At 32.0% G+C, this 144,179-nt stretch overlaps 2 protein-coding genes across 14 annotated transcripts in view; one reads left to right on the top strand and one right to left on the bottom strand.

The window, feature by feature from the left end:
- Window positions 1–29,581: 29,581 nt before the first annotated feature.
- On the bottom strand, window positions 29,582–101,409 carry LOC143242141 (RNA polymerase II-associated factor 1 homolog). Of its 7 annotated transcripts, none has more exons than XM_076485457.1 (11): window positions 100,778–101,248; window positions 94,070–94,136; window positions 93,652–93,753; window positions 90,812–90,917; window positions 84,785–84,853; window positions 53,586–53,657; window positions 48,590–48,672; window positions 46,308–46,385; window positions 42,301–42,346; window positions 36,622–36,694; window positions 29,582–30,128 (listed from the first exon to the last, which is right to left on the bottom strand). In XM_076485457.1, exons 1-7 carry the CDS (start codon window positions 100,965–100,967, stop codon window positions 48,649–48,651), a joined length of 630 nt encoding a protein of 209 aa, XP_076341572.1. In that variant the 5' UTR covers window positions 100,968–101,248; the 3' UTR covers window positions 29,582–30,128; window positions 36,622–36,694; window positions 42,301–42,346; window positions 46,308–46,385; window positions 48,590–48,648. The 7 variants fall into 7 exon arrangements, with proteins under 7 accessions (XP_076341572.1, XP_076341575.1, XP_076341578.1 ...); XM_076485460.1 differs by lacking the exon at window positions 29,582–30,128 and adding an exon at window positions 58,989–59,058 and having other exon boundaries at window positions 34,451–36,694; window positions 100,778–101,252; XM_076485463.1 differs by lacking the exons at window positions 29,582–30,128; window positions 100,778–101,248 and adding an exon at window positions 101,354–101,409 and having other exon boundaries at window positions 34,451–36,694.
- Window positions 101,410–118,380: 16,971 nt separating this feature from the next.
- Window positions 118,381–144,179, top strand: part of LOC143242136 (serine/threonine-protein kinase ATR-like) — a 27,861-nt gene continuing 2,062 nt past the window's right edge. For 2 of the 7 annotated variants that reach the window (XM_076485438.1, XM_076485439.1), the window contains exons 1-9: window positions 118,381–118,652; window positions 119,095–119,271; window positions 120,596–120,688; window positions 122,191–122,348; window positions 129,435–129,570; window positions 135,242–135,390; window positions 135,680–135,794; window positions 136,463–136,600; window positions 138,787–138,994. In XM_076485438.1, coding sequence (XP_076341553.1) covers window positions 118,515–118,652; window positions 119,095–119,271; window positions 120,596–120,688; window positions 122,191–122,348; window positions 129,435–129,570; window positions 135,242–135,390; window positions 135,680–135,794; window positions 136,463–136,600; window positions 138,787–138,994 — 1,312 coding nt within the window. In that variant the 5' untranslated portion in view covers window positions 118,381–118,514. Of the gene's footprint in view, window positions 118,653–119,094; window positions 119,272–120,595; window positions 120,689–122,190; window positions 122,349–129,434; window positions 129,571–135,241; window positions 135,391–135,679; window positions 135,795–136,462; window positions 136,601–136,674; window positions 136,935–138,786; window positions 138,995–144,179 lie in introns of those variants that run through there. The other 5 variants (XM_076485437.1, XM_076485436.1, XM_076485443.1 and 2 more) reach the window with 5 other exon arrangements.

Below are 144,179 nucleotides of genomic sequence, written 5' to 3'. Positions count from 1 at the left end.
CGCCACACTAAAGAGAGACGTATCTCCCAGATCAGCACTGAAGTCGCACGCAAAATGATTTAAAGAATTCTCTTGCATTCAGCTTAGCCCTTGACGAATCTACAGACATACAAGGCAACTCACAACTGGCGGTATTTATTCGTTATGTTTCCTCTGATGTAACTGTGAAAGAAATGTTGGACTTTCTGGCACCAAAAAAAAAACAACTCGTGGTGTTGACATTAAATATGCGTTTGACAGAACAAATACTGATATTCCACTGGGTAAACTCGTCAGTGTGCAACAGATGTAGCACCTGCAATGGTGGGGAAAAATGAAGGATTAATTGCACTTATGAAAAGTGATCCCAGCTTTACAGAGTTTCTCCTTGTTCACTGTATTATTCATTGTGAACATCTGGCAGTAGGTACTTCAAGCTTGATTTCTAACCAATACAAACTGAGAAAGACAACAATAAAATGTAAGCATAATATTATTGAATATTTGCATATAGTAACTAAGGAGACGAAATCTTAAAGCAAGAATCGAACTGTGCGAAGAAAGAACTAAATTTTATATTCAAGGTTTCTCACCTTGCATTTCATGGGTACTTCGACCAGTAGAATTTGTAGGTATAACGTTTTATAATAATAATAATAATAATAAATTTATTAAGCAATAAATTAGACACAAAAATCAAATATCAATATAAAACCATCAACAAAGAGTTAACTCGTCCTGTGATGGTTAAACACATAATAAAGTAAAATCAAAACTTACAAAATCAATATAAAGTTCCCAGAATATTATCATCAGTATTTAAGATCCATTGTTTTAAGTATTTCTTTTGATTAACACGATTAATAGAAGATCTTATACTATAAGGAATAAAATTATGAATACGAGGTGCCAAATAAAGATATTGATGAAGTGTAACTGTTTTACGTGGTGTGGGTACATTAATTGGAAAAAAAGATTGAAGTCGTGTAAAATATGAAGTGACTTTAAAAAGGCCTATTAAAAGAAATATGCAATGTAGATAAAGCTAAAAATATAAATAAAGTTTATCATATGAAAGAGGGGAGTTAAATTTACTGAAATCGGTATCAAGCCTATGAGTAAAATAAGAGAGAAAAACACTTTTTTTTGCAACTTGTGAATAGGAATTAAAAAGTCTTATATGTGCACCCAAATTGAAATACAATATTGTAAGAAAGATTGAAAGAGAGCATAATATACACTTAACAAAATATGATAAGGAGCACAATGACTAAGTTCAAAAATTAGCATAGAACTATATTTTAATTTATTAACTAAAGAATTAATATGAAATTGCCAATTTAATTTTCGATCTAAAATAATTCCTAAATATTTAACAGAGGAAACTTGAGTCAATTTGGGACACTTACAATTAGGGTAAGTATAACAATCACTAGAATGATAAAAAAATAGAAGGAAAAGCTGGAATGACACCATAAAGGTTAAACTGAAGAAGAAAAGATTTAGATATATTTAAGGATAAGCCATTACAGAAAAGCCAATTTTTAATTTTATTAAGATCACTAGAAATAATCGCTTCATTAATTAGATTTGGCTTACTATAAACAACAGCAATATCATCGGCATAGACTTGGATATCTCCAAAAAACTGTTGGTAAAGAATATCATTTATATAAATGAGAAATAATAAAGGGCTCAGAACATAACAGAATTGTATAAATATTTTAATTGTATATTCTCATAAGTTCTTTGTATGAATATGAATTAAATTCTTGTAGTAAGAAACAAAAATTAGACAACTAGTAAGTAACATTTACATCACTATATAACCTGTGTGAAGCTAAGCAATTAGGGTTAGCAAACTTTGGGCTGGTTTACATTATGTCATACTGAAAACAAAAGTGAAAGTGAATATTTTATAAGAAAAAGATTCTATTTTACAGCAAGTACTACGGGCGAAAAGTGTTCAGATTGTACTGATATAGACTATTTTTTATCAATTAAATGTGGTATCATTTGTTGAAAAATACTTTTAAGAAAAACTCCATTCCTTAAAACTATATAAATTATACCATTAAAGATATAATAACATTTTCAGGTTCAGGTCCAGTGAAAGGTCGAATACTTTTACAGAGTTAAATCTTATGTTTCCTACAACACTTACAAAGAAATTTCGAAAGGTAATAAAATTGTAATTAAAATGTGTAAAAATATTAATTATATGGTTCAAAGTTTCGCCGGTTCAGTAAACACTGTAGGACACTGGTTCCCAACCAGATAACATATTTTTTTTGTAGGCCATGTAGGGTTTATGCAACTTTTAGTTTGTTGTAATATTTTTTTCTTTTTCAAATGTTTCGTTTTTTTTGTTTACATATCATTAAAACTAGTTATAAAATTTGTTTTGGCCACCTTCACCTTTATTCTTAACTAAATAATCATTGTGAGGTCTGCGAGAACATATTAAAATTTTTAGAGGTGCGGTTTATAAAAGGTTGGGAACCACTGCTGTAGGATCTGAAGTCGCAGGTGTTTCAGTGCTACTGCTCATCCATTTTATGTATGTCGAATTTCGCAGCATATGTGTATGAAAGTGTTATTTGTGCACTTGCTCATAAAATTTACTGTTCTCTTGTTTTAAAGTTGTCAAGTTTTGAATGCGGTGTTAAATTTATCTTAGTTTAAACAATAACACAAATGCAGTAGGCCTACCAACGTATTTGCCTACAAAACTACACTACTTCGGCTAGCGTAATTACTGTATAATGTATACATGCATATTACTATTTATTCATTAATGTTTACATTTTGTTGTATTTCTTAAAACATAGAAAGTAAATGAAATACGTTAATTTCAAGGGCTCCATGAATTATAGTTTAACACTCCTACGAAAATTGGGGCCTAATAGGCCCCAGAGCAACTTGAAGGTTATTAATATTAGGCTAATAATTTTGTATTTAAATGAAATTGCCATTAACTGACCCTATCCTTTATATTTTAGAGCAACTTGAAAGGTTATTAATATTAGGCTAATAATTTTGTATTTAAATGAAATTGCCATTAACTGACCCTATCCCTTTATATTTTAAGGAGCAATAATATTTTGACTTTTCAGACATTTGCGAAATAATATTTAAAATTTTTTTTAAAACATCCACTAAGGGTATTTTGGGGCCTATTAGGCCCCAGATCAAAAAACATAAAAATGACTTTATTTATTTCCTGAATAATTCTAGAACAGGCCTGGGCAACCGAAAAAAGCAAATTATAGTAAAATATATTAATTTTACAACTTCTTTTCAAAGATGGATATTTAGAATAATAACTCTACTTGTAAAATATATTAATTTTACAACTTCTTTTCAAAAGATGGATATTTAGAATAATAACTCTACTCCAACAATAATTTTAGACGGTCCTGATTATTGCCTAGTTTGCCCACGCCTGTTCTAGAACATTCTAGAAACTTTACAGAAGTATTTAGAATAATCTAGAATATTCTTGAAGCTTCTAGAATATTCTAAAAGAATCCACAAATCCTATATATACAGGAGCTGAAATCTTCAAACCGTGTCAAAAATGATATCTTTTGATAAGCTGTACATTTACTGACAAAACCATCCGACGATGAAAGTGAACATGATAATTTCGAAGACTACTCTGAAAGTTGTGATGATGATCCTTCTGAAGCCGAAAATGATGAACAAATCGCTCCGTACCCTTCTGAAAGTGAAGAAAGTAATCAAGAAGATTTTACTACAATGCCAGTGAACGAACTTTTGTCCAAAGATAAGAATTTTAGTTATTCAACAACACCTTCAAGGATCAACAGGAGAACCGCAGCTCTCAATATATTCAATGGAAACCCAGGCATTACAAGGCAAGCTGCTCCAAGAGTCTCTACACCATTTGAAACATTCAAAATTTTCATTTCTGATAATATGATGGAACAGATCATTCACTCAACAAACACCGTCATGAAAGAACCAATTTTGAAGAAGACCTCTGGAAATGGATCGCAGCTAATCTTTTCCTTGGAATAAGCAAATCCAAAATGCATCGATAGACGAAATGTTTTCAACCGAATTCGGTTTGCCATTTTGCGAAAACTGATTACACAAGACAAATTCAAAAAAATGAGCTCAAAAATCAGATTTGACATCCACTCTCAAAGAAATAGAAATCAAAGATGCCGCCATCTCTGGAGTCTGGAATATTTTCATTGAAAATTGCAAAACAGTTACAACCCAAGCGAATACCTGACAGTGGATGAACAACTATGTAACGGAAATCAAGAACCTTCCTGCCTCCTGAAATAAATGCAAAATCTAGAGAGTTATCACCAAAGTTTTTCTACCATGACGACATCACTCTTCTCAGGCACTCAGACAAACCAGGAAAATATGTGATACTACTGAGTTCTCAGCATCAGTCTGGTGAAGTAGAAGAGAATGGAAAGCCCGAAATCGTCAATTTTTACAATGCAACGAAGGCAGGTGTCGACCCTCTCGATCAACTGGTGAGATATTATACAAGAAAGAGGCGATCAAAGCGCTGGTCAGTCTGCATATTCTATAACATTCTAGATCTTGCTGCGTACAATGCTTTCGTTCTATACTCGACAAAACATCCAGAATTTCTTCGTCAACATAAATCAAGAGCCAGAAGAGAATTTATACGGCAATTGGTGCTTGAAATCAAAGAAATTTACTGCAAAGATAATGACAAAACAACCTCATGTGAACCGCCTGCAAAGAGGGCAAAAAGAGGACGATGCCATTTGTGCGGCAGATCAAAAGATAGACAGTCGAAAATTGTTTGCTCAAATTGTAAAAAAAAATGTTTGTCAGAGCCATTTTAAAGTTGTTTGTAATGATTGTTGCTAAATCACTGTGTTTCTATTGGAAAAATATATGGGGCCTGATAGGCCCCAAAATCACTAGTGGATGTAAATATTTTTTCGTAGGAGTGTTAAAACCACGAGTATCACCCAATCTTACACTTTGTTTTTATCACTGTTAGTAAACGTGTATATCTTTAAACTTTAAATGCTTGTTTCTTAGCAGAATCTATTTGTTTACTTTAATATAATCTTAAAATATTTGTGGTTCTCTCTATTTTTATATTTTATATAATACACGCATATAGTGAATATAAATAAATATATATAAAAGGTTAAAGTCGTATGTACAGAATAAATCTACAGACGATAAAAAACTTGTCACATTTAAGATCTACACCGAAAATCATCATACACGTGATCGCGAAAAACCTTTTATTTATAATCTAGGCACAATTTCTTTATTAGATTTAAAGGATAAAATTTCGTTTTCATCACTCAACTTTGAATATCTTCTGAGTTTTCCCATTGCTACCGCTCACTTATCAGTTTTATTTTGTATCATTTCCTTCTCTTTGGCGTACGTCATTTCATAACAACAATTGATTCAAGAGTATAGTTACACTTGAAACCAATACAAACTGTGAAGAAAGGCAACAATAAAGTTAAACCACAAAATTACTGAATATTTGCATATAGTAACTATGGAGACCAGACATTAAAATAAAAGCCGACTTTGAGAAGAAATAACAAAATTTTATAGCAAAACATTACCAACCTCACATTCCACGGATATTTCGACCAGTACAATTTGTTGGTTTAAAGTTTTGTATGAATACTTTTATTGTATATTTACATAAGATGATTCTAAAAATCTCAATCAACTTCTTGAAATAAGAAGCAAAAGTCAGACAAGTAACATTCACTTTACTCTGCAACCTGTGAGAGGCTTAGCAATTAGGCTTAACAAGTACTGGGCTGTTTTCGACAATGTCGTACTGAAAAATTTAGAAAAATGGGTCATTTTTAAGATAAAAATACTATTTTACAGTAATTAATGCAGTGGAAAACTGTTCTCATTGTGCGAAGCAAACATTATTTTTGGTCTATTAAGTGTGTTATCGTTTATTTAAAAATTAACAGTTTTTAACTCCTTTCCTTAAAACTATATTTAGATATTACATCAATAAAGATATAATAAAATCTTCAGATTTAGTTCTAGTGAAAGTCGGGTTCTTGTTATGAGGACAGTACTTTAAAATTCTGTTCTTTGATAAATATAGGTTTGTCGTACGTATCGTAGTTATTTTTATAATTGTCTGAATTTAGAATACCAAAGTGGGAATTTTTATAGATTGTTTTGTGTGGTGCCATTTAGTAGATAGTGAAACAATGTATTTGTTGTTTCGGTTACATAGATACAAATATGCACGCCATGTCCTTTAGATAATAGTTAAATTAGAAAATATAACGTAATTAATACTTTATATTGGATTTACTAAAATATATTTTTTTTAGTATAAGATAATGCTGCTTTTGTTTTGTTTTGAATTAAGCACAAAGCTACACAATGGGCTATCTGTGCTCTGCCCACCACGGATATCGAAACCCGGATTTTAGCGTGTAAGTCCGCAGACATACCGCTGAGCCACTGGGGCCAAAGGAGAGCATATTTGGTGTGACGTGGATTCGAACCCGCGACCCTCGGATTACGAGTCGAATGCCTTAACCACCTAGCCATGCCAGGCCAATAATTAATGGGCTATCTGTGCTCTGCCCACCACGGGTATCGAAACCCGGATTTTAGCGTGTAAATCAGCAGACATACCGCTGAGCCACTGGGGGTCGATAATTCTGCAATGGTTAATAGATAGCCTGTACCATGTTGCTGTATTATTAATTAACTGTGCTTTTAGTTCGTGATTTTAGTAAATTTAGGATAATTATATCTATATAACCCACAATAGCGACTTAATACACTGTGATGGTTTACTTGGTGTCGTCTCATTATCAGTCAAATGTCTACGATATTTTTCTTTCTAAGTTCTCTCAGGTATCTTTGAAATGTTTCGTTACGTTCGATGATAATGAATTAATAGGTATTAATAAGGATTTTAAATGTGCTTTTGTTGTAAAGAATAACCACCATTTTGATCAAGTAATTATTTTAGTTAAGAATAACAATGTTATTGTCGGACGATGTAACATAAATATTTTTATTTAACGACAGTTCTTTTAAAATATTTCTTCAGAGCTTAAACGGTAAGGACGAACATTAGGGATAAAATCACAAGAAGTAGAAAAGGCAAAGTTCTTTATTTTCGTCATAAAAATGTTACTCAATCGATAAAGAGTTATTTTATCTTTCATAAGAAGGTCCTTCAGGTGTCTGTATTGTGATTTGAAAGTGTAAACTAAATTAGGTACGTAGAGTCTACGTGGTGGAAGAGAGAACTGAAGACCTTTAGCTAGCACTGATTTACACTGATTATTTATGTTATAATTACACAGGTTAACAATCTGGTCGTCAGGATGAAGCTAGGAATGAATGTTGTTAGTCAGTCAATTCATCCTCAAATTTTGGACATGTTCACGCTGAACAATTTGTCTTCGTTCTATTAGTTCCACTTGTACAGTACATCGGTGTAATCAACACTGGTATCAACGATTCTATGGTTAGTACAGAACACTTTGACTTTTTCAGTGAAATTTATGTTCTGTTGATGCTTTGTTTGAAATTCTTGATCCAACTCCACAAAACATGCTCACCCTTTATGATATGTGTGGGGGGAGGGAGAACATTGTTAGGGTCAGTCTCACTATTCGTTTGTGAAAGAGTGGTTAGTGGATGGTGATGACTAGGTACCTCTATTCTTTCACTGCTAAATTTCGGACGACTAGCGTAGATAGCCCTCGTGTAGCTTCAGCCCAATGTAAAGCAAAGCAATAGTCTCTTCAGACAAATCTGATAATCTAACGACTTTTGAATATTTCGGTTTGGTTCTTTAAAGTGGAGAAACTTTGGATTCACGTTTCGAACAATGTTTCTGAACGAAAGCAAATTTCAAGGTTGATGATTAATAGTACAACTATATTGAAGATGAAGAAATAGATTCATACAACAGAAGGAAACAGAGACAAAGTTTTCAATATTTTACAGATTCAGTATTTAGAGTAAAAAAATCTTGATGACGAGAAACCTACTTCAGATAAAAATGTTTATCAGAATGGCTGGTATGGGTATTAACACTTGTATTGTGTAACAGAATGGTTGGTATGGGTACTAACACTTTTATTGAGGAGAGAAAAACGATTCGACCTTCCTAGGTCATCCTCAGGTTAAGAAAGAGAGAGTTTGCAAGTGGCCGTTGTCGGACACATGTCTTAGGGACGAGGGTATAAACGTATACGGGAGTAACAGATACGGAATGTTATTCAACCATTGGTGTAATAGAACGTGGTTATTTTACTGTCAAAACAAGGGTAAACTGCTATCTGCAGTGTCGTGTATAGAAACAACATAAACCACGATAAGGTCTTCCCCCAATTTTAGTTAACCCATAGCTAGCAGAAAAGCCTAATTTAGACACTGAACTGCCCTCGCGGGCAGACTGAAATTTTTACTTGGGGCACTCAACCCTGTGACTGAGCATCGGGAATGCATTGTTTGTACTTACAAGACACTGCTAGACAGATCACAGCCAAAAGTAGCTTGCTTGATCGATGTTCACAGGTGTCCGCGACACACGCTTCAAAACCACAGTCGATATATTTGTCTGTCCATTCTGTCTTTGTTAATTTGTTATGTTGTTTAATAGTATTACATACAAAGTAAGTTTTACTTTGCAGGTAACATGTTTACCAAACAAATGAAGACAACATGTACTACTCAGTGCACCTCTTTATTGAATCACTAAATGTCAGCACAAATATATATTATGTGTACTGAAAGTTTGCCAAATTTCATACAGATACACAAGTCGTATCGATACAGTCCTCTCGAGTTCTTCATGGTAAGTACTCGTATGTTACTCTTTTACCAACACATTTTTAATATTTAGTGTTTGAATTAATTAAATACAGAAACAGACAAGGAAAGCTATTCAACGATTGATGAAACAAAACATGCTTATTTTACTGTCAAAACAAGGGCAAACTGCTGTCTGCAGTGTCGTGTATGGAAGCGTCATTAACCACGAGAAGGTCTCCGCCCCTGGTACATCTGTAAAACATACATACCGTGTTGATTTATTTACTGATACCGCTCAACAACATGCATGCCTGGTTCACTAAATTACCCTGTACAACTGAACAACACAGATACCTGGTTCACTAAATTACCATGTACAACTGAACAACACAGATACCTGGTTCACTAAATTACCCTGTACAAGTGAACAAAACAGATACCTGGTTCACTAAATTACCCTGTACAACTGAACAACACAGATACCTGGATCACTAAATTACCCTGTACAACTGAACAACACAGATACCTGGTTCACTAAATTATCCTGTACAACTGAACAACACAGATACCTGGTTCACTAAATTACCTTGTAAAACTGAACATCATACATGCCCAGTTGACTACTTCACTGGTATATCTGAACAACATACAACATTAAATAACAATTATAAATCTGTACGAATAATTTTACTCAGATTTTCTTTGGACTTTATAATTTTGTAATATTTATTTAGTGTAAGTCACGAAGATGTGAGAAACCAATGTCTAACGAGATTCCCTAGTATACAATTTACCTATTGTTTTTTAACTTCTTATCCCAAATCCTATTATTGTATTTGTTATCTAATTCTCATTTCTTGACATAGCAAATACTCAAGCCTCGTTTTTCGTAGAATTTTCTTAGAAGTTTACTTTTTACAGACTTTTTATCTCATCCTTTTATGATGTTACAGAATTCGATATCAACACCAATCAGTGAAGACTGACTTTGAAAACAGCTGTAGACAATATTTGATTGGACAGAGAACATTATATACTACTTGTTTTATACATACTGTGGACAGTGGTGTCTGTCCATCAGTTCATCTGTCTCCTGTTTATAACGGCTTCACTTCTCATGTTGACTGTGAAAAGCTATGGATGAAGTCAAAGTACAACATAAACTTTTTAAATAACAGTAGAACAGGTATGAACAATGTTAACAACAAACAGGATATTCTACACTAACTTGTTATGAATTAATAACACTATGTATCAGAATGTGACATAACGGTTTGTTATTGTTAAATTGTTCTTAGCAGAACACTTACTATACAAACATGGAACATCAAACACAGAAAACCAAAACTCATGTAACACACTTACTCTACAGTATTATACAATCTTACAATTTGTCTTTAGTCACTGCTACACGAGGGCTATTTGCGCTAGTCGGCCATAATGTAGCAGAAAGACCAGATAGAAGTCAAGTAGTCATCGCTACCAACCGCCAAGTCTTGGTCTACTATTTTATCAACGAATAGTGGGATTGACTGTCGTATTATAATGTCCACATGGCTGAAAGGTCGATCATGTTTGGTGTGGCGTGGAAGTACACCGGCCTTTTGTATCATTTGTTAGTGAATATCTCATCATATACAAACATGGATCACCATTTGGTTCCTCGACTCAAATCACTACAAGTTGATGTATATATAAATAATTTACGTAGGTTCTCATACATTTTCTCGCTTAATTTACAATGATAACTGTATTTATATATACACATATATACGTATGTACATAGATGTAGACGGACGGGAATTTAAATAGAGATGTTGTTGTTTTTTGATTTTTTTAGGGTAACACTGTCTTCTCAGTCAACGTTGTACGAATGTTGATGACGAAGCTACGTATGGACAATTCCACAGAAACTGCGCATGTCAGGTAGATATCAGTGGTTGTCTGATTTAATAACAAGCTCAGCGATGGTAAAAACTATTTTAAAATTTGAAGAAATATAAGCATATGAGTATCTAGAAAACTATAGGAAAATATCAGTATATTTAGTGAAGTATTTGTTGTATTTTTTACTTTATAAGTAATTCTATCTTTTTAAAAGTAGTGACATAGAAATTCAAAAATGTTCCGGTGTTTGTCCTGTTTGAAATTATTTAGATTTTATTGATTACTTCAATTACCACTTCTCAACATATTTCACACCTGAACATTGATAATAAAACTGTAAACAGTTTCAGGTTTGTTTTGTTTTCTTTTAATAAATAGCTTAACCTTTTAATGTACTCCTATACATCAGAATTCCCAGATGTTGAGTGATTTATAGAACTGCGTATTCTTAAAAAAACACATTAACTCATTACAATAAAATTTATATCAGGTTGTGACTGTTATACAAGATTAAATATTAAAATAAATAGATAGAGCTTAAAGGATTTACCGGAGTTTTCAAAATCTATAAAATAAAAATTAGTCGTAGAATCACTAGAAACAAAGTCCACGAAACGTATTAGAGATTTTATTGGAAAGAAATGTAAACAGCTTTCCAAAGGAAAATAAATGTCAGAAGAGAATAAATAACTGTTTTTATAGGAAAGTCATCAAAGCGACTGCGCTTCTTTTCCGTTTACTCGGAATCACTTATCTTCTGCATCAGTCCTCATGACGATACTCACCTACAGAGGAGTACATGGTAACTAACGCCTTCTTGTAGTCCTCCAAGTAAGTATTTCAAGTCTGATTTTATATGAACGGGAAAACAGAAAAAATGTGGGTGTGGTTCTTACTGGCCATAAATCTGTTATTTTCACATCGCTTCCAAGTCCTTGACAGTGCTGGATATTAAACCTTACGGTCCGTCCAGTTACTATTATTTCTGTATCTTACACAATTAGGACTGGCATGGCCTAGCGCGTTAAGGCGTGTGCTTCGTAATCTGAGGGTCGCGCCAAACATGCTCGCCCTCCCAGCCGTAGGGGCGTTATAATGTGACGGTCAATCCCACTATTCTTTGGTAAAGAGTAGCCCAAGAGTTGGCGGTGGGTGGTGATGACTAGCTCCCTTCCCTCTAGTCTTACACTGCTAAATTAGGGACGGCTAGCACAGATAGCCCTCGAGTAGCTTTGTGCGAAATTCCAAAACAAACAAACAAAAAAATCTTACACAGTTCGTAAGTTTGTGTGTGTGTTTTCTTACAGCAAAACCACATCGGGCTGTCTGCTGAGCCCGCTGAGGGAATAGAATCCATGAATTTAGCGTTGTAAATCTAGACTTTCCGCTGTACCAGCGGGGGAGTTTGAAAACTGTCTGACAGAATATTTATTAATCATTTCTCTAATATGTCAATGTATGTATAATCACAACTATCTGGCTATAATTCTTAAGCCTCCTGAACTAACTAAAGAACAACAGTGGGAAATTATCATTACTTAAACTTAAGTCAAATTATTTACCGACAAACTAACTCAGTGTAACATCTGAACTGGTCATCACCAACCACTGCCAAATCTTGGGCTACTCCTTTACTTACGAATAGTGTTATTGAAAGTCACATAATGACACCTCAACGTCTGAAAGAGCGGCGACGTATAGTAACTAAGGAGACAAGATATTAAAATGAGAACCGAACTGTGCGAAGAAAAAACAAAATTTTATGGAAGAAAGTTTCTACACTGCTGTTCATGGGTACTTCGTCGAGCACAATTTGTAGGTATAACGTTTTCTATAAATATTTTAATTGTATATTCCCATGGAAACATTTTATACATCTGAATTAAATTCTTAAAATAAGAAACAAAAGTTAGACAATTAGTAAGTAACACTAACTTTACCCCACAACCAGTGAGAAGCCTAGTAATTAATGTTAGCAAATACTTGTCTGTTTTCAATAACGTTGTGTTGAAAAGTTTAGAAAAATTGAACATTTTCTATAAAAAAAAGAATCTTTTTACGACAAGTACTGCATGGGAAAGGTTTCTGGACTGTTCTAATATACACTATATTTTATTATCTGTTAAATGTGGTACCGTTTATTGAAAAAATAAGTTTTAAACTCCATTTCTTAAATCTGTATCTATAAATTATATCAATAAAAAAAGATATAATCAAATCTTCAGGTTTAGTCCTTGTGAAAGTCGGGCTCTTGTTATACGAAAAGTATTTAATATTCATTTCTATGGAAAAACAAACGCTTGTTGTTTGTATCATAGTTACTTTTAAAATTATCCGAATTTAGAATGCTAAAGTGAGATTTTTTTATAGTTTTTTCTTAATAGAGACATTTCATAAATAGTGACACACTGTATTTATTATTTCAGTCAAATAGACACAGATATGCACGTCATGTCGTTTATGTAATAGTGATATTAGAAAATATAACTTAATTAATTTTTATATTGGATTTACCTAAAATATATATCCTGAATGTTATATAATGCTGCAATTGTTAATATGTAGCGTAAATATCTTATATATTCCACATTCACTATTTAAAGCAAAACAAAAATAATACATTATTTCTACCTAAATAACTAAAATACATTGCTGAAATAACAATTATTTAATCAAAACTAAAATATATCGAAAGTTAATTACTAAAAATAAAAAAAAAATCTTCATATTTCAAATGGAACGATTTTAATGAAGACTACATGATATTTGGTGTTGGTTAAAGTTGTTTGATGTAGATGGTTTCTTTAAGTATGAATTCCAGATCAGTGTCATCTCTACAAAGAATATTTATATTTTATCATTCGTGTCTTGTTTCTTCACTATGTTAGCGTACAAACGAAAACCATGTGTCACCGAACATTTCTGTGTGTTTTCATGAACAATCCCGTATTTTATTAGTTCCTACTACTAGATGGCGTTCGGCTTTCTCAGTACATCAGGCCATGCAGTTTTCTTGGGTGAAAATATGGACAAGCCCTGAACAAAGATAAATTTGGATGTCTTTAGTCAGAAGAATTCCCTTCTGTATGATATGGGGTTAAACTTAATCTGGAACTAAAACATAATTTGTGAGTTATAAAAAGCGGTTACCTATCACCATATTGATTTGTATTTTTTATCCTATTTTTATCTTAACTGTTTTTTTTTATCCAACACCAACTTGTAAGCACCTTTCACATGTTATGTGCACACCCACATATCATATTTTAACCTTTAAGTAAAACATAATTATAAATGTATACTAACAGTTTTATTTATAAATACTTTAGACTTTATAATTATGAATCATTCATTCAGTGTATGTCAAGAATTAAAACCAATCCAGACTTTCATGTTTGTTTAAATGTGAACGAGTTTCTCCAGTAGACAACCAACCTATTGATTTTTTGACTCCAAATCCTAAATCCTATGATTGTAGTTGTTAACTAATTATCATTTCTTCACATACTAATTACTCATGTCTTGTTTTTCGTACAATTTTCTTAGTGGTTTACTTTCTGCAATCTTTTTATCTTACCTTTTTATGATATTACAGAATTTGACCTGAACAACGACCACGACTTGTGAGTAACTTCCAGATGCAGAGTGCACACGTTTATATTAAATATTAAACTGTAAATAAGAAATAATTCTAAGTCTGTATGAACAGTTTTACTCAGAAATACTTTGTAATTTATAATTTTTGACATCCATTGAGTGTTAAGTAACAAAGAAAAAAGGAAATCCAATCCAGATTGGACAGAGAACGTTATCTACTACGTTTTATACAACATACTGTGAACCGTGGTGTCCGTTCATCTGTCTCCTGTTTATGTTGAGAATGAAAAGCTACACCAACGTGTTATGAATTAATAACACTGATTCACACATCAACATGTGACGTAACGGTATGTTATTGTTGAGTGGTTCTTAACATGACTAAAATACTCAGTCATTACTTCTTGTAGTTGTTGGTATAAGGAATATAGGTTCAGAAAGTTTGATTAATAACAACAAAATATACCAATCATTCAAATTAATATAGAATTTTGCCTAATGAACAATTAATTTTATGTTTAAGGACATTAAAGTCATTTGTTGAAACACTACACACAAAGAGATAAAGAGAACTTTAAAACGGATTGTTTGAAAAATTCTGTTTCGTATTCTATCTGAGATGTTTACCAACTTTAGGTTCCAGTTACATACAGGTAATTTAAACACATTTAATCCTAGCATTTCGTTACCATTATATCACAAATATTACGCTTTATATATTTTAATATAATTCATTCCCCATATGGTACAGCACTTATTGTACAGAGTTACAACGTTAAAATCATGGTTTAAATTATTCTCAGTTAACAGATAGCCAGATATAGCTTTAATACAGAAATAACACACACATAATATAATTTAATTTTATTTAATGTTATACTTGGAAAAATGTTTATTTCACAATATATTTTTCAACAAATTATTGACTAATATTTTTATTCAGATATTTTGTACTCGATATAAAGTTAATAGTCGTGATTATATTTAAATATTGATTTCAGATATTATTACATTATTATTTGTCATGTAAAATGTTGAGTTTTGTGTACATAGTTGTATTCATAGTTAATGGTTTGTTTTGATTTACAGAATTCTACGAAATATACTGCAGCATAATTATCTGAGATAACTTGAAATTACTGGTTCAAGTGTTAATGGAAACTATAAGAAGAAACGAAGGAGAAAAGATATTTCTGTTTGTCTGCCACATTAATTGGTTGAATTCAGAGTATTAGAAATGTTTGATTGACAGACACAAACTTTATTTTGGAAGGACAATGTAATAAGATTCGCAAAATGTTTTGTCAGGCATTGTTTTGAAAAATATTTAAAACTATACACTCATAGAAGTTTATACCAGATTATTGTACATAGTCTAAAATATCTAGTTTCATACTATTTTGGATAAAATATCTTTTTGTTCTCACATAACAGCTATTATTGTTCAGTGCAGCCGTAAATATGCGAAAATATTTTTGGTTCCACTAGCCTTGAAAATCTCATCTACCGCACGTTTCAACAATGGTTCATCTGCGTTGTAGCATGTAAATAAACAAGCACAACGCTTCACTGAAACATACTCTACTATCAAAGCTGGAAGCTGGCCTCCTCTTTACTGTAAAACAAAATCTTCAAAGTTGACAGAAAATAAGTACCAGAAGTGTGAGGAGAGTAAAGTATCAATGGGAAATATATTTTCAGTGTAAGAAAACATCAACTTTGACTCGATATCTTACCTAAAAATAACAGGAAACACATTGAGAAGCTCATATTGACTTGGTGGGGGAACCTAGATGAGCAGTCCTCGGAAAGTGTCCACAAGATGCCCTCGGAGTGTGACTTCTCTTCTTGGAGGAACGCACTTGTGGGATAACGTGTAAATAATTAGGTACACTATTTTTCCTATCTTGAAAGTACGGGTCACGACGCTGGGTGTAAAATGACATTTTAAACTGTAGATATCCGGGCTGATCCACCTTCTTTCCCATGTTGGGGGAAGGGACATCTTAGCAGATACAGTACATATAAAGTTGTCAACCTTCTTTTCCATGGTAGAGTCAGGAGCATCTTAGTAAACACAATACATATAAATTAGTCCACCTTCTTTCCCATGACAGAGTGGGGAGTATCTTAGGAAACACAATAGATATACATTTGTCCACCTTCCTTCCCATGGTAGAGTGGGGAACATCACAGTAAACACAATACATATAAATTAGTTCACCTTCTTTCTCATGGTAGAGTGGGGAGCATCTTAGTAAATACAATAGATATAAATTAGTCCACCTTCTTTCTCATGGTAGAGTGGGGAGCATCTTAGTAAACACAATACATTTAATCAGTGTTGTCGAGAAACCCACTTGTAGAGAAATAATATGCAAAACACGGCTCGTTTGGGTTGAGAAGATATTTTACATAAAAGAGCGAACAACGTTTCGACCTTCTTCGGTCATCGTCAGGTTCACAAAGAAAGAGGTAACTGACCGGAAGCTGACCACATGTTTCAAAGGAATTGTGTAACTGAAAGTTGGAATGTAGAGGGCGGTGTTAGATGTTTGAATATATAATTTTATTTATTTTATTATATTAATATAGGTATAAAGGCGTTCCTTTATATTGGTTTATTTTGGGTTTTAGTTGTTGTATAAGTAAGGCTTCTTTAATTTTGCGTTTGTTTATGTTTGTTTATTTAGTATTTGAGTGTTTTCTATGATTATGTTGTGTTTATTTGACTTGCAGTGTTCGAAAACGTGTGAAGGTGACTTTTTATGTTCTTTGAATCTGGTTTCCATTTTTCTACTTATTTCTCAAATATAGAAGTTGTGGCAGTTATCACATTGTATTTTATAAATAATGTTAGTGTGGTGTTTGTCAGTGTAGTTTTTACATAGTATAGACCTCAGTTTTGTGCCTGGTTTTTGAATAAATTTGGTATTAACTGGAATGTCGTATTTTGTTACTAGTTTTTGCCAAATGTTGGTTATTTGTTTGCTGATGTGAGGAATATATGGTATACAGCAGTATATGGTTTCATGATTTTGATTCGTGAGATGTGTTTACTTTAGTTGGTTGATTTTGCTTTCTGTCTAGGTGTTTGCGTATAATGTTTTCTACGGTTTGTGGAGGAAACTTATTGATGTTTATGAAATATTGTTTTATTTTGTCTGATTCATCGTTAATTTTATCTGGTGAGCATCTGTTTTTGGCTGAGTTTATTTGGTTTTTTTAGTATGTTGAGTTTTTATTTTGTTTCATGTGCTGAGTCCCAAGGAATGTATAGTCCAGTATGGGTGATTTTTCGGTGGATTTCTGTTTTGAATTGTGTGTTGGTTCTTGTAATTTTGAGGTTAAGAAATGATATTTGATTGCTTTCTTCCTGTTCATTGCGTTCTTCCTGTCTATACTATGTAAAAACTACACTGACAAACACCACAAAAACGTTATTTATAAAATACAATGTGATAACTGCCACGACTTCTATATTGGAGAAGCAAGCAGAAAAATGGAAACCAGATTCAAAGAACATAAAAAGTCACCTTCCACGTTTTCGAACACTCCAAGTCAAATAAACACAACATAACCATAGAAAACACACAAATACTAAATAAAGAAACAAACATAAACAAACGCAAAATTAAAGAAGCCTTACTTATACAACAACGTAAACCCAAAATAAACCAATATAAAGGAACGCCTTTATACCTATATTAAATGTAATAAAATAAAATTATATTATATATTCAAACATCTAACACCGCCCACTACATTCCGACACCCAGTTACACAACCCCTTTCAAAGATGTGGTCAGCTTTCTGTCAGTTACCTCTTTCTTCAAGAACCTGACGATGACAGAAGAAGGTCAAAACGTTGTTCGCTCTTCTATGTAAAATATTTTTTCAACCCAAACGAGCCGTTTTTGCCTATATATTACAATTCATATAAATTAGTCCACCTTCTTTCCCATGGTAGAGTGGGGAGCATCTTAGTAAACACAGTACATATAAATTAGTCCACCTTCTTTCCCATGGTAGAGTGGGGAGCATCTTAGTAAACACAATACATATAAATTAGTCCACCTTCTTTCCCATGGTAGAGTGGGGAGCATCTTAGTAAACACAATATATATAAATTAGTCCACCTTCTTTCCCATGATTGGGTGGGGAGCATTCTTCTCAACACGATACATCAAAACGGGTTCACCTCTTTTCCTATGGTAGGGTGGGAAACATCCGAGCTAATACATTACATCTAAAGTGGTCCACCCTCTTTCCCATGATTGGGTGGGGGGCATCCTAGCCAACACAATACATCTAAACTGGTCCACCTCCTTTCCATACCAGATCTCCAAAGAACCAGCCTGCAGGAGATGGTATGAATGGAGTTTCTCGGCCGACTGGTATGTTCATTGGCTGCTACAGCTCCTTCTGAAACAAGATAAACCTTTTAACACAGTTAAGATGTCTTCTCTGTTCGTTTGCCTTAGAGATTTTTCTCTTTAGACAATTGCCATCTTGGCTCATGAGATTTCTCATAGTTCAGCATGTGTCTTCCAAAATTTTAGAAACACTAACTTCCTATTTTCTCGTTCTCTCTGTGGTATTTAAAATTTGTTTTGTAGATTTACTCGTTTTTAATAACAGAGATTTGCTTTGTTTCTCGAATTACATTTTTTTTCTATTTATTAACGTAGAAGTCCATATCACTATTTCTCTATCCTTTGTGAGAGAAGAATGTTTACACATAAGTTAAATTTCAACAGTGGCGAGGAGATGAAAGTTACATATTGATGACGTGACAGCCACTTTTCATATATTAGTGAACACCATTATGTAGTCTGTAACTTTATTCACATCTATTTGACGTGACAGCTACTTTTCATATATTAGTGAACACCATTATGTAGCCTGCAACTTCATTCACATATATTTGACATGACAGTCACTTTTCACATATTAGTGTACACCATCATGTAGTCTGTAACTTCATCCACATCTATTTGACGTGACAGCCACTTTTCATATATTTGTGAACACCATTATGTAGTCTGTAACTTTATTCACATCTATTTGACGTGACAGCTACTTTTCATATATTAGTGAACACCATTATGTAGCCTGCAACTTCATTCACATATATTTGACATGACAGTCACTTTTCACATATTAGTGTACACCATCATGTAGTCTGTAACTTCATCCACATCTATTTGACGTGACAGCCACTTTTCATATATTTGTGAACACCATCATGTAGTCTGTAACTTCATTCACATCTATTTGACGTGACAGCCACTTTTCATATATTAGTGAACACCATCATGTAGTCTGTAACTTTATTCACATATATTTGACATGACAGCCACTTTTCATATATTAGTGAACACCATTATGTAGCCTGCAACTTTATTCACATATATTTGACACTCTTTCATCCCTTCGATGTCAATAGGAAATTCAGCAGAAGGTCAGCTTGTTTGTTTACGTTCATCTACTTCTAAGGCTATGTGAACTTCCCACTGAGGACAGTATTCAACCATCCTCTCATTATGTGGGCTTAATTTCTCATGTATATTCCATTCCAGGTCTTTTCCTCTTTCACAATCCCGTTTGTAAAATCTAATCTTGATGTATTATTTGTTTTTCATCAGTTACTTATATCTGCATACATACTGATTTCTTTTTACACTAACTACATTTCCAGGACTATATGTCTGGTCCTCGTAGTCTTACTGATTCACTGATCAAGAATTATAGTTATTTTTACATGCACTATCTAGATTCACAAACTGTGGTACAAATTTTGAATTTTTGGAAAGCTGACCCATTTATTCAGTTCAACTGCCCAGTACACAATTACCCTGTCTTTTCCTGAACCTTCTTTGTTTGCCTTCTTGCACTTTACATCTTCATTTCATGTCAGAAGTACTTCATAGAGATGCTGTTCCCTTTGGAATGATTCTTGTTCCATTCTGTTTTCTGCTGTGGCTTGTTCTATACAATGTTTCTTCCTCTGGTCCCACATGTCAAATAATGGATGGATTACAACAATTCTTACACATAGGATTTCTCTCCAGTTCTTTTCTCTCTAACGATCAGTTCTAAACCTGTTCAATTTCATACACTTTGAAATCTATTTTGTTTTCTTTAGGTGTGAAGAAATTTACCAATCTTCTTACAAGGTTTTACTTGATGTCCTTAAAAAGACACGAAGGGATTTAGTTATTAATCTGTGCAAAGTTTTCATTTAGAAAAGTTCTCTTCACTTCGTTGGATCATTATTCCATATTCAGGTCTATATTAGAAACGCCTTTCTTCCTATTCCCATTACAGAGTTCTCCAGATGCTTGCTTTTCTTCATCCACTGATGTTATAATTTATTGTTTCAAACACTACATCTCCGTTGACTTGGTCTGTGGTTTCGTTATTACATGCAAGATAGCCTTCTGTTTTCATACTCATGGAAAAAGTCCTCCAGTTATATCTTTGATGGTAGAAACCCGTTTTGGATGAATTGACAAAATGTTTAAATCCTTAGTCACTCCAACCCAATACTTTATCCTCTTGACCCAACCATTTTCACTGTTTCCTATTGTGCTCGAGAAACTCGTTGTGGCTAGATAATCTATGACCACTGTTTTGGTTCCTTCACTTTGAATCATTACCAAACCAATACTTTATCCTCTTGAACCAACCATTTTCACTGTTTCCTACTGTGCTCGAGAAACTCGTTGTGGCTAGATAATCTATTACCACTGTTTTGGTTCCTTCACTTTGAATCGTACCAAACCCACACCTCTCAGAAATGTTATGTTTACTGGTTGTGATACATCATTGAACAACAATCTCATCTTAAACATGTGTACCAGCATAAGCAATTCTTACACATCAGTGTACCCAACCTCTGTTCTGTTCATTGGACATGTTTGTATTCCTTACCACAGCTAGTGAATTGTTTGATAAATTCTGATAAATTCGTGGTGATTTTTTACATCAATTATAGAGCAGGTATCAGATCTTTAATTTCTTTTTAAAACACTCGACCGTCCTGTTGCTGTATAGATTCTCATGTATTTGAAGCGATTAATTTGAAAACAGATCATTTGTATCATGATCTGCCTATCAAATAGCAGCTTCACTCACAAGTTTTCTGATGCGTATGTGTTCATTTGGGTAATTACTTACTTATTTTCTCTTTAATAATGAAATTTCATGAGTGGAGCAGTATAGATGGAGCTATTAAACAATAACATCATTATTCATTAATAAGAATCACGTGAGTTCAGATTGAAGTTGCCTAAAAACTAGTGTCATGCAGATACTCAAGGCAGATGTTCACAGAAGATATAATCTCTGTGTGAAATGGTAAGCGTCTAATGGAAACACATTTTCATGTAAGAAAATGTTAACTTTTTCCAAAACCAGATGTCTTCTGAACTAACCAGTTGGAGATAATAAAATGGGGGTTCCATTCTTCTTCTCTACATTTAACACAATTGTTTTATGATCTGTTAAAATTTTTCCTTCCTTTTTTTTACTTTAACGTTTTTCATGCTGTTTATTACTGTTTATTTTGTACAGTTATTAAGTAATTGTAGTTTCAAAATTCACTCCATTTAAACACGAATCTTAAATTTCGTGTTACTGTTCATACACTTTTCACCTGGGATATTTTTCAACACATTTCTCAATCGGTCTGAATTTTCTTTCTTTTCGTTTAGATTGATGCAGTCTTTATCTGTCTACTAGTGAAGTAATTTCTTTACTGGAGGTAATAGCTGTAATGGAAGTCCTTATGCCTTTGAGTCACACTCACTTTCACATCTGTTACTGAGTATAACAGAATCAATGGAACCTGGTATCCATTACTCAATACCTATAAGATCCTTTGTACAGTGTGTTCTTTCAATACCCAAGTGTTCTGATAGTTATCTAATCAGTGAAATACTCAACCTCTGTACACATTTACCACCCATCTCAGAAAGGACAGTCATAACTTTTTTGGTCTCCAATACCACATCGTTTTGCTTAGATAGTAAATTAATTCTATTTAGTTAGACCAAGTTACTTACATATGTTTCCTTCTCAAGGTTTTATACGTCACTCAGTCCACACCTACATCTGTCCTTTTGATAACACATTTATGGCCAGCTCAAACTTAATTTCCAGTCCTTATCCTTCTTCACAAAATACCCCCTCTTAGTACTTCCCCTTAAATATCACTCATTCATCAGACTCGGTATCAAATTATCATTCCACTATCACCACTCTCCGGTTTCAAACGTGGCTTTTGGATTAACTGTACATGTAGCTTATTTACTTTACATTTCTATATATCATTTTTCCTATACTATACTACACTAGAGAATGTTATAACTGTACAATCTCCTGCTGGTTAGTTTGTGGTAAAACTGGTTTTAGAAAAGTACTGGACCAACCAAATAGTATTAGTTGGTTAAGACACCCTGTCATATCTTTTCAAAGGTTGATTCCAAGGTGGTCTGGTATAGAAAGGAGACAGACTGGTCTAGATGCACTGTGTTGGCTAGGCCATGGGAAAGGTGGACCAACCATCATATCTACAACTAAGGATGCCATCCTCTTTTGACACCCAGTTTAGTGAAACGATGCTGTCAACGTGGCGAAGACTTTATCTGGTTATGAGCGTTGTCCCACATGTGTTTTCCTCTAGGTTGAGATGTTGCACTCCAATAGAGATGCATTTGGACACTTTCGAAGGGTGCTCATCACTGTTTCCTCAACCAAGTCAGTGTGAGTTTAGGTAAGATATCGACTCACACTTCTGGTACTTCTTTTCTGGGAAGCGGCTGCGACAGTAGAAGTAGTCACGTTCCTGTTGAAACCTTGGATAGGTGGAACTAGTGTCTGCAGAAACTGAACAGTAAAAGCCATCTTATGAGAAGTGGTATCTATCGGAAATATATTTACAGTGTATTAGAAATATTAAGTTTTCATAAATTCACAATCAACGTACAATAACTTTTTTGAAGAAATATAGACACTACAGATGAGAAGCAAAGCTGAAAATTGACATTACCAAAACTGTATTCAAATTTTATGTGTGTAATCTAGTGTATATATAAATAACTATAGATAAACGTATTTATTGGTCCTTCTGTTTGTAATTTCAAAAGTAGAATTATTTGATTTTCTTTATACAAAATACTTACCGTCATAACTTATCAGTATGTTTAACCTGTAAAGGCAGATCACAGATATAATGACACATTTAAATGATATAACAGTAATATCTGATTCCATGTAGTCCAAAACATCAATTATGCTAAGGATATTGTTGAAACATGTTATTCAGAAGAGATTCAAAGAGACTATATCCACATGTTCAGATTATTTATTGATACGAATAATTGAAATCATGTATATGTTTTTGCAACAAAATTTTATCAAAACTGTTGGTATGTTGTATTAATAAAATTATAATTACTACAATTATCCAGTTTTGTAACATTAATTTTAGTTACTGTAATCCTACAGTTTTATAATATTACTTTTAATTACTACAATTATCCAGTTTTGTAATACTTTAGCACTGGGCTTCATCATTTGTGGTGAGTGCAACACAAATAATCTTTTGTAAAAGTTTGTGCTTAAAGACAACTAAACAAAGTGTAATATTATTATTATTATTTTATAAATAATTGAAAATTGTGTTAATTTTGCTCGTGAAATCTACCGATTTTTAATGTTAATTTTATCTTCTTAAATCCTTTTATTATTTTAAACTTATGGAACCTTCCAGTTTTATTACACTATTTTTGTTTTATAACACTATTTGTGTAATTGTGTTAAAATACTACAATTTATTTGCATGTGTTACGATCACGTGTTTCAACATCTACCTGCGTTACTTGTTTGTTTTGGAATTTCGCACAAAGCTACTCGAGGGCTATCTGTGCTAACCGTCCCTGATTTAGTAGTGTAAGACTAGAGGGAAGGCAGCTAGTCATCACCACCCACCGCCATCTCTTGGGGTACTCTTTTACCAATGAATAGTGGGATTGACCGTCACATTATAAAGCCTCCACGGCTGAAAAGGGTGTGATAGGGATTCAAACCCGTGATCCCCAGATTACGAGTTGCATGCCTGAACCCACCTGGCCATGCCAGGCCCAGTATTAAATATATAAACTGGAAAGATAAAATCCTTGGTTAGATTCCTGCTAAAACATAAACGGTGTTATATTAATATTGTCTTTAATTGATATTTTACCAGTGATCTTAAAGAAATCTGTTCGCTTTTTCAATTTATGTAAAACTTCTGCTGTTCATTCATCAAACAAATTTGTTTAGATAAAAACAAAGTACCGTAGAACAAAAATCATATATAAAAACAAGCTTATTACGTTGTTTTACAGGTTTATAGATGACAACCAACTCTCCGATAACCAGGTTTACAGACAACCAACTCTCCAATTACCAGGTTTATAGATAACAAACTCTTCAATTACCAAGTTTATAGATAACCAACTATCCCATTACCAGGTTTATAGATAACCAACTTTCCCATTACCAGGTTTATAGATAACCAACTCTCCCATAACCAGGTTTATAGATAACCAACTCTCCCATTACCAGGTTTATAGATAACCAACTCTCCAATTACCAGGTTTATAGATAACCATATCCCATTACCAGGTTTATAGATAACCTACTATCCCATTTCCAGGTTTATAGATAACCAACTCTTCCATTGCCAGGTTTATAGATAACCAACTCTTCAATTACCAAGTTCATAGATAACCAACTCTTCAATTACCAAGTTCATAGATAACCAACTCTCCAATTCCTGGGTTTATAGATAACAAACTCTCCAATTCCCGGGTTTATAGATAAAAAACTCTTCCACTGCCAGGTTTATAGATAACCAACTCTTCCATTGCCAGATTTATAGATAACCAACTCTTCCATTGCCAGGTTTATAGATAACCAACTTTCCCATTACCAGGTTTATAGATAACCAACTCTCCAATTGCCAGGTTTATAGATAACCAACTCTCCAATTCCCGGGTTTATAGATAACCAACTCTTCCATTGCCAGGTTTATAGATAACCAACTCTCCCATTACCAGGTTTATAGATAACCAACTCTTCCATTGCCAGGCTTATAGATAACTAACTCTCCCATTACCAGGTTTATAGATAGCCAACTCTTTCATTGCTAGGTTCATGGATAGCCAACTCTTCCATTGCCAGGTTTATAGATAACCAACTCTCCAATTACCAAATTTATAGATAACCATCTCTCCCATTACCAGGTTTATAGATAACCAACTCTCCCATTACCAGGTTTATAGATAACCAACTCTCCAATTACCAGGTTTATAGATAACAAACTCTTCAATTACCAGGTTTATAGATAACCAACTCTCCCATTACCAGGTTTTATAGATAACCAACTCTCCCAATACCAGGTTTAAATATAACCAACTTTCCCATTACCAGGTTTTATAGATAACCAACTCTCCCATAACCAGGTTTATAGATAACCAACTCTCCCATTACCAGGTTTATAGATAACCAACTCTCCCATTATCAGGTTTATAGATAACCAACTCTCCCATTACCAGGTTTATAGATAACCAACTCTCCCATTGCCAGGTTTATAGATAACCAACTCTCCAATTCCCGGGTTTATAGATAACCAACTCTTCCATTGCCAGGTTTATAGATAACCAACTCTCCCATTACCAGGTTTATAGATAACCAACTATCCCATTACCAGGTTTATAGATAACCAACTCTCCAATTACCAGGTTTATAGATAACAAACTCTTCAATTACCAAGTTTATAGATAACCAACTATCCCATTACCAGGTTTATAGATAACCTACTATCCCATTTCCAGGTTTATAGATAACCAACTCTTCCATTGCCAGGTTTATAGATAACCAACTCTTCCATTGCCAGGTTTATAGATAACCAACTCTCACATTACCAGGTTTATAGATAACCAACTCTCATATTACCAGGTTTATAGATAACCAACTCTCCCATTACCAGGTTTTATAGATAACCAACTCTCCCATTACCAGGTTTTATAGATAACCAACTCTCCCAATACCAGGTTTATAGATAACCAACTTTCCCATTACCAGGTTTTATAGATAACCAACTCTCCCATAACCAGGTTTATAGATAACAAACTCTTCAATTACCAAGTTCATAGATAACCAACTCTCCAATTCCTGGGTTTATAGATAACAAACTCTCCAATTCCCGGGTTTATAGATAACTAACTCTCCCATTACCAGGTTTATAGATAGCCAACTCTTTCATTGCTAGGTTCATGGATAGCCAACTCTTCCATTGCCAGGTTTATAGATAACCAACTCTTCCATTGCCAGGTTTATAGATAACCAACTTTCCCATTACCAGGTTTATAGATAACCAACTCTCCCATTATCAGGTTTATAGATAACCAACTCTCCCATTATCAGGTTTATAGATAACCAACTCTCCCATTACCAGGTTTATAGATAACCAACTCTCCAATTCCCAGGTTTATAGATAACCAACTCTTCCATTGCCAGGTTTATAGATAACCAACTCTCCCATTACCAGGTTTATAGATAACCAACTCTTCCATTACCAGGTTTATAGATAACCAACTCTCCAATTACCAGGTTTATAGATAACCAACTCTCCCATTACCAGGTTTATAGATAACCAACTCTCCCATTACCAGGTTTATAGATAACCAACTCTCCCATTACCAGGTTTATAGATAACCAACTCTCCCATTACCAGGTTTATAGATAACCAACTCTCCCATTACCAGGTTTATAGATAACCAACTCTCCAATTACCAGGTTTATAGATAACCAACTCTTCCATTGCCAGGTTTATAGATAACCAACTCTCCCATTACCAGGTTTATAGATAACCAACTCTCCCATTACCAGGTTTATAGATAACCAACTCTCCCATTACCAGGTTTATAGATAACCAACTCTTTCATTACCAGGTTTATAGATAACCAACTCTTCCATTACCAGGTTTATAGATAACCAACTCTCCAATTACCAGGTTTATAGATAACCAACTCTCCCATTACCAGGTTTATAGATAACCAACTCTCCCATTACCAGGTTTATAGATAACCAACTCTCCCATTACCAGGTTTATAGATAACAAACTCTTCAATTACCAAGTTTATAGATAACCAACTATCCCATTACCAGGTTTATAGATAACCAACTCTCCCATAACCAGGTTTATAGATAACCAACTCTCCAATTACCAGGTTTATAGATAACAAACTCTTCAATTACCAGGTTTATAGATAACCAACTCTCCCATTACCAGGTTTATAGATAACCAACTCTCCCATTACCAGGTTTAACCAACTAGGTTTATAACCAACTCTCCCATTACCAGGTTTATAGATAACCAACTCTCCCATTACCAGGTTTATAGATAACCAACTCTCCCATTACCAGGTTTATAGATAACCAACTCTCCCATTACCAGGTTTATAGATAACCAACTCTCCCATTACCAGGTTTATAGATAACCAACTCTCCCATTACCAGGTTTATAGATAACCAACTCTCCAATTCCCAGGTTTATAGATAACCAACTCTTCCATTACCAGGTTTATAGATAACCAACTCTCCCATTACCAGGTTTATAGATAACCAACTCTCCCATTACCAGGTTTATAGATAACCAACTCTCCAATTACCAGGTTTATAGATAACAAACTCTTCAATTACCAAGTTTATAGATAACCAACTATCCCATTACCAGGTTTATAGATAACCAACTCTCCCATTACCAGGTTTATAGATAACCAACTCTTCCATTACCAGGTTTATAGATAACCAACTCTCCCATTACCAGGTTTATAGATAACCAACTCTCCCAATTACCAGGTTTATAGATAACCAACTCTCCCATTACCAGGTTTTATAGATAACCAACTCTCCCATTACCAGGTTTATAGATAACCAACTCTCCCATTACCAGGTTTATAGATAACCAACTTTCCCATTACCAGGTTTATAGATAACCAACTCTCCCATTACCAGGTTTATAGATAACCAACTCTCCAATTACCAGGTTTATAGATAACCAACTCTCCAATTCCTTACCAGGTTTATAGATAACCAAACTCTCCAATTCCCGGGTTTATAGATAACCAACTCTCCCATTACCAGGTTTATAGATAACCAACTCTCCCATTACCAGGTTTATAGATAACCAACTCTTCCATTACCAGGTTTATAGATAACCAACTCTCCCATTACCAGGTTTATAGATAACCAACTCTCCCATTACCAGGTTTATAGATAACCAACTCTCCCATTACCAGGTTTATAGATAACCAACTCTCCCATTACCAGGTTTATAGATAACCAACTCTCCCATTACCAGGTTTATAGATAACCAACTCTCCAATTACCAGGTTTATAGATAACCAACTCTTCCATTTACCAGGTTTATAGATAACCAACTCTCCCATTACCAGGTTTATAGATAACCAACTCTTTACCATTTATAGATAACCAGGTTTATAGATAACCAACTCTCCATTACCAGGTTTATAGATAACCAACTCTCCCATTACCAGGTTTATAGATAACCAACTCTCCCATTACCAGGTTTATAGATAACCAACTCTCCAATTACCAGGTTTATAGATAACCAACTCTCCCATTACCAGGTTTATAGATAACCAAACTCTTCCATTACCAGGTTTATAGATAACCAACTCTCCCATTACCAGGTTTATAGATAACCAACTCTCCCATTACCAGGTTTATAGATAACCAACTCTCCATTACCAGGTTTATAGATAACAAACTCTTCAATTACCAGGTTTATAGATAACCAACTCTCCCATTACCAGGTTTATAGATAACCAACTATCCCATTACCAGGTTTAAATATAACCAACTTTCCCATTACCAGGTTTTATAGATAACCAACTCTCCCATAACCAGGTTTATAGATAACCAACTCTCCAATTACCAGGTTTATAGATAACAAACTCTTCAATTACCAAGTTTATAGATAACCAACTATCCCATTACCAGGTTTATAGATAACCAACTCTCCCATTACCAGGTTTATAGATAACCAACTCTCCCATTACCAGGTTTATAGATAACCAACTCTCCCATTACCAGGTTTATAGATAACCAACTCTCCATTACAGGTTTATAGATAACCAACTCTCCCATTGCCAGGTTTATAGATAACCAACTCTCCAATTACCATAACCAACTCTCCCATTACCAGGTTTATAGATAACCAACTCTCCCATTACCAGGTTTATAGATAACCAACTCTCCAATTACCAGGTTTATAGATAACCAACTCTCCCATTACCAGGTTTATAGATAACCAACTCTCCCATTACCAGGTTTATAGATAACCAACTCTCCCATTACCAGGTTTATAGATATTTGGTATCATTTGTTTGTATAACTTTAAATTATACAACTGTTGATCATTCAGTATACATCGTAAATCAAAGACATTGAAGTAACTTTTCTCAAGTTAATTTTCTTCGTGTAATCCTTCTCTAGTGGCAGTAATTAGTCTTTTGTAAATCGAACATGCTAATCTCATAAAGGGTTACCCATGGATGTAGTTCCGTATCTCTGACCAGTGCTTTCTACGTGTAGTGTTAAAATATATACGGATTTTACATACCATCACTGTGTCCCAAGTTAAGGTTCAACATCCAGGATTACTCAAGTAATTAATATCACCCGCTAGTACAGCGGTATGTCTATGGATTTACAACGCTAAAATCAGGGGTTTGATTTCCCTCGGTGGGCTCAGCAGATAGCCCGATGAGGCTTTGCTATAAGAAAACACACACAAACATTTAATAAAGTCAACACCACAACGATGTTACTAAACTATAATGCAATCAACTGTGGTATTTTATTAAGACAACGATGTTACTAAACTATAATACAACCAACTTTAGTATTTTATTTAGACAAGGATGTTACAAAAGTAAAATACAACCAACTTTAGTATTTTATTTAGACAACGATGTTACTAAACTATAATACAACCAACTGTAGTATTTTATTCAGACAACGATGTTACTAAACTATAATACAACCAACTTTAGTATTTTATTTAGACAACGATGTTACTAAACTATAATACAACCAACTTTAGTATTTTATTTAGACAACGATGTTACTAAACTATAATACAACCAGCTTTCATATTTTATTTAGACAACGATGTTACTAAACTATAATACAACCAACTTTAGTATTTTATTTAGACAACGATGTTACTAAACTATAATACAACCAACTGTAGTATTTTATTCAGACAATGATGTTACTAAACTATAATACAACCAACTGTAGTATTTTATTTAGACAACGATGTTACTAAACTATAATACAACCAACTTTAGTATTTTATTTAGACAACGATGTTACTAAACTATAATACAAGCAGCTTCCATATTTTATTTAGACAAGGATGTTACAAAACTATAATACAACCAACTTTAGTATTTTATTTAGACAACGATGTTACTAAACTATAATACAACCAACTGTAGTATTTTATTTAGACAACGATGTTACTAAACTATAATACAACCAACTTTAGTATTTTATTTAGACAACGATGTTACTAAACTATAATACAACCAGCTTTCATATTTTATTTAGACAACGATGTTACTAAACTATAATACAACCAACTGTAGTATTTTATTTAGACAATGATGTTACTAAACTATAATACAACCAACTGTAGTATTTTATTTAGACAACGATGTTACTAAACTATAATACAACCAACTTTAGTATTTTATTTAGACAACGATGTTACTAAACTATAATACAACCAACTTTAGTATTTTATTTAGACAACGATGTTACTAAACTATAATACAACCAACTTTCATATTTTATTTAGACAACGATGTTACTAAACTATAATACAACCAACTGTAGTATTTTATTTACAACATGTTACGATGTTACTAAACTATAATACAACCAACTGTAGTATTTTATTTAGACAACGATGTTACTAAACTATAATACAACCAACTGTAGTATTTTATTCAGACAACGATGTTACTAAACTATAATACAACCAACTTTCATATTTTATTTAGACAACGATGTTACTAAACTATAATACAACCAACTGTAGTATTTTATTTAGACAACGATGTTACTAAACTATAATACAACCAACTTTAGTATTTTATTTAGACAACGATGTTACTAAACTATAATACAAGCAGCTTCCATATTTTATTGAGACAACGATGTTACTAAACTATAATACAACCAACTTTAGATTTTATTTAGACAACGATGTTACTAAACTATAATACAACCAACTTTAGTATTTTATTTAGACAACGATGTTACTAAACTATAATACAAGCAGCTTCCATACTTTATTGAGACAACGATGTTACTAAACAATAATACAAGCAGCTTCCATATTTTATTGAGACAATGATGTTACAAAAGTAAAATACAACCAGCTTTCTTATTTTATTAAGACAGCGTTGTCACTGAACTTTTATGTAACGTTAGCACTTTTGTAAATAATGCTTTCGTTTGAGTTTCTGAAACTGTTTGTATCACTCGTAATGTAACTGCTGGGTTTAATTATAGTCACAGTGTCCATTGCTGTAAACAGTTTTTGAGTACGTTGTTTTTGTAAATCTTCAAGGTGAACCCTCAGTTTGAGACTTACATCTTTAATCCCCAGTACAATATTTGGTATATCATTTTTGGTACGCCAAGACATTTATCGAAGTTCTTATTTCCAGTATATATTTTCAAACAAGTCAAAATGAAGAGAGAAGTTTGTATTTCCCTTTCATATTCTCAGCAGTGATAAATCTGTTTGAAGAGATCCTAATGTAATACAGCAATATGTGAGATCACACACAAGTGAGATCCTAATGGAATACAGCAATATGCTATTCTCTATCACACACAAGTGAGATCCTAATGGAATACAGCAATATGCTATTCTCTATCACACACAAGTGAGATCCTAATGGAATACAGCAATATGCTATTCTCTATCACACACAAGTGAGATCCTAATGGAATACAGCAATATGCTGTTCTCTATCACACACAAGTGAGATCCTAATGGAATACAGCAATATGCTGTTCTCTGTCACACACAAGTGAGATCCTAATGGAATACAGCAATATGCTATTCTCTGTCACACACAAGTGAGATCCTAATGGAATACAGCAATATGCTATTCTATCACACACAAGTGAGATCCTAATGGAATACAGCAATATGCTCTCTGTCACACACAAGTGAGATCCTAATGGAATACAGCAATATGCTATTCTCTATCACACACAAGTGAGATCTAATGGAATACAGCAATATGCTATTCTCTATCACACACAAGTGAGATCCTAATGGAATACAGCAATATGCTATTCTCACACACAAGTGAGATCCTAATGGAATACAGCAATATGCTATTCTCTATCACACACAAGTGAGATCCTAATGGAATGAGATCCTAATGGAATACAGCAATATGCTATTCTCTATCACACACAAGTGAGATCCTAATGGAATACAGCAATATGCTATTCTCTATCACACACAAGTGAGATCCTAATGGAATACAGCAATATGCTAGTGAGATCCTAATGGAATACAGCAATATGCTATTCTCTATCACACACAAGTGAGATCCTAATGGAATACAGCAATATGCTATTCTCTATCACACACAAGTGAGATCCTAATGGAATACAGCAATATGCTATTCTCTATCACACACAAGTGAGATCCTAATGGAATACAGCAATATGCTATTCTCTATCACACACAAGTGAGATCCTAATGGAATACAGCAATATGCTATTCTCTATCACACACAAGTGAGATCCTAATGGAATACAGCAATATGCTATTCTCTATCACACACAAGTGAGATCCTAATGGAATACAGCAATATGCTATTCTCTATCACACACAAGTGAGATCCTAATGGAATACAGCAATATGCTATTCTCTATCACACACAAGTGAGATCCTAATGGAATACAGCAATATGCTATTCTCTATCACACACAAGTGAGATCCTAATGGAATACAGCAATATGCTATTCTCTATCACACACAAGAGATCCTAATGGAATACAGCAATATGCTATTCTCTATCACACACAAGTGAGATCCTAATGGAATACAGCAATATGCTATTCTCTATCACACACAAGTGAGATCCTAATGGAATACAGCAATATGCTATTCTCTATCACACACAAGTGAGATCCTAATGGAATACAGCAATATGCTATTCTCTATCACACACAAGTGAGATCCTAATGGAATACAGCAATATGCTATTCTCTATCACACACAAGTGAGATCCTAATGGAATACAGCAATATGCTATTCTCTATCACACACAAGTGAGATCCTAATGGAATACAGCAATATGCTATTCTCTATCACACACAAGTGAGATCCTAATGGAATACAGCAATATGCTATTCTCTATCACACACAAGTGAGATCCCAATGGAATACAGCAATATGCTATTCTCTATCACACACAAGTGAGATCCTAATGGAATACAGCAATATGCTATTCTCTATCACACACAAGTGAGATCCTAATGGAATACAGCAATATGCTATTCTCTATCACACACAAGTGAGATCCTAATGGAATACAGCAATATGCTATTCTCTATCACACACAAGTGAGATCCTAATGGAATACAGCAATATGCTATTCTCTATCACACACAAGTGAGATCATAATGGAATACAGCAATATGCTATTCTCTATCACACACAAGTGAGATCCTAATGGAATACAGCAATATGCTATTCTCTATCACACATAAGACACCTTTCTTCATTTACAGGAGGCTACTATTTAGAATACCTTGGTGTCTTCTTCAACTACCATCTCAGCCGAGCTTAGCCTTTTCTCCTTTGCTTGCAAATTGTGGAGTGCAATTGCTGTAATTTTAATAGCAAGCTAAAAATTAGCTAGTCTTTATGTGAGTCTTCAGAATACAAACAGTGATCTTTCTTTACCTTTGTTTGGTGGTAATGATAATATTTTACAGTCTAAAGTTTTGGAAATAATTATATGAAAATGAACTGCACTGTAGTTGTAGTTGGTTGTTATGTAATAAATTTAAAGTGCAACACCTATAAAAATGCAAGCAATCATACTCTCTTCAGTAGTAATGGTAATAATCCCCTAATAGCTCATAATACTGGAGATCAAAGTTGTAGTTGGCTAAGAATATTCTATGCAAAACATTGTGGTTAGGCTTTCTATTTTTGTAGAATATGGTATGTGATACTGGTGTTGTTAATAACAAAAGTTGAGGTAGAAAACTAAAATGAAGTATTTTAGTGTATATTCTTTATGTGATAGGTGAAGGTTGAATACAGATCTTTTCACTGTGTTACCCCAGCTGGAAATGGATTAAGAGGAGCTACTCTTCAATGTAGAAATGGAATCTCAGTTCCATGCTGTAAAGGTTGCATGTGAGGGTCTTCCTCATTCAATTTAACATATGAGGAGCAAGAATTGTGCTGAAGGGAAGAGCATAAAATTGAAAAACACAATTGTGATGAACAAACTGTATCAAATGTCTAGAGGATGGAGCAATCAGGATGTGGTCATTCACAGTTCAGGTGAAAATGGCCAATGGAGAGAAAAGAAATCTTCTATCTAAAATTATGGAACAGCCAAAGATCAGTTGAAGGACAATAGGTGTTACTGGACACCAGCCCATGGTCTTCTTAAGGAGCACAAAGAGACAAAAGTAAAACCCAAAAAAAGTTTTATACTTCCTTGACAGTATCTTTGGCCACAAGATCTTTTATCACATCCTTGAAAACAAAGATAGATTGTGGGTCTGAAGGAGTAGAAAATAAAATGAGAAGAGAAAAATGAAGTGGAAAGAAAGAAGGTGGATGAGAACTTGTAGAATTAACATGTAAGTGCAGAAGAGTGACAAACAGATGTGTGTCTATTGGGCATGACCAAACAGGATAGTTGCTGACAAGAAATGCAACAAAGCTGACACTGAGTAGTGGGAGGACAGGAAGAAGGGGAAAGTTTTAGAGGTGAAACAAATATATTAGAATAGACTGAGCCTGTCAAGGAACAGCAAGGCTGTGAAAGATAAGAAATCAGAGAAAGTAACTAAGGCTGATGCCAAGCTGCTTTGGCCCATGGACTCCAGAGAATTAAGAACACCACTAAAGACATCAGGTCAAAAAAAGGATAAGAAGTAGGTAGTCATGCAATGGTAAGGAGTGTATCCTGACCAAACAGGTCTCAACAGTAGAACTAAGTAAGTAGGGTACAATATATATGTAAAAATGGCTGGTATGGGTTGAGAAAACTCTATGTTGTTCGCTCCTCTACATAGAATTTTCTCAACCCATACCAGCATGAACCCTACTGTCAGGTGAGGTAGAAAGCATTAAATAATCACAAGGATTATAATAATTGAGCAAAGAACATGATGATCACAACACACAGGTTGAAGAGAATGAAAGCAATATGATGCATGATGGATTCCACAAAATGCTGTACAATGGTAGCAACCTCCTCCACAATAAACAAGCTTCCCCACAAAATGCTGTACAATGGTAGTAACCTATTCCATAATAAACAAAGTATAAATAAAACTTGTGTGCATAACACATCGCCCATACAAGACATATTTGAAGTAATTATTCCTTGAAAATTCAGGAGAAAAATTAAAGCTTTTGTAACAACAACAACAACCAAAAAAAAGCGAATAAATGTTTCATAAAGAAATAAATATCTCATCCAATTCAACTCAAAAAAGTTTTAACAGGTCTGCTGAGGAAATGAATGAAGTTATCACGAGTGCAAGCATATAGGGGAATTTACTGCACGTGTATGTTGTGTTGCCCTCCTTTGTTGGAGAACTATTGTTTCATGATGTCATCATGCACCTTCATGGTCCACATTAAACACACAACTTTAGATAGGATTTAGCACAAGGCTAGTGGCATGTAAATCTGATAGACTGAAATGTGAGCGAAATAGCAGTTTTGTGTATGATAGCAAGTATTCTCTCAGTAACTGTCATGTTGTGCTCAAAGCAAATTTAGTAACTATTTTAACTTGTGTTCTCACTTGGGAATGCATTGGTCCTATTAAATGAGCATACAAATTTACATATAAATTATATTTAGGTAAAAATACTAGATACATGTGTTAACCTAAATGTGGTTGTTCATAAGGAGTTTTGAGCATTAGGAAAATTTTAATATAATTAATATTGAAAGGATACACTTACAAGCAGTTCTACAGCAAACAACATTGTTTTTCTCCAACATGATAGTTTCCCATAAGCTCTGAGAGTTAGACACCTAATATAAAAGATTAATTTTAATATTAGAGATATTTTATTTCATGGGTACATCAACAATGTAATAAGTTTTGCAATACATGACAAATGTGTGTTATGAGTCATAAAGATATATATATCAATAGTTTATGTTCTAGTTTCTATAAAAAACAAAGATATACTGGACATTTAGTCAACAGCTTCAAAACAAATCAAGTTTTTGCATCTGATTCAACAAGCAGAAATAAAATTTTATAATAAATATTAAAAACACAGTAATATCAAAATACATCTTTCATTACAGTATTGCCTTAAAACTCCAACACCAACATTAAAACCTGAAACAGTTGGATCACAATATTCTGATTAACTTAAAAATAAACATTATTAAGTGTAACAATATAATGATAGGTACAATAAACATAATACATACACAGATTCAATATTTTCAAGAGAAGATATTATAAAGAAAGGATCAAAGATAAGTACAAATATTGCATCTTTTAAAATAATAATAGCAACCAAATAAAAACAACAAGAAACTGTTAATGGTTAAATATGAAGGGGTTGATGTTATTAGAGGCTTTCTTTAATAAAAGCTCCATAATCTGGAGTTGAGAATTTTTATTTAAACTTTTCAAGAAATATGGGGTAGTTGTTATTCTCATTGTATAACTGGATACAAGGACTCAGCTAGATTATTTAAGTGATATCTACTCCTAGTTAAATTCCATGTGTTCATTCATGTATTTGTAGGTAACATGTAGACTGTCTCCAGCTTTAAATCATTAGTACAACATAATACAAAGGAGAGATGTTAAACTTGAAATTATAATGTATACTAAACAATAACTACAAAGTATAACTGATATGTCTGTAATTAAAAATAAAGTTTTTAATCATATAATGAGTATCTTATTACACACTAGTGAGGACTTCTCAACAGAACTTAACAATATTTTATTGTATAAATGTGTGTGTGTTTTTTATATACTGTCCCTTTTATCCAGTACACAGGAATGGTGCTTCAATGTAAATAATGTAATGAAATATGTATACTTCACAGACAGTAAACAAATTTGTGACTGAATTAGGAAAATAATTTCTACTATCTTTAAAGTTCACTCATCTTGTACTTACAAGAAACTGAGAATAAGCATTCATTGACAAAACTACATGAGTGAACAAACCTACAAAAATGCTTGAACAATTTAGAACTTATTAAAACAAGTGCAGTCTTCAACAGATCATAGGGTGACAAAAGTATACATGAAAAAAGCTTTCAATATTTGTTTTCCTTTTCCAAATGTGTTGTTGAATCACTTGAGAGGAAATTTAAACTCAGAATGTCCAAGCAGTTAGTAATAAGTACACCAAAACCTTTTAGACTTTAGAAAGTGAAAATAAAAACAAGTTGGCTGGTGTGACTTTTATTCAAAATTAAATTCATAGATCCAAATAGATATTTATAACAAAGGAATTCACACATTTACACTTATAATGCACTTAAAAACCATCCAGGTAATGTGTTGCTTATAAATATAAATAGTAGTGTGTGTAAATTTATGCATATATACACCCACCCCTAAAAGCAAATTATACCACATATGAAAACATAAGCTGATAGAATTGTAAATGTGAAACGTGGTACACACCGCATATGTTTTTGAACATTTTAAGGGTTTTATTGACAAATTTAATGTTATCTTAACAAAGACTAGTGTCTGCATATTAAAACTTAGCTGACTTAACCTGTCATGAGAAATCACATCTTCTGCCTCCAACACAAACCTCTCTTTGTTACATAACATAAGCATAAAGTTTTACAGAAATTTGTGTAACTTAAATATAAATATATTAAAACACATTAACCTTATAATTACAGGCACCCTTATACTGTGCACATCATAAAAATTTATGTTCTAACATTCCAAAATTAATAAAGCAATCTTATTATCAATGAAGTTAGTATCACAGTTTACATTCTAGTCCAAAGTTTTATATTATCTATGTTTTAATTTCTTTATTTAAAAACAAACCTTAAAGGAGAAATCTTAAAATTCAGTTTGATGAACAATTTCACAAAGTTTTAACTGTTAGATTTTCTAGCTGTGAGTTAGATATAGCAAGTACACAGAGAGAAGCTAGATTAATTGTTCTGTTTACAGAGTCTTTGTTCAAGCTACTTAGGAGACACTGGAAGGAAAGAGAAATAAATTTCTTTGGATTCTAAAACATCAAAATATTAAATTTTGTGACAAAGTAAAAACTTACTATTAAGAATATAACATCCTTTGATGAAAAGTTAAAATGTATGTATATTTTTCTACTTTTAATTTTAAATATTTCATTGCACAATATGTTGATGATAACACTCAAAATATTCAAAATCTGAGTGCAAATAACTAGAATACAAAAATAAAGAACCTTTAATTAAAATAATATTATTTTCGGTTTGCAAATTATTTGTAATCTTTAACAAAATTTTGCCAGGCATTGTGAAGATATATTAAGAAAGCTCAAAATTATCATATTGTTGCACTGTTTGTCATATCTTAATACAAACTATGCCAAATGGCCTATCCATGAGGTGAAATAAATGAAAGGATAATTTAAGAAAAATGATAATTTTTAATCCTCTAATTACTAAGTGTCCATGAACCACATGTACCCTTTTAATACATTTTTCTAAACTATTTATCCATCATATTACTTGTGAGCCTACAACCTTCCCAGAAAACAATTAACCACAAATATCATTAATATTGTAGTTAATATCACATTGTCTTTACACAGAAGATGAGTGATTCTCCAAAACTTGTGGTAAGCTCTTTTGTCTGATAGTTGTAACAGAAACAACTATAAAATTATTCAATATTATTAATACATAAATAGTATTTACACAACATAATAATTATTTTTAAAATTATCTAGTTACAGCAGGTAACTAATAATAAATGTTACAACAGGTGACTAATAACAAATGTTACAACAGGTGACTAATAACAAATGTTACAACAGGTGACTAATAACAAACGTTACAACAGGTGACTAATAACAAATGTTACAACAGGTGACTAATAACAAATGTTACAACAGGTGACTAATAACAAATGTTACAACAGGTGACTGATAACAAATGTTACAACAGGTGACTAATAACAAATGTTACAACAGGTGACTAATAACAAAGGTTACAACAGGTGACTAATAACAAATGTTACAACAGGTGACTAATAACAAATGTTACAACAGGTGACTGATAACAAATGTTACAACAGGTGACTGATAACAAACGTTACAACAGGTAACTAATAACAAACGTTACAACAGGTGACTAATAACAAATGTTACAACAGGTGACTAATAACAAACGTTACAACAGGTCACTAATAACAAACGTTACAACAGGTGACTGATAACAAACGTTACAACAGGTGACTGATAACAAATGTTACAACAGGTGACTGATAACAAACGTTACAACAGGTAATAATAACAAACACTGATAACATTTGTATGTAAAAACTAACAATTAATTTTTCTTACATACAGTTAAGGGTATGATTTTAAAATCCTACAGCAGCTACCTTATTTTAATTTTGTTCAATTGAATTGGCCTGGAAAGGAGTACAATTTATAAATTGGAGTACCTGAATTTAATAAAAGCTGTTTAACATTTGTTCCAACAAAAAAATTAAACTATATTACCTATAGGACAAAAGTCAGAAAAAGCATTTAACATTTGCAAAAAACTGAGATCAAACTTAGAATTCAAGTCTTGATGAGGAGATTAAAAATTGTTGTTCCAGTCTTAAACATTTTCAAGCACAGCAAATATATATGTCCCTAATTTTGAAACTGACAGATAAAGAGGAAAGCAGCTGGTCAACAGCAAAGTTTCAGGTTATTCTTTTCAACTGATACTCTTGTAATAAACGTACAAAGCAAAGGTATGGAGCAGATTTTGTGATAACAGGATGTAACTAGTGAATTCATTAACAACTGGCCAACATGATAAGAATGGTATTAAATCTGTAAACTACATGTCAGCATGAATACTGCAACTGAGTCAAGAGAATTAACTATGTACAACAAGATACATACATATACATTTATTAATGACTATGATCTCTAAAAACTCAAGTAGCTAGAATGGTGACATTTTTTTTAAAAATCTGAAAACATAACTTTTATTAAGACTCAACTGGTTTCCTACCTTTTAACTAAAAGTTGTAAAAAGGGTTTTAATAGACATTGCTTATTCATTTTATTTTTAATTTATATATTTTTGAAAGCTAAACAGAGGTTATCTAAACTATCTGTCCCTAACTTTTACATGACAGAAGACAGCTAATACACAGTATCTACTAATGGTCTATTGATATAAGACCAAGTAGAGACCATGATTCTTAGAGTGCAACTATGTTCCCAAAGTCTGGAGAAACATTGTTTCGTAACTGCCATTAACTGGTGTTACACAAACCACTAAGCCACGACCAACCATAGACTTTTACATAAAAAGAGAAAATATGTTACTGTGTAACACTAGGGAATTCAGGATATTTCAAAACATATTTCCTTACAGAATTAGAACTTAAAACTTACATACTATTAAGATATAGATTATTGGCTAAGTTTTCATGCCATAGTAACTGGTATAACAAACTCTCCATCATCCATAGTAAACAATAGCCAGGTTGAAAGAGTTAAACTTAAGCACCTTGCTTCATGATTCATTTTATTTCTAATAATATTTTAAGTGATCAAAATTTTATTTCTTAGTATATAAACAAACATAAATATCTTATTCTAATAAAATACATCCTAGTATCATATATTGTTTCAGACTTCTGAACAGAGAAAAAAAGCTAATTGTGAAAGTGTTGCTGAACTAAACTAAGAGTTGACAAAACTTAATTTTGAGAAAAGAAAGATATAGTATTTTCAGTAAATTTTAAATTCCTGATATGTTTCTTTCTTTCTTATGGCCACATTTTCAATTTTCCATTTAGATTTTATGAATGAATTAAAGAAAAACAAATGATTTTTCAACTATTTTTTTCTATTACAAAGTTTCAAGAAATAACATCAAGTTTAAAGTATATTATATCTACGTACTGATATTCACCACTTGTCATGCTATCAAATGCTTATGACAAAAACTGAAACCTTTTACTAAAAAACAGCTTTGTGCAATTATAATAAAACAGTTAAACTTCCTTAAGGCAGTAAGCTAACAAGAACTTAGAAATTATATTTTTATTTAAAACATAACAGAGCTTCTTAAGACATGTTAATGCACCAAATATATACTTGTAACAGTCTTGTAGCAAACTACCCACAGTTGTTTGTTCAATACAAACTGAAATTCAGATGTATCACTGCTCACATGTTTTCTGTCTTACACACTTTACATTTGATAAACTGGTTTTGGCTAAATTTATGTTCCTGCACCTTGATGTAATTTTTATAGCAAATTAGTTTGTTGTTAGTGTGAAAGTATATATACCCCTTGTCTTTCATTACAAATATTAAATATTATAAATTCAAACAATTATTTATCTGTTAATAAGAACTAGAGTATACAAATAATTACTAAACATTATATATCAAATTTATACACACCTAGTAACCACCAAAAGTAACAGATTTGCAGATGAATGAATACACCCTATGTTCAAAGAAAGAAAACACAATAGTTAATTAATAACCTGCCTATAACTAAATAAATGTTTCCATAGCTAATACAAAAATCTATGACAAGTCAAATTTTGTATACATGTGTAAAGAAGTAACATATCACTTAATATATGATTAAGAACTGAAACTATTAATGTTTGGAGAAACTCCATAATTACAGAATTGACAAAAGCAAAGACAAGTTTGTTTTGCAAATACTTGTGAAACATACAGCTGTCTTTATTTTTCTCAATTCTATGTTACTTGACAGGTTTTTACCTTATAACAGTAATTATAAATTTTTTATTAGACAACTTATTTTCAGATATTTATAATTACTTCCCATTTATATTTGTGACAAAACTAGTAACTCTACCTGCTGTCATTTTCAACTTTCTTAACTCAACTAACAACAAAATATGGATGCTGCAAAAATGGGAATATGAAGAAACATCAATCTTGGTCATCCAAAGTTTCAAACAAAAAAGAACACTGAGAAGTGAGAAAATTCATCACTATAAACTCAGGAAGGTCTAGAAACATGGGACAGAATGATGACCAAATCCCCCAGTGCTACGGGATATGAGAAACAGATGAAAATAAAATCTTGGGAGAGGGTGATAAATCCTTTTGACAGTAACTTTGCCTAAAAGGTTTGACATTGCCTTAGACAAATATAAGAAAGAAGAGAAGGGATAAGAATGGAAACAACAGAGGATGAAGAATTATGAGTTTTATCAATGGATAAAACTTGGCAGAACAAATTCCAGAACTTTATAAAGACTTTCTTTTGGGTTTCAAGGGCCAGGAAAGCAGAATTCACACTGTCATGAAGGTTACCATTTTAACAATATGATTATAATTGTGCTTTAAATTGACAAATGAGTACACAGTATTAATGTTAAGAGCTTAATTTGCAAAATAAATAAAGATAGTATTCAGAAACTATTTTGGTGTATTTTTAATTATTTAATAAAATATATTATATGTATCAATAAAACATCAACTGTCCAAGCCATGTTTTCAATTTCACAAATGTTTGGAATAATTTTCACTGACATAAATATTCTATGCACAAAAAGATCAATGTCCCAGTCTGTGTCACATTTCCATTTCTTCTTTGACTTGATCCAATCATGGTTTTCTCTTAATGACCTTTCAGAATAGATTCAGTTTCATCTCTACTGCTGCAGGTTTCACATTTTTCATCACTTGAGACTTCTTGGGTTTGTATGTCAAAGTACAATCGTTTTTTCTTTTTTCAGTTAATCTAGGTTTTCTCACTTTTCTACCAATTTTACTTTTGTTTAAATTGTAACTTTTCTGTTTCCAAATGCTTTTCTCACCCCTTTCACAAATATAATAATTTGCAGAATGATCTAGACTTACAGCATGCTTATTAGCATCACAAACTAGTTTTTGTGTTGTGTGTATCCTTTGCTTAGGACATTCTCACCTTGGAGTTCACTGAGATTCCAGTCTCCAAACTAGTTTGTCCATGTGACAAGACAGAAAGAATCTTCCATCACACTCTACAAATTTGGATACTTTATAAAGTGCTTTTCCAAAATGCATCTGCTCTTTTATTCTCCAAGTTGAAATCACTAAATGTACTGAAATTAGCCATGAACTCATTGTGAAGAAACTGAGTAAACTGTTTTGTGATTTCATCAGTGTTTATTTTAACTCTGTCAAATTCAACAAAGGAGTTGAGAATCCTATTCAATTTCCTTTAAGAAATGTAACACTTTACAACAGCAAGACTTGCTGGGAAAAAGCAGATATTGTCTCTTACTACAGTTTATTATAATTAGCACTTTTTCAACAACGTCTTGGCCATTGCTAGTAATTCTGTTCTATACTGTATTCTGAACACCATTTTGTGCTTGTCACTTAGTTCTAGTTAAGAAAGAAGCCTTGTTGAAGAAAACCTAATGCTGATTTTATTATAAGCCAAGAGATCATCTTCCTGCAATTTATATCAATCCAATTTGAGCTTTGTATTCAATGTTTTCTATATATCTGGTTTCACAACAAGATTGAGCAGTTTTTTGTGATGACAAGAAACTTACTTGAAGTAAAAATGTATCTCAAGGCAGCCCCTGTGGATATTAAAACATTTATTTACATGACCTAAGAAGGTTTAAACGTTGTTCTCTACTTTATTTTAATAAAAGTTTTAACACCGAACCAGCCATCCTAAGATACATGAGCACAATTTTCATCATGGTTTGGACATCACCACCCAGAAGAAGAGTCATGGGCTTGTCTGATTGCATTTTCTCAAGATAAGGTTGAACTAGCTGCTGACAAGGGGTGATTGCTGCAGTGATATCAGTGTGTTTTATCAAACTGTACCAAAATAATCAGACAAAGACTATTTTAAGAAAAGGCCTATTGAGTTCCTTTTACAAACCATCAGACATATATTAGGTCTAAACACAGGTTCATGATACAGGTTGATTTATTTGATACAATGTAGAAAAAAAATTATTATTTTTTTATGATATATATGTATGTATATCATCAGTGAGTGAACACACCGATAATGTCTACTCAAAACCACTAATAATAGACCTACAACAAACAGATCTATTTGAAAACGAATAAGTTAATGATTTACTGGGCCTAACAACAATACATTGGAATGAGCAGCCACATGTGTGGCTTCACAGTTCCCTGCCTAAACTGATAACTCTTATCATTCAGTATCAAATAAAAATTGATGTTGAAAGGTTTCATGCAAGCAATAAAAAAAACAAAAAAAACTGGACACATCTTAACTCTTAACATCCAAGTGCCAAATTGAGAGGCAGCCAGCTGCATTAGGATGTGATGTTGTAATAGGGACAATTACTAAAAGGAATGAATGTGTTTTTCTGACATGAACTGTAACCTGTTAGGATTGAAAATATAAAACACTGGTCACGATGTTGAATACATATGGTATATTATATGATGAGATCAAAATTGTTACTGATAAGAAAACTGATTCAATAATCATGGAAGATTTTAATTTTACACATTTAATGGAATCATATAGAATGTAACAGAGAGAAAATTTATTGGAGTGGTTCAGATTTTCTATACCAACTGGTGCTGTTTTAGTTTCTAGAAGTACTTCAGGGATTAATGCTTGAGTTATCTTTTAAGTGTATAATTAGCAATTTATCTTAATTTGTTGGTGAAATTAATCTTTGGGTACATCTAACTGTATTGAAGATTCTGAGGTATTACAGAATGAACTAAGTAAAATGGTAAGTTGAACAAATGTTTGTTAAATGATATTTAAATACAGTAAGTACAGGATAATTCATTTGACTTAAGTTAGATCACACATTCAATAAAGATGGAAACTAGCTCAAAGCATGAATAAAGAAAAGGTCTTTACATGGTAGAAAACAATTCACACAAGCCATTCAAAAAGTACTTCTTTGTTGCTATAAATATAGCGAATATAATTTATGATGTATTTTAAAACATCACAATTAAACGATTTAAAAGATACCTCCTTATGTTAAGTCTCACTTGGCATTCCAAGTGAACAATTTTGGTCTTGTTATCCAAGATACTGACTTAATGAAATGTGTTCAACTAGGATTATTCCAGGGATGGAAGGATTACTTTATAGGGGCAGGGTAAGATCTTTCATCTTATTTTGTTGAGCTATACTCTGATGATAACTTAAAAGGACAACAGATTAGGTCTTGGAATGGACCAAATGAATTACATTTAAGGTAATTTCATTTTCTAACAGGATCATTGAGTTATGGAACGAGTTGTTGTGAGTAATTACTTACAGTAATAATACTTCTCTAAAATCTGAGATGTAATACTACAAGCAACATCTTATAGCTACATTGAATTTGCAATAAAATACCTGTGTATAGTAATTAAAATCTACCTTGCATATCAACACTAATTTTAATACTACTACAAAAAAGAATTCTTACATTATACTCGAGGTTTCCTTGCCAATGTCAAAGAATGCAGATAAAGCCTATTTTGATCTGATTTGCACACACCATAGTCTGTAGTAAAATTATATCCAAATTAAAAAAAATTTAATAACAAATTATACAAATTAGAGCACCTGAGTAAAAGCAAAATTTATTTATTTGATACTAAAGTATTGGATGTTTCAATATTATTTTAATCTAAACAACTCAAAACTGACCCAAATGTCAAAATCCATAAACACACACAGTTAAGATTATAATTTGACTACTTGTAATTTATGCTTGAATTTTTTTTTAACTTATCAACTTTTAAATTGGAAGGAACAACAACATGATGTAGTCATTATTAACCTGGTAAAAGAGCATTCTAAACAACAATTTTTCTTTCTGATGACCCACAAGTTTATGAACAAAATTATAAATACCTTGTACTTAAACTGATTACATGAAAAGTTATTTCGACAACTATAAAAACTTGTTGTATAATATTACACAAACAAAGATTATTAACACAACCTAGCTCACCATTGGCAGTGCTATGGCTCAACTTTGAACTTTCCAATAAGAATATGACACAGAAGTTGTTTTATTAAAATAAGTTTTTAACTTGATTGATAACTCTGAATTTCATTTTTGCCTTAAAAACCTGAGAATCAATTAAACCAACAGGTTTTTATGATTGTCTTCAAAATATATACACTAATTACAGAAACAATATGAACTGTTCATCACATAAATGTTCTTAAGTTCTAGAAGTATCACTCTGTCTGGTTTAAATTTTGAGGATGAAATAAATATTTTACTATTAATATTTCAAAGCATCTGTTGGTACAGAAGTTAAGCTGTTTTTAAGATCTACCATTACTATGATTACAATTAGTAAAATTTGTATTTCTCTACCAAACCCCTTTCTCTAGTTACAACAATAACTGACTCCAATGTCACTGACCTTCCAAGAATGTGTGGAAATAATCCTGTTATAACATTAATCCATGATATCTGTTGTGCACATTTCAAACAGTTATAAACAGGACTTACAAAAATCAGAGTTATGCATGACTTTTTTATCATAATTTAATTACCATATTCTTTGTTGTTATTATTCAATATGTTCTATGACCATTCTTGCACGTAAATTTCATAAAATAAGAACATTCATTTCATGTTACTATTATTAATTTATGTGCATAAAGAATGTATTTTCCATAAATGCATTGCTCATAAGTTTGATCCTTGGTGTTAAATGAAAACAAGAGAACATAAACAATGTAGAAAAAATATACAATCCAAAAGTGAACAATAAAATGATTACAAACCAGAATATACAAAAAAGGAGGAATTAGTAAAATTACACTTTTCAAACAATTTTAATTAAATGATGAACTTATATGTAGTATTTTGATTTGTATTTTACTAACTAAAGAGAAGCTATATTCATATAGGATTTTCTATAACTCAATGACAATTAGTAAATCAAATAGGCTTCACATTTATATTTAATATTGTGATGAATTAAGTGTAATACCTGAAGAAAACGTTATTTTTATTTTATATATTTCAGAATGAAAATGTTTAGTTTCAAAAGTTTAAAACAAAATATAATGTTGTCTTTATGTACTAAATTAATTTATATTAAGCATATTTCAAATATAGGAGTTACTTAGAATAAGAAAGAGTAATACCATTGTCACCATTTTATTATGTTTAAATAAAATTAATTCTCTTCTTAGTAGCAAATTATTTAAAATTTTTATTCAAATATCAAAATCGTAAAATTCAGTATATAATTAAAAATGAAATATAAATTATGATAGTATATAGTCTAATTCTCTTCTTAGTAGTAAAATATTTAAAATTTTTATTCAAAAGATCAAAATCGTAAAATTCAGTATATAATTAAAATGAAATATAAATTATGACAATATATGATTTACTTTGACTATTTAAATTTAAAATAAAAATCCTTTTAATCAAAAGTGACCATGTTCATATTTTAAATTTCATACTTAATTTCTTATTTATTTTGCACACAAAAATTTTGCACACAAAAAACAACCTTAAAATACTGCAAATAATTTGTTTTCATCTACCACTGTTCAATATTTTGCCCATAATAATTCTACAATTTGTACAATAACATTAATGAGTTAAATACTGATCAAGAAGAATTCTCTTGGCCCAGCTGTCAACACACAGCTACACAGAGAAATACCATCTAAAGTATAAATTAACCCAATTCATAAAGCTGGTTTTTTATAATGTTCACAGTTACATACCTGTCTAAGCAGCTGGACTGGACAATTGTTTTCTAATGCTAACATCAGCAAAGAATAAATCAAGGAACCTCCAGCATCTCCATCTGAGAAAATAAATGTATATGATAAATAACAAATTTTGTTCATGTAAAAAACCATTGAAGTTAAACTGTTAGATAAGCACACTCATTGTTAAAATTTATCTTAAGATGGCTGGTATGGGTATTAAAACTTTTATTAAAATAAAGTAGAGAACAACATTTCAACCTTCTTAAGCCTTAACCTTCTTTAGGTTAAAAAAAGAGAGTTTTGAGAAGTGAAATTCAAGTGAGTTTCTCATCACAAAACACTCATTGTTAATTCACTGTTCTTTTGGGGGATTACATATATACTATATTATCAAAAGTACTGTAATATAAATATATGACAAGGTGGTTATGTTTCATTTTTGAGATTTCATTTAATAGGATATGAAAATACAGCTGACAATAGTTAATAACACTTAATACCAACCATTGACAAACATCTGATAAAATATTTTTATTCCAGTGTTTGTGTGTGTGTGTAAGTATATATTTTCTAATAAACAAATATAAAAAACTGAACAAATCAGAAGAATCCCTATGGTACAGACATAGGATATAAAATGTATCATAGGTCTCAGAGGTGACTGAAAAAGTAGGACCCACACTGTGATGGGGATAAATGAATTGTCAGTTTCAAACTCAACTGTGAGTTTCACAAAAAGAAATACATAAATAAATAATAATAAAATAATCAAAATAAATAAAAATTAGGAGAGCAAGATGTGAGTACTCAAGCCCATAATGTCTCACATCTGTATCATCCTTTACTACCTGCAAACTGTTGTGGGAAGGTGACTGCTCTCCAAAGTAAAGAAAATGTAATAATAATAATAAGGTACTAACACTTGAGTGTAAGCAAGATAAACTGCAGCATTTTTTATTTTTATTTGGGTTTGTTTTTAATGCAGTTTTTCCTACTGATTTTATTTTACTTGACTATCAAGTATTAATCTTTATTTATATGTAGACAGGCTGGTGGTCCTACACATGCAAGGAAAGATATCAACAGTAACTATTAAAATCACTCACATAACATTTTTTTGCAGAAAATAAAAAGGGAATCTCAGTATATTAGAAAGCATACAAATGAAAAGTTACATACCGAGCAAGTTTCTTCCCACCACACACAACAACAAAAAAAAAAATACGTATACATATCCTAACATAAATATCTAGAGTGTATCTCTACATAGCACTAATACTTACTTAGTATAAAACATGCATCTAACTTAAAAAGCAGAAACCTTACCACTGAATATTATTATTCACATCAGGTTAACCATTTTGCTATGGGTTCAGTGTGATATACAAGTTCATCTATACAACTGCACACATTAAGTATTTGCACTATAACTTTTGATGCAGCATGTATCTTCACAAAATTTGGTAAAGATTACAAATATTTTGTGTACAAAGATATCAGATTTTTTAATTTTTATTAAAGATTCTTTGTGAATCTGAGTGCAAACTGATTTCATGTTATGATTAAAAAAAATTATTCTTTGTTTAAAAATCTCAGATATTATTTTCACAATCTCTAAAACCTCCTAAGTACTTTCAAACACTTATTTTCAGCGAGACTTTGTTTTATGTTATTTTCTCTACTCTAACTATGTGTGATCTGTCATTTGACCAACCTCGCAACCATCATAAAAACTTTGGAAATAAATGTAAATGAAGTTTTTCATGCTAGAATGACTACATATTATAACACAAAAAGACAGTAATATAAAACTGACCTTTAGTCTTTCCTGTCTTGGCTGCATTTTAGTGGACTAATATTTTATAATACAGTCACATTTCAATTATTGTACATTATACTCATAACTAATTACTATTTAGAAATAAGTTATGGAGCTTATTTTTCTTAAATATTGAATGATAAAAAATAAAGAAGTAAAGCAAACAATTATCTCTTCTTGCTACAATTTTTGTACTCAGTTGCTGCTCTAAGTCTTTTAAAATTTTGCATATGAAGGATATCAAACAAAATTTTTTTTCAGGTTTTCTACACACACACACACACACACACATATATATATATATAATTAAATTACCAAAACATCATAAATAACTAAACTGATACCATAGAATTTAACTGTAATTTATTAAGCTTAGTACCTAAAATTTATTTAGATTTAGTAAAATATGAAATTTCAATCAGACTAAAGACACAACCTATCTTCTTGAAATTTTGGTTTGAAAGAATGTGGCAGCTTTGTTACAGATTAAAAGAGCTGAGTAAATTACTCTGGAGGATATTCTAAACTTCTGATTGGTTATTCACATATCATTTTGAAGTAAGTGTACATAACGAACCATATGGTGAAAGAAGCCACTAGGTTTGATTCAGTATGCAAGTCGTATCTCAGCAAAATAAAAAGATATAAGGTTCTCATTTTTCATTCTAGCCTGATAATATTAATAATTTGAGTTTCTAATTAGTATGAAACTATAGACTTAATATTTTGGGATCACAGTCATCTGATTTTAACCAATGCTGCATTCAAAATACTACACGACTCACTGAAATCTATATTCAGATTCTTTAAATATTTAACCTTTAAATTAAGAAATTAACTTATGTATGTACATAGTATTAAAGTTTGAATTATAATCTACAATGTGATTCCAAATTTATTGACCTAAATTCATAAAATAGTAGTTCAATAAAATTTTGAATGTAAGGCAACAAACACAATGACATCACGTTTGAGATGTATTTAGGAGGTTTTAAGAGATTATGCAAAAAGATTTGAGATTTTGGCAATGAAGAGTAGTTTTTTTCAGTCATAACATGAAATCACTTTGCACCCTATTTTCACAAGCAAATCTTTAGTAAAGATATTTCATTAAAAAGTTTGATTTTTTTGTATACAAAATACTTGTAATATTTAGTAAAAGTCTACCACATTTTGTGAAGATACACATGCAATAACAAAAGTTATAGTTCAAATACTTAACATGTGCAAATTTGAAGGTGAAGTCGTATATAATACCGAGCCAGTAGCTAAAGGATTAAATAATTCTCCTTTTCATCAAAGTCCACAAGACAGATTCAATAACTTCAGAATGCCATTCAATAAGACAATTTATTTCTTCTCTATATCTGTTATTACAAGCTGTGAAACTCACTTTAGAAATTGTCCATTATGACTTAAACCAAAAGTCAATCTAACTTCACTTTTACAAACATACTTGCATTAATTTGAGACATTATGATGTAACAGTACTTAATTTAAGCAACAAGAAAAATTCAGAAAGTTTGAGTAATGTGACATTAATTCATAACTGGTTTTTTAGAGTTAGGTAAACAAATCTGCAATAAACTATTTCTTCCAAGTTATACATTTCCTGTAATGAAAATATATTTGCGATAGGTATTTATCTCCTCTCTCAAATATAGCAATATGGTTCAGTGCTACCCTCTATATGCAAAATTCTTTGCATGCCACAAGTCTTCAACTTTCACAAACCACACAATCAAGTATCTATAGGATATATATTTTCAATATATTCTTCTCACATATACAGCTAGAATCTCACACTCAACAAGTAATTTTTCTTGACTGATACAAGAAAAAAAGAAGCATCCATCATAAGCTTCTGAAGAACATGCAAAAAAACAGGAGATCCTCAAAGTAGAAGATCCTATGTAGGAGACCACACAACTTCTGTTACAGGTATATTCTACACCCAATGTTGTACCCATGCATTACTTCCACTAAAATGTGTAACTAGAATAGGCAGAGAGTCCAGTGACAATGATAGAAATAAGTATCCTTCAAAAGCATATGACAGACACCATAAGTGTGATCCCAACAAGGAACACACATGGGAAACCACACCACTTCTGTACCAGGTATACACTATGCAAAGTGTGGAAACAGGTGTCACATATATGGGTGGAAAGTGAGAAGAGCACAATCAAATGGGAAAGAAAGAAAGAAACACTAAGTGAGTTTGAATCCAAACAACAATACACTGGAATCTCAGTCCCCATGAAGAAAGACTAGACAAGAACCATCTACAATCAGATATGTGAGGAATGTGCTCAAAATGTGTTGAGTCGCTAAGGCAAGTGGCTCATCAACTCCAGTCCAAACCCAAGCAGCATCAGGAATACTACTTCTGACTTGTGATTGGAGGAGGATCCCCACCATCTTTATCTCAAGGTTAGTAGAACAGTATTATACACATGCCTAACCAATCTACTAAAAGAAGCAAAAGAGCAAATCCACAACCACCCACACATACAACAGTCCAACACTCAAATGATGGTGTGAAGGGACGTACCAGTGTGGCGTTTTGCATTGCAGGAAAAAAACAAACACTGTTAGGAGAAAAAAGACACCTCTTATAACAACCAATCTCCCAACAGTTTAAAACTAGGAAACCCTCAGTTGAGACACTCAGACCTGAAAACAGTAATGGTGCTCAAAGCAACAATAATAATTTCAGAAATTGTAAAACAAACTTAAGAAGTCATATTAAACCATGAAGAATTCAAAAAGAGAAAACAAAATTAATAAACAAAGGTAAATTATCTCTGCAAACGACTACAGAAACAATTAACTGTAGCAAATCAAGTTAATCATTACTTCACAAAAGAAATGGAATTAATACTTGAAGGAAAAGAGTTAACAACTGAAAAACATCTGCACTCAATCACTGTCTAATAAGAAGTAACAGTTCATTGTAAAGGGAGTCAGGAGGGTGTGTCACACTCCTATTGGGAGTTTACATGACAACTTACATGCCAGACACAGTTGAGCCACATGGAAGTTCAAGGATTATGGCATGACAAACATTTCTGCACACAGAAGGCAGCACTGAATGAAAATAGTTATACATGTAAGAAGAAGTACTGTACTACACCAGAAACTTTACAATTTGGATTCAATCTATAATCAAAAACATATTCAACTTACCCACAACACATCTAGAATTCCATATGCAAAGTCTTTGTTCCCTAACAGATCATCTAGGACTAGGTTAACAACCTGACAAATGTACAAAAAATACATGTATATACACACTATTTTATTATGCCATCCCACATTATGTTCAACATATAAAGCACTTAAATTCAAACTAACATACAGAACTCATATTCTTAATTTTCCATGGTCTTTTTCAATTTCTTATAACAATACATGCATAGTTCATTCATAAAATTCATTTACTGTTTATTGTACTTTTTAATCAGTCAAAATGATTCATTTTATAATCATGCTATTCTTTATAACACACTACATTAGTTCTTGTAGATGATTATAAGCAGCTACACATCTTCCTTAAGCATTCGTGATGAGCCCAATCAAGTTCACAGATTAATCCCACACTCTTTAAATGAAAGTAGTTTTATGAGTTTTATTAAATATTGGACAAAATAAAGTGTGGAAAAAAAAAATAAAGTGTGGAAAAAACCCCATAAAACTCTACCCTTTCATAAAAAAAGATATTACTTTATGGTAAGTAACCAGAACTATTATACAGCCAATCAAATTTTATTTAACAATGCCAAACTGATTCACGCTACAACGTGTAACATTGACATCCACTGCATTAATGATCACATGCCTAGAAAGTACTAGTTTATTCCATTCTTTCTCCTCCATAAATTGTGAAACAAAGTTACCCTGTCTATTATAAATTGTCTATGTGATTACTTAGTAAGTTACTTAGTTGTAGCATTTCTATGTTTGAAAACTGCTATAAGAATAGTTTTACTAAAGTTAATTTTATTTATTTATACAATAGTCATAAATTGTAGGAAAAGACATCATATTACTCATCATCAAATACAATTACAAACAATGATTTATTTATAAAACAAACTCATAATATATAAGGGTGTCAATAATAAACTCTTATTCACTGTGCTATATGTAATGCTCCCATTAATTTATGGGAGAGTCAAAACAATAAAGATTACAAACAATGTATATAAGCATGTTAGATGGATGTGGCTAAATCAGTCAATATATGAATTAAATGTATGATCTTCTATCAAAGCATGTTAGATGGATGTGGCTAAATCAGTCAATATATGAATTAAATGTATGATCTTCTATCAAAGCATGTTAGATGGATGTGGCTAAATCAGTCAATATATGAATTAAATGTATGATCTTCTATCAAAGCATGTTAGATGGATGTGGCTAAATCAGTCAATATAAGAATTAAATGTATGATCTTCTATCAAAGCATGTTAGATGGATGTGGCTAAATCAGTCAATATATGAATTAAATGTATGATCTTCTATCAAAGCATGTTAGATGGATGTGGCTAAATCAGTCAATATATGAATTAAATGTATGATCTTCTATCAAAGCATGTTAGATGGATGTGGCTAAATCAGTCAATATAAGAATTAAATGTATGATCTTCTATCAAAGCATGTTAGATGGATGTGGCTAAATCAGTCAATATATGAATTAAATGTATGATCTTCTATCAAAGCATGTTAGATGGATGTGGCTAAATCAGTCAATATAAGAATTAAATGTATGATCTTCTATCAAAGCATGTTAGATGGATGTGGCTAAATCAGTCAATATAAGAATTAAATGTATGATCTTCTATCAAAGCATGTTAGATGGATGTGGCTAAATCAGTCAATATAAGAATTAAATGTATGATCTTCTATCAAAGCATGTTAGATGGATGTGGCTAAATCAGTCAATATAAGAATTAAATGTATGATCTTCTATCAAAGCATGTTAGATGGATGTGGCTAAATCAGTCAATATAAGAATTAAATGTATGATCTTCTATCAAAGCATGTTAGATGGATGTGGCTAAATCAGTCAATATAAGAATTAAATGTATGATCTTCTATCAAAGCATGTTAGATGGATGTGGCTAAATCAGTCAATATAAGAATTAAATGTATGATCTTCTATCAAAGCATGTTACAACTATACTTCCAATATTTGATAATACATAAACAGTACTGAATACCTTCTTCATAAAACCTTTATGAAGTGCATATGGTGACATAAATGCCATGTACACAGAGTAAGTTTTCTGTTTATCATTATTGATACATTTATAAACAGTGGTGTTATAAAACAGGTACTTTTCTTCATACCTCACTTATATTTCTGAGTTTTTATACAAGTCTTTACAAAGACCAGTGTTTTAGATACAGTTAACTGCAAGACAATTGTTTGCTTTACACTCACAGATGTCAAGGCAAATTCATTCTTGTAGATTCAGCATATGATAATGAGGTTGTTATAAAATGAGTTATCTGTGCTCTGTCCATTATAGGTATCAAAATCCAATTTTAGACATTGTAAGTTACAAAATTTACCACTGACACACAAGGTGTGGGCATGTATGTAAGACAAATACACGAATGAACAACAAAGCCCAAAATCTATGTAGCCTATATTAATGTACAATGAGGCAGCAAACATGCAGCACAAAGCTAACATCTACTCATCTGAAAGCACATTTCAGATAGATTTTATATTTCTAAGGAGCACACAGCCATTGATTGTGAAAAGAATGGATAACCAATAACAGGAAGCAAGAACCATGGTGTTCAAACTGTGATGTGTGGCCCCAGGGTGGGGGATTGGTGGTTAGTGAAGGGAGGGATTTGTAACTAGGACTATGAGAGCACATATATTACATCTGAACAAATTTAAAAATGAACAAGTTTGAAAACTGCTGGCTGAACTTCACTGCTAGTGAGTAATATAGCAGCAAAACATGGGAAAACTGGGCCAGTCATGGAACAAGCAGAGGTTAATTGTATGCTGAAAAATAAACAGATAGAGAGGTTACACACCTAAAACTATGCAACCTGAAGCAAAAAAAGTGCTAAAAGTCCCTGAAAGTATGTAAATTCTAAGAAACAAAGAGCTTTGACTTTTGACAGCAGGTGGCTTTCCATTATTTGTTGTAGAAATGTGATCCGTCTACAATGACTTCTGATACATACAGAGGTGTGCTGGTTGTCTAAAAGGAAAGTATTCAGTTACATTATACAAATGAAAAAATAATTTTGTATTTTTCTATTAGATTGTAGCCCTACATTAGTAGTACATTTTATGGATGAAAAGTGGCTTATAGCACTGTGCTATCAAGCTAATATTTTTACTCAGCTCAACAACCTTATGATGTCACTGCAAGGTCCAAATGGTAATATTTTGCAGCTCAGTAACAAAGTGTTGCATTTTACAACAAAAAAAGGTTCTACTGAGAATAGTTATAATATTCCTATACTGAAAATGTATTTATGATAGACACTGACATCCAGTCACAAGACTATCTATTCTGATTCAGTGCTGTCCCTATATACACACTTCTTCTTTACACATGCCACAAGTCTTCTGATTCCCCCTATTGGAACTGTAATATTAGATCATGTTGCTCATGCAAATAATCATGCATCACCTCCTCACCAATATAAGCATGGCATGCTCATGTGACTCCCTCTACACTCCTCTACTGAACTATCACTTCAAAGTTTGGCAAAACATGACAGCACTAGAGAAGTGTGAAAAGAGGATATTACCTATCATAAATACATTTTCTGTATATGAAAATAATAGCTTTTGATACAGTACTTACTTCCTCACAAAAGATTAATGAGAATCCCATGTTGATAAGGAAGAGGGACTGGCATGAGAAAATGACAAATACCTTCCAAAAGTATCCAAATGATACATCTGGAAAAAAGATATTCAGATCAAAAGATCAGAAAAGTAAAACCACACCACTTTTGGGTCATGTATATTCTTTGCCCAACTGTGAAATTCAATGGAATTGTCACCATCTCAGAATTAATGATGTGGAAACCAGATACTGAAAATAGTGAAAATATCCTCAACTGCAACACCAAGATAGAAATTCATTTGTGAAAGATGTAGTATAAGCAGTGTGGAGAAAGATGGATATCCAAAATTATGGGGAAACATCAAAGCCAACAGGAAGGCAAGAGCTAAAGCAATGAAGATAAAGAAATAAAAGAAAATTATGATCACATGGTATCTTCTACTGATTTGGCAGAATCTATAAAATGAAACATAAACAAAGCATGCATAAGACCTCAAAACATACAGAACCTCATGAATAATGACAGAATTCAGTAGCTCCATATGTCAAAAATGTAAAGAAGAAGGTTGAGCTCACTCAGCAAGTAATCAGATATTGAAGAAATCAGTACTGAATCAACAGCAGCCAAATGAATAGATTACCAAAATAAAAAGAAAGTCATGGGAGATAATGACTTCAGAATAGGACTGGGAATTCCATATGTCCATACAGTGGCTGAAGCTGCAGACCAAGTGAGCGCATTCTCCATGTGAATGCCTTCAGATCTTAGTTGAAAATATACAGTTCTGATTTTTGAATCACAAATAATGCTCCTGTAGGAAATTTGTGAAACTCAGTAGTATTATGTAAAGTGAGCCCAAAGGTGGACAAAGTGTAAAAGCCAAGCTATTACACAACAAAAACTGAGGGGTAATTCTAGAAATAACTGATCACTCAGCCTATGATTGCTGGCCTCTCAAAAGTAAAATGTATGTATCAGGAATTGACAGCAGAAAAAAGAAATTCACTGGTAAATATGCTGATGATGGATGGCTTGGCTTTAAGAAAATATGTATTAAAATCAGCAGAATCTACAATAAACAGGAACAATAGACCAGACATCAAGTACTTGCCCACCAGAATGGTTCTCACAGTTCACATTCTCTGTGCAGTTAATCAATCAGAAAATTGAATCACAAGTTTTTGGAAGTATTTCTGTTACAGTTGGCAGCCATAAAGCATTCTCTATGCACAAGGTAATATAGGACATAACATACAATAACCTAATAAAAAAATTCACAGATGTTGAAATAATTTAAGAGGAGCCCCCAGTGGCACAGCTGTATTTCTGTGGGTTTATACTGCTAAAATCCTGGTTTCCATCCCTTGGTGGGCAGAGCACAGATAGCCCCTTGTGTAGCTTTGTGCTTAACAACAAATAACAACAAGTTTAAGAAGAATTGTTTAAGGTATAACACAGTCTGTTCCTCAACACGCAGATGAAAAACTCAGATGGACTGCAATAGTTAGAATTTGATTCCTGTTTACAAAAACGGAAACTGTCTGACAGAATATTTATTAATCATTTCTCTGGTATGTCAATGTATGTATAACCACAACAATCTGACTATAATTCTTAAGTCTCTTGAACTGACTAAAAGAACAACAGTGAGAAATTATCATTACTTAAACTTAAGTCAAATTATTTACCGACAAACTAACTCAGCGTAAAATCTGTGTGAAATTAGATTTAAACCAAAAACATGAACTTTTTTCTTACACTTTTATTGCTCGACAGATGACCCAAATGACCACACGTGGAGCTCCATTAAGTTCAGGCATAGCTCTCGCTAATTTAGAAACAAATGTAGGCAGAAATATTTGATTTTGAGAGTGTATGTTTTATTAAACTGACAGAAGTTTCTCCTAGTGTTAAGGTTCACACATCAATACACAATATTATGAAAAATACGAGGTCACATAAGATGTAACCTCATGTTTTAACCAATGAATAAAAACTGTCTTGAGATCGAGCTAATTAGTCAAAGATATATATTAAAAACAAATTGTTTATTGATCTTGAAGTGGTATAATGTCAGGATATTGTTATTGATCTTGAAGTGGTATAATGTCAGGATATTGTTATTGATCTTGAAGTGGTATAATGTCAGGATATTGTTATTGATCTTGAAGTGGTATAATGTCAGGATATTGTTATTGATCTTGAAGTGGTATAATGTCAGGATATTGTTATTGATCTTGAAGTGGTATAATGTCAGGATATTGTTATTGATCTTGAAGTGGTATAATGTCAGGATATTGTTATTGATCTTGAAGTGGTATAATGTCAGGATATTGTTATTGATCTTGAAGTGGTATAATGTCAGGATATTGTTATTGATCTTGAAGTGGTATAATGTCAGGATATTGTTATTGATCTTGAAGTGGTATAATGTCAGGATATTGTTATTGATCTTGAAGTGGTATAATGTCAGGATATTGTTATTGATCTTGAAGTGGTATAATGTCAGGATATTGTTATTGATCTTGAAGTGGTATAATGTCAGGATATTGTTATTGATCTTGAAGTGGTATAATGTCAGGATATTGTGGTATATTGATCTTGAAGTGGTATAATGTCAGGATATTGTTATTGATCTTGAAGTGGTATAATGTCAGGATATTGTTATTGATCTTGAAGTGGTATAATGTCAGGATATTGTTATTGATCTTGAAGTGGTATAATGTCAGGATATTGTTATTGATCTTGAAGTGGTATAATGTCAGGATATTGTTATTGATCTTGAAGTGGTATAATGTCAGGATATTGTTATTGATCTTGAAGTGGTATAATGTCAGGATATTGTTATTGATCTTGAAGTGGTATAATGTCAGGATATTGTTATTGATCTTGAAGTGGTATAATGTCAGGATATTGTTATTGATCTTGAAGTGGTATAATGTCAGGATATTGTTATTGATCTTGAAGTGGTATAATGTCAGGATATTGTTATTGATCTTGAAGTGGTATAATGTCAGGATATTGTTATTGATCTTGAAGTGGTATAATGTCAGGATATTGTTATTGATCTTGAAGTGGTATAATGTCAGGATATTGTTATTGATCTTGAAGTGGTATAATGTCAGGATATTGTTATTGATCTTGAAGTGGTATAATGTCAGGATATTGTTATTGATCTTGAAGTGGTATAATGTCAGGATATTGTTATTGATCTTGAAGTGGTATAATGTCAGGATATTGTTATTGATCTTGAAGTGGTATAATGTCAGGATATTGTTATTGATCTTGAAGTGGTATAATGTCAGGATATTGTTATTGATCTTGAAGTGGTATAATGTCAGGATATTGTTATTGATCTTGAAGTGGTATAATGTCAGGATATTGTTATTGATCTTGAAGTGGTATAATGTCAGGATATTGTTATTGATCTTGAAGTGGTATAATGTCAGGATATTGTTATTGATCTTGAAGTGGTATAATGTCAGGATATTGTTATTGATCTTGAAGTGGTATAATGTCAGGATATTGTTATTGATCTTGAAGTGGTATAATGTCAGGATATTGTTATTGATCTTGAAGTGGTATAATGTCAGGATATTGTTATTGATCTTGAAGTGGTATAATGTCAGGATATTGTTATTGATCTTGAAGTGGTATAATGTCAGGATATTGTTATTGATCTTGAAGTGGTATAATGTCAGGATATTGTTATTGATCTTGAAGTGGTATAATGTCAGGATATTGTTATTGATCTTGAAGTGGTATAATGTCAGGATATTGTTATTGATCTTGAAGTGGTATAATGTCAGGATATTGTTATTGATCTTGAAGTGGTATAATGTCAGGATATTGTTATTGATCTTGAAGTGGTATAATGTCAGGATATTGTTATTGATCTTGAAGTGGTATAATGTCAGGATATTGTTATTGATCTTGAAGTGGTATAATGTCAGGATATTGTTATTGATCTTGAAGTGGTATAATGTCAGGATATTGTTATTGATCTTGAAGTGGTATAATGTCAGGATATTGTTATTGATCTTGAAGTGGTATAATGTCAGGATATTGTTATTGATCTTGAAGTGGTATAATGTCAGGATATTGTTATTGATCTTGAAGTGGTATAATGTCAGGATATTGTTATTGATCTTGAAGTGGTATAATGTCAGGATATTGTTATTGATCTTGAAGTGGTATAATGTCAGGATATTGTTATTGATCTTGAAGTGGTATAATGTCAGGATATTGTTATTGATCTTGAAGTGGTATAATGTCAGGATATTGTTATTGATCTTGAAGTGGTATAATGTCAGGATATTGTTATTGATCTTGAAGTGGTATAATGTCAGGATATTGTTATTGATCTTGAAGTGGTATAATGTCAGGATATTGTTATTGATCTTGAAGTGGTATAATGTCAGGATATTGTTATTGATCTTGAAGTGGTATAATGTCAGGATATTGTTATTGATCTTGAAGTGGTATAATGTCAGGATATTGTTATTGATCTTGAAGTGGTATAATGTCAGGATATTGTTATTGATCTTGAAGTGGTATAATGTCAGGATATTGTTATTGATCTTGAAGTGGTATAATGTCAGGATATTGTTATTGATCTTGAAGTGGTATAATGTCAGGATATTGTTATTGATCTTGAAGTGGTATAATGTCAGGATATTGTTATTGATCTTGAAGTGGTATAATGTCAGGATATTGTTATTGATCTTGAAGTGGTATAATGTCAGGATATTGTTATTGATCTTGAAGTGGTATAATGTCAGGATATTGTTATTGATCTTGAAGTGGTATAATGTCAGGATATTGTTATTGATCTTGAAGTGGTATAATGTCAGGATATTGTTATTGATCTTGAAGTGGTATAATGTCAGGATATTGTTATTGATCTTGAAGTGGTATAATGTCAGGATATTGTTATTGATCTTGAAGTGGTATAATGTCAGGATATTGTTATTGATCTTGAAGTGGTATAATGTCAGGATATTGTTATTGATCTTGAAGTGGTATAATGTCAGGATATTGTTATTGATCTTGAAGTGGTATAATGTCAGGATATTGTTATTGATCTTGAAGTGGTATAATGTCAGGATATTGTTATTGATCTTGAAGTGGTATAATGTCAGGATATTGTTATTGATCTTGAAGTGGTATAATGTCAGGATATTGTTATTGATCTTGAAGTGGTATAATGTCAGGATATTGTTATTGATCTTGAAGTGGTATAATGTCAGGATATTGTTATTGATCTTGAAGTGGTATAATGTCAGGATATTGTTATTGATCTTGAAGTGGTATAATGTCAGGATATTGTTATTGATCTTGAAGTGGTATAATGTCAGGATATTGTTATTGATCTTGAAGTGGTATAATGTCAGGATATTGTTATTGATCTTGAAGTGGTATAATGTCAGGATATTGTTATTGATCTTGAAGTGGTATAATGTCAGGATATTGTTATTGATCTTGAAGTGGTATAATGTCAGGATATTGTTATTGATCTTGAAGTGGTATAATGTCAGGATATTGTTATTGATCTTGAAGTGGTATAATGTCAGGATATTGTTATTGATCTTGAAGTGGTATAATGTCAGGATATTGTTATTGATCTTGAAGTGGTATAATGTCAGGATATTGTTATTGATCTTGAAGTGGTATAATGTCAGGATATTGTTATTGATCTTGAAGTGGTATAATGTCAGGATATTGTTATTGATCTTGAAGTGGTATAATGTCAGGATATTGTTATTGATCTTGAAGTGGTATAATGTCAGGATATTGTTATTGATCTTGAAGTGGTATAATGTCAGGATATTGTTATTGATCTTGAAGTGGTATAATGTCAGGATATTGTTATTGATCTTGAAGTGGTATAATGTCAGGATATTGTTATTGATCTTGAAGTGGTATAATGTCAGGATATTGTTATTGATCTTGAAGTGGTATAATGTCAGGATATTGTTATTGATCTTGAAGTGGTATAATGTCAGGATATTGTTATTGATCTTGAAGTGGTATAATGTCAGGATATTGTTATTGATCTTGAAGTGGTATAATGTCAGGATATTGTTATTGATCTTGAAGTGGTATAATGTCAGGATATTGTTATTGATCTTGAAGTGGTATAATGTCAGGATATTGTTATTGATCTTGAAGTGGTATAATGTCAGGATATTGTTATTGATCTTGAAGTGGTATAATGTCAGGATATTGTTATTGATCTTGAAGTGGTATAATGTCAGGATATTGTTATTGATCTTGAAGTGGTATAATGTCAGGATATTGTTATTGATCTTGAAGTGGTATAATGTCAGGATATTGTTATTGATCTTGAAGTGGTATAATGTCAGGATATTGTTATTGATCTTGAAGTGGTATAATGTCAGGATATTGTTATTGATCTTGAAGTGGTATAATGTCAGGATATTGTTATTGATCTTGAAGTGGTATAATGTCAGGATATTGTTATTGATCTTGAAGTGGTATAATGTCAGGATATTGTTATTGATCTTGAAGTGGTATAATGTCAGGATATTGTTATTGATCTTGAAGTGGTATAATGTCAGGATATTGTTATTGATCTTGAAGTGGTATAATGTCAGGATATTGTTATTGATCTTGAAGTGGTATAATGTCAGGATATTGTTATTGATCTTGAAGTGGTATAATGTCAGGATATTGTTATTGATCTTGAAGTGGTATAATGTCAGGATATTGTTATTGATCTTGAAGTGGTATAATGTCAGGATATTGTTATTGATCTTGAAGTGGTATAATGTCAGGATATTGTTATTGATCTTGAAGTGGTATAATGTCAGGATATTGTTATTGATCTTGAAGTGGTATAATGTCAGGATATTGTTATTGATCTTGAAGTGGTATAATGTCAGGATATTGTTATTGATCTTGAAGTGGTATAATGTCAGGATATTGTTATTGATCTTGAAGTGGTATAATGTCAGGATATTGTTATTGATCTTGAAGTGGTATAATGTCAGGATATTGTTATTGATCTTGAAGTGGTATAATGTCAGGATATTGTTATTGATCTTGAAGTGGTATAATGTCAGGATATTGTTATTGATCTTGAAGTGGTATAATGTCAGGATATTGTTATTGATCTTGAAGTGGTATAATGTCAGGATATTGTTATTGATCTTGAAGTGGTATAATGTCAGGATATTGTTATTGATCTTGAAGTGGTATAATGTCAGGATATTGTTATTGATCTTGAAGTGGTATAATGTCAGGATATTGTTATTGATCTTGAAGTGGTATAATGTCAGGATATTGTTATTGATCTTGAAGTGGTATAATGTCAGGATATTGTTATTGATCTTGATCTATAATGAAGTGGTATAATGTCAGGATATTGTTATTGATCTTGAAGTGGTATAATGTCAGGATATTGTTATTGATCTTGAAGTGGTATAATGTCAGGATATTGTTATTGATCTTGAAGTGGTATAATGTCAGGATATTGTTATTGATCTTGAAGTGGTATAATGTCAGGATATTGTTATTGATCTTGAAGTGGTATAATGTCAGGATATTGTTATTGATCTTGAAGTGGTATAATGTCAGGATATTGTTATTGATCTTGAAGTGGTATAATGTCAGGATATTGTTATTGATCTTGAAGTGGTATAATGTCAGGATATTGTTATTGATCTTGAAGTGGTATAATGTCAGGATATTGTTATTGATCTTGAAGTGGTATAATGTCAGGATATTGTTATTGATCTTGAAGTGGTATAATGTCAGGATATTGTTATTGATCTTGAAGTGGTATAATGTCAGGATATTGTTATTGATCTTGAAGTGGTATAATGTCAGGATATTGTTATTGATCTTGAAGTGGTATAATGTCAGGATATTGTTATTGATCTTGAAGTGGTATAATGTCAGGATATTGTTATTGATCTTGAAGTGGTATAATGTCAGGATATTGTTATTGATCTTGAAGTGGTATAATGTCAGGATATTGTTATTGATCTTGAAGTGGTATAATGTCAGGATATTGTTATTGATCTTGAAGTGGTATAATGTCAGGATATTGTTATTGATCTTGAAGTGGTATAATGTCAGGATATTGTTATTGATCTTGAAGTGGTATAATGTCAGGATATTGTTATTGATCTTGAAGTGGTATAATGTCAGGATATTGTTATTGATCTTGAAGTGGTATAATGTCAGGATATTGTTATTGATCTTGAAGTGGTATAATGTCAGGATATTGTTATTGATCTTGAAGTGGTATAATGTCAGGATATTGTTATTGATCTTGAAGTGGTATAATGTCAGGATATTGTTATTGATCTTGAAGTGGTATAATGTCAGGATATTGTTATTGATCTTGAAGTGGTATAATGTCAGGATATTGTTATTGATCTTGAAGTGGTATAATGTCAGGATATTGTTATTGATCTTGAAGTGGTATAATGTCAGGATATTGTTATTGATCTTGAAGTGGTATAATGTCAGGATATTGTTATTGATCTTGAAGTGGTATAATGTCAGGATATTGTTATTGATCTTGAAGTGGTATAATGTCAGGATATTGTTATTGATCTTGAAGTGGTATAATGTCAGGATATTGTTATTGATCTTGAAGTGGTATAATGTCAGGATATTGTTATTGATCTTGAAGTGGTATAATGTCAGGATATTGTTATTGATCTTGAAGTGGTATAATGTCAGGATATTGTTATTGATCTTGAAGTGGTATAATGTCAGGATATTGTTATTGATCTTGAAGTGGTATAATGTCAGGATATTGTTATTGATCTTGAAGTGGTATAATGTCAGGATATTGTTATTGATCTTGAAGTGGTATAATGTCAGGATATTGTTATTGATCTTGAAGTGGTATAATGTCAGGATATTGTTATTGATCTTGAAGTGGTATAATGTCAGGATATTGTTATTGATCTTGAAGTGGTATAATGTCAGGATATTGTTATTGATCTTGAAGTGGTATAATGTCAGGATATTGTTATTGATCTTGAAGTGGTATAATGTCAGGATATTGTTATTGATCTTGAAGTGGTATAATGTCAGGATATTGTTATTGATCTTGAAGTGGTATAATGTCAGGATATTGTTATTGATCTTGAAGTGGTATAATGTCAGGATATTGTTATTGATCTTGAAGTGGTATAATGTCAGGATATTGTTATTGATCTTGAAGTGGTATAATGTCAGGATATTGTTATTGATCTTGAAGTGGTATAATGTCAGGATATTGTTATTGATCTTGAAGTGGTATAATGTCAGGATATTGTTATTGATCTTGAAGTGGTATAATGTCAGGATATTGTTATTGATCTTGAAGTGGTATAATGTCAGGATATTGTTATTGATCTTGAAGTGGTATAATGTCAGGATATTGTTATTGATCTTGAAGTGGTATAATGTCAGGATATTGTTATTGATCTTGAAGTGGTATAATGTCAGGATATTGTTATTGATCTTGAAGTGGTATAATGTCAGGATATTGTTATTGATCTTGAAGTGGTATAATGTCAGGATATTGTTATTGATCTTGAAGTGGTATAATGTCAGGATATTGTTATTGATCTTGAAGTGGTATAATGTCAGGATATTGTTATTGATCTTGAAGTGGTATAATGTCAGGATATTGTTATTGATCTTGAAGTGGTATAATGTCAGGATATTGTTATTGATCTTGAAGTGGTATAATGTCAGGATATTGTTATTGATCTTGAAGTGGTATAATGTCAGGATATTGTTATTGATCTTGAAGTGGTATAATGTCAGGATATTGTTATTGATCTTGAAGTGGTATAATGTCAGGATATTGTTATTGATCTTGAAGTGGTATAATGTCAGGATATTGTTATTGATCTTGAAGTGGTATAATGTCAGGATATTGTTATTGATCTTGAAGTGGTATAATGTCAGGATATTGTTATTGATCTTGAAGTGGTATAATGTCAGGATATTGTTATTGATCTTGAAGTGGTATAATGTCAGGATATTGTTATTGATCTTGAAGTGGTATAATGTCAGGATATTGTTATTGATCTTGAAGTGGTATAATGTCAGGATATTGTTATTGATCTTGAAGTGGTATAATGTCAGGATATTGTTATTGATCTTGAAGTGGTATAATGTCAGGATATTGTTATTGATCTTGAAGTGGTATAATGTCAGGATATTGTTATTGATCTTGAAGTGGTATAATGTCAGGATATTGTTATTGATCTTGAAGTGGTATAATGTCAGGATATTGTTATTGATCTTGAAGTGGTATAATGTCAGGATATTGTTATTGATCTTGAAGTGGTATAATGTCAGGATATTGTTATTGATCTTGAAGTGGTATAATGTCAGGATATTGTTATTGATCTTGAAGTGGTATAATGTCAGGATATTGTTATTGATCTTGAAGTGGTATAATGTCAGGATATTGTTATTGATCTTGAAGTGGTATAATGTCAGGATATTGTTATTGATCTTGAAGTGGTATAATGTCAGGATATTGTTATTGATCTTGAAGTGGTATAATGTCAGGATATTGTTATTGATCTTGAAGTGGTATAATGTCAGGATATTGTTATTGATCTTGAAGTGGTATAATGTCAGGATATTGTTATTGATCTTGAAGTGGTATAATGTCAGGATATTGTTATTGATCTTGAAGTGGTATAATGTCAGGATATTGTTATTGATCTTGAAGTGGTATAATGTCAGGATATTGTTATTGATCTTGAAGTGGTATAATGTCAGGATATTGTTATTGATCTTGAAGTGGTATAATGTCAGGATATTGTTATTGATCTTGAAGTGGTATAATGTCAGGATATTGTTATTGATCTTGAAGTGGTATAATGTCAGGATATTGTTATTGATCTTGAAGTGGTATAATGTCAGGATATTGTTATTGATCTTGAAGTGGTATAATGTCAGGATATTGTTATTGATCTTGAAGTGGTATAATGTCAGGATATTGTTATTGATCTTGAAGTGGTATAATGTCAGGATATTGTTATTGATCTTGAAGTGGTATAATGTCAGGATATTGTTATTGATCTTGAAGTGGTATAATGTCAGGATATTGTTATTGATCTTGAAGTGGTATAATGTCAGGATATTGTTATTGATCTTGAAGTGGTATAATGTCAGGATATTGTTATTGATCTTGAAGTGGTATAATGTCAGGATATTGTTATTGATCTTGAAGTGGTATAATGTCAGGATATTGTTATTGATCTTGAAGTGGTATAATGTCAGGATATTGTTATTGATCTTGAAGTGGTATAATGTCAGGATATTGTTATTGATCTTGAAGTGGTATAATGTCAGGATATTGTTATTGATCTTGAAGTGGTATAATGTCAGGATATTGTTATTGATCTTGAAGTGGTATAATGTCAGGATATTGTTATTGATCTTGAAGTGGTATAATGTCAGGATATTGTTATTGATCTTGAAGTGGTATAATGTCAGGATATTGTTATTGATCTTGAAGTGGTATAATGTCAGGATATTGTTATTGATCTTGAAGTGGTATAATGTCAGGATATTGTTATTGATCTTGAAGTGGTATAATGTCAGGATATTGTTATTGATCTTGAAGTGGTATAATGTCAGGATATTGTTATTGATCTTGAAGTGGTATAATGTCAGGATATTGTTATTGATCTTGAAGTGGTATAATGTCAGGATATTGTTATTGATCTTGAAGTGGTATAATGTCAGGATATTGTTATTGATCTTGAAGTGGTATAATGTCAGGATATTGTTATTGATCTTGAAGTGGTATAATGTCAGGATATTGTTATTGATCTTGAAGTGGTATAATGTCAGGATATTGTTATTGATCTTGAAGTGGTATAATGTCAGGATATTGTTATTGATCTTGAAGTGGTATAATGTCAGGATATTGTTATTGATCTTGAAGTGGTATAATGTCAGGATATTGTTATTGATCTTGAAGTGGTATAATGTCAGGATATTGTTATTGATCTTGAAGTGGTATAATGTCAGGATATTGTTATTGATCTTGAAGTGGTATAATGTCAGGATATTGTTATTGATCTTGAAGTGGTATAATGTCAGGATATTGTTATTGATCTTGAAGTGGTATAATGTCAGGATATTGTTATTGATCTTGAAGTGGTATAATGTCAGGATATTGTTATTGATCTTGAAGTGGTATAATGTCAGGATATTGTTATTGATCTTGAAGTGGTATAATGTCAGGATATTGTTATTGATCTTGAAGTGGTATAATGTCAGGATATTGTTATTGATCTTGAAGTGGTATAATGTCAGGATATTGTTATTGATCTTGAAGTGGTATAATGTCAGGATATTGTTATTGATCTTGAAGTGGTATAATGTCAGGATATTGTTATTGATCTTGAAGTGGTATAATGTCAGGATATTGTTATTGATCTTGAAGTGGTATAATGTCAGGATATTGTTATTGATCTTGAAGTGGTATAATGTCAGGATATTGTTATTGATCTTGAAGTGGTATAATGTCAGGATATTGTTATTGATCTTGAAGTGGTATAATGTCAGGATATTGTTATTGATCTTGAAGTGGTATAATGTCAGGATATTGTTATTGATCTTGAAGTGGTATAATGTCAGGATATTGTTATTGATCTTGAAGTGGTATAATGTCAGGATATTGTTATTGATCTTGAAGTGGTATAATGTCAGGATATTGTTATTGATCTTGAAGTGGTATAATGTCAGGATATTGTTATTGATCTTGAAGTGGTATAATGTCAGGATATTGTTATTGATCTTGAAGTGGTATAATGTCAGGATATTGTTATTGATCTTGAGTGGTATAATGTCAGGATATTGTTATTGATCTTGAAGTGGTATAATGTCAGGATATTGTTATTGATCTTGAAGTGGTATAATGTCAGGATATTGTTATTGATCTTGAAGTGGTATAATGTCAGGATATTGTTATTGATCTTGAAGTGGTATAATGTCAGGATATTGTTATTGATCTTGAAGTGGTATAATGTCAGGATATTGTTATTGATCTTGAAGTGGTATAATGTCAGGATATTGTTATTGATCTTGAAGTGGTATAATGTCAGGATATTGATATTGTTATTGATCTTGAAGTGGTATAATGTCAGGATATTGTTATTGATCTTGAAGTGGTATAATGTCAGGATATTGTTATTGATCTTGAAGTGGTATAATGTCAGGATATTGTTATTGATCTTGAAGTGGTATAATGTCAGGATATTGTTATTGATCTTGAAGTGGTATAATGTCAGGATATTGTTATTGATCTTGAAGTGGTATAATGTCAGGATATTGTTATTGATCTTGAAGTGGTATAATGTCAGGATATTGTTATTGATCTTGAAGTGGTATAATGTCAGGATATTGTTATTGATCTTGAAGTGGTATAATGTCAGGATATTGTTATTGATCTTGAAGTGGTATAATGACAGGATATTGTTATTGATCTTGAAGTGGTATAATGTCACGATATTGTTATTGATCTTGAAGTGGTATAATGTCAGGATATTGTTATTGATCTTGAAGTGGTATAATGTCAGGATATTGTTATTGATCTTGAAGTGGTATAATGTCAGGATATTGTTATTGATCTTGAAGTGGTATAATGTCAGGATATTGTTATTGATCTTGAAGTGGTATAATGTCAGGATATTGTTATTGATCTTGAAGTGGTATAATGTCAGGATATTGTTATTGATCTTGAAGTGGTATAATGTCAGGATATTGTTATTGATCTTGAAGTGGTATAATGTCAGGATATTGTTATTGATCTTGAAGTGGTATAATGTCAGGATATTGTTATTGATCTTGAAGTGGTATAATGTCAGGATATTGTTATTGACTTGAAGTGGTATAATGTCTTGAAGTGGTATAATGTCAGGATATTGTTATTGATCTTGAAGTGGTATAATGTCAGGATATTGTTATTGATCTTGAAGTGGTATAATGTCAGGATATTGTTATTGATCTTGAAGTGGTATAATGTCAGGATATTGTTATTGATCTTGAAGTGGTATAATGTCAGGATATTGTTATTGATCTTGAAGTGGTATAATGTCAGGATATTGTTATTGATCTTGAAGTGGTATAATGTCAGGATATTGTTATTGATCTTGAAGTGGTATAATGTCAGGATATTGTTATTGATCTTGAAGTGGTATAATGTCAGGATATTGTTATTGATCTTGAAGTGGTATAATGTCAGGATATTGTTATTGATCTTGAAGTGGTATAATGTCAGGATATTGTTATTGATCTTGAAGTGGTATAATGTCAGGATATTGTTATTGATCTTGAAGTGGTATAATGTCAGGATATTGTTATTGATCTTGAAGTGGTATAATGTCAAGATACTGTTATTGATCTTGAAGTGGTATAATGTCAGGATATTGTTATTGATCTTGAAGTGGTATAATGTCAGGATATTGTTATTGATCTTGAAGTGGTATAATGTCAGGATATTGTTATTGATCTTGAAGTGGTATAATGTCAGGATATTGTTATTGATCTTGAAGTGGTATAATGTCAGGATATTGTTATTGATCTTGAAGTGGTATAATGTCAGGATATTGTTATTGACCTTGAAGTGGTATAATGTCAGGATATTGTTATTGATCTTGAAGTGGTATAATGTCAGGATATTGTTATTGATCTTGAAGTGGTATAATGTCAGGATATTGTTATTGATCTTGAAGTGGTATAATGTCAGGATATTGTTATTGATCTTGAAGTGGTATAATGTCAGGATATTGTTATTGATCTTGAAGTGGTATAATGTCAGGATATTGTTATTGATCTTGAAGTGGTATAATGTCAGGATATTGTTATTGATCTTGAAGTGGTATAATGTCAGGATATTGTTATTGATCTTGAAGTGGTATAATGTCAGGATATTGTTATTGATCTTGAAGTGGTATAATGTCAGGATATTGTTATTGATCTTGAAGTGGTATAATGTCAGGATATTGTTATTGATCTTGAAGTGGTATAATGTCAGGATATTGTTATTGATCTTGAAGTGGTATAATGTCAGGATATTGTTATTGATCTTGAAGTGGTATAATGTCAGGATATTGTTATTGATCTTGAAGTGGTATAATGTCAGGATATTGTTATTGATCTTGAAGTGGTATAATGTCAGGATATTGTTATTGATCTTGAAGTGGTATAATGTCAGGATATTGTTATTGATCTTGAAGTGGTATAATGTCAGGATATTGTTATTGATCTTGAAGTGGTATAATGTCAGGATATTGTTATTGATCTTGAAGTGGTATAATGTCAGGATATTGTTATTGACCTTGAAGTGGTATAATGTCAGGATATTGTTATTGATCTTGAAGTGGTATAATGTCAGGATATTGTTATTGATCTTGAAGTGGTATAATGTCAGGATATTGTTATTGATCTTGAAGTGGTATAATGTCAGGATATTGTTATTGATCTTGAAGTGGTATAATGTCACAATATTGTTATTGATCTTGAAGTGGTATAATGTCAGGATATTGTTATTGATCTTGAAGTGGTATAATGTCAGGATATTGTTATTGATCTTGAAGTGGTATAATGTCAAGATATTGTTATTGATCTTGAAGTGGTATAATGTCAGGATATTGTTATTGATCTTGAAGTGGTATAATGTCACGATATTGTTATTGATCTTGAAGTGGTATAATGTCACGATATTGTTATTGATCTTGAAGTGGTATAATGTCAGGATACTTGTTATTGATCTTGAAGTGGTATAATGTCAGGATATTGTTATTGATCTTGAAGTGGTATAATGTCAGGATATTGTTATTGATCTTGAAGTGGTATAATGTCAGGATATTGTTATTGATCTTGAAGTGGTATAATGTCAGGATATTGTTATTGATCTTGAAGTGGTATAATGTCAGGATATTGTTATTGATCTTGAAGTGGTATAATGTCAGGATATTGTTATTGATCTTGAAGTGGTATAATGTCAGGATACTGTTATTGATCTTGAAGTGGTATAATGTCAGGATATTGTTATTGATCTTGAAGTGGTATAATGTCAGGATATTGTTATTGATCTTGAAGTGGTATAATGACAGGATATTGTTATTGATCTTGAAGTGGTATAATGACAGGATATTGTTATTGATCTTGAAGTGGTATAATGTCAGGATATTGTTATTGACCTTGAAGTGGTATAATGTCAGGATATTGTTATTGATCTTGAAGTGGTATAATGTCAGGATATTGTTATTGATCTTGAAGTGGTATAATGTCAGGATATTGTTATTGATCTTGAAGTGGTATAATGTCAGGATATTGTTATTGATCTTGAAGTGGTATAATGTCAGGATATTGTTATTGATCTAGAAGTGGTATAATGTCAAGATATTGTTATTGATCTTGAAGTGGTATAATGTCAGGATATTGTTATTGATCTTGAAGTGGTATAATGTCAGGATATTGTTATTGATCTTGAAGTGGTATAATGTCAGGATATTGTTATTGATCTTGAAGTGGTATAATGACAGGATATTGTTATTGACCTTGAAGTGGTATAATGTCAGGATATTGTTATTGACCTTGAAGTGGTATAATGTCAGGATATTGTTATTGATCTTGAAGTGGTATAATGTCAGGATATTGTTATTGATCTTGAAGTGGTATAATGTCAGGATATTGTTATTGATCTTGAAGTGGTATAATGTCAGGATATTGTTATTGATCTTGAAGTGGTATAATGTCAGGATATTGTTATTGATCTTGAAGTGGTATAATGTCAGGATATTGTTATTGATCTTGAAGTGGTATAATGTCAGGATATTGTTATTGATCTTGAAGTGGTATAATGTCAGGATATTGTTATTGATCTTGAAGTGGGTATAATGTCAGGATATTGTTATTGATCTTGAAGTGGTATAATGTCAGGATATTGTTATTGATCTTGAAGTGGTATAATGTCAGGATATTGTTATTGATCTTGAAGTGGTATAATGTCAGGATATTGTTATTGATCTTGAAGTGGTATAATGTCAGGATATTGTTATTGATCTTGAAGTGGTATAATGTCAGGATATTGTTATTGATCTTGAAGTGGTATAATGTCAGGATACTGTTATTGACCTTGAAGTGGTATAATGTCAGGATATTGTTATTGATCTTGAAGTGGTATAATGTCAGGATATTGTTATTGATCTTGAAGTGGTATAATGTCAGGATATTGTTATTGACCTTGAAGTGGTATAATGTCAGGATATTGTTATTGATCTTGAAGTGGTATAATGTCAGGATATTGTTATTGATCTTGAAGTGGTATAATGTCAGGATATTGTTATTGACCTTGAAGTGGTATAATGTCAGGATATTGTTATTGATCTTGAAGTGGTATAATGTCAGGATATTGTTATTGATCTTGAAGTGGTATAATGTCAGGATATTGTTATTGATCTTGAAGTGGTATAATGTCAGGATATTGTTATTGATATCAGTCTGTTGTTTTTTTATTTCTCATAGACCTACATGTACCAGTGTATGTTGTTTTTTATTTCTTATAGAGCTACATGTACCAGTGTATATTGTTTTTATTTCTTGTAAAGCTACATTTGCCAGTGTATGTTGTTTTTTATTTCTTATAGAGCTACATGTACCAGTGTATGTTGTTTTTTATTTCTTATAGAGCTACATTTGCCAGTGTATATTGTTTTTTTTATTTATTATAGAGCTACATGTACCAGTGTATGTTGTTTTTTATTTCTTATATAGCTATATGTACCAGTGAAGGTTACTTTTTTCCTTATTTTTTTTATAACTACATGTATCAGTTTGTAATTTTTGAGACTAAAAAAAAGGATTTTTAATCCAAACATAGAAATGAACACTCAGACTGGTATACAGAAATTCTCTATTTATATATTTATACATATGTAAGTATTAGTAGATACATTTTTAGTAAAAATACTCCATTAAAAAATATTATTTTTGGTGTGCAAAAAACTTGTGTTCACTTAAAGCCTGTCAAAATGATATGAATACATTGTAATACTATAACAAGCACAGAATAATTATGAACACATTGTAATACTATAACAAGCACAGAATAATTATGAATACATTGTAATACTATAACAAGCACAGAATAATTATGAATACATTGTAATACTATAACAAGCACAGAATAATTATGAACACATTGTAATACTATAACAAGCACAGAATAATTATGAATACATTGTAATACTATAACAAGCACAGACTAATTATGAATACATTGTAATACTATAACAAGCACAGAATAATTATGAACACATTGTAATACTATAACAAGCACAGACTAATTATGAACACATTGTAATACTATAACAAGCACAGACTAATTATGAATACATTGTAATACTATAACTAGCACAGACTAATTATGAATACATTGTAATACTATAACAAGCACAGAATAATTATGAATACATTGTAATACTATAACAAGCACAGAATAATTATGAATACATTGTAATACTATAACAAGCACAGAATAATTATGAACACATTGTAATACTATAACAAGCACAGAATAATTATGAATACATTGTAATACTATAACAAGCACAGAATAATTATGAACACATTGTAATACTATAACAAGCACAGAATAATTATGAACACATTGTAATACTATAACAAGCACAGAATAATTATGAATACATTGTAATACTATAACAAGCACAGAATAATTATGAATACATTGTAATACTATAACAAGCACAGAATAATTATGAATACATTGTAATACTATAACAAGCACAGAATAATTATGAATACATTGTAATACTATAACAAGCACAGAATAATTATGAATACATTGTAACACTATAACAAGCACAGAATAATTATTAGGTCAGTTCTTGGGATTGAGCCTGTCGTGAGAAAGTTAAACAATGAAGAATCAATCAAAGTTTTTCATGTCAGTCACACACATTCTTTAACGTTTTAGGTTTGAAACATTATTTTTTTGGACCATTTGGTTCTGGACAAGTTATTAGAGCTCTCACTAACTTATACCTTATTGTACTTTTCAGTCTTGTGTCCTTTCTGAGATATTTTATAAAGTGATATAACAGTAATTTTGAAACTGTTTTTCTACATTTCCTTCTAGTGTAGAACAGGAGGGTGTTTGTTTGAACTCTCTTTACAGTTAGCTATAATTGTGGCAGGGAAGCAGTTCATTAACACCGTGGTGGAAATGGGTGTTCTGTAAGTTTTTTAGTTAAAATAGATATTTATTGTACTAATTTCATGTAAGAACATTTTCTATGACAGTTGGCTCATTCTGAGACTTAAGAACTGTGCTGTAGTTTTTTTTTTAAAGTGATTTTGATATTTTCAAGATTCATAGTTTATTAATGTTCAGTCAAACATGTAGCAAGTCATGTTTCGTCTGATGAGATGTAATTTGGCATTAGCACTCCCAAGTAAATACAGTACTAACTCTACTGTTAGTAAACTTAATACAGTTTTACTACTGTTACCTTGTAATGTTAAAACACGCAATTATTTACTTTAACTGATAGTAAAAGACTTAGGTCATCGAAAGACTTTCCAAACAGTTTCATGTTGTGCTTTACCAAACCTCTGTCATGTCTCTAATATTGATTGCTGGGTGACGAATTAGTGAAAAAAATTACCATAAATTATCATAAAAAAAAATGAAAAGCGACACATCCAACGTTTGTTTTGCTTGTTACACTTTGTATTTCCTTCTATAACATTTTTTTTTTTCAATAATACTGTGAGATTCCTAATCTCAAAATCAATTTTAAAGTTTTAAAGATCCATTTTATACAGACTAGTTAAATCCAGTTTCTGGAGTCCTCCGCAATAAGTTATCGTGTATTTTAACTGTATCTAGTTACCTCAAACTTACCACTGCATTTTACCTCTTATCATCATGAATATGATAGTACCTTTGGATATCTTTGCATATGTTCACTAGTATAAATCCAACTTTTTACAATGCTCGGGCATGGCCACGTGGTTAAGGCACTTGACTTGTAATCCAAGGGTCTTGGGCTCAAATCCCCGTCACACCAAACATGCTCGCCCTTTCAGCCATTATAATGCGGTAGTCAATCCCATTATTCGCTGATAAAAGAGTAGCCCAAGGTGGTGATTACTATCTGTCTTCTGTCTAGTCTTACACTATTAAATTAGGGACACATAACCCTCGTGTAGCTTTGTGCGAAATTTCATAATGATAAGGTAAGATCCTACTCACATGAATCCAAAATTTAAATTTCAAGCATAACATCTTTAAAATATATGCATAAATTCTCACCAAATTTTTATTTTTGTAATTTTAAGTTTTAAAACATGGATTATATATATTATGATCTATGATTAATTTACAGATTCTATGAATAAGGAAACCTGTCAAAAAGCATAATGAAAATTATAATCTGTTGAAGTGTGTTCTGACTTTACTGGATAAAAGTCATTTTAATCATTTTTACAACTTCATTAACAATATATTTATAAAAAAACTAATGCTTCTATTATTAAAACCTATATAAAATAAGTTACAACAAAATAACAATTATTCATAACATCTTTCCTGAAATAGTAAGTTCAGGTTTTTATATTATTTTAAAGAAACATTAATATTGCACATTGATGTCATTTCAAAATTTTATTGTAATCACCCCTTTCAAGACAACAACTCTGAGTTCTATCTTAAAACTTATATTATTTTACCTACATAGTAGTTGGATCATTTGTTAAGCCTTAATATGCTGTGCTCATAGATTATTAATTGAAAAATAACTTGTATGAAGTTTTAACATACTATAAAACACTTAGCCTTTCTTTACCATGTTTACATTCTACAATCTATGATATCAAAACTTCATCAAAGGTCAGTAGACTTAAAATATGTCGTATACTTGTGGTTTCCATTTACATGTTATCTCAGTAAAATATGCTATATAGATCATAAAATTACTGTGAAAGTAGCCAATAGAAATTTCAAATCATCATTGTCTAATTCAATGGATAATATTATATTTGAATTAAATTAAGAGTTTACACAGTACACAATTTTATACTATTTTAATCATCAAGTGTTAGAATAAAACTGTGATCAATAGCTAGAAATACAAAGTCTAGTTTGTGGATTCAGTTATTTACATTACAGTAGTTGAATAAAGGAGAACAGCAAGAGAAATCCATTCACTTTATAAAGTAACAAATAATGCAAACAAAGCACTAGCAATGTAAAATGTTAGAAATAATTGAAAAGTAAAATTAAAGTCAAGTTTTGCTTTACAATTAAAATGGTAAACACTGATTGCAGAGATGCCAACCATTACGATTTGAGCGTAACCATTATGACTATACGTTCATCCAGACAAATATTACGACTTGTTGCAACTCCCAAATTATTATATATTATATAGGCCTATACAATAAAGTGATAAATTGTTCCCCCAGGGCTTGAAAGGGGTGAAAAGGAAATTTCTAGTGAGATACAGATAAATTTTGATAATAAATAAAAGACATAGTCCAAATGGCTACTTGCAATAATCATGTTTGTGCTTGAAATAATAAAAAATATTTGTATCTCTGACCTCTACCAATAGTTTGAGTGTGGTGCTTCTCCATACTGGGTACATGGGGGAATCTATAGTTACGTCATCAGTGCTTGTCAGCCACTCAGCTCGTGTAGATGGGTATTTCTATTGGCATAGAAACACCAATGTGATCGTTCACAAGATAAAAAAAAAAAAAGAGGCCTCGCTCACCAGATTGTCTTGTTTCTGGCAAATCTAAAAGGACTAAAACTGTGAATCAAAAATTTAGAAAAAGAGTATAGTGCAAAATTTTCGGTCATTGCATCAAAAGTCAGTGACAGTTATGTGTTTTGTACAGTTTGTCATATCGATTTTTTTTGTGGTGCATACAAAATTAGCATCTCACCATAAAAAGGCTGAGGTGAAGACAAAAACGATGCAGATAACGACATTTATGAGTAAAATTCAGAATATGAAACCATAAATGCAGAAGTGATGTTCATGTAATTCGTCATTGCTCATAATTTACCCATAGCTGTAGCCGATCATGCAGGACATCTATTCAGAAAAATGTTCCCAGACTGATATAGCGAAAAAATATGGTTGTGCTAGAACTAAAACTACAGCCATTGTACAAATGTTTGGTTGTGAAGATGACAAAATGATTTCAAGCATACTTACTAACAGTGTTTACAGTTTAGCCACAGATGGATCCACAGATATGGATGACTCAAAACTGTATCCAGTGGCTGTACGATATCTTGACCCTTTACTTGGAAAAATTGTTTGTTCTCTTTTGACAATGGTGGAATGGAAAGAAGCTTCAACGGGAAAGAATATTTAAGCTTTTGGACCATGAACTGACAAAGAGGAAAATTCCATGGGAAATCTGTCTTAGTTTTTCTTCAGACAATGGCTGGTATAGGTAAAGGTGTGATGGGACACATCTCAAGATGACAGCCCAGCATTTACTTCATGGGCTGTGCCTGTCACCTCATGAATATTGCTGCCCAGAAAGCTTCCAGAAAACTGCCCTGCCTAGTTTCTGATATACTGATATATATCTACTATTTTCTGGACAAAAGTGCTAGCAGAAAACAACATTTCAAAGAGTTTCAAGGATTGTATGACAAAGAAACAAGAAAAACTCTACAACTTGTTAACACAAGATGGCTATCACTTGGGATGTGCCTCAACAGAATATTGGACATGTGGAAGCCATTGAAGAAGTATTTTCACTGTGAAAAGGAAAACTAGATTCAAAAGGAGCTAGGCATGCAGCTCAGTCAGGTAGCAAGACTAACAGTCAGGATATCCTCTCGGGACACACAGACACCCTCTCGGACACAGTCAAGACACCCTCTCGGCCACACAGGGACACAGTCAAGATATCTTCTCAGCCACACAGGGACACAAGACACACAGTCTCCAAAACAGACAAAGAAACATTTGATATCACTCAATATATGTTTAGGCAGTCTGACCTTGAACTAAAGAAGAGACAATCAATGAAAAAGAGAAGAAAACAAAAGCTAGCAAGGAAGTAACCAAGAAAAGTTATGTGCAGAGCAAGTTAGATAAGTTGACAGTTTCTTGGACAACAAAATGAACTTGTTATTTTGTCTTTTACTTCAGTCGGCAATTCCTTTATTTGAGAAAGCCAATTTGATATTGCAAAGAGAAGAACCTTGCATACACATTATGCATAGAACTCTGATTACACAAGTTAAAAATATACTTGTCAGATACATCAAGCCAGTGAAGGCAACATCACTGAACTTGATTACAACAATGAATCCTTATACAAATCTGATGAGGCAGTTTCTATTGGAAATGCTGCCAAGGAATACATTGTTAAATATGAAAAGGACCTGGACCTGATCAGCTTCTACACCAGTGTCAATAAATACTATATTGCAGCTACAAATTACATGATGAAACATTTCCCTCTAAATGATGAACTTCTGATTCATGCAGAGGTTGCTGATCCAAAACTGAAAGTAAGCAAAGATTTCTCTTCTCTACACTTCTTCACAGACAGGTATTCTGTCCTTGCAAATACACATGAGCACAACACTATTGACAAGTTGGAAGGGCAATATTTGAACTATTAAATTGATATTTTCTCAGAAACTGTCCTTCAGTTGAATGTTGACAAGTTTTGGGTTCAGCTGTCTACAGTTAAGGATGGAAATGGTAACCAGAAGTATGACTTTCTGTGTAGGGTTATGCTTGGAATTCTTACAATCTTCCATTCTAATGCTGACAGTAAAAGGATATTTAGTTTAGTGACTAAAAACAAAAGCAAGTTCAGACCAAACTTGAGCACCTCAGTTTTGAGCAGTATTATAATGCACAAGATGTGTATGCAGTTAAATGGACAATGTTGTAGTAACTCCCAACCATCCAGAGACATTCTCATGAAAGCAAAGGCTGCAACAGCTGCAAAACTATTACAATAAGCATCATAAACATGATATAAACTAGTCCTTACACAAAGGCTTTTTCTGCTTACTGTTTGTGCATGTTCAGTGTTGTTTTACCAGTACATTTGTTACTCTGAACTAAATAAAAAACATAATTTCAAAATATATTTTAAAATTTATTTATTAAATACACAAAACACAGTTATAAATGAGCAATCTATAGCAGTAATAAATAATAATAGTTATAATAATAATATAATAATAAACAGCTTAGAGACATTGGTCAGGCCTAGTAGCCACAAATGATAAAGGACTCTGTCTACAATCATTATGCTCAGTCATTTGAAATAGTTGGCATCTTTGTGATTGTACTTTAATGTGAGAATGCTTTCTAATGATTTACATTTGAAATTGTGACTGTTGAAATTACATGGAAGCAAAAAAAGTTACTAATTTGTTCATAAGTAAAGATTTAAAACAGGATTTGTGGCATTAAACTTTGAATAAAGAGTGATAAAAAGAAAAGACTGTAAAAATAAAAATTAACCAATATGCACAACAATTCTTAGGCAAGATTTGCCTATTGTCATCTGACTGAATAGTGGGGTTTGAAAACCAACATTTCAGTACATCAGCAACCCCAAAATGCAAGACATTTCTGTTGCAACAGAATGTAAAACGCAAGCCCTCAGATTAACAATATGTCATATTACCAAAATGATCCCAAGCTCAGATAAAATTAACACCCCAGTGTAACCCTTTATAATCTAGTGGGTAGTATAATGCCACCTTTGGCCTTGGATTGTGAGAGTCAATAAGTAATAAAAGTCACAGTAACTAAAATACAGAAACTTCAAACACACCTTGCTCACTTTGAGATATTTTAAATTATAATTTTGATTTTTTAGTTAAATGATGATTTGTAATACAATAAAAATAACTATATAACTATTTAGTATGTAGCTATGCACACGGGTGTAGATTTTTTTATACCCGATGGGGGATGATTTTTTGCAACCACTTATGTGGACTGTTAAATTTGCAAATTGGTAATCTGTGATTACGTGAACCTGAAAGCTGTAAACATGCAGTTACAGAGTAATCTTGTTGCCACGATACTTGCATGTATACTTAGGTCTACTGTCTGATACTTATGAACTATCGCTTAGATCGAAAAGCTTAGAAGCATGCCTATATTGAAGATGTACATTTACTGAAAATGCCTACATCTAGGCCTAATTATGTAATTCGATTGGTAAGAACACGAGAATCACAAGAACAAACACACAATTTGTAGGTCTGTGATGCAATAAAACAATTCAACAGACCAAACTGAAGGGGGGGATGATTGTATGCACTATACCCCTACCTAAAATGAAGGGGATGTATACCCTCCATCCCCCCAGGATCTACACCCCTGGCTATGCATGACCTGCAACTGTTGACCTGAAAGCCAATTTTTGTACATATACTATAGCATGCCTAGTGACATCATGCTCTAGGCTATTTTGTTGAAATATTTAGATGTTTGTAGTTAACCACAGAGCTACATAATGGAATATCTGTGCTGTGCCCACAATGAGTACTGAAACCCAGTTTTAGAATTTCACATTTGCAGATATAAGATTGAGTCACTGGGAGGCATTGTTGAAAGAACTGCTGCAGTGAATAAAACTGTCTAAAACATTAAAACCACTTTAAATACAGCATTCACTTCACTATTTTAAAATGTGAAAGTTATCTATGTCCTCTTTTTACAACTTTATGTACATGTTTAAAGTAGACCTCATAATATTTATCTTTGTTCAAAGCCAAATTTTATGATACCCGTATTTACAATGGCCTTGAAATATACAACAGTTATTTTAATGGGAAAAAACGCCCATGACAGTTACTTTTATGATGAGTCATGGGTCAAAGGACGTCACATATATATATATATATAAAACCTAAAAAAAACAACTTTGTTTAACATCTTCCACATTCAAAATTTTAAAAAGCTTAGCGACCTATGTCCAGCAGCAACCAATTTCAAGTCTTAGCGACAACAGACAATTGTATGCTTTATTTCTTGACTTATTGTTTTATATTTCAATAAACATAAGTTTAATAATTTATTCCTAAATAGTAATAATTTATATACATATATAATGTACAATAATTGAAATGTGACTGTATATTACAAAATACTACTCCACTAAAACACAGCCAAGACAGAGAAGACTAAAGGTCAATTTTATATTATTGAATACATATCATGAGTACACTTGCACCTCATCAATGCAATTTATGTAATGTTAGCTGGGCATGACTGGAAGGATCAACATAATACAAAATATTAAATATATAGCATTATGAGACTTAATCAACTTAAACTAAACATTTGTATTTTTGTGTTATACTATGTAATCATTCCAGCATGAAAACAAAAATAATTTATATTTCCTATTTTTTTTTATGATGGTTATGATGTTGGTCAGTTCATAGACCCCACAAATGGTATAGAAAAAAACATGAAATGTCAAATCTTACTAAAAACAAACATTTGAAATGTATTTAGGAGGTTCTAGAGATTAAGCAAATAATATCCAAGATTTTTTACAACGAAGAATAGTTTTCTTAACTATAACACAAAACCCCTTTGTACTTGGACTAGTAACAAAACAATTTTCACAAACAAATATTTAGTAAAAAATATTTAATTAGAAATCTGATTTTCTGTGTACAAAACTTATAATCTTTACCTAAAGTTTACCAAATTTTGTGAAGACACGTGCTGTATCAAAAGTTATAGTGCAAACACTTAACATGTGCAAATATGTAGACTAACTCATGTATATTATATTGAGTCTGTAGTGAGAGTTAATAAAATAAATAAATAAACAATGAAGGAAACTGTTAAGTTACTACTTTTTCATGGCATACAAATAATAAATTTTCAATAACTTATAAGACAAAACCCTGCTTAACTTTGAGATGTCTCAAAATGTATTTAGAAATTTGAAAATTGCAAAAGAAAACATGGGAATAGTTGCCTTTTAGAGTTTTTGACATGATCAAATTCTCTGCTTTCAAATTATATGAACTAAGATAGCCTTAAACAAATATAAAATTACTAGATTTTTGGCTTAAAGTCTTTTACTAACAAAGTGCACTTGCATAGGTGTGAAATTTAATACGTACCACCAACAATAAAATTATAATGGGAAAAAATTAGGGCTAACAGTTTCTATTCTTTTTTAAGTACTTCATCTGAAACAAATGTTAATAAAACTTAAAAACAAACAAATAATTAAAATATCAGAATATCATTTACAGTTTTATTTTGGAGGTAATTTGAGGCTCTAAATCACAATTTTTGAAATGTTGATGTTGAGATTTTGCACACTAATTTTAGGCATTGGGTATGAAGGGTTAAATAAGGGTAAGTTTCCATTCTTGTGGCTAAGATCATTATTATTTTATAAATACTTCCTATTGGTTTAGGTAATACAATTATTAATAATAATAGGGATAACTTACACTCTTGAATAAAGCTATTATTGATACTAACCTCAAAGTCAGGAAATAGAGGCAATACTTCCAGTGGATAGACTCCAGGTTTACTGCAATGTTTCTCAATCTAACAAAAAAAAAATATATATATATATATATATATTGCCACTGTTTGTATAGATCGTATATGCTGCATAAAATTCTATTTACTCTGAACTGTAAAACAATTTTCTATTGTATAAGTAAATGGCTTGATTCAGTGTGCTGTTTTCAAGACATACACTACAAATCAGCATTATATGATGTCCAAGTCTTATTTTTCTATTTACCCATCCCCAGAAATCAATCAAAAATGGTTTATTTTAGTGGCAAGTAAAAAATATTACATGATAAACTAGATTTACTTTTCTTCTTGGTAAATTTTATAATTTTAAATATGCAAAAAAAAGTACATATTTGTGTACTGGTTGTTAAAACTGAGTCACTGAACCATCTGGTTGCTCAAAATTATGTTTTCCACTAATTAGCAAGAGACTGTGTTGAAGTAACAAAACTGACTCCTTAATATAGTAACTGATAAAAACTGTACATACCAATCTCTTTTATTCATCTCCAGTAAAGAACTATCTACATCTATTTTCTATAAAGTTGACCATACAACTCTAACAAGGAGTTTAAACTCTCTTGTAATACCTTAATGCAGGTGTAGCTTGAAAAATTAGTTCCATACATTGGCACAACTAATGGCTTTCAGTTTTTGCATCAGAGTATCTCCTACCTCAGAATTCTGGGGACCAGTAGTTATATCACAGTTTCAAAACCACTACTCTATAGTATGCACTACCTGCATTGGTCATATAATGGTATGGGAACCAAGACTACGTTCTTCAATGTTTAATAGTTACCCTTCTTATTGTTGCATGACAAGTAACACTCAAGTTAGATCACAATCTTTGGAAAGCTCCTGCCAGAGCTCTTTTAATGTGAAGTACAACCACAAGGAAATCATCATAAAGTATATGGTTGTTGTCACTGCTGCTGCAATGTATTTCAGAATCTGGATTTTCACTATTTCGGTAGACAATCCATCTGCTTTACCTAGTGAAAATGTACAAGGTTGTCCTCATACAGCATTGTAATTCTAAATGTGGATATCTCTAACACATTATTGAAATTCATAAGCCATTTAAATGATATATGGTTCATTTGAATGGTAAACTTTATACCATACAATCAGTGATACTATGGTTTGACAAATACAAGATGACAGTAGTTAATTCTTTGTATACACAGGATAACATGTTATACTCCATCCTGACAATGCTGCTATGATTAACTAGAATATTTGTTAACAATGAAATCCCATTAGATTGACTGAACAGTTTGGATAGTCAACCTAAAATTTACTTCAGCTGGAGAAATTGCACAATATTCTCTCACAAGATGGAGCTGTTCTTTACTGTTATGATCCATAAACATTCCAACCCCCCAAAATGTGACTGAGAAATTCAAAGAGTACATATAAGCACATACTATTCTGATATGTACTTCAAGCATGCTTTCTTTACCTATTGAAAACCATTGATTGTATACTGTAGTCTACAAAAAACACTAAAATGTTATCCATATAAATGAGACATTTATCCAACTCTAATCCTCTCTGTCAAACTCTCAAAATGGCAAGTACATTATGCAACCCAAATGGTACAACAAAAGTTTATAAAAAACTTTTAATCTGGGAGCAGTTTTACATCTGCTCTTGTTTCACTAGCAAGTTCCTGGAAGCAAGGTGTAATGCATTAGACAAGTGGACATCTTCCAGTATGTACATGAATACCCTATTTTTGACCAGACACACACTAAAGATTTAACCACATACACTTCCTTTCAGTACTAGATACACACATACTGTTTACACTTACTTAGATACATCTATTGACTATGTAGCGCATGTTACTGATATTGGATTCAGTTGGCTATAAGATCCGACATACATGTTGGAAAATTTATTCAATATTTACTATGTTCTTGTTACTACAACGAGCCCAAATTATCTGTACAATTCTCAAATAGTGATGTCAGATGTTTAGGTACCCATGGATCTGTCCTTGGTCACAATGCATCTGAAGCAACACTAGCAACAGTTTATTCTAGTCATTTCCATTGCATTCAATGAGCTGATAATTATTTTAGCAGCAAAATGAATAGCCATTTCCCTGTAATTACAGATTAGTACTGACACAAAGCAAGCCTTTGGTGTTGTGAACAAATGCAGCTTTATTTATGGACAAAACAATGTGTTTCACATATTGGTTCCACTACCACATCAAACACCAACTACACACTAAACTGGCTTTTAAAAGAATCTGAAATACTACTTATAGATTGAGAAGTAATAGTGCTCCTTTCTGAAGATATTTATGCTAACATGTTGGCACTGGATTGTTTCATTAAAAGGCCAAAGCTTATTTCACAGGTCATGCTGATTTTAATTTCCACAACAAGTCTAAACCTTAGATACCAGTGCCTAATTTTAGATTAGAGACAACCATATTCATCTCTTAGAGTAGTGGTTTTACTTGAAGTACCTGATACAAAGAAGAAACAACTAGAGTTCTGGAGGATCCTACACCAACCAAAAATTCACTTTCTACCAGTGTAATTTTATCATCATATAATAAATGCCATTCAGTCCTTTATGAAACAAACTGATCACCATATCTTGGAATTCGAACGACTCCTATACTCCCCAACTCAATACCCAAACTCCAACATGGACATCATTAATTTATGTTGTGGCTTTATATGACTTCCTGTGACTGTTGTGGGATTTTATAGAATTGCATGTTCTCCCTCTCTTACCTTACACAATTTTACAAATAATTCCTCTCAAAATGTGCATTTAGTTTACTGTCAAAGCATGGACTTCATCCCTCTTGTTCAAAAAGTCACCTAGAGATGTGGAGAAGAAACACTTCATGCTGCTATGAAAAACTAATCATAGAGGCTCTGAAAAGACCAGAGTTAAAATTCAGATGGTATTGGTGGAAGGAAAGTCTGTTTGAGTTCAAGCATTTTGAGATACTGGCATTTCTAATGGTTAATTTGACTGAAGGAATATTAGCAAAGCTACTAATGGATACTTTTTCCTCAAGCATGGCATCCCATGGTTTTATCTGATGGACTCTTGATGAAATGGTCCATGAGTACACCCTTGAGATGTAAAGCTCATATAGTGGATCTCTTTGGTGCTTGGCATAGTCATGACTGATCCACAGACAGCTGTGATCTCTGAAAATTATTCTGGTTGAATTCGTACCACTGAAACTACTGATGTAGGCTTCTTCCTTACATGTGAAAAGCTTGATATAACTACTGCAAATCTAGTTGACACAGAAATGGTAATTAGTGCAAGTAAAGCTATATGAATATCCCCATACAGTAAAGGAGGGTGACCCTTAAAAAGCTTATAGAAAATGATATCACTGACACTTGCAGCTTCCATAGTGAAACATGTAATCCAGTTAGGAAGTGCAAGTCATTTATAAAAAACAGTCAACTTTCTTGAAGTTTTGCTTTTGAGTTCTGAACTTGGTTTGAATGATGGTTCATTTCTTTATGAAGCCAAAATGTTGGGACAACTCAGATAAAATTCCCACAGTTAGTCATTAGGCTACTCATCTTCTAAATGTCTAGTTTGATCAATAGCTGGACTGTTTAGGCACAGCACAAAGCATTTCTGATTTGTTCATTCAAATGGTGACCTTCTTGAAATGTTTACCCTTTCTATACTGAAAAATATAACTGATATCCTTGTCCTTCACTTTTACAATGAAATATTTACTTAAATTGCATGAGAACAGTATAAAGTTCTAAGTAACGTATAAAGATTCTGCATGCAACAAACCATATAATTTGACTTATTAGTAGTATTTTTTGTTTTTAAAAATTTCAGAACTTTTATTGTGAGACATTATTTTGAAAAACAATTAAAATACTTCCCATTTACTTCAATTTTCAAATTCTTTAATTGTTGTTTTGAAAGTTCCAATTTATAAAGTAGCAAACAAAAGATTTTTTAAAAAAATAAGTATAGTGTAGTGTAGAGATGGCAGTGCTAGAAAGTACAGAAACAAGGTACGGTTGAATACAAAAAAAACATACAAAACTTCCTACACAAGTAGCTATGAGTTAATATTACAACCCTCCCTTGTTTGTGTATTTTCTAGCATTGCCATCTGTACATCATACTTAATTTTGTAATTTCAGTTTTACTTTTCCAATTTAAAGCAAAGATAAAATATACATTTTTATATAATAAATACTTTACAAAATGTTTTATAAGAATGTAGAATACTTAAGCAAAAGATATTACAATGAAATCTTCTTGAAATTTCAAAGCTGCAAATTCAAATATATCACATATAAAAACAAGATATTCAAGAAAGATAAATTTCACCCACTTTTTTTTGTTATTTATTGACAGACATTACAGAAGTCATTTTATAGGATATTAACCAGTTACTCCTATTTAAAATCAGTTTTTAACATATGATGCTCAAAGATCCTTGAAAAAAAGCACCAGTTATAAAATGTTGAGTAAAAAATATATTTTACTAAACTTGTTTCTCATCATTCTGAAATATGGTCTCCATCCTTCAGTCAGCACTGATAACTTCAAAATGAACAAAAAACATTTTAGTTGCAGAAGCTATACAACCTATAGAAAGTAATTCTGAAATTCCAAAGTATTTCCCTAGAAGTTTGTTTTTTTTTTTTTTTTTTGTAATGCAATTTAACAACAGGTACATCAAAGCAGTTCACAAAACCTCATTGAGTTAAAGTATATTAAAGTATTGTAAATATCTTGAGAAAATATGAATAAATGTAGACAAACAGTTAGAAAATGACCTTTAGGATGTATTATGTCCTGAGAGAGGATGCCTCCCACAGTGCAAGTGTCCAATGGACAGTGGAACACATGCCAAAGACTTGTGTATCATCCACCATCTTGAAAACATGAGAATTCTGATCAAGGATAAAATTCTGCTGGTGATGAGAACCAGATATTTTTTTAAGGTGTACTATTACTGGGATTTACATCAGATGTGTGTGCATTCTATTGTTCTAACAGAAAGCTCAGAACTGTCAGAAAGCAAACAACTGTTTAAAAGAGCAACCAATAAATAACCTTAAATCTCAGCAACAAGATCATGAAAAGTTATTTGGCAGATTTGATGCCAAACATTACCAAACTAATCACTGCCCTATAGGGTAGAGGACTGTATATTTTATATAGGCTGTCTAATACTTTCACTTTGTCAGTGCCAGCACAAAAAAAGCAAATGGAACAGTTAAAGACAAAACTGTCATTAGGTAATTTCAGTATTATGAAATGTTTTAATTTCTTGTACTGATTAAATCTTGCTTTTTTTGAATATTTTTTATCACATTTGAATTCATTGTATTCAAACAATTCACAGAAATAAACTTATTATTTATTAAAACTTTATTTGTTAAATATAAGCTGAATTTGACCACAAATATTGTTAGTAAAAATTACAAATAGTGATGTCATTTAGAAAGGTGAGATTCAAAGGTCATCAATAGATCTTTGTTAAATTTTCTGATTTTTCTTGTGACTTATAGCTAAGAGTAATGACTACTGCAATTAGTAAAGTATCAAAAGAAGTATGTAAATGAATGTTAATCAATTGGACAGATGTAGAGTACATATTGAAAAATATTAAATAAGGTATTTTAATGTTATCTCAAAACAACATCTCACAAAATTTTGAAAACTTCCCAACCTGTAAAACCATAAAATAAGATATAAAAATTATACCACATTATTTAAGCAGAAATGAGATATAATTTAGTAAGTTTGTGCTAGGTTCTTTGCATTTTATCAAGTACTCTCATTGAGACAGGACAAAAAATCAGGTGATATTAACAACATACAGAAAAGTAGAAGGATAAATACATTTACTGTTATGTGCTTGTTGACTATTTTCACACATGCACACACATATATATATATATTAATGTATTAGGAGAGTTACTAAAATGTTATTATACTACTTACAGGTTTCTGGGCATCTTCAAAAGTTTTATTAATAGCATTAATTTGACTTTCTCTGTCCATATAAAGGTTTTCTTCTTTGAACAATTTCTTGACATTGTATCCAACTCTGCAGAAAGGTAGGTGAAATAAACAATAATTGAAATACAAATGTAAAGTGTGAGTCTAATGAGTGTATTGTATGACTGATCAGTAACTACAGTTAAACCTATGTTTAGAGATATTATAGAATAAGAAAACTCTTCAAGAATGTAGTTTTTTTAAATCACAGTAAAATTTAATTTAATAGCTATTTTCACAAATGTTAAAAGACAATTAACTAAATATTAAGAAAAAACAGTAAAGTAGCATATACTAAAAGTATAATTAAGTAAAAACTGCAAGACAGGTATCTCAAAACTCTGATAATACCTAATTAAATTTAACTAATAATCAATATGTTTGGAAAAACATACTTCAAAAGAAAAAGAATATACTTGAATTTCAAGAATATGCTTTTTAATGGTTACATTAAGATGGTAAACTGTGTAAAACATTTCAGTTCAATTTCAAATACAAGAAATAGTCTAAGTCCTATGTACTGTATAACCACTTTCAAAAATTATACTGTCTGACAACTAAGAACATTTGAAGTTGAATATTTTAGACTACATAAGGCAAGAACATAAAGTGAGCATAACAGATCAGAGAAATACCAACCAATTAAATCACTGTTTATATATACCTATGTGTCTCATTCAGAGCTACTTACAATGAAGACTTTTCAGTGTATTTGCTGATCAGATTCAAGAATATTATCAGAAATTGAAAACATGTCAAAAGGCATGTACAGGACATACAAATTTTCTTGGTTGAAATTTACAAGTTTGCTCATTAACCAATTCAATACATAATCCTTAACATGTGGGTGCACATATTTTCAGCTTGCAGCTCTTGTTAGACATATATGCTTGAACAATACATGTATATGCTGTTATGACCTAAATGTTAGCCCTATTCAACATTTTAAGCTGCTATACTTTCATTACATTTTTTTAAAGTTTATGAATGATTAATCAGATGATAAATGTTAAAACTGCTATAAGATAAAATTTGGCAGACTTTTAGTAATGTAATGCAATCATGTTACCGTATCCAATAATATAAAATTGGCCCATTCTTGGTTGTGTTTCAGTGGACTAATATTTTGTATTATACAGTAACATTTAAACTATTAAACACACACACACACATTATTACTATTTAGAGACAAGTTTTGAAACTTTTCTTAAAATATAGAACAATAACTAAAGAAGTAAAGCAAACAATTATCTCTTCCAGTTATGACCTTTGAACTTGGTCGCTGCTGGTCATAGATTGCTAAGTTTTTTTAAAATTTCTAATGTGGATGATACCAAACAAAATATTTGTAAGGTTTTATATAAACAGTTGAATAACCAACAAATCATAAATAACTATACTGATGCAATGCCAGTCAACAGCCAAAAGAGAAGACCCAGGTAAGTAATATATTTCTTGTTTTTCATGAGTATTCTTTAACTATTATTATAAAAGTAACTAAAATGTATAAAAATTAGAAACTTATTAGATCAGGCAAGATTAGGTAAGATAATGAAGCAAAAACATAAAAATTCTACACAGGGTATGCTAGCAGGCAGCTCATGCATTAAATAATTTGATACCAGTATAATGGGAGCTGTTTGTTAATGGAATAATTTAAAACTTATTTGACAGAATTATTAGTAAGACATGATTCAAATATCAATAAAACAGTAAAACATATAAATTGGTGTATACAGTTATTAATTTTAAGATATTTAGGATAAACAAATACAGTTTCCTGTTACAACCTGCAGTCACTCAAGAAAGAAAAAAAGTAATTTAGATTTATTTCCTGATTTTTATTGTGGTTATGAGGTTGGTCAAATTGATCAACCCAGTTTAAAGCTAGGGTAGAGAAATTAACAGCTAAAATATAATGATTTCCTTATTATGCAAACCAAATATGACAATTCTAGGATGCATAAAAGTATTTTTAACACTAACATAAAACTCACTTTGAACTCAGAGCAGTCAACACTGACTACACATGTTCCTGGAGAAATTTATTTTAAAAGTACTTAATTAAAAACTCCAACTTTTATCTCCAAAAGACTCGTAAAATGTACTAATAGTACATGAAATTTAATGAATATATGCTTACATTATCAAAAGTTATTGCATCACTAATCTCTTGGTTACTTTAATGCTCAGAAGTTAAGTGCAGTACACCTAGCCCATATCAAAAGCTAAGTAGTTAAAAACAGATTGAGGACTAGCTTAGAAAATAGTAATGTAAAACATTTAGTACAGCTGTCTAAAGAAGGAAAATATCTGTTACCTTACACGTTTGTTTAATGAATCCAGTGAAAAAAAGATCAGAGAAAAAATGGAACACTGTGTTAATGTTACCACAGCTCAAAGTTTTATAAAAACATAATGAAACATAATACATATACCTAACTGGTATGTAAATAAGCTTTAGCTTTTTAAATAAGAACTGACTGTTGTAGAAGAAACTTAAGTTGGAAAGTTGTAATTATACATGCATTCTGATGTACAGAATAATGATCTTGAAGTAACAGAACTTGCTTTTGTATTTAATAATAATACCAGAAGCTAATACTTTTAAAATGCCAAAAAAAGTAAAGACATTAATTTCATTACACATGGAAAAGCAACAGTCAAAGTTACAAATAATATAAATGTATATAAACAGAATACCAAAAGCATTATATTACACCCTAATTTTTCTTACGCACAAGTAAATATACTCCATTTTCAGGACTCGTGTATACACTTACTTTGTTTCAGTTTTGTCATTAGAAACTCCATATCTGTTGAACTCTGTAGAAATGTACTCAGTTTTCTTCAGCCAAGGTCCAGCTTTGTTGTGATGTCGTGATCTAGGCACACAATAAATTATCTTAATACCTTTGATTAAATTCTTTCAGAAAATGAACAGTAAGGTTATACTTCAATAATCATTCAGTTTTATCTTTTTACTTAACTTCAGAAAACAAAAATTTCAACTTTTGTCAAGTATTACTAAAACAACAAAAATTCATATATTACTTGTATTAATGAAGAAAATCAGAAAATATGCAACTGACGGTATCACATGCAAATATGTTGTTATCACATTACTTTTTTTTACATGATATACCAATGAACCTATATAACAAAGATACTTAAACCAGTTTGTCGATGAACAAAACAAACCTTTTGGAATCTTGTGGTCCAAGGTTGTCTTCTTCAAGAAGCTTTTCATCTTCAAGGTCTAATGATGCTGAAAAAAATAATAAAGTTATGGTTATCACTACTGAAAATAAAAATCATGATGGCTTTTCACCAGTATTTTCTAGACACGTTATACGAATTCAAAATTGAGATATTAATAAGGTGAAAAAAGAGCTTCTTGTACCATTTCACACATTTACAAAGGCAACCATTTTATCCAATTTGCATGTCACTTTTTTCAACTAGCCTCATTTTGATAGTATAATCTAAAACCACATCAGGTTTAGTTATTGGTTGTTTAGTTTTGTAATCATCCTTTCCACTGTATTTCATTTCACCTTCATGTATTGTAGTAAGCAAAGTAACACGACATTTGTCTTTCCATTGAATTGCTAAAATATTTCCTTTCTTCTTAATATCTCCCTTTTTCAGAGGCATGTCTTACTTTCAAAGAGAATGTTGCATAATTCCAGACTTGTGTAATAATTATCAATATATATGACCTTTCCATAATATAATCAATCATTTGCATTTGGTTTTTTGTTATTTCAAAGTGCAAATATCTAAGAATCTTCATGAATCAATCTCAAGTAATGTATTTTGGAAAAACCGGAGTTCCTACAAGAGGTCATTCTTCCAATAATCAACCAACACGTGCTTTTTTAAATGAGAAATAAGCATCGACAAAGCAAAAAAAAAGTGTAAATTTCCTCAATACTTTGTATCTTCCCATTTCTTACTTCATGAAGTAGAGGGAGTGTTACTTTAACTTTCTTCAGAATTCAAGGATCTCTAAAACTCATAATATGTGTTTCTCACAAAATATGACTCATTATACTTTGATCAAATATAGCAGTAAAAAAAATTCATATTCTTTAGATTCATCCATGAGACTAAATTTATCTGCGAGTCCAGCATTTATACCATCAAAAGAATGAATAAATGGATCCAAATCATGACAATTTACCCATTGGGAACCAATGGATTTTGATTCACTATTTAAATTGTATTTAAAGCTTTAAATTATTATATTTGATGTTGATGAAAATTTTTTCTTCTTTATTTGAATAGTTACACTATGAAACACAAATTTTGTTCCTGGATAGTATGTATTATTTCTTAATTGCTTATGTTGTAAAAGTATAAAATTCGAGTTTGATTATGTTGAGATCACTTTGACTTAGAACATAGTGGCAAGCACTAGTGCCATGCAAGGTAGGTGCACTTATCAGACAAAGAATATGTTGGAAAGGAATCCAGCTTTCATCTTTATGTGACCTTGCAGGCCATGAGAACAGTTCGTTTCTTGATTTCTTCATAAATGACATCAACACAACGGAATGTTCATCTGATCTATCTTTTATGTTTCCCATATACCATTCATGATCGTATAAGCATGCCACATATTTCCCTGGCTGATAATTGTCATTGCTATCATTAGACTCTATTTGAGCTGCTGTAGCATCACTTTCACTGCTACTACCAACAGTTACAACTGTGTACACATCATCATCTGATAACCTGCTTATATAGAATGTGTTGGTAGAATAAAGCTATGATGTGACCTAATACCTGCCACAGTTTTGTATTTTTCATAGCACTCAAGTAGATCAAACTTTACACAATTCTGCAGGACTGATTCCTGATTGACAAGAAAGAACTGAATGCCCTGAATGTGGTTCTTTGCCCAATGGTGCATATCAGAGACACTTAAAATTTGATAATTTATTATTTTACACAACATTGAACTTTTTGAAGATCATGTTCAGAGATGTAAGAATATATGGTAAAGTCTGATTACAATATTTCAATGGTATTCATAAATTATTTCAAAATTGTATGGATATATTTGCACACAGTAACACACCTGAATTGAAGTTTGTTTTTTTTCAAGTAAACAACGTATGGTCAGAGGATACTTTAAAAAATTATAACTCAAAAGTAGGTTGAACACCATCCTGATTGTTTTTGTAGATCATATTCAGAGATGTAAGAATATATGGTAAAAATCTGAAAAGGCTGAATAACTGGTGACATGGTCAAACTGTGGCCAGAAGTAGGGCTATTTTTAGTTAAATCGTAAAAAGTTGCATGCAACTACATTCTTTTACAGGAGATCTAATAGACTTTTAACTACAACAATTGCTTATTTATCAACTGATATGTCATAGGAAATTTGTAAACAAAATTCAGCTTTGTATCATATTATGTCTTAAGAGCTATGACTTCTTAAATAAACCAATGTTTTTATGATTTTGGTTTTCAGGTGAGTTTACAGCCTCACTATGCAAATCCTCAGAGAGATAAACTTGGTTTGAGACCATTTTGAATTCTGTGAGATTAATTCAGTCAGTGTAGCACATTTCAGCCTTCTACCACCATTACTGTTGCAGCTTTAGGTAGCAAAGTTTGCCCGAAAACGAATTCGCCACAAATAAAAAAAAAAAATTAGATTTTACAGTGCTGTAAATCAGAAACTATTAGAGATACTGATCTAATCTTTGGCAATATTTCATTATATAGGTAAATGAGCACATGTGAAATTTTTCGAGGAATTCTGTGGGGGTCACCTCCAGCCCCCTTGATGATTTGACATGGAATTATCCTACAGTTATCTGATCCTCATCTGAATAATAAAAAGTAAAAGAAAGCTGCTGGAAATGCTGAACAAAATCTTCCAAAGACACAACAAGTTGAGAAAATAAGTTAAAAAGCAAGAGGCCATACATCCAGGCTCTAAGGTACAAAATGTAGAACAAAGCCAGCCACTTCCTGCATAATAACAGCAATGCTGCATATAATAAAATAACTTAAACAGGAAACTAATTTTGCATTATATTATTTACAAGCCCAATACCAAATCGACTGCATTAACTTCATTTATTCCCCATCCTTCTATTAACAAACATTAAAAATGTTAAAATTAATTCAGTAAAGACAAAGTTAATACTTATTTGAGATTTAACATGAAATATTAAGGCATATCATAACACAAACAAGAAACTAATTTTCTAGTATATGATTTTCAACAGCAATATAAGAACTGACAGCTATGATCAGAAAACTTTGAAATTAAAACAAATAAAAAAAAATTCACTTTATAAAAATATTCAGCCTAGATCTTATTTATATACATACATATATTTTTGTTCTTTAACTGTGAAAGAGATCTTAAGACAGACTTTACAGTGAGTTTTAGCACTCAATTGTTAATTTTATGGGGCTATGAGTAGATGTTAGATATTTTAATGAGTGTCTTTCCTAATAATTTTGAAATATTAATACCTGATTCAAAACATCAACAACTAATAAAACTACTGTAATGTCAGCTAATATAACAATTTAACAACCATGTACATGTAACAAAAGAAAAAAAATCTTAACCTTTCTGGGTAACAAACTTTTAATACTTAAAATAAATATGAACCAAGGTTTCATTCAATTTACTACTTGTCATTAAATTATAACAGTTTCATGGAATTTTGTCTTTCACTTGTAATGCTGGTCAAGGATAAATACTAAAGGAACAAAGCTAAACATTTTATCCTTAAATATACATCACACATATGACATGTTTAGTTGTGTTTTATTCAACCATAGCAAACGTAGATTTGTATAAAATTTAAGAAGAATAAGTTTTATCAGAATGATTATATTTTTATTTCAAAATATAGCTTAGGGTTTATATTTAATTATAAGGTCTATGTTTGTAAAACAATATTGGTAGTTTAGCATTAAAACACAGTTGTCAGTGCTAATAAAACCAAGGCTAGCACACTCTATTACTGTAGAAAACATGGTTATTTTGAATATCAAACATTTTGTTTTTATACTAAAATAAATATAACTGCAATAATTTCAATGCAAAAACAAGTAATTTTGAAAATGATTAATATTTGCTTAAATGTTGTTGTTTCTTTACATTAAGCTACAGAAATAAGCACAACAAATACTGCAGAATAGTTTTTACAAATAACATTATAACTAAGTGTAAGCTTGTTATGAGTGTTATAAATAAACTGATTTGAACTCTGTTATAGAAAAGTATAATATATTGATATCAAATTAAGTAAATGAGGCCTTTTGACTTTCAAGAACGAAATTAATGCAACATCATAATTAGATAACTATCATAAGTGTATTTCTATATATCATCTTGCATATTTAAATTTGTAGTAATTTTGGTTAAATATGTTTTATTTTGGGGTCATTTGCATCAATGGTCATCAGATTTATTGAGTGACAACAGGCAATCTCTGATATTTTGACAAAAGACTGCTATAAGCTTACATTTGATGTCAGATGGTAGATCTATTATAGTTTTATATTTATCATATCATGATACATAAGCCATAGTAAGATAAATACATTGAAACACACACAATCTGTACTACACCTCTAATTAAATAAGGTAAAACAAATATTTTTCAAACAACATACACAACCATTTTAACAAAAGTACATTTGTGATAAATAATAAGTCATTTACTTGAATTTAACACAATTCAACCATTCCATCCAAAGATAAAAAGACTTTAAAAATGTTAAATTTACAACACTAAAGATGATACTAACAGTTCCTTTCACAGGTTTTCTCTACACTTTCTGCAAGTTGACCTTCTCATAATGTCAGCATATGTACAAAGACACATTGATTCCATTCCACTCCACTCCTACGTCACTGACATGTATTTTCATCAGCTAAAACAATTTTTTATTTTTGTGAAGGTTTGCTCAACTATTTTCTACACTGCCAAAAAACCTAAAATATTTCCACAATACTAAACTAAAGAGCATCAAATGCCTTCAAATTTGAGGTACTGGAATTTCATTTTAATGTTAGCATTTTCGAATTTGCTTACACAAACTGAAATTATATTGGTGACAAATACGTGACTATTTGCACATAATTTTCTCATTCAAAGGAATATTTTGACTGCAAGTGTTCTGATAAGGTATGCTTAAGCAGCTTAAACTATCCTTGTTCTTTCTTTACATTCAGAAGGGGACATAAATCAGGTATGTCTTTATACAAATGTTTTCACTTCTCACTAGCTTCAAGACTTTCACCTAAGCACAGTCCAGAATCTGAACTGGCTCACAGAAGTGCTACATGTATAGTGTGGCTAGGAATGTCACACTGTACATGGTTGATAAACTCCACTAAAAAACACAGCATTGGGAATGTGTTATACAGGCCACAGTAAAAGGGTCCTCATGGTCTTCACTTGAAAATCAATGAGGCAGAATGAAAATCCATCAAAGTGCAAATTAATGTTACACTCTACACTAGATATACCCATTGCCTATTGGGATATACCCTGTGCAATCTACATGCAACTATCATATTTTGGAACAAAACCTTTTATTTTATGACTTATAGGTAAACAGCTATTGGAGATTAAAATTTAAAATATATTTTACAATATTCATATCTGTATTATGTATCACTTTATAAAATGTTACATCACATTTATATACATTATTATATACCTAATAAGAGAGTGTACTAATTCTCGGTTGATAACACTTAACCATACCTGCTTTATGTCCTTTCTGTCGCATTTACTTTAGGATATTCAGAAGTGAATGTAAATAAAGATTAAGAATTGTTTAGCTGCTTAAGCATACCGTATCAGAAGACTTACAGTCTCAATATTCTTTTGAAGTAATTAAAGAGGTTTGGATGTGTACATATATGTAGATCTTCATTTTAGACAAAACTATTTCCAAATTAACATCACTCTTGCAGGATAGGATGGATATTGCCACACTGTCTTTAACTGACTCTGATCTCCAGGCCCTGTGAAGGAAAAGATGTTTCTCTCTTTAGATTCTGGAAAAATGAAGCTTCAGTGAAAGCGTCATCCCCACATTGTTTCTTTACAGACAAAGGAAAACCATGAAAAGAATGAAAACTTGTAACATAGTCAGTGTAATCCATTAAGACAACACAGTAGCAAAAAAAGTTTAATAAAATGAAATGATGTTCACAAAATAATTAGTTGTGAACAAAGATGAGAACAGTTATGTCCAATCAATCCCGAGTAAACTCAAACTTTTGAAAGTCTCCAACAATTTTCAACTTAGAATTAAAATTTAAAAGAATTACTCAAAATTCCTAATGAATTTGTTTTCTGTAAATTTATGGACATCATTTACAAACATCTCCTTTGAAAAACTAATTTTTCCAAATTTATTTCCAATACCAGTGCTTCAAAATCATATACTTTTTATCTTATACTCCTAGCATTACAACAGTAATAATCAAGTCTATCCTTTTCTACTACTTCTGTACTAACTTACCATGCTAAATTTTTCATTTCCTCGTATTCTTTTTGTGTTAAGTTTTTTCTGGCCCTCACCACTGTTTAGTTTAGTTTAAAACCTCCCTTATAGCCGAGTTAATAGTCTTAAAAAACAAGCCAGATGCTACAGTATTTAAATGTAAACCACCCATTCCTAAAGCTCCCTTCTTCCGATGAACTTGATCGATACAAGTCCAGTCGGTCTGCTCATCCTTACAGTTTACTTACTAAAACCTAAACCTAACATTTAACCCTAGTGACCTACTTATAACTTCATTTACACAGTTAATTCTTAGTTATATTCTCCACATAGCATAATCTAATTATTTTGTCCTCATTTACCAACAGATTATTCTAACCACATATCTTGTCGATAAATCACCTACAACTTCCATATCCTTCTCTGATCCTTTTGTTTTCATTCTCTCCAACAGTTCATATGCAGAATCCAAATTCTGAAATTTGTTTGTCAACATAATAGGTTCATAACAAGTAAATTCATTATTTTTTACTCTAATACTAATAGCACTCTTTCTATCATCCTGAAAGTCACTGTCATCTGATATATCCATTTCATATTAATAAAGTATTCACCCTCTGACTACTGCTTCCATTTCCCATAATCTACAATTCTTTTCATTGCCTCTAACTTCTCCAAAATTCTACATAAAACTCGAATACTTTCGCCACTAATTTTCTTTAGCACGTAGTGACCTGGCATATCTTGGTGCTTACGGTACTTGGCTCGTACTCTTGAGCGGTTAAAATGGGATTTACCGACTTTATAACGTCCTTTTGAATGAAAGAATACACATTAATATGGATAAAAGAGCGAGCATGTTATGTAACGGGTGGATTCAAACTCCCAATTCTTTGTTAATATTTATCCAATTTTTTCTTTTAATGTCTTGTGGGAAAACAATCATTAAAAAAATGAATAACATATATGTATTGTTACCTGCATATTTTCTACGACTGTGATTGGACATCTACCAAGTAGAATTCAACAATGACTTGCAAGTAATGACGTCAATACTGATTATACTATAGACTATAGAGTATCTTAGCAACGTTAAACGTAGCGAAAAGAATTTCGGAAAGTTAGTGAAGAACAAGAACCCTAAAAAATATTGATATTTCGTCTTATAAAAAGAGAAGTAAGATATTATAATAGAATTAACATTAAAAATTATTTTTGCTTAATTATATTTGCTGTCAAACCCAACCCAAATGTATGAAAAATTTATTTTATCTCTTACAAATGTGAAAAACCTGTACTATTATATCCAGAAACGAAATAATACAGCAGTTCCTTTACACAACTTGTTTCCAACCGAAAACCCCTCAGTCACTGCTTCTGTTAATTACGATTGGAGAAGCTAAAGCGGTACAATTGTATCTGTAGGAAATAAAATCATAATATAAAACTAATACAGATGTCCTTTTAATTTGGGTTGTACGAGTTCTTGATAGGGGCCATTTCCAATGTAATACTGTATACTAGAAAGAAAATTTATGGAAATGAAACCAGCAAGAAATCGTTGTACTGATTCATGATGAGGAAAAACCCACTTGAGAAAAATGTATTCTAAAGTCGGCTGGTATTGGTATTAACACTTTAATTGAAATGAAGTACAGTGTGAGTTCCTCTTCCCCCCAAAGTATGTTATGGGTTACTGAATTATGTGTACATGAATAAAAGTGTTGTATCTTTTTGCTTCAAGACAAATAAACACAGCTATTTTATAACAGAAGTTCAAAGTTACTTCTGTTGACATGTTTTTCATAATTTTTTAGACATGGTTTCTAGTCTTTTGTGTTAATTTGGGTGAAAATATTCAAATTAATCAAAGATGTTGGCCGTGAGTATAAAGCAGATATAAGTTTGTTTTTGTTTTTGAATTTCGCGCAAAGCTACTCGAGGGCTATCTGCGCCGTCCCTAATTTAGCAGTGTAATACTAGAGGGAAAGCAGCTAGTCATCACCACCCACCGCCAACTCTTTGGCTACTCTTTTACCAACGAATAGTTGGATTGACTGCTGCCTTATAACGCCCTCATGGCTGGGAGAGCGAGCATGTTTGGTGCGACCGAGATTCGAACCCGCGACCCTCGGATTACGAGTCGAACGCCGTAACACACTTGGCCATGCCGGGTCAAGTTACTCTATTGGAATGTTTTTCATAATTCTTAGACATAGTTTCTAGTTTTTTGTATTAATTTGGGTGAAAATCAAATTAATCAGAGATGTTGACCGTAGATATAAAGAAGACATGAGACTGGTAAATGTTATTTAGTGGCGGTGTGATTTAAACATTCCAACTCAATATATTTAAGTAATTGATCATTTAGATTTGTAAACATTACTTGTAATTTAAAAGTATATTTATACTTAAACAGAAAAAAAAAGGGAGAATCTTACCTATCGTCATAAAAACTTCCTGTGCAAACACAAATAAAACACCTTCTTAAATATTTTTATGAAGATGGTATGTTGATACTTTTTACAATTTTATTTATTTTTTATTTAGTTTATTTGGCACCATAAAACAACATCAACTGCCCTTGTGGATACATGTCAAGAGAAATCATGGCTGTAAGTTGTGAATATGGATATACTTTGTTTGTATTCATTTCATCTTTTCATATAAAATTTGAGGGACATAATCTGTTTGGTAGAAATATGTCTTTAAAATAATTTAATGAGAAAACTCTAGATAAACTAAAAATACATTTGGTATCTTCCCAACTTTAAAGCTCTGACTGAAACGAAGTGTTTTTGCTGGTTTATTGTTTAGTATATTTTACACGAGACGGTAATTAAAACCCGACTACGAATATGAACTTTCTTACACAGAGACACAAAGCAACTTGGAATAGATCTAAAGAATATGTTTTATTATAATATGCGAAGTAAGCAGTACGTGCAATGAGATTTTTGTGAATTTCAGTAAGAAGAAAATATTACAACAAGAAAACACCTATACTAATTACATCATGAGATAAAAGACCACAAGTTACGTAAATTTTTTTCGGGTCTTACAAATTACTATACATGGTAGAAATGCTAGGTGTTGTTTAATGTCTTGTGTTGGTGTTCACTAATTGATGGCCCCATATTCGAGCACAATGTATCGCTGAATACGTTTCATACTTTTAACTGAAGGGTGTTTTAACTACCTTAATCATGATTGTTATTCAGTTCAAAATAGTTACATAAGAGTGGTAACTATTGCTAATAGTTATCTGCATCTATTTGACAATTGTAAATAAAGAACGGCTCTGTCTGAAACTTAGGAAGGATTTGAACTGGATTTTTATACCTTCTGTCACATAATGTGCCATTTCTTCTGCTTTTGTTTTGGAGACATTATTTTGGATGTTTTAACAGCTCTCTGTTAAGAAAAGTTATTATTATTCTTATTCTCACAAGCATCGCCAGTATCTGGAGGACACCATTTCGAACACTTCCATGCCTGTTCTCTCTTCACTTATTATAGAAGTTAAGGCTGTCTGTGCTATTATATTTTGTCACCATGTTTTTTCAGCCTCCTTTTGCTCTTGTATTCAGCGTTTCGTTGCATCAAGTTTCAGAATAAATTTACGTATTTTATGCCATAAACGCAAACGAATCATTAATATAAACATTAATAAGTGCATTATGGGAAATACCATATGCCAAACTCTTGTTTACTATTTTACCAATGTATAGAGGGTCGAACGTCCTCATCACCTGGCCGTTTCTACATTACAAGTTTTGTTGAACCAAGTTGCTAACGCATTTTCTTTCCGATTATCACAAAATAAAATCAGATGTAAATTTTAATTGAACGTGAATTATATTAATAAATTTCATTTTCGCTAAAAATAGTATTAACATTTTAATAACTATGGTTCTGTTTTTCATACTTACCGAAGCAACCTTAAACTTTAAAAATGTGTTTTCCTCACAACAAAACCATATTGGGTTATCTGTTGAGTCCAGCGGGGAGATTTGAAAACCCCTGTTTTCGTCTTGTAAGGCTGAATGCTTCCCGCTGTACCAGCGGCAGACTGTAGACATGGCACAACATTATCGATTTAAAAGAAAGACAGATTAATATTTATCTTAAATGTTGCTATGAGAAACTATTAATAACTCTTTGAATACTATTTCACTAACGAATAGTGGGATTGGATTCATCGTCCCATAATAACGCCCCCACGTCTTAAAAAGACGACAATATTTGGTGTAATGCAGATTCGAACCTGCGATCTTCAGATTACAAGGCGGGTGCCTTAACCACGTGGCCAAAACGGGCCGTTTTACCACGAATCTGCGATAAGAACAAAACATGCAAATACCGTTTTCTGAATTAAACATAAACAATCTGAAATAAATACATATGCTGGCTATATGTACACACATCATAAAGTCCATATAAAAAAACTATTTATTAAAAGATAACTACTTAATATATTTTCCTTTTAAAATTAATATGTTATTCTAATTGTACTTTTGTTGTTATAATAAAAATACAATTTGTTTGTGATATAATTTCAAACTTTAACTTACTTTTTCATATCTATAAGTCTCAGTAACTTTTCACAGTTCCTGGTGGCTGTACTCAACCAGTTTCTTCTGCTCCCTCACTACTAGCTATTTAAAAAGGAGACAAACGTTAATTAAATGATTGATATTTTGAAATTAAGAACAAATTTACACAACTGGTTATCTTTGCTTTGCTCACAACGGATATCGAAGATTCTCAATGTAACTATTTCTTGAACGGCGAAACTTATGAAACTGGTAAAACAAGGAAATAAAAGTGATATATTCCAGTATTTTGGTATTCATATCCACAAGAAAATCATTTCGATATTTTGGATATTACTCCCAGGGACAAGCGGTAAATACACGGACTTACAACGTTAGAAATCTGGTTTCAATACCTGTCACAGACAGAACGCAGAGAGCTATTTATGTAGTTTTATCTTAACTTTATGGAGAGACAGAAATTTGGTTAAATATATATATTTGTTTCACTAGATAAGAAAAAGAATGGCCAGGATCAAGCCTAAAAGCTTGAATAATACTCAGAAAAGCTCCAAAGAAAAGGTAAAATATCTCTATTTTTTGGTTGTCTAATATTAAAAGTACCAGCAAAATCTTTCAAAATTTGTGAAACGTTTTTCTAAAATATTTATTTTATCATTTGGTAGACCCAAGAACAAAACCGCCTCCACCTCCCACTTATCAAATTTACACCAATTGCAAAACTGCAAAACAAGCATCGAAAGTATGGAATTAAAAAACCCAACCTAAGTTCAGTTACTTCTCTTTGCCAGAACAACCACAAAAGATTTCTCAAGCAATTTCAATTCAAAATCGGAGAAAAGAAATCTGCAAAGAAAATATTTCATATCAATATATTTATTTCAACACATGAATTTCCACTTTCTAAAACTGAACTTCTTGTTCCTTTTCAAGCACTAAACAAAGTCAGATGTCTTAGTAAAAAACTAAACAGTTGTTTTATCTTTACGAAATCAAACTGAATCTGAGTTTCGTTTCAAACTTTTAAATAATCAACCTACATGCCGCAATAGTGGCAATAATTATATATTTTGTACAAATTGTATATAATTTCCAGTATCATATCCACCAGGATGTAACAATTCAAATAGTAGTCTCAAGCGATTTAACGGAGAACAATCGTTACAGTAACATTTCCCTTTTGGCGTTACGTCTAGAATATTTAAAGATCCGGTGTAATAGTTTTAGAAGCAAAGCAGATTTTATCAGTTAACAATAATTTCCAAACTTAATTATTGAAGTAGAAGAAAAAAGTAACATTTAATTTAATTGAAAACTCAATATACACACGGCATATTCATCTGACACAAGCGACTAATCATGTACAAGTCGTAAATAAACATCTTCAACTCTTTTCTTGTCAGAGCAAATAAAGACTACATGAGCCTAATATTTGAAGCCGTAGTTATAGAGAACCACGAGAAAAATCCTGGACATTAGAAAACTAACACATATCTTATACTCTGTATACCTAACCATGTTCTTACCAAACGAAAGTTAGTTAAAAAAGATCAAAATGTAGATTTGTTTGTTTGTTTGTTTGGGAATTTCGCACAAAGCTACTCGAGGGCTATCTGTGCTAGCCGTCCCTAATTTAGCAGTGTAAGACAAGAGGGAAGACAGCTAGTCATCACCACCCACCGCCAACTCTTGGGCTACTCTTTTACCAACGAATAGTGGGATTGACCGTCACATTATAACGCCCCCACGGCTGAAAGGGCGAGCACGTTTAGCGCGACGGGGATGCGAACCCGCGACCTTTAGATTCCGAGTCGCACGCCTTAACACGCTTGATTATGCCGGGCCGAGTGCAAATCTAAAGAAAGATGACAGGATTATGTGTTCAATTTATTATTTTTAAATTAATTAATTATAGTGGAAACAAAATTATCATGGCATAATCCGCCATAAAATAACGTGACGGTTAATTTAAAATTACAATAACAACAGTTTTGAACTGATGATGATGATGTCGTATTAAAGGTCCATATGATTTAGTTAGTAAAGTCAGGATTTACCTGGTGTAGAAGTTGTTGTTATTGTATTTTGAATTTAATTATTTAGTGAAGCAGGTTTTGCATTGTAACTGAAACAATTTTATCTTAACGTTTAAAATTTCACTTCAATAGTTTTGAGCCCGACTTGAAATCGTAATCCCAAAGTTTCGAGCTCGAATCCCTGTCGCACCAAACATGTTTGCCCTTTCAGCTGTGGGGACGCTATAATGCGAGGTTCAATCCCTTTATTCGTTGATAAAAGAGTAACCCAAAAGTTGGCGGTGGGTGGTGATGAACTAGCTGCCTTCCCTCTAGTCTTACACTGCTAAATTAGGGACAGCTATCAAAGACAGTCCTTGTGTATCATTGCACGAATGTAAAAAAAACAAAAGGACAATACGATGTAGTTATTAAAGTCATAGTTTACCTCGTGTAAAAGCTGCTGTTATTGTGTTTTGAATTTAATTATTTAATATAGCATATTCCTTACTAGATATCAAAGCAAAACTAGTTTAGATGTTATTTAATTTTGTAGAAATCAGTATTTTTTATCTTAACTTAGATGAATATTGGCCAATCAATGATACAATCTGGAATGAAGAAGAAGAATCAGTTCCTTCCGGGATTTTCATACCCAAAAGGTATGTATTCTCCAATTCTTTCCGTGATTTTCATACCCAAAAGGTATGTATTCTCAAATAAATCCTGACTATTAGCTAAGTGATTGCCAGGACGCTCTGCTCACAATACCCGGAAAACTGTTTTGAGCTCCTGTCACACCAAACACATTCAACCTATTTAGTCGAAAGGGAAAATTAAAATATGACAGTCTATTTCATTATTCGTTGATCTAAGAGTAACCCAATAGTTGACAGTGTAAGGTGTTGACTTGGTGTCTTTCCTTTAGACTACAATTGCTGAAAATATGGTTGGTGTATACAGCCTACGTGTTGTTTCGCGCAAAATTTAAAAGAAACCAAATCAAATAGACTAAGTATCGAAAAAAAATTAAAATTATAAAAATATTTTAAAATAGTTTCTCAGTAAATATGTAACAGTTCATGTATATTATATATTGTTGTTCTTAGTTGTTTTTATCTCACCATAAAACTTGTGTTTTGATAAGAATATGTACTATTGATGATTATAATCTGTTATCAAGCAGAAAAACTGTTAACTTAAAAATTCAATGAAAAGTATGTAATCCAATGATATAATTAGGTTTCATAGTTACTTACATAACCTATGTATTTCTTCAATACATTGCACCTTTGCTGCTTGGCTACAACTAGTTAAACGCTACCTGTCATAACATCTTTGCCGTCAACATCTTGTAGAGTCGTTTTCACTTATAATTTGTTTTGGGACCTTAATTCTTGTATTTTTGATTCAAGCAGACAAATTTGGTAACATATGTTTCATGTGACTTTGAAATAACCATAATTCGTTGTCTATTCTACCATATAAATATTCAAGTACGTTTAATAATCATTTGACAAACCTCAACTACTGTTTTTCTCTATACACAATTGCAACCATTTTTCATTATAAGTAACTTTAACGTGGGTATTATAGCAACTTGTGAATGAGAGAAGAGAAGAATATGTTAACTCCATTACATCTGCAATATCCACTATTATCGAGGACCTCTGTATAATACCAGGACTTCACAGTTTGACTCATACACGACAGATCTAGTAGTTATTGAAATACTGTTCATACTGTTATACTGTCTAAACAATAATTGTTTTAGTGTGGATCGTGATATTTATCAGTTTTATCTAAGTTGTTAACCATTAACATTAAGGTACTGATTTATCAATATAACACAATTCATTTAAATAAATATTGATCTTCTCTCATAGAAGTCACTTTTGTGTAAATATAGTATGACAAATTAATTATTTGTAAGTATTGCTTCTATTCCAGTGACTTTGCCCCGCAGAAGAAATCATTGAAGGAGAGGATTGAGGACAGGTTTAAAAGAACTTTTTGTTGTAAGCATCAAACCAAGCAGGAAAGAGTCTGGTGTCACGACTCGTAAGTTCTAGGTTTTTATGAATTAACTAGGATACCGTATTTTCATACTACATATACTCAACGTAATGTATAGCTTTACGAAAAAAGTCTGACTGAACTTACTGCTTCTTACGGCCCATTTAGAAACATACATTTCTTACTACACATATCCATGTAATCGTTTTTCACAGTGTACAGTTTAGCCGAAGGATAAACACTAAAGCTATTGTGACAAGTGGCTTTGTGGACAACGTTGTGTGCCTTTTGCCTATTTTTACTCATACGAATGAAAGCTATACTGACTATTTAACTCTATTTTACCTGAGACTAAATATCTAGAGGGTAAATAACTTGAACATCCAATTGACATTTAGTAGGCGTTTTCTTTTTGTTTTTGTATGAAACTCTCGTACATTTCATCACGAATATTCTCTGGTTGAAAACTGAGAATTCTTAATTTCTCAACTCTCCTGGAAAGTCTCTCAGTAGCTTGATACCGATATTTTCAATTGATGGGTATTCTATGCTCACAAGGGCTAAATGGCAAGTCAGAATCACTTAACATTCCTAATTCTAAACAACTGACCAACTTATCATTACCACAAGAAACTTTAGCCGTCTGTAAGACCCGAAGAATGGGAATGACTGCCATTACTATAACCCGAGCACAACCGAACTTACGGGCTGTATTCAGCTGCATTGTGGCTCGAATATTAGACACTGAGAAACGCAACACTGCATACTGAATATCAGTTACTGCTGGCCCGTCCAAGTAGAATATAATAAGTATAAATTTATGTTATCTTTTAATCTCTGAAAGGATCTGTTTGAAGGAAGAGTGATGTGAAAAATTTAACAGATTTTAACATGTCCCTAGGGTAATCGACGATTTCTAATTTAAAATACGTTTATATTAAACACTAACTTGTATTGACTTTGTACATCATACAGCTTCGTTGGACTTCTTTGAAAAACCATGTCGTAGTTTCTTTTTTGTTTATTTCTTTCTATCATCCGCGTGGCATGACAGTAATTGGATGTCTCACCTTTTTAATTTATGCTTGTATAAAAGGGAAACAACAATCTGTGCTTTAACAACATTTTTTCTCTCCAAAACACACTCTAGTAGCAATGATAACGAAGAAATCGAGTTGGATAGCTCACCAGTTTGGAATTACACGACTGGTAGTGTCATTAAGTTTGAAGAGGATGAAAAACGTGTTATAGAGATCGTGAAGTCTAAAAATAAACCTCACGGATTTTGTATTGCTAAGAAGATGTTAAAGAACAGTAATGGTAAGCAGTCTCTTGTTTGTATCAGAATAGCGTTTCTTTTATTATTATTATTACAGTAAAATATGACCTGGAGAGATCACCCATTTTAATCATTTACACCACTTTATGGTAGTGTGTTGTCTCTCTATAACTTAGATACTAGACACTAGAATGTTGTCATTTAAGAAACGCTTAACATTGCAATTTGTACTGCCGTGACGTTAGTGAATCGTGCACATGCCACGAATTACGAGAAAGAAAATACAATCTGTAGGATACAACACAGCATGAAGTAAGAACTTGAAAAGCAAGAAATTAAAATATTTGTGACGATTCATTTTGATTTTATCTGCTCTTGGTACAAAACACGTCAGAGGTCCCTTCACCAAACATCAAGATAATTAATATATGTCGTGAGTGCAAATCTAGTTTGTTTGCTGTTGAATTTCGCAAAAAGCTACAGGAGGGCTATCTGTGCTAGCCGTCCCTAATTTAGCAGTGTAACACAAGAGGGAAAACAGCTAGTCATCACCACCCACCGCCAACTCTTGGGCTACTCTTTTACCAACGAATAGTGGGATTGACCGTCACATTATAACGCCCCCACGGCTGAAAGGGCGAGCACGTTTAGCGCGACGGGGATGCGAACCCGCGACCCTCAGATTCCGAGTCGCACGCCTTAACACGCTTGATTATGCCGGGCCGAGTGCAAATCTAAAGAAAGATGACAGGATTATGTGTTCAATTTATTATTTTTAAATTAATTAATTATAGGGGAAACAAAATTATCATGGCATAATCCGGGAGAAAATAACGTGACGGTTAATTTAAAATTACGATAACAACAGTTTTGAACTGATGATGATGATGTCGTATTAAAGGTCCACATGATTTAGTTATTAAAGTCAGGATTTGCCTGGTGTAGAAGTTGTTGTTAAGGTATTTTGAATTTAATTATTTAGTGAAGCAGGTTTTGCATTGTAACTGAAACAATTTTATCTTAACGTTTAAAATTTCACTTCAATAGTTTTGAGCCCGACTTGGCCAGGTGGTTAATACATTGAAATCGTAATCCCAAAGTTTCGAGCTCGAATCCCTGTCGCACCAAACATGTTTGCCCTTTCAGCTGTGGGGACGCTATAATGCGAGGTTCAATCCCTTTATTCGTTGATAAAAGAGTAACCCAAAAGTTGGCGGTGGGTGGTGATGACTAGCTGCCTTCCCTCTAGTCTTACACTGCTAAATTAGGGACGGCTATCAAAGACAGTTTTGGTGTATCTTTGCACGAACGTAAAAAAACAAAAGGACAATACGATGTAGTTATTAAAGTCATAGTTTACCTCGTGTAAAAGCTGCTGTTATTGTGTTTTGAATTTAATTATTTAATCTAGCATATTCCTTACTAGATATCAAAGCAAAACTAGTTTAGATGTTATTTAATTTTGTAGAAATCAGTATTTTTTATCTTAACTTAGATGAATATTGGCCAATCAATGATACAATCTGGAATGAAGAAGAAGAATCAGTTCCTTCCGGGATTTTCATACCCAAAAGGTATGTATTCTCAAATAAATCCTGACTATTAGCTAAGTGATTGCCAGGACGCTCTGCTCACAATACCCGGAAAACTGTTTTGAGCTCCTGTCACACCAAACACATTCAACCTATTTAGTCGAAAGGGAAAATTAAAATATGACAGTCTATTTCATTATTCGTTGATCTAAGAGTAACCCAATAGTTGACAGTGTAAGGTGTTGACTTGGTGTCTTTCCTTTAGACTACAATTGCTGAAAATATGGTTGGTGTATACAGCCTACGTGTTGTTTCGCGCAAAATTTAAAAGAAACCAAATCAAATAGACTAAGTATCGAAAAAAAATTAAAATTATAAAAATATTTTAAAATAGTTTCTCAGTAAATATGTAACAGTTCATGTATATTATTGTTCTTAATTGTTTTTATCTCACCATAAAACTTGTGTTTTGATAAGAATATGTACTATTGATGATTATAATCTGTTATCAAGCAGAAAAACTGTTATCTTAAAGATTCAATGAAAAGTATGTAATCCAATGATATAATTAGGTTTCATAGTTACTTATATAATCTATGTATTTCTTCAAGTACATTGCACATTTGCTGCTTGGCTAAAACTAGTTAAACGCTACCTGTCATAACATCTTTGCCGTCAACATCTTATAGAGTCGTTTTCACTTATAATTTGTTTTGGGACCTTAATTCTTGTATTTTTGATTCAAGCAGACAAATTTGGTAACATATGTTTCATGTGACTTTGAAATAACCATAATTTGTTGTCTATTCTACCATATAAATATTCAAGTACGTTTAATAATCATTTGACAAACCTCAACTACTGTTTTTTTCTATACACAATTGCAACCATTTTTCATTATAAGTAATTTTAGTGTGGGTATTATAGTAACTTGTGAATGAGAGAAGAGAAGAATATGTTAACTCCATTACATCTGCAATATCCACTATTATCGAGCACCTCTGTATTATACCAGGACTCCACAGTTTCACTGACACACGACAGATCTAGTAGTTATTGAAATACTGTTCACACTGTTATACTGTCTGAACAATAATTGTTTTAGTGTGGATCGTGATATTTATCAATTTTATCTCAGTTGTTAACCATTAACATTAAGGTACTGATTTATCAATATAACACAATTCATTTAAATAAATATTGATCTTCTCTCATAGAAGTCACTTTTGTGTAAATATAGTATGACAAATTAATTATTTGTAAGTATTGCTTCTATTCCAGTGACTTTGCCCCGCAGAAGAAATCATTGAAGGAGAGGATTGAGGACGGGTTTAAAAGAGTTTTTTGTTGTAAGCATCAAACCAAGCAGGAAAGAGTCTGGTGTCACGACTCGTAAGTTCTAGGTTTTTATGAATTAACTAGGATACCGTATTTTCATACTACATATACTCAACGTAATGTATAGCTTTACGAAAAAAGTCTGACTGAACTTATCGCTTCTTACGGCCCTTTTAGAAACATACATTTCTTACTACACATATTCATGTAATCGTTTTTCACAGTGTACAGTTTAGCCGAAGGATAAACACTAAAGCTTATGCGATAAGTGGCTTTGTGGACAACGTTGTGTGCCTTTTGCCTATTTTTACTCATACGAGTGAAAGCTATACTGACTATTTAACTCTATTTTACCTGAGACTAAATATCTAGAGGGTGAATAACTTGAACATCCAATTGACATTTAGTAGGCGTTTTCTTTTTGTTTTTGTATGAAACTCTCGTACATTTCATCACGAATATTCTCTGGTTGAAAACTGAGAGTTCTTAATTTCTCAACTCTCCTGGAAAGTCTAGCCCAAAGATTTTGCTTAAAAGTATATTCTATAATGAGTGGGAAAATTTGAGATTTAATGTAAGAATAAAAACCAAACAAATTTTAAACAACTGTCGTGAACGCTCACAAAATGTGCTTTTTAGATCGCCTTATCCGTGCCATCCCGGATAGTCACGTGACTACCAAACGTTCACGACAATCCGACCATGGCATCTGATAGTAAAAAAACGGGAAAGTCTCACAAACTATTTCAGTTTGGCTTCACGAGCAAGACTAATGAATCAGAATACAATACTATGGAACCCCGAGTGAAAAAACCCAAGATTGTTGATCCAAGCCCAAGTGTTAAAGCAAAAACTGTTACTGCTAGTATTGGCCCTAAGCCTACTTGTCGTTTCCAGGATGAATGGAATAAAGGCTGACCATGGCTGGAGTATAATAACACTACCGGACTAATGTTTTGCTCAATTTGTCAGGAATATGACCAAAGTAGTGGAAGGCAGAAGAACACCTTCATAACAGGATCTTCCAACCTGAGATCAAGTGATGTTAAGGAGCATGAAAACAGTAGTGCTCACAGTCCAAGTTGTCAAGCTAAGACTGCAAAAGAAACACCTGATATAACTCCCATAATGAAAGAATTGAGCAAACTTAACCAGACTAAGAAATATCCTTTGCTTGTGCTGTTTAGGACTGCCCTTTATATGGCTTTGAATGCCAAATCATTCAATGATTTTCAAGAGCTTCTGTTGCTGCAGGAACACAACTTTGGTATGAACTTAACAGAACATTATGCCAATGACAAACAAGCAGTTATCTTTACAAAGTATATTGCAGAAACAATTAGAATTAATGTCAGATCTCGTCTGCACACCTCATTATTCTTTGGCATTATGGCTGACGGCTCAACAGACACTGCCAACATTGAGCAGGAGATAGTCTGCGTAAGATACTTAGACAGTGACTGTTACTTAGTAACCCACTTCCTGTGTATGCAGTCAGTAGAGAAGGCACTTAGTTCAGGTAAAGGTTTCTTAATTACCTGGGATGGGGATTTTCTGGATTTGTCCTGAATTCCCAATTAAGAAAAATTAAAATGGACAATATTTTAATTCAGGTTTACATAGTCATTCCATTATTAATATACAACAGTGAAAACTCAAGCATTTTTCAGTTGATTTAAACCAAGAAGAACCATGTATTTACCACTGACAGAATTGGAGCTTAACCTAGCAAAACTAGCGTAATAGATAATGGAGCAATTGAATTTTCCGGAAGTACAAATTTACATTTTTTTAATTTTTTTTTACAGAAAGTAACTGATATTGGGTACTAATTTTTTGTACTTGCAGCATTGTCCATATATGGCAAGTTTCCCAACTGGCTTGAATCAATTGTATGCCTGACAGCTGTCAATTTTGGCACAAATAAAGGACTTGTCAAAAGATTGAAGGTGCAAAAACCTTATTTGATAGGGATCCATTGTGTTAGTCACAGATTGGAATTTGCAATTAAGAAGACCATCAAGGACATTCATTACCTTGATAGTATCCAAACCTTTTTTAGAAACCCTGTGATAGTTTTATGACAATTTGCCACAGAACTGGGCTGGTTTCAAAGAAGCTGGTAAGGCCAACAACATTGTTGTAAGAAAGCCAACAAAAGGGACAGGAACCTGGTGGATGGCCTACAAAGAGCACACCCTGGAGTAACTTTCTCATAACTGGCCAGCTTTAGCAGAGCATTTGTATCAAGTAAAGCTGCATGAAAATGGGGAACATGGACAGAAAGCTATAGGATTATACAGTACTTTGACAAGCCTTAAATTCATCCTGTACATGGACATACTCTTGGCAGTTCTGCCTGTTTTGACATCTCTTAGTGTCAAAATGCAAGACAATTCTGCTACTGTGAACATTGTTTCTGACAAACTCACTGTTTGCAAAGAGAAGCTGGGCAATCTGAATCATATTGAGAGATCCCAGAAAATTGTTAAAGAGCTCACAACATGTGAACAAACTGGCAAGTGGTTACTTAGAGGAAAGTTGATTGCTATTAGTGGTCACGCAAGGGCCAGAGGCTCAAAAAGTGCTATAAAAGAGACAGTTGCTCAATCCGTGGCTGAAGAAACTGCCATCTTCATAGGTAAAATTGTCACATATCTGAATGAGAGATTTGAAGAATTTGATAAGGATTTTATTGGTGCCTTTCAAATTTTTGAACCAAGCAACTAGCCTAAAAGCAAGGAAGCATTGTCATCTTATGGCCATAATGAACTTCAGACACTATTGGACCACTCTGGTGCTCTGCTAGAAGCTAAGGGTTTCAACATTGCAGCTGATATTTGCCAAGCTGACTTACATGAGACACTGCTCAAAGCCACAAGACTTGCCAAATCCACATGTTAAGTGGACCCAGAATCCACATGTTAAGTCAAATTACTGTTGACAATGATAAACCTTTCCCTGGGTCAACAGTGTTGGCCTTGGTATGCCTCATGCAGGTGATTTCCGTGTCATTTGCTGAACCAGAACGTGGATTTTCCCAGATGGCAGCTGTTAAGGATGACTGGCAGTCCAAACTAATAAATGATTCTCTTAATGACTTGATGACAATAAAATTAGAATAAGACCTGTAATCTTGCAAGCACAGAATTACTGTGCAAGTCTGCAGAATTTTGGTGGAAGGACAGTAAAAAAGCCAGACAATTTGTGAGTCCACATGAAACTCACACACGTAGAGACAATAGAGATACTGAGTCTACATCAGCTGATGTTTTAGTGCTGGATGACTAAATCTACCAGTTTGATTGATGTGTCATTTTTAATAGATACAAGGCTTGTTGCCACTTGCTTTGAAATAATGTTTCAGTGCCATAAATAAAATGATTCTGTTTTATATAATAATTGTCTCTACTTGATTTCTTGTTTTCGGTAATGTCTGGTGACAATTTTGAGGTGTCTTGCTAAACTTCAAATGTCTGGCAAGTTTCACTGTCCCGCAGGACATGTGTCCTGCTGAAAATTTAGAATATTTTTACCACTGTATGTGTTTTTATAGTTTTAGAATAAAACAAGTCAAGATCCCCGAAACATTTGTGGTAGTTTTCGTGCTCTTTGCTTGAATTTTTCTTATTCCATCATTTTCATGCATCTCATTTAAGTTAATTCTTTTGCAAGCATTATGTTTTAGATAAATAAATTCTGTTCAATTTCAAAAAAATTGTACACAGATAAATAAGCTCACATATATATAACATTGTATAATAAAGTAAACAAGAAAACAATGATATTTATGTTAGTGTACATAGTATGAAACAGTTATCAGAGTTTATTATATGACAGAGTTTTTTGAGTTGCAAAAAAAACAACTCATAAAAAATGTAGCTAAGAGGTGTCTATATCAATCTCTCTTACAAACCAAAGTCAAATTATTGCAAAGTAAAGTAAATGTAAAGTTGTAATGGAGACAAACTTAGTTGAGTGTGTAGAAACTTTTGAATGCATGTTTATGAAGAGATAAGCATGTCGTTTTGAATAAACTGTGTATGCTGATTTTAGACTTAGATAAGTCAAGAATACTTGTGGAAATTGTATTTAGTTTAATATTTATTCATTTAGGAAATTGCACACTGGTTAAGTTTTGTTTGTGTGAAATAGCTTACACAAGTTGAAATTGAAGTCCAATTGTGACAATGACATTGTGCTATCATATACCATAGTCATTTCATTAAAAAGTTTGAGTAAGCAAAATAACAGGTAAGGTTAGTCTAAATTAAAAACCAACATACAATGAGATGCAATTTGTAGCTGTCATTCAAGAAATTTCTGAGAAAAGTTCCACACAAATAAATAACAGTGTTAATGTTATAGATGCTCTGTGGCTAGTTAATAATAAGTTTTTTTCCTTTTCAAGTGTATTACCATTATTTTTTCATTTCTTGTTTTTTCATCAGCATTACTATTTTGTTTTACAGTGTGTATTATAGTTTTCTTAATATTTTTTTGACAGAACGTAGCTGATGTGTAAAGTGTTTCAGACAGACTAAATTTGTTTGCTCACTAGTATGTACAATGCTCTTTATAATTAATGCATGCTTTCCTGCTTTGGCTCTTTTTACTTTTTTTTACTCCATGTTTTTAACGATTCACTTTCAATTACATATATCAAACTTTGACTTTACCAATAAATATATAATGAGAAAAAGGGTAGAAATTAATTATAGATTTTCAATTTTTTAGTGAGATTCAATTCAGAATATTTTCAAAACATTGCCTAATGATATTCCATTCTCAAATTTAGAAGTTGTATTAATTAACACAAAGTAAACATTATGTACAAATACATTTGTTCAACTGATACTTGAATAGGATAATCAATAAGTACCCTGTAGTTTATTATAATCATAAAATATTTAATTCAGTAAATTGCTATCAATTTATTACTTTTATTTGTTTAATAGTTCTATTTTTTCACAATACTGTACATTAAGTTTAGAATTCTTTTAATTTACTGAAACCTTAGCTTCTGTATGTTCAAGCATAAAAAAGTACTTATCACTTTAAAATACATATTTTATATTATATTATATATTATTTTTATTTTATATTAAATACATATTTAAAATACATATATTTTTTTACCTGTTACATAGGTAAAGATCAAAGTATTTAATAGCTCATGTTTATAATGTATTGTTTATTGAAAGTGTAAAACAAGCACATAAATATGTATGTTAGTCTTTGGCTTAAAATGGGAAAGACTGTATATGTAGTTTTAAAACTGAAATATATACATTGTTATCACTGTTAGAAATCACTTGTACATCCATGTTGCTTTTTGAATAATAGAGCACTTTACGCTACATGTTGCCTCCACTTGCTACTAAAGCTTCTCCTGAAGCTTGAATGTTGTTGAAAGTACTGGCCAAACAGATGAGAATGCAGAAGCAAGAACTCTTAATGAACCATTTTAAATACATATTTTCATACCTTGTTCGTCACTGCTCTAAAGAAGAAATGGAAAAAGCACTCACCTATGTTCAGGTAAGTACTACTTGCATTCAACTTTGGCTTATATTTGCTATTACTTAGCCATATAATTGTGTATTTATACAGCACTTTATTAAAAACAAACAATACTAATACACTTTTAACATAATACTGGTATTTGGCAAATTTAATTCGTATGACAATGTTTAGAAGTAAGATGTTTATGGGAGAAGGAAGGTCAAAGTTTGTAGTCTCTCAATACTGTATGTTATTTTATATCTGCAGTTCCATACATTATTTACATTTTTGACTCAATTAATTAAATACTTAGAATTAAAGTCTCGGTTGTTTTTTTCACATATTATTATATGGGAAAGCATGGGATTCGCTTCAGTAGATTTTTGTAAAAACTTGCACCTCTGTGAGATATATGGTATTAATTTAATAAAATCTAATTTAAACCGACTTTGATTATAACAGAATTTCTTATTTTTAGACTGAGACTAATATTGAGATAGGCAGCTTGTTGAGATGTGATTACCAGAGAATACATAATGAATTACTTCTTCACATCAGCACTCACTATGAACAAGTCTTTAGTGGACTTGCAATGTTGGCATGGAAAGATGAAAGTTATGATGGAACAAAGCCTATTACAAAACCAGAAGATATGGTAATGGCTACAGTTGAAATTTGAAATACTTAAAAAAGTTGCATTACATATCTACAACAAATAAAAAATCTGATTCTGTGCTGTAAAATGTAAATTTTGGGCAAATATCTCAATAAAGATAAATAAAAACTGACATGCTGTATCAAGCTATTATAAGTTTAGTTGGAATTTCTTTTGGTAGCATCTTGACTGAGATTTTTCCCTGTATCTCCTTTTTGTGGACAGTTAATGTTGAATTGTTAGTTAAAATAAACATTATGGCCATTCAAAGTAAATGGAATTGTTAATATTAAGTGAAGAAGTATCAGTAATAACCACTTGTTTAATATATTTACTTTTTAGTAAAATTCTAATTTCCTGAGAGCTAATTGAATAAGTAAAACTACTTAAATATTTAAAAGAAACCTAAGTTTTAGAACTTCATCTAATTAATATAAATTAAAAAAAAGTATTTGTGAATGTTTGGTGTGTAAGAAACTTTTCTAAATCTTTGAAAACGTTAAAAAATGAAACATCTAGGAGAATTCACATCTAGTGTACTTTGATGACAATTTTGTTTTAAATCTTTACATTATAAACTAAAATATTTGCACTTTTTTTAATACAGTACATTATGCAGAATATATTAAAAGCATGCAGCCATGTATGGAAAGTAATAAATTTAAAAGGCTGGCTGAATAAAGTGTGAATTGAGAATCACCTTGAATATTAATATTTCTCAAAAACTTGAGACTTGAAGTATCCAGAAAAATTCCAAATGATTGTTTCTGAGTAAAATTTGTCAGTTATTTACTCTTGATGAGTCATATTGGTCAGTTACTTGTATCTGACTTTAAAAATTCTGGTATTTATACAAGGAAATTATAAGTTAACATAACATAAGTTTAGCATTGTTTAGAGTAAAGTATTTACAGCAGTGGTGCACAAACTTTTTGAGTCAGGGGCCACAAACAGACTTCTCGTAACTGTAATATGGACATGTTTTCAAGTAAAGCAATTTTAATAATTTCAAGCTACGGGAATTGTGAGCTTGCAATCTTTTATGAGAATTAAAGTTGTCAGAAGTATATTTACCTAAGAATTATATACTTAAACATTATATTACAGCAATTATTGTAATATTGTATATGTAGAAAATAAGTACCAGGTATAATTTTTACAACACAACTAAAAGTAGAGTAAGAAACATAACCAGAGCAAATAGCTTCATTAATAAAATAAGTTGGTATTTGTTATAACTTTTGTGAAGAGGAATTGAAATTCATTTTTAAATCAGTAAAAAGTTATTATAACCTTTAATTGATTGCTTTATTTTAATCCATAGGCCAAATTTTTACAGCCACGACTTTTGGGTTTTCTTGCTTTCTTTGATTCCCAGTTGCTTAATGCAAATTTTCCATTAGAGGAAAAGAAACTAGTAGGTGTTTTATTACATGATAATTAGGAAATTTAAATTTATTGCTTGAAAGTTTTGTGATTCATTTGTATATTTTATTTTATTTATCTTAAAAGAAAGTAAAATCAGTTCCATAAAATTCTCTGTATATCACATGTTTGTTTATTATTGGTTTTCTAAGTTAAACTATTGTTATCATTATTTAGTAAAAAAAAAAACTTTATGATCTTAAAGTCATATTGAAAATATGAAAGTGAAATTTATGTAAATAAATATTTATGAAAGAGCAAAGACTCCCTGTATGAATAATACAGGCTTGGCATTGCCCAGTGGTTAGCTTGTAGGGTCCAGGGTTTGACATATAATGCTACTGAACATTCTTCATGCTTTCAGTTGTGAGTTTGTTATGAAAGTAACCGTGAATCCCATTATTTGACTCGTACAGTTGGACAAAGCTCTTATGGTTGAAAGTAAAAGTCTGTATGTTAGTAAGGTGCTGTTCCAGTTATGTATCATTTATCCTAAGAATTGTTGAAACTGATGTAATCATCCAAAATAGTAACTATAGGTTGTACGTTATAAGAACTAGAGTTGATCATGCTGGATGAAGGTGATGAAGTTAACCATCTTAGCTCCAATAAAAGAACAAGCTCTTTCTTCATCGTTATCCTCCCATGAATTTATCATAGGAAAAAAAAATTATAGACTTAATACTGAATGGAACACAGTTATCTATTCACAGAAAATATAGTTTAATTTTGTAGGATATTTGGATATGTTATTTTTAGAGTTAATTAGAGTATGGTGCATGTTTTGTCACTAATGGTCAGTACTCTGGTATGTACCATTTACCCATAGAAGTGTTTCTTGAATATGGTTTGTGCTTTATATATGGAAGCTTCATATTGTAGTATTAGGCTTACATTTAATTATTTCCTACCTCTAAATACATTAAATACAAGGATTGATAAGCTTGCCTGTAGGAACAACACATCCAAATATTGGACAATATTTTAAGTAGTTACATAATTGTATTCCATCCTGTTTAACTAATTGTGGACATTAATGAAATATTAAGAAATTTTGTTGGTTTCTAAGGTTTTTTTAAAGAACTGACTTGCTAGTATTAAACTTAGTGATACAACATCAATGAATTTTTTGTAGTTTTGCAAACATGAAATGTTTGTTATTCTGTATAGAGATTGTAGCAGTTTCTCTTAAGTGTATCGAGTTTTAAAATGTAAACTGTAGCTGCAACATCCCTATCTTTATATCATCAGAAATTTCATTTAATTACTGTTGTTGGACAGGTTTATTTTAAACAAACGTAAGAAGTTTTACCAGTGTCACTGTATGACACTTATGTGCTTAATTTTTGGTAGTATATATTTGAGTTTTCATGTTTAAAACCTGGACACTTTTTTTCATAAAACAAAAAATCTAGAACTTTACAACTGCTCAAAATTCATTAAATACATAAAGAGAACTTTTATATCTAAAACTAATTTTCTCATTTATTTTAGGCATTAGGAAGTTTAAATTCTATTATGGAGCTAATGGGTCCAAAGCACATTACTGCAGTGAGGATGAAAGTGATGGCTACTCTAAAGATAGCTATTCATTTTACTGAGGAAGATTTCCCTCAAATTTGTACTCAAGCCTGGAACACTTTTGTTCATAAGTATATTTTCTTTACTTTGCAATTGCAAGAAAAGTAACTTTTAATTAATCTACTTATCTAATGAAATTTCTTAACTTAAACACATTTTTTTATAATTTTATTGATTCCATAGGGTCTTGAAAATGGTAAAAGTGTAGAAAACTCTAAAAACAATTTTGAAAATAAGGAATAAGAATGACTAGGGCTATTTTTTATAACATTAATCCACAACTGTTTGCAGGACCATGAGCAGTGATTTCCTGGTTAATAAAAACATGATCAGTAACAAAAAGTTGGATGTGTTTATTGTTATTACTTAGTAAAATCTACATATACATCTATACTAATAATGAAATTAACTTTGACATGTGATTCAAAAGCATGCATGTAAAGTAAAGTCAGATACATGCCCTAAATCTAATAAGCTACATGTGTGTCACTCTGCCCTTTTTTTGACAGTTGGCTGGATTTTGTTCCTCTTGCAAAAAATAGTAAAAGTGTTTTTTTTTTTTGCATCCCTCACATTTAGTTATCTTAAATCAACAAGTAAAGTATAGTGTCCCCTCCCTAGTGCAAAGAAAATGGCTTTACAGAACAGAAGAACCAAATCTTGTATTGTACTCTTAGACTTTGAGAGAAGGATGAACCCACCATAAATGTTTCCCTAACTCATGGATTGTGTTTTAAATAATAGATATTATTGTATAAGAAAATTTAAAGGATGAACACTATGTGCTTGGTGTGATTCTTTTGTGTGGTAAGGGGTCTTCCCAGGAAAGGTTTCATATTTTTAGTTTACTTTCTGTAGATGGGTGGCCTGGTGGTGACCCCTTCCAGGATTAACCTGAGAACCAGTTTTGGACGTTTTCAACAGGTGTTGTGGACATTGTGTCAGATGTTGGTGTTCGGATATGATGTTAATGAAACCCTGGTGTAGCTGTAATGCCCTTGTTTAGCATTGTAACGTGTAGCCTCATAGGACTCCATTGTGGGCAGGGTCAATGGGTAGTAAATCTTCCTCTCACTCTTTTGAATTCCGTAATCCTTGAAAATCACCACAACCATCAGATCTTGTAGCTCAATTTTTAATCCTTCATTCTTTATCTGATTAATCCTTAGGGCATATGTCTCCCTTTTTCATTTAAAAGGGATTAGAGTGGAGTATTGGCTTTCCCAAGTCCATCAAGAAGCTATGTTTTGGGGACATCTTTGTGGAAATATCAACCCCAAAACACAGTGAACACCTCCTGAATTTTAAGGCCATTGGGGATATACCCATTGATGTTACTCCCCCTTGCTACTGTGAATTCTTAACAAGGAGTAATTGTTGAGAGTAATTTGAAGAACATTCCTGAGTTGGAGATTCTTGCTTGTTTCCGCAACCAAGGAGTTTCTGTTGTGCAGCCATTTCTTCACTTGCAAGGACAGAATTATGCTGCCAACCAGTGTCGTAATTTTGACATATAAATTGTTACATCTGTCTGCCTTGACATCTACCTGAATTGTAAGGTGTGGGTATATTCCTAACCCTCTCTGATTTTTTCAGTGCCAGCAGTTTTGATTTCAAAGACATCACATTGTAGTTCTTTGACGTGCACATTTTGTGGTGGCAAAGACCACAATTTATATGAGTACAAACTGGAACCACATTGCATTAAAAGTAGTGGTTGTCACCTCTTTTACTTTTGTCCTTGTCTTGGGTGGGTGGAGGAGAAAGAGGTACAGTGTTTTAAAACAGTTGACAACATTTAGCTTGAAACTCAGAAATTATTTTTCCCCAACTCCATTTCAGACATATGCTTCTGCACTATGTACCACTGCTGCAGTGCGAGTGCAGAAAGATTTATTTTCCAACAATGTGAAGAGTATTTTGCCCTCTTTGGATAAGTGAATTGGCAAGTCAGTGTCTACTCCTCACTCTGTTCCCACCATTCTTTCCAGTGATTGCCCAGGTCCAGGTTTTTCAGCCCTGCTTCTGGCAATATGCTATTAAACTTTAATCCTTACCACAGCATTCCCTTGAGGTTCTATCTTCCTCAGTGAGCTGTGCTCTTTTAGAATAGACAGTCTGCCACTCTTCTTTTTAGCCTTCATATTCAGGTGCACTGGTAGAATTGGGTGTGCCATTGGATGTCATTGCTGTTTCCACTGATCAGCCCATACTGCAATAGCTTATTATCATTCCCACTTGTTTATCTTTCTTTGAGTCATCTGAGGAAGGCAGATATTTCCAATTGAATGTACTATCTCTTTAATAAATATCTTTCAAACCATTCTTCTATTCCTATTTATGCATATGGTTTAAAGTACGGTGTCTCTGTACAACCTGCCAAGGTTTTTCTCCAAATGATTGAGAGGGGGAAGTTGTCCTTACTAGGTTATGCATTGGTCACAGCTTTTTAACTCATTATTTTCTTTCATCTGCAACTGAGCCACCAATTTGTGGCCTTTGTAACACTCAAGTCACAATAAACCAAACTTATGATTGTAATGATGGCACTAACTAACTAAACTACCGTGGCAGGTGTTCAGTTTAGAGAGAGAAATCAGAAGAGTTCTCTCTCCAACTGGGGTGTTCAGGAACTTTGTAGTTCCTCTTCGTCCCCTTTCGTGGATTGTTATTAAGATTAAGTGGTGGTTTTTTTTATTATTATTATTTTAATAAATTAATTATCGTTATTATTCTTGACTTTTTGGGTGGAGGCAAAGGCAGCAGTGGAAAGAAAGGCCGGGACCTGTCCCGAAAAGAAAAAAGTTGGGCAGATGTGAACGTGAATGTAATTCATTCAAATTCAGATCAAATCAAACGGCCCGATTCTGGGTCTGGCAAAAAGGTTGCCTAGGTTGGGATCTAGAAATCCAATGTCTGAAGATTTTGATGTGGGGGGAAACGGGAGTGCCCCGAGAAAACCCACTTTCACACGACAGGCGCCGAAAGTTTTGCCTGTCGTGTGCCCTGTACCTGAAAAAAAGGAATTCATGTTAATAACATAGATTTTATTTATTTAGATTCTTTGTTGAGTGGATTGTGATTCTTGAAATATGTTGTAAGGTGATATGTATTTTGTTGGTGCACTTGATAATTTGTGTAGTGATGCCGTTAGTTTGTTTCTATTTTCTGCTTTTAGATAATATTTGAGAGAAAGTTCTGTTATTCTATCTCTTATAGTTGGTAACTTACTAATTTGGTGTAGATAATTTGTTGGCGTACAAGATGGTAAACTGAATGCGGATTTTAATATTTTGTTTTGTTGTACTTGGATTTTTTGGAGTGTGTTGTTTGACATATTGTATGTTACTTGACATCCGTACTCTATTAGTGGACGGATGTAAGCCTTGTATATTTGTATAATGGTGTTCGGTGCGCATTTCGATTGTTTACCGGTTATAGTCTTTAGATATGAAATCCTTTTTCTGATTGATGAGTGTATATTGTTTATGTGTTTTTCCATGTTAGTTTTGTGTCGAAAGTGACGCCAAGGAATGTGATGTTTTTGCTCATGTTAATGGTTGTGTTTCCAAGTGATAGTTTTATTTTTCTAGATTTTTTCTTTGCTTCTTTAGTTTTCTATAGAAGGTGATTGCTTGTGTTTTTGTCGGATTTAACACGACCCTCCACTTGTTGCTCCATGTTGAGACGTTGTTTAGTGATTCTTGTACGCGAGACATGGCCATTACTGGGTTTCTTGAGGTGCTCCAGATTGCGATGTCGTCTGCGTATTGTGAATTGTGTGTGTATGTTAGATTTGGAAAAGGTATGTCACTGACGAAAATTATGTATAGAAGTGGAGAGAGGACTGATTCTTGGGGCACTCCTGCCGTTATATTAAATAATTTTGATATGGTTTTATTGACTTTTACTTGTGCTGTTCTATTGGTTAAAAAATTTGAAATCCATTTGACTATCGTAGGATTTATTTGTAGGTGATTTAGTTTGTATCTGATGGCGTTGTGCCAAACGCTGTCGAATGCTTTTTTGACATCTAGGAATACCCCGATGGTTACTTGATTGTTGTTGTAAGCTTTGTAGATTGATTCGGTGAGTCGTGTTAGGTGATCTGTTGTTTGTCTATTTTTTCTGGAGGCATTTTGAGATTCTGGAAGGATGTTGTTTGATTCGCAAAAATGGAGGAGACGATTGGAGATAATTCTCTCCATCAGTTTGCCAAGACAGCTTAACAGACTGATGGGGCGGAAATTATCTGGATTTGTTCTGTTAGTTTGTTTCTTGGGGATCGTTGTTATGATGGCTTTTTTCCACGTGTCAGGGTAATACCCGGTCGCTAGTGAAATGTTCATGATGTTTGTGAGGTGTTGTAGTAGGAGAGTGGAACTTTTTTTGAGAATAATATTTGGTATTTGGTCATGTCCGGGGGGAAGTGTTCTTCAAGTTTTTGATATTAATCTTTAGTTCGGATATGGTTATTTTTCTATTGATTGAATTTGAGTATGCTTCTAGTGTCTCTCCGGGAAATCCTGGTGAGAATGGAGCTTGGTTTGTATTTATGTAGTTGTTGACATGGTGTTGGTGTTGTGTGTCGAAATCTACTGAGTTTAAATCGCTCAAAGCGGATTTGTAATAGTCAGCTAATAAGTCAGCTTTCTCTTCGTCCGTCCTTGCGATTTTATTGTTGTGTGTGATGTGTTGTAGCATGTGATTTGTGTTTTTGTCTGAAGCAATACTCTTGAATTTTTTCCAGAATTCTTTTGGATTGTTCTTGGTTTTTTCTAAGTTTTTGCAGAAGTTATGCCAATTGTTTTCTCTGACTTTTTTAATTTCTTGTTTAATTTTTGTATTTGTTCTATTGATTTCTGTTTTAATGTGTGGATCGCGTGTGATGTAGTGTGTTCGTCTTAATTGTCTGCGTTTGATTATTAGTGCGTGAATTTCTGGTGTTAGAGTCCATTGAATAAGTGATTGTTTTCTTTTTGATTTAGGAATTGTGTTTTTTATGGCTTCTGTAATTTGATCAACATAGTTGTCTAGTTCTGCTTTGTTATTTACATGTTCGATTGGATGGGGTAGGTATGAGTCCAGAGAGGCATTAAAAGTGAGCCAGTCTGTTTCAGTGTAGGTGTATGCGGAAGGAGTCACGTACGCCACAGCAGGGTGGCGCGGGTGAATCATACATGACATGGGGAAGTGGTCACTGGTGATTTCATCATGCACTTTAAAGTTAGATATTCTGTTAACCATGTCCTTGGGTGCAATGATGAAATCGAGTACATCGTATGAGCCGTTAGCGGCTGAGAAGTGTGTAGGTGTATTGTCATTAATTAAGTGCATTTTATTGCTAGAGATAATTTTTTTTATGCACGATCCTCTGCGTGTGTCTCTGTTACCCCTTAATTCTGTGTGCGGTGAATTAAAATCTCCAATAATAATTGGTTTGGGTTTACGATTAACACATTTTTGAAGGAAGTTAATGTCGATGTCTTTGGTTGGTGAGCAATATATGGCTAGAATCGGAATAGTTAACCGGTTGTTAAAGTGGATATTACAAAAAATGGTCTCATTAATGTCAGATTTGAAGGAATCTTCTATTGAGATTATTTGCGATATTTTTGTACTAAAGTAAGTTATTATACCTCTGTTGTTTTCTGAGTGAGGTATGCTGTGTGAGATGAATCCGGGGATTGTGGTGTTTTGTTTTTCTGTGCAAAGTGTTTCTGAAACGATGATTATGTTGGCGTTTATATGTTTGTTTATGTTGTATATTTCTATCCTTTTGTCTTTGAGATTTCCTTGGCAGTTGATGTGTAAGATTTTAATGTGTTGTATCATTGTGTTGTTTTATTTCCCTTGCGTGAATTTTGAGTGAAAGAAAATGATGGCACCATTTACTATATGCCTTAAGTATGGGTTTACCCTTGACATTGGAAATGGTAACACTGTCCGACTTCCTCATGTCTTTAACTTTTTATGGGCCATTTGCATTTTTAATTCTATTTAGATCTTTTGTACAAATTTTGGACATTGTTTTGTTTTAATTTAATTTATTTTTTTGCCTTTTATAAGACATTCCTTTTTTCCTATTTTACTGCTTGTTTGGTGTAGATAGTCTAGTTGGTTTGTGCCAGTAAACACCAACCAACTGAACACAATGTAGAAATATCAAAGTTGTTTTGATTAACAAAGTTTCCATTTCTTTGTTAGGTGGAATTGCCATAATAAAATGAGAAAGTGCTTAACAGTCATGAAATACAATTATATAGAAACATCACAAAGTCTAAAATAGTGGTTATGTACATAATAATGTGAAGGAAGTTTTTCATGACAATATGACTGAATCTATTTTACTGAATTATTTTGCATGGTGATGTATTTTATGTTTAAGCAGTCAGTCAGGTTTAAAAGCAATCCTTTTGGCAAGTTGAAGTAATGTGTTCAATAAATACAAGTTGATTTTTGTTGCAAACTGCAGGTAAAGAACAGTATTTAGGGAAAAGATGCAAGGCTCATATCACTTGTTATTGCACTGAAATTGAAAAAGTATAATTAAGGGAACATGAAGACTGAAGAATTCAGTAGTACTTATTCAGTAACCTGTTTCTATTGTTTTTTAGCTGTATTGGACTCACTGCAGTTTATTTATTGTATTCAGTGCAATTATTTTGTTACAAAATATAATAAACTTAGTTTATTGGAGTTCGTGTATCTGTTAAAATCAGTAAAATAGATCCCAGTAAATGACAAGTTTTAGAAAAGATGTTGGAAAGCCCTTCATTTTTTTTTTTTTTTTTTTACATTAACTTGCATGAATAATTTATGTGCATCTCTAAACAACAGTTCATAAGTTATTTGTAATATATAGGAATACATTCGTGAAGATGAGAAACACACTTCAAGTAAAATGTATTCTGAAGACAGCTGGTATGGATATTAGAACTTTAATTAACATAAAGCAGAGTCAGTTGCAAACTCTCTCTTTGTTAACCTGAAGATTACATGAGAAGACCAAAATATTCTTCTGTGCTTTATGTTAATTAAAGTTCTAATATCCATATTAGCTGTCTCAAGAATACATATAGGAATACAGATTATTTTGAAGTAGAGAAGTTTGAGTTGAAACTTAAATAAATGTTTATCTTTTGTTTTGTTTTTAGATTAGAAATGAGGAGATTGAGTGAGAACCAAAAGTCTTCATTTTTTTATTTAAGTGTAGAAGATGAAAACTTTGCTTATGATTTGGTTCAAGAGCTAGTTAGGTCTTTCCTAGCAGCTGAAGACACCAGAATACAAGTGAGTGGTTATTTTATACTGAAGTGTGTCTTTTGACTCTGTGTTATTGGTTTTATTTCACATTGACATACTTATGAGAAATGGTTAGAATAATTAGACTACCTATACAAAAGTTGCACAGATTTGAAAAATACTTTATTTTCACTTTACTTAAATTTAAGTTTTTCATTTGTTAAAACTTAATCATTTATTTTTTTTTTAAATTAGTTTAAAATATAATCTTAATTATCTATGAACCTTGCCATTTATTTCTTTCACTATACATGAGATATTAAATTTTTTCAGAAATCTCAAAACAAATTGTTGATCACAGTAATCACTAGATATTCAGTGAGATATGACATTTAGTTTACATTACCCAGTTGCTTTCTTACCCAACAAATGGTTTGTAACATGATGTTCTGAAATATGGACAAACATGTTTTGAATCTCCTGTGGTCTTCAAAATATGGATACAAATGGGTGAAGAAGTTCAGTGCAACAAAACATAAGCCACATTTTAAGGTGTGTTTCCAAATCCTGGACTTACGAATGACAGCAGAATGTGCTTTTATATATTTCAAATACTGCATACCATTTTGGATTGTATATATGCTTTGAACAAAATACAGATTGTGACAATCATAACTCGCCACTGAAACACACTGTAAATGGAGAAAGTTTTAAATCGTCATCAGGTAAATAGAATAAATAAACTATCAAAAGATCATTTGTACAGGGTGTTCAGAAAGTCACTGTGCACTTGTATATTTATTAACAGACATGTTTCAATATAGAATACAGGAGGTAAATATGAATAACAATTATAAACAATATTAAAAGTGACCCCTGTTGGCTTGGATCCTTCTTATTTTGTTTCTAAACACTGATGTCAGTTGCTGGCTTGAAATAGACTGAATAGACATATAATTACAAAACTGCACAGTGACTTTCTGAACACCCTGTATAACATTTTGTAACTCCGTTAATAACATTACTACAGTTGATAAACTTCTGCCAACCTGCATGGAGCCTAAGACAAGACCTTCCAGCTATATGAAGTAGTAAAGGTGTGCCAGGCACCAACAGAAATTTTTTTTTTTTTGTTAAAAAAGAGCATGAAGTGAAAACATAAACTAACCATCTTTAGTGGCATAAAATTGAGTGAAACCAGGGAGAAGAGACCTCAGTGTTGTCTTTACAAATCCACTACTATCACTAGTCAGTAGGAACATTAAGATTGTTCAGGACATAGAATTTTGTGTGGAATCAGCAAATCAGTTTTCTGGGAGGGCAAAAAATATAGAAATGTCACTTTTGTTTCTAAGTGAAATGTATTTAGAGAAGAGAATATACTTCTAAAAGTGAAGGAATTTCTTCACTGAAACAGTGTTAAGCTACATCTGCATAATTTTAGGACTAACAGGTTTCACTTTTATAAGCTCATTCATTACTTACAAATAGACTTAATGTGTTGAAATAAAATTCTTTGTAGACTGATAATGTTTGTATCCTGTGTTCTGAAGCACCCATTGATAAAGTTGCAATATTGCTTTGGACTTTTCATTATTGTGAGTGAAAGACCTGTTGAGCTTCATGTATTTGTAGATAGTGAAAAATATTAGACACACTCGAGATTATAGGGTTGTTAATAAAGTGCCAATATCTAAAGTTTGTAACAAGAAGTAATTATTCTTGAGGAGACCTTTTGGTGTACACAGAATTCAAGAACTGTACTGTATAACGAATCTATGTTGATTGTATATGTGACTTTTTTTTAACACAGGCTTAGTCTCTGGGACTGGCTTTATAATCATTTTGTGTTTGATACAATTTTCAAGCTATTACTTTTAAATTAATAAATATATCTTGATGGAACTTGGTATATTATCAATAAATATTACAAGATTTGTTATGCAAAATATTGTGTTTTTTTTATGAAGTCGTAAGCTTTTCTTTTTCATTTTTTCTTTTTTGCATGTTTCTTATCCAACATTTTGAGATGAAAAATACTTTCATGCATCAGAAAATTTTCAAATTTCACATACAAAATATAACATTCAAAAACTTATCAAATGTTTATTAAGGAAAAACATTATGTTTTGCCCTTTATTTTTTACTAATGAATCTCTGTGTAGGTTTGGTTGATTTTACTGATTTCGTAACCAAAAAACAAAATATGTGTGTGTGTGTGTGTATATATAAATTTTGCCCTTTTCATTCTGGGATGACAACAGAGTATAACATGAAAACACAAATGTTTAGACTAAATAGCTTAAATCTTATAACATTATACATTCATATATATTTATTATTTTTATTATAACAACCTTTCATCCATGCATGCCTAACAATACAGAAGCTACAGTGAAGCAGTGCACATGTGTCATATTACTGTATTAAGTTATATGGAACTAATTTTTACTATCCACAGAGTGACCTGTTTTGACTGTGTTGTAGTGGAAAAGGATTGTGCAAAATACAGTCACATTTCAATTATTATACATTATATACGTATTTACAATACTGTTATTTACAGGTAACAAATATACAGTATAAATAAACAAAATAGTCATAAGTTACAATATCAGTACTGTAGAATTCCACTATAATTTATCAAGCTTAGTAAGTAAGCTGTATTTAGGTCTAAAAAAAATATGAAATTCCAACATAATGATTATCTTTTCTCACATATGTGAACTTTACACATGCTTCAAACCTTCCGCTCCCCACTTTTGGAATTGTAAGATTTCAATGCGTTTCTCATCCGAATCGTCGTGTGACATACTCATTTGACATATGTGGTTCCTTCTACACTCCTCTACTGAACTATCACTTCTCATTTGACAGTGCTTAGGTTTGGAAGAGCTTTTTCTTTTTAAGGTTGTATTTACTGCTCACAAGGTTCTATCACTTTTGGGGATATGGCATTATTGTTAGCAGCTCGAGATGGTGATTCCTCCTTTTCTTCCATTTTCCATCTTTCCCCTTGACTTTATCCGTGTAGGCTTCTGTGCTCAGTGAGAGCTCTTTGTTGACATACTGCTTCCTACCAGGATAAGTTTTCTTTATCCTCTGGCAATCCTCCTCTGTTCATGATCTTTTACCTACTTTTTTTGCCAGTTAGGTCCATCTTTTGTTTCAGTTGGTCTATTTCTCCTGGAATTTGTTCTGGGTATACTCCTATCAGATCTGACAATTTCACTTTTCCCTTGCTTGCCTTTGTCATCCATTCTAAGTCTTCCATTATATTGCAGTTTCCTCTTTGTTTGGGGTTTTATCTTCCACCTGTAGCCATTCTTCACAATTCTGTGTGACTGACTGTTAAGTTTCTATTTATACTTTCCTTTTTCTTTTCACAGGTCTTCTTTTCATTCATCATTATTTTGATCCTGTTCTGTGGTCAGACACCAGGATTTTTTTAAACTTTAAATCCACACTGTACTTCCATGATGTGTTCAATTTATCTTCCATGGCTTCACACATTCACCATTGAGATGGGGTGTTCCACAAAATCACATATAGGTTCATGATTTTCATGATATTTTGTGTTTCATAACCAAGCCCATCCCAGACTGTATCACCCTTGGACTGAATGGGAAAACAGAAGGGGTTTGTTGTCCATCCCAATCATTCCTAGAATTAATAACTCAGTATGGTTTGATTTTTCAAAATAAGATTTTGTGGTTATGTGGTGATACTGCTTTGGATTTCACCACCACATTGTCACCTTCCTTGCTTCAAGTGGAGTATGGGCATCCTTACAACTCCAGTTCCAAATTGCTGAGGTGGTTGACCCTGAAGGCACCCAGCTGAATGAGTTACTCACAATAACCAATCAATTACAGAATAGGGTGGTGGTATTTTATGGGTGTAGATGATGTGATATTCTTCTCTTTATGATAACCATTGACAACAGAATGAGACATCAAGATGTAATTCATCCCTTTTATTGGAAACTGTCATCCTACTCTCAACTAAATGTTGTTACACTATAAGAAGGTTTTGAATTTAGAGTGAACTCATTTACTTAAGTTCTCACACATATTTCAAGTTAACTATCTTCCTAACTCAATTTCCTCCATCTTGGCTGTGGGTCACAGCAATGATTTGTGAAATTGTTCTGGTTCTGTCATTGGCTATCTCTTGTTTCTTGTTTTCTCATCTTAATATTAGGGGTATGATATTGTCTATGGATGGTCCTGGCCCATTTCACAGTTATGAGAGTTGATTACATGCAACAGACATTCTGTTGATACCAATTCAATAGCTCAGATCTAATCCTAGTGTCATACCCAGGAATTAGAGTGGGTTTCAATTCCCCATTTCATGGGATTGAGGTAAAGAGGGTATGCTCTTTATTCTACACTCACATGGATGTTGGTATCCCATGGGCATGTTTTGAAAGTAGTTGATTTACTATGTGTAGTCCATTGCATCCAAGCTGCTGTACACCTAGGGGTGTATCTTTTGTTTACCTGCCTTTCCTATTTTGAGATTGAGTTACAGTATTGGTTATGACCACTTTCTTGCCACATTCTCTCTCACTCTGATGTACTCCTCTCATTTTTTTCCCTTATATTTCACACGTTCCATAATCGGATGAAGAGTATCCCTGGCTCAGAAATGGTCCACTTCCCTTTCTATGATCTCAAGATCTGATTCTTTCATTTCCAAGATATCCTTCAGATAATTTTAAAATATTCTTTTGTCATATCCTCACACTGGTCCCTCCTTGTTATCAATGTAAGATTCTAGCTAATATTGTGAGAGTAGATAATTACCATATCAGAAGTCTTAATTTTCCCTATACTGAAAATGTATTTTCAATGTACTTGCCATCTCTCACAAGATTAACTGTTCTTATTTAGTGTTGCCCTTTGTATGTGAACTTTTTCTTCATGCATATTACAAGTCTTCCACTCCCCTTGAATTGGGATTTGTTTATCAAGGAAATCATCATCCATTATCCTCTCATATTCCTTTTAATACTTTAGGTCTTTTACAGTAAACACAGTCACATGATACCTTATATCTTTCACATTAAACACAGTCACACATAATACCTTATATCTTTCACAGTAAACACAGTCACACACGATACCTTATATCTTTCACGGTAAGCACAGTCACACGTGATACCTTATATCTTTCACAGTAAGCACAGTCACACGTGATACTTTATATCTTTCACATTAAACACAGTCACACGTGATACCTTATATCTTTCACAGTAAACAAGGTTGCACATAATACCTTATATCTTTCACAGTGAACACAGTCACAACGTGATACTTTATATCTTTCTTCTATATCTTTCACACTAAACACAGTCTTGCATAATACCTTATATCTTTCACAGTGAACAGTCTCACATAATACCTTATATCTTTCACAGTAAACACAGTCACACGTTATACCTTATATCTTTCACATTAAACACAGTCACACATAATACCTTATATCTTTCACAGTAAGCACAGTCACACGTGATACCTTATATCTTTCACAGTAAACATAGTCACGTATGATACTGTAGGCCTTTCACAGTAAACATATGGTATTGTGTGTATTTATTGTTATTTTTATTTCTCCACTTCCTAACGTTTTTCTTTCTTTCTGGAACTGAAGTTTTTCATGCTGTGTTTATGACTGTTTTCTTATGTAAAGTACACATTTTTCTTTTTTGTAGGACTGTGCATCTTATGCACTGCAGGAAACCTTACAGATATATACTTGTCAAAGTGGAGAGTTGTCACAAATTGTGAGACCAAGTGGTAGTCTTTGGAACAGGTTTTCAGAAGAGGTTCAAGAAATTTTGGTACCTTTGCAGCACTCTAGGTATGTATTTTATTTTTTATTATAATGAAATTTAGACAGTAATTTTCAGTTATTTTCTTTCTTATCAATTTTTTTTCTAACATTGTTCATTGTGTTATGTTTTTCTTTTATCTTTACTGTGTTATAAAACATTACAATTCAACAGTATTTTAGCATAGTTTAAACATTAAAAACTCAATTTTTTTTAATATTTCACATAAACTGAAAAGTTATTTGAATATTGAAGTTGTTCTGCTTTTAATAAAAGTTAAAAAAAAAGTTCATCAGGTTTTCTGTTATTATTTGATAGGTACATTATGTCTAGTAACAAGAGGACTTCCTTTCCATGCCCAATATATGGGAGCAAACTAGGAAGCACTTTTAAAGATTGGGCCTGTAATTGGGCATCTTGTCTTCTCCAGAAGGTAAGAAGCACTTTTCTGTGATAAAAGAAATGAGATAATTAGGTTGCTAATCAATATTATTGTTATAGGTGATTATTATATTAATTAAAACCATGACAAAATTTGAACTAGAGATCAGACTGTGTAGATAAAAGTATTACTGAAACAGAGGCACCTCACAGTTCAGCTAAACATATCTGTTCACACAGTTCTTGTAAGTCTGAGTTTCATTTCCTTTTCTAATTCAGGAGAATGTTAATTTCAACTATTAAGTAACGTGCACACAGTTCTGCGACATTTGTCACAGTTTTAGCCCATTAGGAGCACATTATTGAAACTTACTCTACAAATATGTTTAGAACATAAAGGTGGTATACACTTTTAGAATTTCTTTTGGGGGGGTAGACTACTGTAGTATCAAAGACAAGTACTAGATTATAATCACCACATTACACTTAAAATTCTCTCATTTTGTCTTTGTATATGTTAATTTTCTGTTTTTAATGGAAAGAAAAGAAATAATGCAGAATAGTTTTTTATAAAACTGCTTTTTGAGAACAGATTATGCCATAGAGAAAAACAACCAAAATCATTTCAATTTAAAACTAACTTTTCCATGCTCATTAGCATGTTTTTAAATGCCCTTAGTTTTATAAAATTTATATAGTTTTGTGTATTTAATTTCTCAGATAAAGCGAGAGAATACAGCTAGAGTTTTTCAGTCATGCTTCATGATTGACAAAAACGATGTGAAGACAGCAGTTTTTCTTCTTCCTCACATCATGGTTAATGTTTTACAAGATGCAAGCAATGAAGAAAAGGAAGATGTTTGTTTTAAGAAATAATATAAAGTATAGAAGTAAATGTACATAATTCTTTATATGACATTTTCTTTTTTCAGAAGTAAAGAATGTAATACAACTGATAGGCTGTGAGATTTTAAAGACAGAGCTTAGCATTGATAGCCATTTGACAGACTTCTGCATCTTCTCTTATCAGATTGGCCAATCATTAATTTTGTTTAGATCTGGTAATAAAATGTTTTAAGGGGTAAGAAAGCAGGGAACAGAAAGAAAATACCAGTACCAGTACATCTGCTTTGATGTTTACAGTAAATAGAAAAGATTCTGAATTGGTTAATTATCCATCAGTCAGCCAAAGGTATTCTGACTTTTGGAACATTTTACTTAACTTTAGTCTTTCAGTCGTTTTTCAGGATGTGAATTCTATTGTGAGAAACTATTTTCAAAATAATATTAAAAGTACTTCCTTTTATCAAAAAATTTTCTTTCTTTCTTATTGTTGATTACAAATCCTAGTTCCATCTTACATATCTAGTCAATTTCAACTTGATTGAAAGTAACATTATTTCTTTTGACAGTTTATTTTGCCAGTTACAACTGTCACTGCCAGAAACAAAGATAAAACTGTCAAAAATGTATGAGTGACCTATGGTCAGATCTTTGAAATTGAGATCAACGTTACTTTTGTCAGTCTAATTAACAATATTTTTGCTAAGAGTATTCTTGGACAGCATGAATTTATATCTAATAATGTTTTTTTTAATAGATATTAAATTATTTATGTGTATCTTATGAGTGCTATAAACTTAACAGTAACATTCAAGAAGAAATAGTTTGAATTATTAGAATAATTTGTTTTTATTTACCGTACATGTTTACTTAGCTTATGTGCACTGAAGTCTTGTCATAGCTTTCAACAAATATAATGTAATATGAAAAACATGAATGTTAAAATAAACTATAATCCACTTTTGCATGTTACACCAAATGTTATAGCATTAAAATACCAGTTGAACAGTGATTTTGATTTATATAATTATATAAGACAACATTGTTTGTTTTTTGAATGCTGTGCAGTGTAAGACTACAGTGTTACTGCAATAGTAAATGATGCACAGGCAGATGAGTTTGAAAAAACTGCATCTAGGTTGAGTCAGGTGTCTAAAGCTCTGTTTGGTTGGTTAAACTTGCTCTTAGACTGTGTCAAATGTCTGTAGTTTTTACTTTGGCACTGTAAGTATACAGACTGCTAAAATAGAGACTATACGAGGATAGCTTGTATTTCACACACCTACTAAGGTGCATTATGCTCACATATAGCAGGAAATGACTTGCTTCTTATTGTGCCAAGAACATACCAAGTGGACCAACAATATAAGAATAGTAATTTTACAAGTGAGCTATGTCTCACCCTGCTACCACATAACAGCTATGTGCTTATTTGATGAGTATCTGAGAGTCAGGTTAAATACCATATTCATACGGAGACATTGTACATATGATGGTGATTCAAGTTGGTGTCGACAGTAATGAACATTGGTAGACTTTGTTTTACGATCTTCTGATTGGACTACTAATGCCTTAAATTCTATTATCCTGTGTTCTGTCACATAATGAATTATGATTTTCATTCTAACTGTGTAGAAGTAATCAGTACATCGTCTTCAAAAGAGGGGATTGAGTGAAGTGTGTCACCAGTCTTCATATCCATTGTTCATGCATGAGATACTCTTGTGAGCTTCATCACATCCTATGAAATAATTCAGAATACTGAAAATGCCCTGAAGGTATTTGTTTTAATGGAGTGATTACTGATGCCTTAGAACTTAATGAACATTCTGATTTCGAGTATACAGCATCAGTGCTGTACTGCCTTTGTTGTTCATGGTGGTTGTCTTACATATTAAGATGAAATCCTCAGAATTGTGGAGGTGTAAAGATGACTGATTTATACCAAAGTGAACTGAAAATGTGAGCTGAATAATGTGTTCACAGCAGTTTTTGCGTTATCATAGATGTTATAAATTACAAGAATCTATGAAATATTTTGCTGCATATTTTAGTAGTAGAATTTTTAAAAGCAAAATGGAATGCAAAATAATTTTTTAACATTGATAATCAAGGTAGATTTTAATCTCACTAAAATTTAGAATTAATATGTGTTATTATAAAAAGAAAAGCAAAACTTTTTTATGTATTTGGGTCTATAGATCTACAGAGAGATTATGGCTGTTCTAAGCCATGTTGACCAAGCTGAACAGAGCAAATTGAAGTTTCATGAGAAGACTGACCTTTGCCACTTGAGTGCCCAGACTGTGTTTTCAATATTGGATTGTTTAACGGTTTGGTGTCATCAGTATTTTGTGATGTTGAGATCTAGTAACCAGAATAACTCCAAGCCTGCAAATAAAGGGAAAGGTAGTTGGAATACTCATTAATTAATCATGAGCTTAAGTTACTGGTATTTTATATTCTTTTTTCTTTGAGAAATTAAAGACTGTAAATATTATAAAACAATTAAAATGCCTGTTCTAGTCATTGATTAACAGCCTTGATTATGTTTTTACAACATAAAAATGTCACTTTGCTAGGAAATAAGTAATGATTTATTAGGGTAATAATTTCAAAATTTGAAGCAGGGTTACCAGAATATTTTCTCATGTAAAATAATTGAATTTACTACAAGACTTTCATCTGTAGAAGCTAGTGGTGGTAATAACTTTTGGGTAACAAATTTTCTACAGTGTTCTTTAAGAAAAATTAATTTCATTATTAGTCTAGCCTGTATTTCTAAAACTGTTGTGTTGCCTTTTAGATTCCTTTAGGTAGAGGAGAAGGTATGTCCACTTAGTTGTTGTTACTTTCTCATTGTGTAAAGCATCATTCTTTGGCTACAGGTTGAGATCCAGTCATATATATTTATATACACACACAAAACATTGTGGTCCAATAACCCTAACCACTAACATGAGATACAGGTTTCATGACTGCCTAAATCCAACCTTGTCTACCTGGTTGAGGCTAACCTATACGAATGAATACTCGTATTCTGTTCCACCTTGGATATAAAAATTAAGTTTCAGGTGAAGAGCATATCTGTTCTGGAGGTAGTTCAGTTCTCCCACTCTTGTACTATTCTTTTCTTGGTATACTCCTGTTCTATGAAGACACTTTCTGTATGGATCATGCCTGCACCAGCCCCTCCACCTTCTTAACATGGGATTCTAGTGTCAGTAGATGGTATATTTCGAAAGTTAACTGAACATGTATTTTCGATAATACTTACCTTCACTGACACTCTCCTGTTCTACCTTCCCACTAAAACCAAATGTATTTCTCAGAAAAAGTGACTGTGTTGTCAGGATGAGATGGTTATATACAGTACCTAGTTAGAAGGCACATTAAAGTTTGTGGAGCAGTTTGCTAGTTAGAACTTGTCTAAGGTATTTAAGTTGGGTATAAAAGACTGAAGTTAGTATTTTCAGTGCTTAGATGGGCAAAATATGGAATCCTTAGAGATCATGAAATAGCTGTAATGTCTGCATAGGTAAGTATTATTGGAAGTGCATTTTTAGTTTAAGAAAGCATTAGTTTCCATTTTTGATACATTACCATCTAAACCCTGAGTTTGACTTATAGTTTAATAAAGAGCAATTGAATATTTTAAATGGTAGTGTGTACACAAACCTATGTATGTCACTTAGGTCTTTAACATTCAAGAGATGTACAAGCAAGTCATCATGTTCTTTCAAGAGCTGTAGTTTGTGACAGGACCTTTTCATCCATGTAGCAAGTGTATAGTTATACTGTGACCTAATCTGGTGCATTATATTCAGTACTGTGTGGTCTAACTTTCATGCAGTATTAAGGACTTAACAATGTTTAATCCTTTTACAATGGGTCATGGATCAAAGGCCATCTTGTTGTGTTTGTTGACTTGCATTCAAGATTGTATTGAACAAATATTTTATGAATTTATGTCAGTAAGTTTGGAATCAAATTGTAGATTATAATTTTACTATTTAATGTTATGTGTGAGTTAATTTCTTAGTTTAAAAATAAGTATTAAAAGAACATAAATATTGATTTTAGTGAGTCACATGTTATGTTTAATGCTGCACAGTTTAAAATTAGATGTTTGTGGTGTCAAAATACTAAGTTCACAGTTTCATACAAATTAGGAACTCAGATTACTAACTTTGACAAGCTAGAATATAAAATAAAAAAGGTATGAGGTCTTTAACACAGTGGGCTCTATTCAACTCTTTCCAATTTTTGAAACAGTCCATTATATACTCTTACTACAGTATATGACATGTGAAAAACCAATCAGTAGCTTAAGATGTTCCTAAAGTGGTTTTTTAGCTATTTTAATCTTTGAAAAAGCTAGTGTTCTTTCAATCTAAGTTTTCAAGGAGTTGTGTCTGCTCATAGTTTCATATATTTTAAAATTGATATAAATCTAGTTACTAAGTGGAATTCTATGGTATCAGTGTAGTTACTTATGATTTTTTGGTTATTCAACTGTATGTATAAAACCTAAAAAAAAATTGTTTGATATCCTCCACTTCTGAAATTTCAAAAGGCTCAGCAACTTATGTCCAGCAACAACCAAGTACAGAGATCGTAGAGAGAAGAGATAATTGTTTGCGTTTCCCATTTTTTTTTCTATATTTTAAGAAAAGTTTAATAATTTATTTCTAAATAGTCATAATGTATATACATATATATAATGTATAATAATTTAAATGTGTCTGTATATTACAAAATACTAGTCCACTAAAACACAGCTAAGACAGAAAAGACTAAAGGTCAGTTTTATGTTACTGGATATGTAATATGAGAGCACCAGATCAATGCAAGTTGCACAATGCTAGCTAGGCATGACTGGAAGGTCAGTAACATAATAAATATATATGTAACATATAGCATTATGAGACTTAGTCTACTTAAACTAAACATTTGTATTTTCATGTTACAATATGTCATCATCATAGCACTAAAAAAATAAAATTATTTATTTCCTAATTTTTTAATGATAGTTACAAAGCTAGTTAAGTGACAGACCCCACACCTGGAGTGTAGAAAATAACATAATGTATAAAGTTTCGCTGAAATCAAACATCTGAAATATATTTAGGAAGTTTTAGAGATTATGCAAATAATATTTGAGATTTTTGGGATGAAGAACAGTTTTTTAACTCATAACATGAAATCACTTTGCACTCATACTAGTAATGAAACAGACTCAATTTTCACAAACAGATCTTTTATAAAAATAGTTCATGAAACATCTGATTTTTGGATAAAAAATACTTAAATCTGTACTAATGTCTACCAGATTTTGTGAAGGTACATGTGCTGTATCAAAAGTTATAGTACAAATACTTAATGTGTGCAAATGTGTAGATGAACTTGTATATTATACTGAGTCTGTAGCAAAAGGGCTAAATGACTGCTAGTTATCATAATTTTTTCCTGATCTGTCTCTAGCAAAAGCTATCCTTCATATATAAAATGAAGTAGCATGTATAAACTCTCTGTTACACCTTATTCATTGATATTTGTATGTAACTTCTAAAAATATGTAACCTGTAAACTTTAGAACTACATTGATAATGAAGAGAAATTTGTCTCTGTATGTGGCTTATGTACTTGTATTGTATATTGTGTCTTCAACTTGATTCACGGATGAAAACTTTGACTGCATTTGACAGAAACAAGATATGTCAGCAGTCTCATTTGAAACAACTGATAAGCTGACAATTTTGCAGATTTTGGTTTAAAGTGGAGAAACTATAGAATGATGTGTTGGAGCTTTCATCCTGAAAGGAAGCAAATGTGATGATTGTTATGGTATAAATAAAACCAGAATTTACAAAATATTCGATTTCTCAAAACAAGCAAAGTAAGTTGCAGTTTAATAATAAAATGACCTTGTGGAAACCACCAAAATGTGTTGCCAACTTGCCCTTGAAAGTAGAAATTCAGCTAAGAAATGATGGCAGAGTTTCAATGTTGAATTCATTTGCAATTTTTCAGTTTCTGTGCCACATCTCCTTTAGCTCTATATATATATCAACATACTCCATGAAATGCTTCAGTTCATTGTAGAGTCAAATTATTGCAACATCAGTATTTTGGGATTCATCTTTAGTGGTTTTTTATTGTTTTTCTGATAAGCTTCAAAGATCTGAAGTTGTTTACATGTACAATCTGTACTATTATAGTTCATTCAAACTTTGCTGCTTTCAACATCTGTTTTGTAACTGATATCAACTTCTGTTTAGAACTTTATTGTTAAAATAATAGATAAAATTCCAAATTATTGTGCTGTGACCAATTTTCTTTTGACTTGATGGATGCTGTTAAGATTTTGTTATTGACAAATAAAAACCCATAATTACACATTTTTGCAAGGTGACCTGTTTTTCTTGGACCTGACAGAAATTTTTGTGATTCTATTCTTTACATAATAAGACATGGTTTGTAATTATTGGTGACCTAATGGAGGTCTTATGGGTTTTGTTCTTGACAGAATAAAAAACGATTCTTAGTTGTTGAGATGTAATCTGCTACTAGGACCTCAAGATGGCTGTTTTGGTTCTGTTGTTAACAGAATAGAATTATTCTCAGTTATTGAGATGTGACCCATTACTAAGACCTCATGATGACTGTTGTGGTTTTGTATATTCATAAGCTCATGCATAGAATGAATACACCAACTTTCCTTAATCTATAATAAATGTTTTACATGTAAAGACAATGTATTTTTCGTTTTTTGTGATTTGCTTTTGCTAATGCATGAATTGACAAAGTTGTTATTTCTCTTGTGGACCCACATAATGATCCCAACTATAAGTCTGTTTATGACTTCCTGAAGAGTTGGCTTTCTTGCAGGTAAATAATTTTGAAATGATATCTCTTGTAATTTTGTATAATAAAATATTAATACTACTAAGATTACATCACATGCCAGAATATTCTGTTTGATTTCAAATGACAAAATAATAGTTTAAGGAAAACAATAGATATTGGTAATTTTGCATTGAAACAGATTTTAAGTGTGAATCTGCAGTGTGTGTTATGTGAAGTTGCAATATTCATGAGATGAATAGAAACCAAACTGTGTAAAGTTTAATACTTACAATCTTTCAATGAGCTAATTGTATAATAAAATTCTGGGCTTGTACCTCAAACTCAGATTTGTGCTATAACTTTTGCTACTGTCAGACTTACATCTTCTGTAGTACAACTTTACATGCACATATACATAAAATTATAGCTCTCAAAGAATATTTTCAGAGTACTCATGTTAAAATGTTTTTATTTTTTATTGTCTACACCTTTTCTCCTGATAATTTGGTTATTTGGTTCATATCAACAAAATTTCCCATTATTTCAATGGTACTGTCACAGGGCAGACTCAGTGTACCTTATTTCTGATCCTGTGCCTCTCCTTACCTGTTAATGAACTTCAGAATCACTCTTTATAAGAATAAGGAATCTAAGAATATTCAGTATTCAAATGAAAAAAATGTTTTTATATATATATAGGATGAATGCATTGTTTTTTACTACTACTTTTTTCAGTTGTGATCAG

Source organism: Tachypleus tridentatus, unplaced genomic scaffold (assembly GCF_004210375.1).
Source record: "Tachypleus tridentatus isolate NWPU-2018 unplaced genomic scaffold, ASM421037v1 Hic_cluster_2, whole genome shotgun sequence".
In the NCBI taxonomy this organism is placed as follows: domain Eukaryota; kingdom Metazoa; phylum Arthropoda; class Merostomata; order Xiphosura; family Limulidae; genus Tachypleus; species Tachypleus tridentatus.
The sequence above is the reverse complement of the archived record's forward strand: the minus strand, read 5'-3'. Positions and strand labels throughout refer to the sequence as shown.

What these genes read in the sequence shown, in the direction of transcription:
- LOC143242141 (XM_076485457.1), bottom strand. Translation starts at nt 100,967, where the DNA reads ATGGATATATCAGATGACAGTGACTTTCAGGATGATAGAAAGAGTGCT. An exon ending in AATGACAAAACTGAAACAAA is followed by an intron (nt 90,918 to 93,651) that starts GTAAGTGTATAC and finishes ACCTTTCTGCAG; the next exon opens with AGTTGGATACAATGTCAAGA. An exon ending in TTGAAGATGCCCAGAAACCT is followed by an intron (nt 84,854 to 90,811) that starts GTAAGTAGTATA and finishes TTTTTTTGTTAG; the next exon opens with ATTGAGAAACATTGCAGTAA.